Consider the following 142,194-nt stretch of genomic DNA (forward strand, 5'->3'; position numbering starts at 1 on the left):
GTGGCACTTGGTGGCCTTGGGCCCCTGTCCCTTTATCACCCACTCTTCCACCTCCTTCTCTTCCCTTTATCTTCCACCCCTCAATCTCCCACCCCTCTATTTCTCTCATCCCTCCCTTTCTCCCGTACCTTCATCTTCCTCCCATCCTTTTATCTTCCATTCCTTCATCTTCCTTCCCATCCCCTTATCCCCCATCCTTCCCATTCCTCCATCTTCTGCCCATCCCTCTGTTTCTCCCATCCCTCCATCTTCCTCCCATCCCTCTGTTTATCCCATCCCTCCATCTTCCTCCCATCCCTCTATTTCTCCCATCCCTCCCATCCTTTTATCACCCATCCTTCCCCTTCCTTCCCATCTCTCCATCTTCCACCCTTCCATTTCTCCCCTACCTATTTCTCCCATCTCTGTTTCTCCAATCCCTGTTTCTCTCCATTTCTCCCATCCCTCCATCTTCCTCCCATCCCTTTATCCCCATCCTTCCCATCCCTCCGTCTTCCTCCCATCCCTCTCTTTCTCCCATCTTTTCCTCTTCCTCCCATCCCTTTATCCCGCATCCTTCCCCTTCCTTCCCAGCCCTCCATCTCCCATCTGTTTCTCCCATCCCTCCATCTTCCTCCTATCCCTCTGTTTCTCCCATCCCTGTTTCTCCCATCCCTCCATCTTCCTCCCATCCCTCTGTTTCTCTGATCCTTTCATCTTCCTCCCATCCCTTTATCCCCCATCCTTCCCCTTCCTTCCATCCCTCCATCTCCCATCCCTGTTTCTCCCATCCCTGTTTCTCCCATCCCTCCATCTTTCTCCCATCCCTCTGTTTCTCCCATCCCTTCATCTTCCTCCCATCCCTCTCTTGCTCCCATCTCTTCCTCTTCCTCCCATCCCTTTATCCTGCATCCTTTCCCTTCCTTCCCAGCCCTCCATCTCCCATCCCTGTTTCTCCCATCCCTCCATCTTTCTCCCATCCTTCTGTTTCTCCCATCCCTCCATCTTCCTCCCATCCCTGTTTCTCCCATCCCTTTATCCCTTTATCCCCATCCTTCCCATCGCTCCATCTCCCACTCCTCCACCTCCTCCCCCTCCCAGCCTCGTCTCCCCCACCCCCCCCCCCCCCTCCGCTCCCTCCTCCTCCTCCTCCTCCTCCTCCTCCCCCCCTCCCCCGCCCGGTACCGCATTGCCGTAGTGCGGGGGGGCCGCTGCATTGCGCTGCCGCCGTCAATAGGTGGGCCCCTCCCGGGGAGATAAAGCCGCCCGAGCCCAAGCTGGCAGCCTCTGCCGCCCCGACCGCCGCTCCGGTAAGAGCTCCGGGACCCCCCCTCAGGCCGGGATGGGGCTGCTCCGACCAGGGGGTCCGGGATTTGGGAGGTGGGATTCAGACACCAACCCGCCCCCCCCCCCCCTCTTCTCCCGTCTGCTGTAGGTGCTGCTGGTCCCTGGGTACCAGCCGGGTGGGGAGGGAGAGGATGGAGCTGGGCCATTCCTGCATCCCACAGGTGCCTCTTCCTGCAGGTGGGAAATAACTGATCTCCCCCGGCAGCCTTGAGCTCCTTGGAGGGGAATTAATAATAGGAAGGAGAAGGAAGAGAAGAAGAAGAAGGAGAAAAGGGAGAAGAAGAAGGGGGAGAACGAGAAGAAAAGGGAAAAAACACCCCCCGCCAGCCCCCCAAATGCCCCTGCATCCCGCATCCATGCTGCTGGGGAAATATAGGGAGAAGGACTCACACCCAAGGTCCAGGCATGGCCAGATCCAGGCTGGAGCTGTTCAAGGGCAGGGAAGGGACGGGCCAACCAGGGTTCTTGCTGCCCAGGGAGGCTTCTCGCAGGGGATGTTATTGCCCGCATGACTGAATTGCTATTAGAGCAGCAAACTCCTCCTGACCTCCTTTAGTTTTATGAGCAGATTCGTAAAATTGGATTTTATTAGATGTCAAATTAAAGCTCCTAATTGTGCCGCGTTTGTGTAGCAGCTGCAGAGCCATGGTAACGCTGGGAGATGCCAGAACAGCTCCCTGGATAAATCGATTGGCATTTTCAGCCTCCTCCCGCTCTGTTTCATCCAGATCCATGGCAGCAAAATATAAGGAAAGCCCCCAGCTCAGCCTGACAAGCTTTCAGCAGCCCCGCTCGGGAGGGAAAGGAGGGTTATTTTTGTCCGTTTCATTCTGCGGACACCATGTTGTCAGCCGAACCGTGTGCAGGCTGGGAACGGCGAGGGCAGCCTGCAGGACGGGCACCCACAGCTCCTCCCGGGGCACCCACGACATGGAGGAGATGCCCTCTGTGGTTTGGAAAGACCGAGAAGGCAGCAGTAGCAGCCCTGAGCTGGAGGAAAGCTTTCTGGGGAGGAAGGGCACCTTCGAGGCAAGGATGACGTAGTCTTGGGGACTGAGGGTCTCCAGGAGGGTGGTGGAGGGCAAGACACTGGAAAACGTGGTATCTTGCTGAGACTTGGAGGCTGGACGTGGCGGCCAGAAATAGCCCGGCTGGCCTTATCCGGGGGCAGCCTGGCTCCATCCCAGCACGGGCAGAGCTGCCAGACAAGGCTGGGCACCCCCAGCCGGGATGGGGCGCGTGGTCCAGCGGGAAGGTGGAGCGAAGGGAGGAGAACCGTGCCTGATGAGCTGGGAGGGTGCTGTCACGGGGGCTCTTTTGACACGCCTTCCTCTTCCCCCACAGCCTCCCCAAAAACGCAGCTGCGTTCCCACAGCCCTCCCCACCGCCACCCACCCCGGCCAGCCCCGCGTAGCCCACCAACATGGGGAAGGAGAAGACGCATATCAACATCGTCGTCATTGGGCATGTGGACTCTGGGAAATCCACCACCACCGGGCACCTCATCTACAAATGCGGGGGCATTGACAAAAGGACCATTGAGAAATTTGAGAAGGAGGCTGCCGAGGTGAGGAGCCCGTCCCCCAGCGTGCCCCCCACTCCAAACTCCCACCCACAGGGATGCTCCACACTGATGCCCCACAAGTGTCCCACAGGCAATACTCCTCTTTTCCTGGAGCTGCCCTTCTCGTACCTTCTTTTTCCTGATGTTCCCATCTCTTTTCTTTCCTTCTTTACCCCTGGGTCTTCCTGACCTGGAAAAATAGGCCATTTGGGTACTCACCACCTTCTTCTCTGGAGCTGAGGGACTCCTTGCCATGGGCTGCTCATGAGAGCAGGGGCATGGCAAGGTTTGCAAGATGCGGTTAGGATTCTGGAAGAGCCACAAACCATAGTGCTTTAGGGCATGAAATTCCCTCTAAGTATTGTGCACAAGGAGGAGAACCTGATAATCCCTCACTGCCGAGGGCAGGGCTCTCTGAATTTCACTCCGAAGCATCTATTCCCAGTGCCTGCTGGGGACAAGGTGCAGCATCATCTGGGCTATGCATTTGATCCAGTTTGTTTAAAAATCCCGTTTTTTTCTCAGGCTTCTGGTTTGATGTGCAGTTTGATTGGTAGCCTTTGATAGAGAAAAACTGGCAGGAAGTATGAGCGTTTGAGTTAAATCCTTTTGTTTCATTCGTATAAGGGTGATATAACAGTGCTTGCATTTAGCAGGCTGCCACACAGTGACGCACCACCCGATACCTGTGATGTGGCAAACACGGAGATTAGAGAGGAAAAAACAGTCTTGGGGAGAAAAATGTGAACCAGGAGCTCTTGGTAATTAGTGATGGTAAATTCTAGAGAGGTGGGTGAGCCAGGAAAAGCCTGGCTGTGTTACTGATAGGGCAGATCTGGGCTCTCAGAAGATGCCTTGTCGTCATCGTTCCAGGAAGCGTAAATGTAGATATCCCTTGATTATGGTTTCTTTCTGGACAAGATCGTACATTTCAATGAAAAAAAAAAAAAGAAAAACCAGAAGGATTACAGAGCTGTCATTCTTGATTAGATATTTTGCTGTCTGCCTGCCTGTCGTAACCTTTTAAATTTGCAGATAGTATCCGAACTAAACCACCTATTTCCTATCCCCCTTTTTCCTCCCCTATCCCCCTTTTTCCTCCCCTATCCCCCTTTTTCCTCCCCTATCCCCTTTTCCCCTTCATTTCTCTTTTTTCCCCATCCCCTTTTTTCCCCCATCCCCTTTATTTTTTTCCCCCAACCCTTTATTTCTCCCGTGCCCCCTTTTTCTCCCATCCCTTTATTTCTTCCCCGGTCCCCTTTCCCCCTCATCCCTTTATTTTTGTTTCTCCAACCCCCCTTTTCCCCAGCCCTTAAGCACAGAGCTTCTCCCTTCACCCTCCATCCCTCCCCATCAGTTTAAAATGATCCCTGCATCCATCTCCATATTTCCCCCCCTTTACCTATAGATGGGATATGGCGTGATTTGGTTATCATCGCTGTGATTGCAGCTATTTTAATTGAACAGACACTTTCCCTGACCCGCTGGAATACGCGGGGACTGGAAGCTGCTATTAATAGCCTATTGACTGAGCTTACCGACTCCATTTTCTGATGCAGGGCTGGGGAAGGGTTTGCTTCCATTAGGTGGCATTAGCAGGAAATGGAGGCCTGCGTGCACCCAAAAAGCCAAGAAAAAAACCCAAGGTTTGATTTTTTAATTATTTTTTAAGAGAAAAAAAGCAAGGGTTATTTCTTCCCTTTGACTCAGGGGCAAAGGTAACGCTATCTCCGAAAGAAGAGTTGTTCTACGTTAAAAAAAATCAGTATTTGAGGTCTCCAAATAGAAAGCTGTCCCTCCGTTGGGGTTCAGTCGAGGAAAATCAGGCTGTTTCTGGCACCGAACAGGGAAGGTATTGTGCAAAGTGAGATAATAGCCTGTTTTTCTCAACAAGAGCTCTGGGTAACTGAATATACCCTGTGAGAGGAGGGAAAGTGTTTCCTAAATAAAGGATCTCTTTTATCTTCAGGTTATGTACAATGGGGGGGTTTCACATGACATGATCGACTGTTTATGTGTGTGTGGTTGTGGTACCTGTGATTACATGCTGATTCCCACCCAGCTCCCACAGGAGAGCCAGGGGGGGCTGCTCTGTGCCTCAGTTTCCCCATCTCAAAGTGGAGGAATAGGCTGCCGAGGGGTGAAAGGCTGGGAGATTTCCTGATGGAACCCCTGCCCAAGAACCACCCATTGTTAATGCGTTGCAGAAAATGGTCCTTGGTGCATCTCCCAGCCTCAGCAGTAAAAAAAGCACGCTTGAACGACTGCCTCCTTTTTCCCCTGGCAAGAGAGGGGTTCAATGTGCGTGCTGGCAAGGGCCAACCTCTGAGATCCTGCTCTGCTCCCTCACCAATCTCAGTGCCAGGAGGATGCTTTGGAGCAGAGATTCCATTCTGGATTTTTCCACCCCTCCCTTCCTGCAGGCATGAGAGCTCGCAGATGCCCAGCAGGGATGAGCATCACCCTCTGGACCCCTCTGAGGGGAAGGAAGCTTGCTCCTGGCTTTAGGATTTTGCTTGTAATCCTTCAGAGCAAGCTGCAAAGTCATCGCAGCACTCGGCCATTACGTAAACGAGCCGGCACTGTTAATGCCTTGTGCTAGCTGGGCATGGGGCTGGAGTCGGGGAGCCAGGGCCAGCCCAGCTCCTGGGTGGGCTGTGGGCAGGAGAGGTTCAGATGTGGTGCTGCGTTAGCCTTCTTGACGAAGAGCATCACTCAAGCGTTCATTGCCTGCAATCAGGGAGCGTTTCCCTTTGGACCAGGGATTTATAGTTGGCCAGAATGAATTTTACGCATTGATACTCCCAAAGAAACTGCGGGTGAAGAGAACACTGGGATGGGTGGGTGGGAGCGAGGAATTGCAGCTCTGTCCTTGCGTAGCAGTAGGAGCCCATTAAATCATCTGCAAATGACCTAAATTCCATTTTCAGTGTTAAAAAAAGCTTTACATCTGAGGCCAAGAGCTGATGATTGATGCCCATTAACCCTTTGCTTCAGCCAGGCTCTCAGATTGCCCAGGGAACACAGCGTGGTCAGCAAGGGGTGGTCTTGCCCACCCCATCTCCAGGTTGGCAGGATCCCAGCTCAGACTGGGAGCACCACCTCCATGCTGGGAGGGGGAAGGCTGGCTCTCCTTGACAGTGTGACGTCGAAGGACTCTGACCCAAAGGAGAAAGTGGTTCAGAAGTGACATCATGATTTTACCAAAGAGTGTGCTTTATCACAGGACGAGATTTCCCGTAGCTCATCTCACCCAGCATGGTTTCACGCATTGCAACGTTGGCTGAGATATTGGCCATTTGGCAACAACAGTTGGTCTGGCTGCAGCTCACAGTAGCTTTTCATGTGAATTTGCACAGTCTGTGTCAAAAATCAATCACATTTCTGTTCTGCTCATAGCAACCATCTCGCATTCCATTTTCTTTTAACCCATTTCCTTCCTACACCCTTGTCAGTCTCAGGCTCACTCGTGCAGCAATACCCTCTCCTAACCAGCTGTCTCACCAGTTTGGTGAATAGATTAAAATGCAACGAGGAGAAGCTTTCCAGTGTTTCTGTGTAGTTCTGTAGCACCTAATTTCCCAGCAGCAGTGCAGGAGCATCCTGTTTCATGGAGGAGACCTCATGGGTCACTGACTCCAGCTCCTCCCCATCCAGTCGCACCTGCAACTTCACAGCTTTTCTTCCAGCCTCTCCTCCATTCTGTTGAGGAATGCGCTGAGAACAAGATTTCCTTTCACCTGTGTTTATGAGTAAATAGACCATTGCCATTGAATTTATGGAATTTTGTCTTCAACGTCTGCAATGTGACCTTCTGCCTCTGGGAGCTTGAGATATGCCCTTGTGGGTGGTTTGCTGGCACTGGTGACATGGGCTTCGATTTATCACCAGCTCTTGCCTTTGTGTTGGCCAGATGGGGAAAGGTTCCTTCAAATACGCCTGGGTGCTGGACAAGCTGAAGGCCGAGCGGGAGCGTGGCATCACCATTGACATCTCGCTGTGGAAGTTTGAGACCACTAAGTACTACATCACCATCATTGATGCACCTGGTCACAGGGACTTCATCAAGAACATGATCACCGGGACCTCCCAGGTGAGAAACAGTGGCCAGAGGTGGGAAGGGCTTCCAGAGGTAGCAGGATGGGGCTTTTTGAAGAGCCTTGGGTTATGTAGGTGCTGGTGAGTCCCTTAGGAGGTGGGTAGTTGAGACAGCAGACATCAATGAGCATTGAGCAAGGTCCATGCGAGAGGCTGGGTAGCACCAGGAGACCCAGCATGCCATGGTCCTGCACCTCCTTGGGTGTCTGGGAAAAGGGCCTCTTTGGGCACAAAAAGGTGGGTTCTCCACCACATTTTCCCTGCTTGAAGGAAGTGGGCAGGGAGGTGAGATGCTGTGAGCCACAGGCCTTTGTGTGAGGGCATCTCCACATTATCTCTCAGCCTGCTGGGGTTTACAAGAAACTTCCAAAAATCCCTTAGGTTTTATTGGCTCGAGGAGACTCCATGGATCTTTTCTACTTTTTTCTTGAAACGGCTCTCTTTGTCCCATAAACCACATCACATTGCAAACTCAAAGGTTTACTCTTCCAGGGTAGGGTGGTCTCCCCTCATCACCCAGCAGGACATTGCTGCATCTCCCTGTGGTTGATGGGTGCTGGATGAGCCTCACTGTGCCCAGTGAGATTCCCACTGCGATGCCAGTTGGGCTGGCATGGCTTTCCGTCAAACCCAGACAGCTTCTGCTCTGGCCTCTGGGTACAAAGCAATCTGGAGAACCCAGTTTCTGTGACTGAGTTCTCACCTGTCACGTGGGGAGATGATTTGCAAGACTTTTTCCATAAGGCCTTGGGTGGGCACTCCTGGATGAGGAAGATGAGGTCCTGGTTAGAGTCATGCAACATGGGGGGGCCCACCCGGGGGGGCCCACCCTGGTTTCCAACTTACGCCGCAAAACCATGCACGGTTGGCAAGTCTGAAATAACACAGTTAGGTGAGTTTTGAGGTAGATCAGCGGGGTTATGGGTAGCAGCTGGCAGGGAGTCTGTCCAAGCCATGCTTATTCTGAGTCATGTTCATCTGGGACTTGCTCAAAGCTCTCAGGGTTGTCACCAGGAGCAGAGCTCTCTGAGGGCAGGAGCAATTCATTAACTCTCTACTTGCAGGCTGACTGCGCCGTCCTGATCGTTGCTGCCGGTGTTGGTGAATTTGAAGCCGGCATCTCTAAGAACGGGCAGACTCGTGAGCACGCCCTGCTGGCTTACACCCTGGGGGTGAAGCAGCTCATCGTGGGCATCAACAAGATGGATTCTACAGAACCTCCATACAGCGAGAAACGCTATGATGAGATCGTCAAGGAGGTCAGCGCCTACATCAAGAAGATTGGCTACAACCCAGCCACAGTTCCCTTCGTGCCCATCTCGGGCTGGCATGGAGACAACATGCTGGAGCCCTCTCCCAATGTAAGTGTGCGTTGTGTTAGACTTCTCCCCCCTACCCTGACTATCCTGATCCAGGCTGAAGCTGCCCTCCGTGCTCTGAAAACCATGGACACATTTCATGCACTCGTTGAGTGTAACGACCCGTGTAGCCAGCATAGATGTCACGTAGCACTGATTGCACCAAGCCAGGATGAATGGGTGCACTGTTCACAGGCATGCTGGTTGCCAGAAACCTCAGTGGCTACACATGAGTGTCTTCAGGAGATGATCTGTATGGCTTTGCTTCTGGGATGTGATTTGAAGGTTTCGCACCATCAGACCCATAGTGATGTTAGTCATCCACAGCAATTGTCACTCTCAGCAGGAATATCTTGTATGGGTTTAGGGCATTGTTTTCTACGGGAAATAAAACGATCTGGTCATGGGCATGGAATGGCTCCCACCATGCAGCTGAGCTCCTGTGAGCTGGGTATCAGATACCCTTTCCCATTGGTTCTAAATGCCACCGTGATGGCTGCATCCCCAGTTCCAGTGCTGGAATCTTAAAGTAGCTTTTTCTTGAGGAGGTTCCCGGTTTCTCGTGTCAAAACCATGGTTCCCTAGAGCATCCATTTCGGGCTGCTCTTTGTCCAGTTGACTTTTACAATGCCTCTCCCTCTGCACGTTGGGAGAGGATGGGGATACAAAGGCAGGGTGCACTGGGTGGGCCCTTGTCATAATTTCAGAAGACAGCGTGAGAGAAAGAAGCACCTGAGGAAGGATGGGGGCTTCTTGGCAGACAGGGCCAATAACAGCAGTTACTCTGATACTGTTTCCTTGGAGAAAAAGCTACTCCAGCTTTAGTATTCTAAGGAAATGATGGGCTAGAATGTTCTGGCCAGAGGAAGGTCCCTGCTCTCCTGCTGGCTTCTGGGTGACCTTGGGTGAGTTGCTCAGACCAGAAACCCACAGCAATCTCTTGTGAAACCGGTGGGAAACTTGATGCTTAAGGAGGGTTTAGGACTCCACCTGTGGATTACGAGTCAGGGCTCTGTGACGAGGGAGGCAGTGTATGAGTATAGCAGCAGTTGAGAGAGGTCAGGGATCAAGAACCTGAGCCAGAAGAGTGTTGCAATGCAAGCTTAGACCATCATGAAACTTAGCTCACAGCCTTGAATGGGAAAGGGAGGTCACTTGGGTCTGGCTTGGAAGGAAGGAATGTTTGGGGTGCTTGGGAGATTCCTGTTCCCTATGGAGCAGAGCTGGGATAAAGGTCAACTACGGCCATACCAAACCTGGTTGCATAGTTCCCGGGTGCTTCAAATCAGACAGGCTCCAAATGTCAGCAGCTGCTGGGCTGGGAAGATGATCCCAAACAATTCTCCTATTAATAGGCTGTAGAGGGGAGGCACTGAGCAGGATGGGACTCACAGCCACCCTTCCTTCAGACAGGTCTCAGAGCATGTTCTCAATGTGATGCACTGCCCCAGAGAAGGCAGGGGCTGAAATAACTCACCCTTCTGCCGCAAGGAGGCAGCTGGCACCAGGGCGGGTTCCCCGGAGCTGCATGAGGTGGGGAATTGTTAAGAAAGCCTGATCAGAGGTCTGGATCAGCATGAACTTTGTTGGAGAGGGTGCAGGGTCCTCCCATGCTGTGGTCCCCAGGAGGACCCCATCCTGCCTTTGCCCGGAGACCAGCTTGGGACAGGCTCCTGCTTCCCATGTTCCACCACATCTAGGAAAGCTCAAGCAGGCAGCTGAGATATCTCTCCTCTCGTTCCTCGCCTGAAAAAGCTCTGATTTTTTTCACTCTCAGTTCCTGACGAGGTTTCACTAAAACACAAGGCAGTCAAGTGACTTGTCTGTCTGTCAGGGGACTCGTCAGAAAGTGGCGATTAGAGCCATGACGTCCCTGCAGCTCCTGTCACCTCCAGGCGAGGGGAGGTGTGATGGTACGTCACGCTTGAGCCAGCTCTGCGTGGGAGACTCCAGCCCACGTCCCTGTTGCACAGCAGCCCGAGGCCAACTGTGGAAAATGACGGCTGGGTAATGCTTGCATCAAAATTTGACATTTGAGAGCTTTTTGGCAAATGGGATTTTATATGAAGACAGTTTTCTGTTGCTGCAGCTGACAGAACCGGGCCACTCGATGTGGTTTGGGAGACTTTCACCCTGTGGGATGCTGCAGCCCAAACACACTTGATTTGTGGTGCAAGAGAGCGTCGTGGCCTGGGGCTGCAGCCTCAGTGTTGGAGTGCATGGGGTGGGAGTGTTGGGATGCTCATGGGCTGGACAAAACCAGAGAAAGGTGACTGCTCTGGAAAATGCACTTGGGGTGCAAAAAAAGTTGGAGCTCAGCTGTTATTTACAGGGGCTTGAGCCTTCAGTTTAGTCTCTCTGTCTGCGGGGTTTGGTCCGATCCTGCTTTGCCATAGGAGCGGTGGAACAGGAATTGCTCTTTGGGAAGCAGATTTGGGGACTACAAAGGTTTTATTTGTGTGCTCCTTGGAGGCAGCACAAACCAAATTGAGCAGATGCTTCTTGGTCTGCAGTGGTGCTGGGGTTTTGCAGAGTGGATTTGCCTCCAGAAGATGTTGAAGTGTGTCTTTATCTGGTTCTTGGGATGTCAGAAGTTTTCTGGATGAAGCATCGGAAGAAAAAAAGGACAGCTCTGACAGCCAGGCATAACGGGGCAGAGGTTGTCATTTCTCCATGGCCCCAGGGAGAGGGACAGGAGCTGCAGGCAGATGGTGGCCGTCACCCTCGAGAGCAGAGCCCGCAGGACGTGGCTCCCAGGGCAGCTGCTCACATGGGCGCCTGCCCAGCATTTTAGGCCATGAAACAGCAGGGAGGGGGGGAAGATCTGAGTCATCCTGTGTGTCACATGCGGCTCCATCACCAGCTGAATGGATTTATCATCCCACTGAGCTGCTAGCCCAGCGCTGGGGCCGGCTGCCTGGCAATTACTGCAGTGCCCTGGGAAGGGTCTCCCTCTGCAAAAGTGTCCCCAGGCTTTTCCTGCCACTGTCACCAAGGAGAACAGTTGGTGTCAGACATGACCCTCCAAGGGAGGCTGACCTGAACATATTCGATCCTGTCTGGACCTGGCTCTTCCCCCCACTTCCTCCCAAGAGTGGTGCAGGTTGCAGGATAGGAAACCAGCCTTAGGAATGCTGTGTCCTCCAGGGATGGCTGTGAATCCAGGAGCTCTTTGGCGGTCCTGTTTCACCCCTACCCCCAGCCCCATACCCAATGCCCTGGCATTGATACCTGAGTGAAAAACCCTATCCATAACATGCGCAATGGAGCTGGGACACACGGGGCAGCATTTTACATCTGAGAGGGAAAATACAGTCTAAACCTCTCTGTGCAGAGGAAGGGGGAATGACTTGCAGTTTCTGATCTCCATTTGTTGTATCAGGGTTGTTTCAGACCCTGGACTGAGTTTTCTTGCTGGCAAACCCAAGGCATTGATATAGCTTCTACATGTGCAGCATCACCTCAAGAAAGCACCTGTTCCCTACATCAAACATTGATCCTTGCTGAACTCATTTCCCTACCTCTCTGCCTCTTTTCTGGCCAATTTTAGCTTCAAAGGCCCAATTCAGGGCAGGAACAGAAAGCATCAGTGAAAAACAACCCTGCCCCTCGGCAGCCCTAATGCAAGCACCAGATTTCCAGCATCCTTCCAAGCCAGGGTTTAAAATTAAAACCCTGGAGGATTGATAGCAGGAGCAAGCGGAGAGAAGCAGGTACGGCTCACGGTGAAGAAGCTGGTTTCCCAACACTAAAGGCTGGGTGCTTTTCGCAGGGACTTGGCTGGAGGATCCTGTTGTCCCTATACATCATTGCTAGAGGGCAGGATCCATGCAGCTGGCATGGGAAGGCAGCATCCACAGGCTAGTGTTGAGAATGGCGACTGTGAGTTTGCTGGATTTAACCACTTCCATCCTTTTCCTTCTGTTTATGGATGTTGTAAATGTTTCTAGGAGAGAGGGTGGGAGATTGAGCAAGGGGATAATGGAGTGGAAAGAGCTCCCCAGACTCCTGGTAACACCAGGACATGACTGGAATGATTCCGTGAAGGTTGTCCTGGTGGGAGAGCTCTCTGAGATCACGTCTGGATGATGAGAACGGGCACACTCAGTGCATGTTGTTGCTGCTCTGTTTCCAGATGCCTTGGTTCAAGGGCTGGAAGGTGGAGCGCAAGGAAGGCAATGCCAGTGGGGTGTCTCTCTTGGAGGCTCTGGACACCATCCTGCCCCCAACCCGCCCCACAGATAAACCCCTGCGCCTGCCCCTCCAGGATGTCTACAAGATTGGAGGTGAGCAAAAGCCTTGCCACTGTCCCTCTTTCCTCTGCTTGAACTGGAGTCTTCATTCCTTGGGAATCTGGGAATTACATCTCCAAGTATTAAGAGGGACTGGACCATTCAGCTTGAGATAATGATGGGTAGAAGGCTGGTAGCTTGAGGGCAAAGACCCTATTTGCGACGGGGTTGTCTAGGGTGAAGGTAGACATTGGTGCTCAGGGACTGGAGAGGAGCAGGAGGTTTGTGAGCTCTTCCCAGGGAAAACTCAATGCCAAACCAGCTACAGATGTGGGTGTCCCAGGGATCATGGCTGGCCAGGCAAATTGAAGGCAGCAAAAATCGTGCTGGGACCTAGATGTGGGACACAGGCAGCAGGGAAGGCCACTGATGTGGTGGCTTGGCCATGATCTGCCCATGCTTCCCAAATGCTGGTGTCCATCACTGGCACCTCCATCTGCTGAGCTGGACTGTGGTGCCAGCCTTGTAGGGAGCGCGGTGGCATTCCCTCTGGAGCAGTGAAGGGGACGCTTTTCTGAGCTATAAATACCCCGTGAGCTCTCTGACCTGCTGGCAGAGCGGGCAGCCCTGCTGACTCACCCAGCTGCCGGATTAGGCAGACACAGCCGTTTCCAGTCCTTTTCCACCCTTTTCCAAGGACACGTGCACTGCAGAAACCATCAGGGATTGAACATGGGTTTTAGCAGGCTTTTTAACTCAGTCTTTTGTTTGCAATGGAGATGAAAGATAGTGAGCAAGTGTGTGTCCTCCCTGAGGTCAGCTGGGGCAAGGAGATATGGTTTTGCCATGACACAGGTCCATAGAGAGTAGGGACACGGTGGGAAGTGGGGAGGTAGGGCCAGCAGGGTGGATGTAGATGAGAGGATGGGTCCAGCCAGCCTCCCCAACTCCTTTTCAAGGTTGTTTATTTTAATGATTCTTCACCTGACTCCAAAGGTGATTTTTCCCAAAGTCCCCTGATGACACGGGATCTAAAAGGTCCCTTTCATTTCACCCTTGTTCCCTGGCATAGCTGGGCCTTGTCCCATGCTGGTGGTGTGTCCATCAGGGACACAGAGCTTGTTGTTGCACACGTGCTGTGATGCCCCAAGTCCTCCATGCAGGAGATGCCACAGCTGCCATGACGGAAAAGCTTTCAGGGCACATGAGTTGCTCAGGACCTTCTGGTTATGATGCTACTCCTTTTTTACAAAACATTTGGTAGAAAGGATGGACTCATGGTATTTTTGTAGACCCTAATGTTGATCTTGCAGCTAATAACTGTGGGTTTTCTGAGCAAGAAGCAAACACGATCTTTGCTAAAAACCACTGGAAATGCTTTTGCTGCAGCCAGACTCTGGCCCAGGGTTTGCCAACCAGGTTACATTTTGCTCTATTCTGTCCTTATCTCTGCAGGGATTGGCACAGTCCCTGTGGGCCGGGTGGAGACAGGAATCCTGCGACCTGGCATGGTGGTCACCTTTGCCCCTGTGAACATCACCACTGAGGTGAAGTCTGTGGAGATGCACCATGAGGCTCTGAGTGAAGCTTTGCCTGGGGACAATGTTGGCTTCAATGTGAAGAACGTCTCCGTCAAGGACATCCGCCGTGGAAACGTCTGTGGGGACAGCAAGTCTGACCCACCGCAGGAGGCAGCGCAGTTCACGTCTCAGGTCAGCAGAGGCGGTGGTGCCACTATGCATTGGTTGCCACTGTTCTCCAGCTCCCAGCCTTGCCCTGACACTGCTCTGTCTCCTAGGTGATCATCCTGAACCACCCTGGCCAGATCAGCGCCGGCTACTCGCCCGTCATTGACTGCCACACCGCACACATTGCCTGCAAGTTTGCTGAACTGAAGGAGAAGATTGACCGACGCTCTGGCAAGAAACTGGAGGACAACCCCAAGTCCCTGAAATCGGGTGATGCAGCCATTGTGGAGATGATCCCCGGCAAACCGATGTGTGTGGAGAGCTTCTCCCAGTACCCACCCCTTGGTAAGGGAATGGCTCTTTGAAGGTTTCCTGTGGAGGAGCATGAAGGCTCTGCAGGTGTAGAGCTCACACCAGACGTGTTTAACCTCTGCCAGTAGCCCCCACCAGTGAGACTGGGGAGGGAGCTGAGCATGTTTTGTTGCTCCTCCATGTGCTGGGAGTGCAAAACTGACACATGAATTGTGTTAAGGCTGGTGGGGTGGGATGGGCTTTCTGCTGAGCTGAGTTCCCAAAGGCATGATTGCATCTTCCCTCTGGAAGCTACAGGATCTTTCCTTCAAGGTCACTAAACCCTGGTAGTTTTTGAATATAGAAACATTTTTCAGCTTCGCTATCTCTGCCCTAAAACACGACTGGTCAGGAGGAGAAAGAGGGAAGTTTGCTCAGCAGAGGTCACGTCTTAATGCAGGGAAGTGCTGAACTTTCCTTGGATGATGTTGTGCAGCTTTAGCCATGCCAGAAGCTTGCAAAAAGCAGATGGGATTTAAGTTGAATAAATAGTCATTTAAATAGAGAGGAGCATCAGGGCTAGTTTGGTGGTCAGAGCAAGGGTTGATGGCTCAAGGCGTGTTCCTTCAGGAACCTCCTCCAAGGACAAGGGTGAAGCATGGCACCACAAGTGATGGGTGTAGATCCCACCATTACCCAGCTAGAAGAGCTCAGCCTTAGGGAAGGCCACGTTTCACTCACATCTCCCTGCTCTCCATCCCATAGGCCGCTTCGCTGTCCGTGACATGCGGCAGACCGTGGCTGTGGGTGTCATCAAGAACGTGGAGAAGAAAAGTGGTGGGGCTGGTAAAGTCACCAAGTCTGCCCAGAAGGCCCAGAAGGCTGGCAAATGAATCGTGGGCTCCCAGTGCATCGCGCAGAAACCATCCCTGACACCAGGACGCTGCCACCGTCTCCCCCGGGCGCATGTGTGCACATCAGCTTGTAAGAGTTTATATGTCAACGACTGGATGCTCACCATTAAGGTCCAGTGGAAATTCTTTAAAAGGAAAAGCATGTTCCAGCGTTTGTGAGGCTTCATGTTAATTTTACCAATAAAACTGGTACAACATCCACAGTGGAAAAAAAAAACCAAACAAACAAACCCAAACAAAAGAAACAAAAAAAAAAAAAACCCAAACCAACCAACCCAAAAGGTGTGGAGCTCTGTGTGTGCGTCTGTCATTGAGCGGGGCTGGGTTCGATGGGGGTTGTGTAGTCCCACTTAGAGGAGATGGTGAGGATGGGCACAGGCAGGGCTGGCCTAGGTGTTCAGAGGAAGGAGGAGAGCTGGGCCCCCCTATTCGGGGTGTCACCCAGCGCCCAGCCCTTCCCCAGCTCTTCCCTCTCAACTAATGCAGGTGTTTGGGCTGATTCCCCCAGCCCAAAGCTGAAGATGCTCTTACAGCCTGGGTTTTGATGTTCTCCATAATCCGCTCTCATAGCAATTTCCACAGCCCTTATTATAAATATTTCCATGCGTAATAAACTTAAAGGAACCCCCTAAAGTTATGCCATTTAAAGAGAGAAAATACTTTACTCCATGCCTCCTCCAAGTGCTGGCAGCATCACTTTTATTCTTCATAACACCCCATTATTCTGAGAGAAGTGGCCAAGGCTGCCTTCTCTCTGCAACTTTCTTTGCCTCACACGGCGGATCTCCCCATTCCTTTCCAAACAACATGACAGGAACATTTCTTCCCAGCTGAAGCCACATGCTGGAGCCCAGGTGTGACTTGAGACTCCCAAGAAGCCCCCAAACTCATAGTGTCACCCAGGATGGTTTCTTGTTACCTGGGGCGAGGTCTGCACCTCACCCCACTCCACCCTGTGTCAGCTGTCCCAATCCAAAGAGTTGTGGTTGCCAAGTGGTTAGGACTGACCAAAATACAACAGCTAGGAGTTTCGAGGGGGAAAGGGTGGGAGCACCAAGTGTGGGGAGGAGCGGGAGGTGGTAGGGAAGGGCAGGGAGGTGGAGGGAGGGGGTATGAGGGTGCTGCTCCCACCTCACTACAGCTCTCCAGGGACATTTCCTCCTCGAAGGTGGGGTTAGCAGGATGCTGAGACATCTTGGGGTTGTCTGTGCTCATGACTTCGCTTTAAAGAAAAGCCACAGTGCCAGGAGTGGATGTCATACACAGGCTCTGTGAAGGACAGCATCACTTGAGTTCCTTCCCCAGGATAGCTCCAGAGGCACAAGTATCATTACTTGTTTGTGTTGCTGGAGCCCTTAATGATCCTAATTAACATCTGATGCTCTGCAGCACAAGGTGTCCCCAGGCAGAGCCTCAAGGAGCTGACACCAAGCTGAATTACAGAGAGCGCTGCATGCAGTCACCACCTAAAACCGTCTCCATTCCTTGCCCCCATTCCTTGCCCCAATCTCTAACAGCAGATGGGCATGTACCAGCTCACTGAGCCATGTGCCCCAAAACCCTGTGCACAAGCCACCAAGGCCCCTCACCTCTGTTCCCACCCCCAGCATCCCTCAGCTTCATCCATAGAAACGGATTTGATGCCCAAGGTCTTTGCAGTATTTGGCTTTGAAGAGCCGTGTCCAAACTGGGGGGGATCTGGGGATCCCTCCAGGCACAGCACAACTGCGAGAGAAGGCTGGTTTTCCACTGATAGGTTAATCTCATTTTCCAGCCCCTCCTGCATTTCCCAGCTCCCAAGACCTGGGAGCTTGGGCCAGCATCGTGCCTCTTCCAGGGTATTCCCGAGCAGTGCAAGTGAACATCATCATGTGCATGTTTTTCCTCTATCCTTAAAGCAGCAGGAGCAGAAACTCCTGTGGGAACTGGATGATTTTTAAGGTCCCTTCCCACCCAAACCCTCCCATGATTCTATCCCTCCCATGTTCCCTCAGGAGCCTCCAGCCCTCTGGTCCTGTGGAAGCCAGTCTCTCCCACAGCAGGAGTGGGGACAACCTTGGGGTTAGGTGAGTGACAGAGAAGAGCAGACACAAAATCTGCACATAGTCCTTTATAGCTGTTTTAAAAGCAAAAACAGGTTTGACAAAATCACATCTACGTTTCCACAAAAATAAGCAAAGGGAGCAGTGAAAGATGCTTTGGGAGCGATGCACAAGTGGTGGCAGGATTAATGATGGAACTGCAGAAAAGGGAAAATGCAAACCCCAGATGATTGAATCTTGATTTTCTCAGGGCCCATAGCAGAGCCCTACAATTTCCAGCCTGATTTAAGGGTGATTCGTACCCCAGGTGCTCTGCAGGACCAGAAAGAAGACACAGGGCCTGCAGTGAGATGTCTACAGCAGCAGCAGCCCCTGGTTTGGGTCAGGCTCTTCATAACAAGAGAATGAACAAAAGATGGTTCGAGGGCTGCAGCACCGCCCGTACGAGGACAGGCTGAGAGAGTTGGGGTTGTTCAACCTGGAGAAGAGAAGGCTGTGGAGAGACCTTAGAGCAGCTTGAGTACTGAAAGGGGCTCCAGGGAAGCCGGGGAGGGGCTTTTTGCAATGGTATGGAATGATAGGATGAAGGGAAATGGCTTTAAATTGGAGAGGGGAAGATTTAGATTAGACATTAGGAAAAAATTCTTCACAATGAGGGTGGGGAGGCCCTGGCCCAGGTTGCCCAGAGCAGTGGTGGCTGCCCCATCCCTGGAGGTGTTCAAGGCCAGGTTGGATGGAGCTTGGAACAACCGGTTCCAGTGGGGGGTGTCCCTGCCCTTGGCAGGGGGTGGAACCGGGTGGGCTTTAAGGTCCCTTCCAACCCAAACCATTCTATGATTCTAAGTTAGAACCACCTCAAAGCATGAGGTTAAAAAACCAACTAAGTTCACTGGATTTCTGAAGCTTGCAAATCAAAACCAAATGAAGCCATCACCTGCCTCCACCCAGACTTTGGGTTTGAAGGCTTACTGTGGATCTGGGGTTTGGGATAGCATCAATGACCCACTGTGTGAATAGCCTTGCCTGACCCCACCGGGCTTGCAGGCACCCTAGGGACGATGCTTTGCTTGGCACAGGTGACTCATTTTGGGGCTCTACAGCACTATAAGCAATTCAGCCTCACCCCAAACTGGACCACAGATGGCTCTTGGCTAACCTTGAAGGGAACTCATGTTGATTTTTAGAGCCGTGTGAGAGCAGGTGGGTGTTGTGTGGCCCGTGGCAGGTGACATATAGGGCTGTGACGGTGAGATTGTAAAACACTGTCTTCTCCTCCAGTTCCGCCCTACCACAGCCAGGTGCCCTGGGAACTCACAACGAGGAACTCGGAGGCATTTTTTTCCTAGCAACCTTTTTGGTTTTGAAGGCATTTTTCCTCGCTGTCCTCTCTTCAGGCTCTGCGATGGATGCTTCCCCTCCGTAGCAGTCTCAGCGATGCCATCTCGTGGAAAGAGGGACGAAGTCCTTCTGGAGCAGCTGCCAAGGAAAGGAAATCCACCCTTAACTTCCCACCTCTGCAAAGCGAAGTGAAGGATGCAGCCTCAGGAGCTGCAAAGTGCTTATTGTCCTTTCCTTGGAGACCAGAGTCTGTCAATGTGTTTGTGTTACCCGAAATTTAAAGCTTGTGGAGGGCAAAGCTACTAAAGGTTGCAGGAAAGTCAAAGAGCAGCAGGGCCTTCTCACTCTCAAGCAGCTGATCAGCTCTTCCAGAGGGTGTTTGAGAAACCAATGGACTTGGAAGACGAGGGAAGGAGAAGGAGGTGTGGGGAGGCTGGTTGTGGACCAGTATCCAGCTTCCAAAAGGGATATCATCTCCAGGATGACAGCCTCATTGAGGTTCCCTGATGGGGAAGGGAAGAAGACCCCATGACCAGAACTGTCCTCCAAGGTGTGAATGGATACCTCCTCCTGGCCCCAGCCTGGTGCTGGCTGCTTTTGTGGCCCTGCTGGAGAAGGAGGAATGAGTAACTTCTCCTTTCCCGCCTCCACCCCACAGCCTCGTGAGCTGGCTGTGCGCTGTTAATAATTTAAAGTAAGTTTCCTTAATCCACCGGAGCTGACTGGCCTACTCAGCAGACACTTTGGGCTGCTCTGAAACATTTATAATGCTTTTGCAAGACTGCAAGTGGAATCCATGCCGCAGATGCTGACCTCGGGGAATTTGAGCTGCCTGCTGCTCTTCCGTGCTTGGAGATGAGTTAAAGCATCAGCCACAACGCCTTGCCTGCCTGGGCAAGTCCCTGCAGAAACCCAGCACCAGCAGCATGTCTCCGGGCTGGCTGATGGTGAGGAGCATCGTGTGGCAACTTGGACATGAGAAAGCCTCTCCAGTTAAAGGCAGCTCCTCTCCCATTGCTCCCTTCATCTGTCATCAGTCTCCCAGCATGTTTTGCTGAACCTTAACCCCACGTGGGCAGCGAGGTACTGCCTGTCTCATATTGACTCCAAATTCATGATGACACCTGAAGCATTTCAATAGCCTTTGAAAATGCATCTCACTGTTGGGGAAGATCAAGCAGGTATCTCCTGACCTTCCATCATGTTCCTGCTACCGTGGAAATCAATACCACTAACTGCCAGGGAGACAAAGGCACACTTCCAGACCCCTGAACACCAACATCACCAGGGAATAGCACCAGAGTTGGTTCTGCCATCACCTGCTGGTGACAGAGGTGCTGAACCATCCATGGTAGAGGAGGGAATGATGCACATGCAGCACAAAGTCCATGACTATGTGACCTTGGGAAGTAAGTTTATATGACCAACATCTTTGCCTGGGGACTGTGCCCCAAGAGCAGTCACTGCCATCTCCTTGGGCAGTTCTGCAGCATCTTCAAATAACTCACTTCAGCTCCGTTCACAAACACTCCTTCCATGTGTCAGCCTGCCCGCAAATTTAGGAGGACCTGCTTTTGCCTCATCTAAATGTTTTCTAATCACCCCTTGTCTGGCACTATTTTCATGCCTTCTGTCTGCTTAAATGCTTTCTGCAATCCCAGCCAGCTGCAGCGAGAACCTGCCCACCAAGCACTTAGGGGTGATGAGTCTGGAGGTGGCCAGTCTTCAGGATGGGGCTAGAAGAGGAAAATGGTAAAGATGATCCAAATAATGGCTCTGTGCGAAGCTGATGAGAGTCATAGGAGCTACTGACGGAAGGCTGCAGGTTTCTGAGCCTGTATTTTGCCATGGAGTGGGAATATGGGGTGGGGGGGTTGTTGCCTGTACCAGCCCCTGCTCCTACATCAGCGTGATGGGATGATCCTCTCCAATTGGAGGACGTAGTGTGGACTTCTCCTCTGGCACTGACATTCAGGACTGAATTGATAAGCGAGGGCAGCCTGTGCCAGCTGAGAGGAGGCTGTGATTAATGGAGCTGCACCAGCATCTTGGATGCTCTGAGTGGTTCCTATTAGAGTGATTGCTGGGAGAGAAACATGCTGTTGCAGGTCAATATGCTTTGGTGCCTCAGGACATCTCCAGACATAGACCTCCTTAGGGACCACAGCAAATATGCAGGAGGGGGGTACAGGGAGGAGCTGGTGAGGCTGAACACATCTTCAAGTGGAATGAAGTCCCTCTTGCAGGGTGGCCTGGGCAGCTGAGGTATTGCCAGCTGACAGCTTGCCGGCAGCCTGCAAACACAGCTCATTTTTAAAACCACCCTCCCCTGCTCTGCCCACAGTCCGCATACACAGGACAGTACACAGAGATGCTGAATGAGATGTTTCTTGAGCGCAGCCAGAGCATCCGGATGCCCAGAGGACAGGAACATCCTTTGGACCAATGTGAGCAAGACAAAGTTGCAAGAACAAAACAGGGGCTGCATGAAAATAAGGGTGAAAGTGAGGAAATGTCGTGCTGCAGAGACAGCGCCAGGGTCACCCTGGGGGAACCTGCCCTTCAGGCTCCTGCCTGCCCAGTTGAATACCCAGGCACAGTGCCTCTCCAGGACTCCCCAAATGGGACCGAGAAGGGATCAAACCAGCAATTTCATGAGCAGCAGAACCAAGGGCGGGTCCAGGTTTCCTGCGCATTTATGTTTTGAAAAGTCATTTGTGGGGTTTCTGTTCAATAAAATCGTGTGCGTGCATCATCACCTCCCTCAATGGGGAGACTTTAGAGTTTCTGTCCTCTCTCTGATCATATATTTTTGTAGCAATCTGAAAAGTTCCCCCTACCTTCAGTGAGCTTAATTGCCCATAAGCTCAGCAGTTAAAGGAGGGAAGAGGCAGATGCGCAGACACCAGCTTTCCTTAGGAACTCAGGTTCAAGATAAATAAAACATAAACCCATATCCCTTCATGCTCTCTTGATTTCCCAAGTGTCCAGGCTGAAAGACTGAAGCAAGCCTGCAGCAAAAGCTCATGGTGCAGAGAAACTACGAATTGCGTTGCTAGAGGAGTTTTTCTTTGCATATCACACACTGCATGCTGTGACAGAGGCAGGAGATCGGAGACAGCCAGGTCTGCCTGGCAGTTTCCCAGCAGAATATTTGCATTTTTTAACCTGAAACATAGATCAAAAGCAATCCCCTTAATTAAAAACCAAAAACTGATCTTCCCTCTGACATTTCTCAGCCTGGAGAAGAGAAGGCTCTAGGGAGACCTTAGAGCAGCTTCCAATACTGGAAGGGGCTCCAGGAAAGCTGGGGAGGGGCTCTTGATCAGGGAGGGCAGGGATAGGATAAGGGGGAATGGTTTCCAGCTGAAAGAGGGGAGATTGAGATGAGATCTTAGGGAGAAATGTTTTGCTGTGAGGGTGGGGAGGCCCTGGCCCAGGTTGCCCAGAGCAGTGGTGACTGCCCCATCCCTGGAGGTGTTCAAGGGCAGATTGGATGGGGCTTGAGCAGTCTGATCCAGTGGGAGGTGTCCCTGCCCATGGCAGAGGGTGGGACTGGATGGGCTTTAAGATCCCTTCCAACCCAAATCATTTTGTGTTTTTTTGAAAAGAAAAAAGTTACATGAAGAAAATGGAAAGCAGATTTTTACCTTTGGAAGCTTTTCAAACCTCCCTTTCAATAATTAAAAGATAAAATAATTAGCCATAAAGCTTTTCAGTATTTCAGAGATGGAGTTTGGAATCTGCTTAATGTGGAGATTCTGACATTTTGGCTTAACAAACCAAACCAAAACAGAAAAGGAGTTTGCAACAAAGAAGAAAACATGTTTTTCTTCCAATGGGGGAAAAGAGGAAAAGGGGAAAAGGGAAAGAAATGCCCATAGTAGCCTACCCAGGTGAGTTGGCTCTGGAAGATCCCTCCCCTCCTAATCCAGGACACTTGGGACTATTTGGATACCAATTTATTTGGCTTCCCTGCACTCCACTTACAACAGAAAAGCACTGCAATTTTGTGTGATACTGTACTGCTCTTTTCTCAGATAAGATGTGTCAGAGTTGTTAGCTATTTCAGTATGGGTTGGGTTTTTTTTTTCCCCTTGTGATGACAACCTCCAGTCCCTAAATATTCATGCAGGTTTCGATTCAGCTTTGAAGGTGGTGGGAGGCAGGTGCTTGAATGGGAACAAAGGACCTAATAGGCTTTGTGGTACTGAGTCCCAGCCAGGATGCAGTTATGGTCCTGGGAGATGCCTTACTGGGGGAGCAGAGCCTGTCCTGAGCTGGACCCCAAGCTCCTGAAACCTGGCAAGGCCAGAAGAGCTGCTATGCAAAACCAGGTTGGTTTTATTGCTATATAGCTCTTAAGTTGTAAAGAGTAAGGCAGTCTTTTGGAGAAATTGGAAAGGGGCTGTTGGTGGGAGATCTCTGAGGGGTCATCCTCAAGGAGCTCGTGGTGGCCCCAGGAGCTGGAGGTCCTGGAGCAGCCTTGTCTTAGGAAATGAGGTCTGAGAGTACAGAGGTAACAGTAATTTGATTTGTGTGGCTTTGGTGTTCATGGGTGAAGGAGGAGGCAGAAAACCAAGGAGGTCAGGAGGAAGAACGTGAGCGCTGGGAGATGCGATAGTGCTAAATTTACAGAAGGCTCAGGGGCAACGTGGTCACAGGCTAAAAATACCTTCAAGGTAACAATATAAATGAAGAAAGGGAATTGTGTGTGATCTCAAAGGAGGCTAGGGCAAGAGTCAGAGCTGGAGGCTGATGAAGGAAGCATGAAGAGTAGAGATGGGGAAGGAGACCTTGTTGGTGGGGAATTTGCCTGGGGGAGCCGGGCAGAAGCAGGGGTGTCAGGGGAAACTGTGTGAGTGCCAGTCTCTGTGTGACCAAGGAGCTTTTCATCTTTGTGGATGCTCTGAGCATAACCCAGTTTACTTCAACAAAATTCACCTTAACTTTGCTTTTCCCCATTGCTTCTCCTTCTATGTGCCCAGACAAGTAGGTTAGGGCTACAAAGCGCAAATGAATATTTAGACGTCAGCAATTTTAATCACTTGGGAAGGAGAAACAAACTTTCTAGTTGAGAAAGGGGTGTTTGTGTCTCCCTTCCCAGGTAATTCAGAGCAGCTTGGAGATTTCTGTTCACACCCTCAGATGCTTCCAGCTGCAGCTCAAGCCAATCTCCTATGGCATAATTTGTCCCAGGTTTTGCTGGAGCAGCATCCAACGAGGTAGGTGCTGTCTAAGAACAGGACAGAAAGATGGATGGTGGCACTGAAATTTTGCATTCAGTAAATACATAATATAAAATGAGTAGCTCTGTCAGCCTCAGGAGGAGGGAAGCCTGGCTTTTTGTCTGCCCATTGGCTGCAAATTCTCATTGAACCATTTTAGTGGCTGGGAGGGGTGGTGTCCTCATAGGCACCTTCTCTGGCATCTGACAAAGATGAGATCATGCTTCAGGATCCGCTCTGGAGGGGAAGGACGAGGCATTAGGGAGTTTCTACTTCTCTCTAGGTTTCCCGTTTTTGTGAAAATTGACACAAATTTAATTAGCTCTGAGGCTGTCAGGTTTGATTGAAACTGGGCAGCCATCTGGTGTATCTTCACTTTAGGCTGGTAAAAAGAAGTAATTAAAAAAATCAGTGGTGATAGTGTGTTTGAGAGTGCTAAGAAAGGCTTTTTCTCTTTGCCCAGCACCCTGTTTGAAACCCTCTTGCTTTCAAGGTGGTCTTACCATACCAGCATCTTCATCTCCACTCATGGTTGCCACAGCCCCAAGGGCCATAGTGACTGTCCCCTCTGGTGGCAGTGGGAGGCTTGGGCCAAGTTGTAGGTAGCTCCAGGAAGGAGATTTTTGGGTCAGTGAGATAACGCAATTGCAGCTGCCTGTAACCCTGTGTCCTTAACAACTCCAGATTCACAAAGTGGTTTTAGTCCCTTCCTTGATCCCATAAACAGGGCATGGGTCATCATAGAATTGTTTAGGTTAGAAAAGACCTTTAAGATAGCGTCCAGCCCTTACCCCCACAATACTATCAACTCCTCCACTAAACCATCTCCCTAAGCACATCTACATGTCTTTTAAATCCCCCTGGGACTGAGGACTCCGCCACCTCCTTGGGCAGCCTCTGCCAGTGCTTGACAACCCTTTTGGTGAAGAAATTTTTCCTAGTATCCAGTTGAAACCTCCCCCGGTACAACTTGAGGCCATTTGCTCTCACCCTGTCCCTTCTTACTTGAGAGAAGAGACCAGCACCCAACTTGCCACAACCTCCTTTCAGGCAGTTGTAGACAGCGATGAGGTCTCGCCTCAGCCTCCTGTTGTGCTTTTGCTCTTGGCTGTTTAATCTCCTTTGGGTGGTCCAACCTCCCATACAAGGGAAGATAAAGCCATCAGCTTTAGGTTTTGAATATAGCACTGGGAAAAAGCTGTGAGTGACAAAGCCCAGGTTATGGACAGCACAGTTCATGCGAACCACCAGCCGGGCAGGCATGGAGAAAGGGCTTTGGTTCAGCGTTTCAAACAGAAATATTTCCCTGGAGGCATTCTACATATTTCACACCAGTCATTTCCCACCATGTCTCAAAAATAGCTAAGGGACAGAGCATGGACTTTCTGTATCTTAACACAGCTTAGCAGATTTCATCTTCCCTTCAGGGTTTAAACTATCTGCTGTGGTATTCACGTTTTAAAGCCATCAGTAGTGTTGAAAGCAAAGAACTGACTCAGTAATTTTGTTTGTTTGAGGAGACATAATGTCCTTGGATCAGATAAAAGCACCTTCCCAGTACTGCTTTTCTATACCTCATTAATTCACATGGTGTTAGCGGCTGTGCCTTTTCCTCCACCTCACAGCAGAAGTAGCAATACAACCAACTTCATCTTCAAAATTACCTGCTGCAGACTCCTTGGCAGGACATCACAGCTCGATGAGTGTTTAGATTCCAGTTGTTCCCAAGAGACCACTGATCTTCTCAAGGTTGCGGCTCACCAGGCACTGTGTGAATTGGATTGAGGAAGAGCTCCTGGGAGGGGATGGGGAGGCAAGGAGGAAAGCAGGAAGACATATACTCAGGGTCCCAGTGTGATTCGGTGGAAGGACCCCAGATCTGCTCTCCTGCCACCAGAGGGAAAGCCCTCTCCAAGCAGCCATGCTGTTTCTGAAGAGTCAACTACAACTTACAGTGCCAATCCATGAAATACTATCTGTAGACAATGAGTTGAAGATACCCAAAGAGGCTGTGGTGAAGAGATAGAAGGAGCAAGGCTAAAGCGGGTCTTCATCCACAATTTCATGCTTTTTCCAGCTCCCAAAGACTCCTCTGTTTATATAAGTAGACCATTCTTGGTGCCACTTGCATGTAAGGACTTGCTTGTCTTTGTGGTTTTGCCTATCTCCCAAGCAGAGCAACAAGCCCTGGCAGCCCCTACAACCCCACTGTGTCTTTCCTAAGCCCATCCAAGGCTGGGGAAGGATGAAATCCTACCCTCTCCCTTGGCCCACTCCTGGTTTTGATGCTCTTGGACATACGCAATGCCCAAAGCTATACTGCAGTGTGACATCGCAAATGACCAACTAATTAGGGAAAGAGGAATGTGATGAAATTAGATTCTTCTTCAGGGCTCACAGACTATTAGTAATCTGGAATTCATTAATTGAAAATAGCTTCTTCTGTTTGTTGTGCTTTTTGTGGAGGGGGATGTTTCCTGCTTTTGGACTACGTCGCTGGATCTGTAATAATGCACTTTGTACATTAGTGCCAGGCGCATTTGTAATTGGCTACCTTATTAAAGAACACTAATGATCTTACAAGTGTTCACAAATAATGAATAGAATGGCCCCTTGCTGAATTGAGTAATTTATTCACTGACATACTTGCAGACCTGTTTTTCCATTATTTAACCCAGCTTTAGTTTTCTGCCTGCCTTGCAGAGATGATTTCTCTTCCAGCCACGCGTTGGAGAGAATATGGGTCACAGTAAACAGACTTCATAAAAATTGTAGGGCTGCTCCCTGCCAGCTCCTCTTCTAACATACGTGGTAGGATTCGAAGAGTAAGCAGCAGCTGGTATAGTCTCAATACTTCTCTCGTCCATTAGTTGTTCTTAGGATTATCCTGAGGCATAAGGAATTGTAGAATCATAAAATGGTTTGGGTTGGAAGGGACCTCAAAACCCATCCAGTTCCACCACCTGCCATGGGCAGGGACACCTCCCACTGGATCAGACTGCTCAAAGCCACATCCAACGTGGCCTTGAATGCCTGAGACAGGAGTTGGGAAATGCACACCGGAAGGTTATTTTGATTTTTTTCATTTAGATATGAATGTTAGGAGAAGGATGTCAGCAATATGTGTGAGTGGCAGGACTGGTTTTCCAAATGCTGGCCCTCACAAGTGAACTGAAACACAGCTGTGTGGTTCCTGCACCTCATGCAATGTTGGACAACCACTTTGCTCCTTCCCTAAGCAGCCCATCTGAGCTCGCAATTTGATTTACATACGAAAGACCTTGTCCTAAAGCGTTCATGACTTACAATGAACATGCAGAAGTGAGCACTTCGCAGATCATCCATGACTTGTAAGGGGGGGAAAATTCAATGCATTTAGCAGTTGATGATCCTGCACTTGATTTTGTTTGGTTGCAGGTCTTCCCGTTGCACAGTGACCCTTTTCCATGGGGGTTAATTGAGAAGGACAGGTACCTCTGTCTTATCTCAGGCTTCTACAGCATAAGTGTCTTCTCCTGAGTCTTGTGACTGTGTGTCCGGAGGAAATATTCCTTGGGGCAGAAGCCAGCCATGATGTATGGGGGAGGGATTTAAAGGACAACAGGAGGAAATTCTTCACAATGAGGGTTGCCCACAGCAGTGGTGGCTGCCCCATCCCTGGAGGTGTTCAAGGCCAGGTTGGACGGGGCTCTGAGCAGCCTGGTCCAGTGGGAAGTGTCCCTGCCCACTGCAGGGGGGTGAAATTAGATGATGTTTAAGTTCCCGACTCAAACCATTCCACGCTTCTATGATCCTGATTTTCGGGGAAGAGCCTACAGATCGTTTTTTTTTTCTTTCGAGTGACAAACCTGGCTTTTTTCCTAGGGTGGGGGTGGGTGATGCTCTAGAGGGATGCCGAGGCAGGGCGAGGGTTAAGGGGGCGGGAGCGGGCGGGGCGCTGCCGGGGAGCCGATTGCAGCCGCTCCTGCGGCTTTGCCTGCGCCGGGCACGGAGCCGCGGCGGGGAGAGCGGGCGGAGCCCCCGCCGCCCCCAGACCCCCCTCTCCCCCTCCTCCATCCCCCCCACCCCTGGACACCACCACCATGGTGCAGAAATCCCGCAACGGAGGTGTCTACCCGGGGCCAGCGGCTGAGAAGAAGCTCAAGGTGGGCTTCGTGGGGCTCGACCCGGGAGCTCCGGACTCCAGCCGGGACGGGGCGCTCCTCATCGCCGGCTCCGAGAGCACCAAGAGGGGCAGCATCCTCAGCAAACCCCGCTCGGGGGTCTCGGGCAGCGGGAAGCCCCCGAAAAGGAATGCTTTTTACCGCAAGCTGCAGAATTTCCTCTACAATGTGCTGGAGAGACCGCGGGGCTGGGCTTTCATTTACCACGCATACGTGTGAGTAGAAAAGGAGTGTGGGGAGGGGGCAAACGTGATGGGAGAGACCCCCATACACCCCTATATGTGTCTGCCTGCCTTCCCCCCTTCCATCCCAGCCTCCCCCCACCCAGCGGGTTCGGATCTGCCTTCCTCCACCCACCCCCTCCATCCCAGCCCCCCAGATGGATGCTGGAGAGGAAGGATGCTCCAGCTGTAGAGGAGGGGGGATGTCGGGGGGATGCTGAGCCCCCCTCCATCCCCAGCAGCAGCGGAGCAGCCGTCTCTCCCCGGTGCAGGGTGGCACCGTGCCCAGGCAACCTGCACCGGGGACCTGCGCTGCCAGCTGGGGGGCGATGGGGAAGGCGAGAGGGGGGTGTCGGGGGAGCCCCTGCAGAGCCAGGGGGTGGCTTCTTCCCCCTCGAGGTGTGCAGTGCGCCTGGTCCCTGTCCCCCTTCCCTCCTGGTTGCGGAGGAAGGGGCTGCTCCTGCGGTCGGTGCAGGGGGCTGGAGCAGCGGGAGTGATGGATAGGGACTGCTCCTCCGTCTTGCTTGAAATCACCATAGCAATGCTGTGAGCAGAGGAACAAAAAAGCTCTGCTCAGGCACTCTCTCCTCCCCACCTTCCATCTTCCCCCCCCGCTCCCCCCCCCCGGCTCCTTCTCTCCTGGCCCCATCGTTGGCTGCTGGGTGGCTGGAAAAAATGCAAGCTGGGGTTGGTTTTGAGGTGCATTGGGTGCTGAAGGTATTTCTTGTCCCTCTGTGGGAAGCAGCTGTCTTGGAGATGTGTCTAGAAAGAAATGCTAATCCGTGTCTGGGGCTTCAGCTGCACAGCGATGAAGCGGTAAACAAAGGAGCAGTCCCAGGGTGCTCATTCCCCCTCTGCCACCCCTTTATTTTAGCCAGAAATGCCCACACCTGCCCTGCTCTTGGGTACAAAGATGCCCATGTCTGAAGGCACTGCTGCATAGGCAGCGCAGATGACTTCCAGTTGTTTAGAGGATTGCAAAGGGAGGGTCAAGATAAATTGCTGTGTTACTGCAACTCCCTTCCCTCTGGGACTTTCCATGGTCCCACCAGGCTCTTCTGCAGGCCTGGGCTCAGGCTGGGGTGTTTGTTCCCTTGGTGCTGATGGGTTTTTTTTGTGTTTGTGTGTTTTCCATCACGGTTAGGGCCTCTGCCAGCCCTGGCAAGTGGAATTTTTGGGCCTTTTGTGGTTTTTCTCCCATCCTTTTGCTGTTTACGCTATTCTCGGGTAAGGTGTCTGGATGTGCTTTCTGGTCCTCAGCCATTTTGTACATTGAGGCCTTCCAGGGAGGTGTTGTCGAGTCTGGTTGGAGAGTCGGTGGAAGGGGGAGCTTTTCCTTGTGCTGCAGCGAGTTGGGGTCCTCGAGGGGAGCTCTTTTCCCTGGAGAAATGGGAGAGGAGAAGAGGGAGCATCTGTGGAGCTCAGTTGCACCAACCATGAGGAGTACAAAGTCCAACACTGGGAGTCCTGAGCATCCTCCATGCTCAGGGCCAGCCTCTGGAAGTTGTAGGTGGTTTGTGCCACCAAACCTTCCAGAAGTGCGTGCAGAGGCCAAGCGTTCAGATCTTGAGCTGGGTGCTTGCCTGTGTCAGTGCTGAGGATGGGGGGGCGTTGTGTGCAACTGTGCACTGGATGCTATTAAATACAGGTGAGACTCCAGCTTGGGGATAAAGGTGGATGGGGCGGAAAACCAAATGGCAAGTGGCAGGGGTAACCCTGAGTGTCGTGGCTTTATAAACATCTTTGTCTCTTCACCTGCTCTGTCTTAACTTCTGACCCGTTTGGCTTTCTGTGGTGGCGTTTGCTTGGGCAGCCAGTAGTCCTTGTGAAGCAGGAGCAGGGGCATTGATACCCTTCTTGAACCAGCATCCCAAACTGATCTCCTGCCTGCGATCTCTTTCCCATGAATGCCTGTTCCCCACGCTCTCACCAGGTCTCTGAACCCCCCCTAAGTGCCTCCCCCCCAGCCCAAGCAGCTGCATTTCTCCAGGGCTCGTGACTCCACTCGTACCTGCTGTGATACCACATGGAGCCGTGCCCTCTGATTAGAAACTGCTGGCCTGGGGTGTGCCAGGAGGTGGGCAGCCTCCCTGGCTCACCTTGCGGTGGATGCCCGAGCAGCTGGGAGATTTAACCGCTGGAAAACCATCCTCTGACCTGCACCCATGCACCCATCGGGAAATGGAGGCTGATTTCAGAGCTGAGGTGGTAATTGCGCTGATGTCTGTGAAGAATCAGTGATATAATTCATTTTTTCACAGTGTATCAGGAAGTTAAATGGACTCCAATCTTCTGAACTATCCCTACGGTAGGTTTAGCCTTGGCAGTCTGCTAATGTATTATTTAAAGTGCTGAAAGGTATGGTAAGCATCGTACAAAGTCACCGGGACAAGCCCATGCAGCAGTTATTGCTCAGTTCCCCGGGTGAGCCTGGTGTGGCCCGTGCCAGATCTGTATGAGTTAATGGGGCAGGGAGGGGGGTTTTCTGTAGCTAGAAGTCTGTAATCCAGACAGAACAGTCAGATAAAAAGCTTAGCAGCTACTTATTTAAAGATATGAGAAGATGGAGACCAGCTCAAGGTTGTAAAGTTTGTGTGGAGAGCTGGAGCTGCGCTCAATGCCCAATGGCCGATGCAGTGCCTTCACCGTGCTGTTGGGGTCATGCCATCTCCTGCCTCAAACCCTGTTTTGTGCTGAAGCCTTGAGCACAAAAGCACTGTTAGCCTTTGTACAGCTGGAGCGGGAGTCCTGAAGAAGATTGTGGATGGGGGAACCCTATCCTGCTGCTATCTCTGGCTATGCACGACTCAGCCTTCCGTCCCAACCCCACCTGCCAGCACCCCTGTTTCTCTGCTCCCGCTACTCACAGGGGCTTTCTTGCATTAAGTTTTAGTACCTCTTTCCAGTGTGAATGAGTTTGTGACCATGCGAGGTTGGGTTTTATCTTGTAGACGTGTATTGACCCAGCTACGTTGCTAGGTGTGGAGCTGCTCCGGGCTGCTATGCTGCTCGGGCAGCTTCCCTGCACCCAAATGCCAAGACACAAACTATAGACGCTCTTCCAGCATTGAGATGGTTTAATAACTATGAGAGGTGCCTCTGCGTAAATACCTCTGATGAACGCCTGTCTGCAGAGGCCCAGCTCCCAGGCTGGTGTTGCACCGAGCGATTGATGCACTGCCTCAAGATCCCTGTGCAAATTGCATTTATTTCCAGTGCCACATCCTAGATCCAGTCCACCCGATTTCTTCCCCCACATCTTCCTGTTGTCACTCCTTCCCCTTTGCACCATTTTGTGCTTAAGAAAACAGGGAAATTCAAAGCAACTCCCAACCCCCTGAGCCCCAGACTCTCTGCGTGGTCTTCTCTCGGATGTTGCCTCTGCAAAAGCACTGCTTTATGTTTGTGTTGTGATTTGGTTTTGTACTTAATAGCTCTTCCTACACTGGCGCGACTGGGTGATCGGCTCGTGAGAGCTGTGTTCACAGACATATATAATCTAGAAGTTTTGCACAGCCCCATAAGCAGCTGAGCCTGGTGGGTCCCATTTTTGAATGTAAACTCTGGCTCCTAGAGGTCTGAGCCTCCCTTGTCTCTCATCTTCTGCCAGTATTTCTCTCACCATCTTCCTTTTCTATTTTTTTCTCCTTTTTTCTTCACAGAGCCTTAGCAAGGCAGCACGTGGCCTCATTCTGTTCAAGGTTGAGCTGAAACTTGAAAAGTTGAGCTGTGTCTAAATAGCAAGCTGGGCTTTTGGAGGGATGCGGCAGCACATAGAATCGAGGCAGTTCTCTGCACAGGGAGGCATTTTGCTTCCAAAATTTTTCCATTTTATTTCTTTCAATAATTTAAATATCTTTTCTTTTTCTTCTAGTCCTTTTACACTGTTTTTTGCAATGTGTCCTCTGCTCAGTGCTGTTGGTTTGAAGGGCTGTAATACTTGAAAAGTGATTTTTGTTGCTACTTGCCGTCTTATTTCAGGAGGGATCACTGTGTTGTGTGCAAGGTACTTGCACTGGGTGCCCCCGTAGCCTTACGTATCCAAAGACACATTTGCTGATCCCCTGTGTGAGCTGCTCCTGTTTGGCCCCTGACCTGAAGAGGAGGGGGCTGGATTTGGGGCAGTGGCAAGAACACAGCCTCTATTCAGACTCTTAAAGCTGCGTGCCCAGGGCCAACACAATTCTTGCATTTCCTACTTTGAATTTACAACCTTAATGCGTCTTTTTAACTGTGTTAAAAATAGTTTGGGTGCATTTTTTATCCGCATACTCTGCACCATACATTCAGTTAATTAAGCAAGTGCATGGACTTAAATTATAACAAGTAAGAACATTTCCTCCTTGTCTAATTCTATTAAAATTTCCTTATGCCATCCCCATCCCGTTAATTCTTCCCATTTAACCCAGCCAGAAGCCACCTCTCCTTCCACAGTCTCCTCTCTGCACTGCCCGCGTCCTAGCTCGGCCACGGCTGGTATGGTGAGAGGATGGAGGGTTGATGCAATTGTTTCCCTGATGATCCAGGGTTTATGGGTGCAGAGGTAGCTTCTTTTCTGATTCCGTCCATGCCTTACGTACTGATGGAAACATGGTTATTTAATATGGAACCATTCCCAGATAATCTTTTGCATCAGATTAAACAACTCTAGGAGCACTCAGCCATTTTCCTGCTGCCTGGTTTGGGCTTTTAGGTAGCTCTCATGGTTTGTTTTGTTTTCCACTTACATTTTTTTTATACTAGTTTTATGGCATTTGCTAATTAGGGGCAAATTTAGTTTGACAGTCTCATTTATCCATCCCCAAGCCCCAAGGGGTGGTGGTTCGTGGCAAATCCTCACCCACAAATATGGATATTGACAGCAGGTACGATGCTACCCAACTCAGCTCATCCACCAGTGAAGTACTGGGACCTCTTGGGTTCTCCTTCCAACCTCCTAGTTAAGTCTGTGGGATGAGGGGGCCAATATGGATCTCCCACATGTGCTGAGTTTAGTGGAGGTGCTGAGCTTTGAGCTTTGGTGATGATGCCCTCTGTTGCATGGTTGTGTCTGCCCTGGGGACCGTGGAGACATCTGTGGTGTGATGCCTCACGAGCTCCTCTCCAGCTGCTTAGTCAGAGCTTGGTGGGAGCAACCTGATTTCAGTCGCTTTAATGTGTCATGTTCCAGTCATCACATTCACCCCACACTGACATTAAGGAAATGAAAAACAAGCTGATCCTCCAGATGACCTCCTTTTTGTGCTGCAACACACCTCAACCAGATGGGTCTTCCTACAGCTCAATTTTGTATAAGAGGGAATAACCCGAAAACCAAGCCCCACATCCTGCGCTGAAGGGAAGGTGGGCTTTGCTTGAAGAGATGCAGTTTGAAAAAATCAGATTTCTTGATTTTTTTTTTTTTTTTTTGCATTGCAGCAGAGGGAGGAGCCATTCGCAGGGTGAGATGCAAACAAGAGTTTGGTGGGGCAGGGTGAGCAAAGCAGAGGGTTTGCCTGTCAGTTAGGCATCAGTGGGGTTTACAAGGATAAAAGCACATATCTTTGGTATTGGGCTTCTGGGGCTTAAGCAGCAAACACTTAGCCCTGCATAATCCCTTTTAAGGTAGCCAAAACGCTTAGCTGGTTTGTTAGTCAGTTTTTGAGGGACAAATTCCTCTTTAAATTGTGATGGCAGGGAGATGTGTCAGTCCTTTTTCCTGCTATGTAATCTCCTGTAGACACAGGAGAGCTGAGAAAGATGGAGAGTGGCTCCTACAGAGGATTAAACTTTGTCTGGAATGTGCGTCTTGGGCAAACATGAACCTGTCCTTGTTGGTGTGGAATGTCCCCAATTTAAGGTGAAAGAGGGGAGATTGAGATGAGATTTTAGGCAGAAATGCTTTCCTGTGAGGGCGGTGAGGCCCTGGCCCAGGTTGCCCAGAGCAGCCGTGGCTGCCCCATCCCTGGAGGTGTTCTAAGGCCAGGTTGGATGGAGCTTGGAGCCTCTGATCTGATGGGAGATGTCCCTGCCCATGGCAGAGGGTGGAACTGGATGGGCTTTGAGGTCCCTTCCAACCCAAACCATTCCACGATTCCCAATACATCACAGAAGAGAGGTGGTTTCCATCACTGAGATAGCCATCGCTACAGGATAATGCAATGGCTTTTAGCCCCCCATAGTCAAAAAAGAACCACATCTCAAAATCAGTTTATTGTGGTGGTCTAGACTACGTTTCGTGAAGGTATTTAGACAGGAGCTGTGTTGGAAGGTGATTTGACTGGTGAGCACGTGATGGCAAAACCAGGTAGTGCAGCAGGACGCTGAGCGTGGAGGTTTGGCTGGTGCAGCAGAGTCCTTCACCGCCAGATGTTGGCAAAAGCACTCGGACTACTCCAACACTTATTTAATGGCAAAGGATGGCCCAACCAGGACCAGTAGGTATTTAAGTGTGGTCCCTTGGTGGATAGGCCCATCCACCCAGATTAAGAGAAAAATCCCATTTTTCTTCGGTAAGAACAAGTTGTGTGATACTTGATCTTACTTGATCAGCTCACTGGAGCTGCACGTGACCTCAGCTCCCCACGCAGTTCTCGCTAAACTGCGAATGCAGCGTCCCTCATCTGTGACGCTTTGAAGGTGTTTTGAGAAGGGTCATGTGCCTTTATTCTAAAGCACTGAATTGATCGCATATAGTGGTGTTTGATGGAGAGTGTCTCACACGAGTCACTGGCTGAGATGGCAAGGGCTGCTTTATTACAGCCTTGGGGCATCCTGATGGTGTAACTGCCAATAAATGAGGGAAACTGAAGCATTCCTCCAAATCTCTATCTCATCTGTCTTTTGTATCACTCCAGCCTCTTAACATGGTTTTCAGATGTATGGAAAACTCTGGGGTTGGTAAGCATCCCTCTGGTGACTTTTTTGAGTGGATTGGGTGTCAAAGGGGGAGCCTTTCTCAAGGCATAGGGAGCAGAAGACCTGTGAGATCTTCTTGGTTCTCGCTCTTGCTGCTGTAGGGAGATTTAAAGCTACACCTCAGTCACAGGGATTGCTGGGTGCAGCAGCAGCCTTGTCTTTGCAAGCCCTGTGACTGAGCAGTCACTCCGTTTGCTTCAAGTTGTACAGTGTCCAGGCATTGCAGGTGGGGTGGGCTTTCTGCTGAGATTTGGTGATGCTCAGATACCTGCAGGGTTCCTCATGGAAATCCCATAGGAGCATCAGTGCAGATCTTGGGTGGGCAGGTCTGCCTCCCGGAGATGCCCATTTCTCTCTGTTGATGACAGAGGGAGCCTAAGCTCCCTTGCCTACCTTCGTTAAAAGCTGGATGGATGAGTCCAGACAATGACGAGAGAATACAAAGCCTGGTACGCTTTCAAACTGAAAACTGGAGTGAGTTGAGGCATCTCCCACCTCCTGCCACAGCCTGTAGGAACTGGGATGTTCAAAGCCAGAACTACACTGGACACCCTGCCAGGTAAGGTCAAGGTGAGAGGTGGACCTGATCCGCATTGAAATGGGATGGCCAGGATCTGAGATCCACATTTACTCAGCCATGTTTGAGACACAGTTTTGAGAAAGGAACCTTTATAGCAAACCCTGATCAACTCTTGCAGATCTGCAACCCAAGACCCAGGGGAAATCAGAAGGCAATCAAGCCTTATTCATACTGATTATACTTCCTAAGCAGCTACAGTTGCATTGAGGCTCTCAGAGGGGAGTAACTGATGGTCAGTCTTCATTCACAGGTCCTCCTTTTTTAATGCCTCCCCAGGAGAGTGGAACAGGGTGAAGAAACAAGAGGACAGGCAAGGTCAGTGGGAATGTCTGCTCCTGCTTGGCTTAGAAGGCAACTGCTCTTCATCTGAGGATCCTGGCAGTCCATTGTGGCTGGCACTTGGTCTCTTCTGGACAAAGATTGAAAGAGGCAGAGATTTTTGCCTTCTGGAGGGTCTTTCCCAGGGATTCACAAACACCTGATTTGTAAACAAACCCTGATCTGCCTGGAAGGCCTACTTTCTTGTTTAGAGCTCTGCCAGCCAGAGGAGGTGACAAGTGTCAAAGCAAAATACAGCTGGGCGATAGCTGAGCTGCTGTCATGCACCATAGAGGATGAGCACAGCGGGACAGGCAATCCTAATGCAGCTTCTCCAGATATGCTGTCACTCTCTATAAAGTTATTATGATGCCCAGGAAAAAGAAAAGCTAGCAGAAATCCTGACTCAAAGGTGACTCACGTACATCTCCATCTCTTGAGTGAATGCAATACCTTGTGTCTAGGTACCTGCTGTGTGTGTTTGTTGCAACTTTGGTTTGATATGGTCAGATAATGGTGCAAAAGAAAAGGAGAAACTTCAGTCAAATAGTAGTTAAAATAAATACCAAGGGGAAAACAACGCTCTATTAATATTACAGCAGCGTGGAAGCACCCCTAATGGAAATAGAAGTCTACAAGCTTCTGTGGTGCACATTGGGCCAAAAAAAGCCAGTCCCTGCTGTAAGAACTTATTGTGTTGGACAAACCAGACAAATGGAAGGCGTAAAGTATTTTTTGGGCTTCTTATTTGCTTTGGGATGGATGGGTTGGTTTCTGTTGTGCTCCACTTGCAAAAGAAAGTAGAGGTTGGCTTTGGCAGGAGCAGACTTTTGGAGACACACACAGAGGCCAGTCTATCTTAGTGGGAAATCCCGTAGTCCGAGAACCTTAGCAGAGTTAACTTTGGGTTGGAAGGATGGAAGCAGAGTACAGCATTCAATTCTGGAGTCCTCAGTACAGTAAGGACACGGAGCTGTTGAAGGGAGTCCAGAGGCGGTCATGGAGATGATTGATCCGAGGGCTGGAGATCTTCTCATATGAGGACAGTCTGAGAGAGTTGGGGTTGTTCAGCCTGGAGAAGAGAAGGCTGCGGGGAGACCTTAGAGCAGCTTCCAATGCTGAAGGGGACTCCAGGGAAACTGGGGAGGGGCTCTTGATGAGGGAGTGCAGGGGCACGACGAGGAGGAACAGTTTGAAGCTGAAAGAGGGGGGAGATTGAGATGAGATCTTCAGAAGAAATGTTTTCCAGTGAGGGTGGAGAGGCCCTGGCCCAGGTTGCCCAGAGCAGTGGTGTCTGCCCCATCCCTGGAGGTGTTCAAGGCCAGGTTAGATGGGGCTTGGAGTCCCTGATCCGGTGGGAGGTGTCCCTGCCCATGGCAGGAGGATGGGCTCTGAGGTCCCTTCCAACCATTCTATGTTTCTCTGAAGGCGCATCTTCCTTGATACATGGATCACCCGTGAACAGCAGCAGTTTGCTGTGATCTTGCTGTTCATTACAAACGCAGCACCTAGAGGGCTGTGAATTTGGCTTACCAGCTTTCTCACTGTTCAAGTGTTATATGTGGCAGCAAAATGACAGCACTGGGAGATTTTTTCCTTCAGCATGTTTTTGGGGTATTGCACAACTCAAAGTCTCAAAGTGGCCGTTAATTGAGTTTATACTTGCTCGGAGGTTCATTAGTTGATCTGAAGAATGTAATAACAGATGTAAGAGCACTCCTTCTTTCACTCAGGAGGACAGCAGAGGAGTTAAAATATAAATATCTAATATGTTAAAGCAGGACAAAAAGGAAGTGAGGCTGTGTTGCCTCCTGCCTCTTCAAGCCATATGGTGGTTAAGCCTGAATGCTTCCACGAGGGGCAGTGAAAAACAAAACCCCTCTCTGGTAGCAGGATCTACTCATTGCTCTTGAAGCAGGTAGGCTGCTTGAAGGGCTCAGGCTGGTGTAACCATTGGTTTCAATTTTAACCCTGGTTTAATAATGTAGTTATTCATCCTTCCTCCTCTTCTCTGTCTGACAAGGCTGGAAATGCCACGTCTTGTCCACGTCTTGTCCAGTTAACCTCTCGCTGGGCCTTCCTCCAAATTTCCTGGAGTTTATTAGCAACGATTTGTGCTTTAAGGACTAGTGAGACTCCTGAGTCATCGCCTTAGGCAGGGAGCTATTTATTTCAGTGTGTGTGTGTTACACTCCCTGGGAGTGGGTGTCTCTCTTCCGCTTTTGGATCCTGCCCTGACTCTATATAAAGACTTCAGGCTTGAATAAGCAGCAAAACCAACCCTCAAACTGGTTCCATCGTTTGGAAGCTTCGTGTTGCTGATCCCATCTCTCCTGGCTGGAGGAGCATGGCTGTTCGGAGCATGGGTAGGAGTTGCATGAGACGTTTGTCCATCTCGGGGTTGCATAGCTACTAGGACAGCTTATAGGGACACAGCATACTGTGTGTCCATGACCTGGAGGAAATCTTGTTCTGCAGTGGTTCTGACCAAAGAGAAACATGATTTGTACCTCTTTTTTTCTCCCTTGAGGCTGATTTGCTGATACTGTTGGGTTTTCGGTTGGTGGGATTTTTCTTCTTTAGTAGAGGTATTTCTGAGCGGGTTTAATTCTCCATTGGTATCACAGCAGGGAGTAGAGATGCCATGAGCTAATGCAGACAGGCTCCTCTGAGACATTGCCAGTGCCAGGTTTGGAGGAATTTCACTGTGTCATTCCTCCTGGGATGGCCCTTTTCAGATACATCCCATGCTTGGTGGCTGTGCAGAAAGCTGCCTTGTTGCTTGTGAGTTTGGGAATTTGGGGGTGCAGGGAAGGTCCCTCATGTAACAGCTCTCCGGGGAGCTGCAAAGGAGCCAGCATGCTAATGGCAATGTTCATCCAAAAGCTGACTTCACACCCAATTAAGCATCACCCTGAGCCAGAGGGACAAGTCCTCATGTCATTATGTCTTGAGCTAAATTGCTGGCACTTCATGAGGGCTCTGTCTCCACAGCCTGAGGGACTGATGCATTTAATCCCTATCATCAGTAAAGAAACTTTGTTAGCGTGGCCTCATGGTTCAGTCCTTGTGGCTAGTGGATGCACATCACTGTGGTTGTCTTTTTCTTAGTCCTGGCTGTTCCTGTAAGGAAGGAAAAAGACCTAGAGAAAAGGAGAATTTCCTGAGCTCTTTGTAATTTGCCAGGGATAACATGCAGTCATTGAAGTTTGCTCTGAATTTTTCTTCTTTTCCATGTTTTTCCCTTTAATGCCTTGATGTTTTTAATGCTATTCTTATTTAGCAGCTAATGAGCAGTACCATATCAGCTAATGAACAGTAGGAAGAATTTCTGCATTGACCTTTTGTTGCTGCTGCTGTTTTTATTTTCTGCAACAGAAATCGGTTATAATTTGAAGCCTTCTCTGAGCTGCCCCTCCGGGCCCTGAGCCTGCACTCCTGATGTGTGTTTGTGGGTGGTGGGAACATCTCGAGTCGTGCTCAGTGGTACAGAGTGAGCTGCTGAGGTTTAGCCTGTGTGAAATCTACTGATTCAATGTGGGTCTGAACTTGGTTTGAAGTTGGCAATAGATTAACCCACCTTTGTTTAGGGGGAATGATTTTAGGTCATGACTACATGGAAAGGTGATGGAAGAGCCTGAATAAGACAAGTGAAAGGGATTCTACAGATGTCTCTGTCCTGCTATTTCTGGCAGGAGATGGGGGTGTAGACATTACAAGTAGGTGAGATGTATCCCAACCTCAGGTCTCACCTGTGCTTAGGAAATAGCCAAGTGTGGGATACCTGCTGGTAGACAGGCCAAAGGATGGAGAGCCAGTGATAGGCAGAAAATTGGATGAAATTGCCTGGGTTTGACCCATCTGTATGCAGGGACTTGTGCACCTGGGGAGTACCTATATTGAATGTGCTATTTTGGCCAGCCCTCCTGGCAAAGACTCCGCAAGGCAAATAAGCTGTTGCAGGTGTGTGCTTGGTGTAGAGCACCTGCCCAAGTCCCAGCTCCCTGCAGAGAAATGGGCTGAACCTCCAAAACAAGTTCTAGTCCCGCCTAGTCTTGCTCTTCTGGCCTTTCTCCACCTGGGAACAGATGGCTATTAAAAACCCCAGAGAAATTCATTAAGCTAATTGATTGCTGGCCCCCATCTGTGTCTGGGGAGGCCCATCTACCCTGCAGCTGCATCCTTGTGGGACACTGATGTCAGGGAGAGTGGCCAGAACCAAGCCTGACCCTGCGACGGCATTCCCTGCTGGCCGCAGTGGGCTGGTGGGATGTGCATCCCTGTGAGCGACACAGGGGCTGGTGGAGCAACCCAGGGAGGCAGCACAGACCTGGTGGGGTGGCTTGCTTATTTCTCAGTTGCTAAAAGCGCAGCAGAAATTAAATGAAGGTTAATTAAACCATTTTTTCCCTCTCTCTCCTGTTTCCTCTCGTTCTTTGCTGTTTCTAGGGAAGACTGAAAGAAATGTGCTAGAGAGGAAGGTGTACTCTGAGCATGCTTTCATGAATGCAGCAATACAGCCCCCGTGGGACTGCAGGGAAAGGCTCTGTAATTACAGGGAATGTCCTGCGAGGCTGGGTTACACAACCAGGATGGAGCACGCTGCTCCTGCTTTGGTTTAGTAGCAGGCTGATGATGCTGTAACTCAAAATACTACCTGGCTATTATCCATTCATTGCTTTTTATCACTGTCGGTGTCCTCAACACACAGCACAGACCACTCGTGAGGCTCGGAGCCAAGAAGGAGGTAGGGAGGAGTGTGCAGGATCATAAAAGGCCATCTGATATTTACAGTGCCTGGTGACATAATTCCCAGACAGCTCGAACATATCTTGGAGCCGACTGATGAGTCGCCAGGGAGATCTTGCTATGATGCCACCAAGTGAAGGTGACTCCTTCCCAACTCTGGCAGGAGCAAGATGCCCTGATGAAGAAGTCGTGCTGTGGCATCCGCTCGTAGGCTCTGTGCCGGCTGCTGCCACTTGGGTTAAAAGCCAAGTTAGCGGCTGGGAAAGGATTTAAGACTGTAGCAAGTGCCTCGAAATGTTATATAGGGCAGAACTAACATCTTGGTTGTGATGCTGGGCATGCCGTGGTGTCGTGTGCTGGAGGATGCTGCTCTTCCATGCTCCCAAGTGGCTTTGCGCTGTTGCTTAAGGTGCTGTTGTTGGCTCTGGTCCATACGAGCCTTGGTTACTGGTGTGCTTTGCAGTGTCTTTTGTGTCAAGCTTTCTTCTACTCTAGAAGGATTTATTGGTTGCTAAGGGTCATGGCCATGTCTTGAGCTATGCATGAGCTTCAAGTCAGCTGTGCTTGTGTGTGGAAATCATTATCCCCATTTCCCAAACTGGGAGCTGAGGTATGAAGGAATTCAGTGACATGGGATGCTTGCAGCATAACCCAGCATCCCTGCTCCTAGTGCTGTTAATCCATCCTCTGCCTCCTCCAGCAGCAATAACTATTTCCCATAAAGACAGGGAGACTTCAGGATGCGCACTTGTCAGGCCATCCTAGGTTTGAATTATTAAATATTGTAATGAAGATCAGAAATGAAAGTTGTTAGAGCACACTACTTTTTTTTTTTTTTAACAGTTGGCTTTATTTGCTTCTGGGATTTACAATAAATGAGAAGAGTTTAAAAAAAAAGCCAAAAAATGTCACGAGAGGCTGAGGTTGGATGTAAACACAGAGAAGTAACATCTTTGCAAGAGGATGTCCTGTGTTCTGTCCCAGTACCCACATGGTTGCTTGTCTGTATCTTCTGTCTAGAGCAAAATCACATGCAAATTAGCATTAATAGGCTGGCGAATGTTTGCTGCTGTGACTTCCACGATCCTGGGTTACAGATCACCCTCTGTAGGTGCCCCTTCTCACACCCCCATTGCCCTCTGCTCCATCAGCCGGCAGAGACCGCAGTGAGCTGACCTAACCGCGTTTCTGAGCCGTGACCGTACATTTGGCTTGGAAGGTGTGGATGCAGAGGAGGAGAGCTGTGGTCAGGAGCAGGCTCCAGTCCATTGCTGAGCTCAGGGATGGGTTTATTGCTGTTTCTGGGAGCCTGAAACCCCGGCTGCAGTTTGCTGTGATTTCCAAGGTCAGATTGTCGCTCGCAGCTTGTAAGGAATCAAGTGGTACCTGCTGCTTTGCAAAAGGCTGTGTATCAGCAGGAGTAACCCAGGCTGTGGTCCTGCTGTTGGTTATTCTCTTGCCCTAGAAGTGACTTGTCCCACAGCTGGATGCATCCATGCCCAGCCACACACCTACAGCATCCCTGAGTGGGACTTCTGGATGTGACCTGGGCAGGCACTCCTGTTTTTCCACAGGGAATAAACCATGGAAACTGGCTTGAGAGCGAGCTGGAAACTGGAAGCAGTCTCACTGCTGTCAGGCTGGGTCTGATTTCCCCAGACCCAGTGGGAGAGGCACCATCCCCTTCTCATGCTCTTCACTTCAGCTGCAACAGCTCTTTCAGGCAGCAGCAAGGCACGATGCGACGGGGCTGGGGGAGCTCCCAGGGGACTCGGATTGTGCCTGAGAAAAGGGGGTTAAAAGCAGGTTTTTGTAAGCCTTTGCCTGCCATTTTAAATGGGAAGGATGTTTCCTTGGCAACGAGATGGATACTTCCCAGCAGAGCATATGGTTCCCATCGACTTTGATTTACCGGCGTGTTGAAATGGCAGCTAGATAATCTCTCTTCAGCTTTAATGTGTCCATGCCGTGTGTCCTTTTTACTTGTGAGCTTTAAAAGACTGTGGGTCCTGCACCTGTGATTCTGGCCTTGCTCCCAGCCCTTCCCAAGGCTGGAGCTGGTAGGGTCCCATGTCAGAGCTGAGTCTGAGAACCTTCAAAAAGAGGGACTCACGCAGAGGACCTGAGCATCACCCGGAGCAAGGAGATGCAAGGTGGGCAGCAAAACCTTTCCTGCCTCTGCTGCCTTTCAGCAGCCAGCCAGCTCCTCCTCCTTGGAGAACATAATCTGCAGCCCTCTCTTCCTATTCTCCTCCCCGCTTTAAATAATTTTTAGATGTTTTCCACTTTTTACCACACTATCATCTGCCTCCTGCAGCTTGCTATTTATTGTTGTGTTTACTGGCACAAGGATATAAGGAGAAGGAACAAACCTGTCATTTGCTGAGTGGGGGAGCTTGGGGAAGCTGGTTTCTGCGAGCTCGTGGCTCTCCTGGCCTCGCTGGCATGTGCTGGCCCCACCGAGCTCACCTGGCAGCCTCCTGCAAGGGCAAACCCAGGGTTCTCTCCTCCTCATTGCCAAAGAATGGAGAGCCAGTGATGGGCAGAAAATTGGATAAAAAATAGCCAATAGGTCCAAATATTAGATGGGGACAGCGAGGCAACTAGATAGAGCAATTGCATGAGCCTCATTGCTTTAGGAACTGGGATAGCACCAGAGTGGTCCTGGGGCTGGTTCCTGTCTCCCCAGTTCATGGCTGTGAAGCTCCATTCTTTTAAAGCTGAAAGGCTTCAAAAAGGAGGCTCCTTTGTAAATGTGATTACATTTCTTTCTTCTGTCAGGATCATACCTTTCTCCTCGTGTCTGGGCTGTTTAGCTCTCCAGGCAGCCTCTTCCCCTGCAAAGGGCTCTCGATGATGAGGGGCTGCTCGGGGCTGAGCCACCCACTTGTGTTCGAGTTGTGCTGGTGAAGAGCTAAGAGAAATGATTAATTGTCCCTTGGTGCTGGGGATTCATTTAGCAGGTACAAGGAGAGGCTGTGCCGTGGCAGACCTGGCGCTGTCTGTGCAGGTGAGGCTGCTCCGCTCCCATCGGGGCTGGCATCACGAGCTGGTTGTCCTCTGCTGGAAGCAAAGGAGGCACCAGCGTGATGGGTGGCAGATGGATCTTCCCATCACTTCTGGGGAACAGCATGGCCATGGCTAAATCTGGCTTCAGCTCAGGGAAACTTTACTGCTGTAGAGGGGAGTCCTGTATTAAAGGACTTTAAATTCACAGTTGCAGCTTCTGGAAGACTCAAAATTACTGGTGAAGTTAAACAGAGCTTGACTAGCAGCTGTTATGATGCTCTCCTCTCCCTGCGGCGTAAGTGGCTGTTTCAGCAAATTTTCAGGGCTAAAGGGCACTGCTTTTTAAGCCTGAGCTCTCTGGAGATCTGGGTTTGTTTTTCATCCCTTCGCCCTGGGCGGCTCCTCTGGGCCTGCCTGTCCTCGTGGCCAAGGTGTTGCTCCTGGCAGAAACGTTCTCATCCGGACAGGAGCAGTTTCACAAAGATGAAAAGCACCAGGGCTGTATTCTGCCACCTTTGCCATGGAGGAGCGTGGAGTCCTAATGACATGGGGAAGGGATGCAAAGCTCCAGCCTCAGCCTTTTCTTTCTTGTTGGATGTTTTCCTGCATGCCAAACTCAGGTGCCTCTTGGCATCACGGGGTTTGGACCCTAAGCTGGAATTGTGATGATGCAGACTCCTTGGCTGTCAGGGGTTATTTCTGATTTTCATCGATGTGAGTGGAGGAGATCTGCAGAGGGGCAATGTGATCCTGCTGATTGCAGCACTCCCGTTACTCCTCTGGGTCTATTTTTCACCCGGCTTGGGGATCATCATCTTGTGGGGGCTAAAATCAAAAGGCTGTGAACCAGCTCTCCTGCTTCTTGGCTCTGAGGTCATTAGCTGGTACAAGAGATGTAAAATTAAACAGATGGCGAAATCACCAACTCTAAGACTATACAGGCAGTTTGCAAATACTACTTCCCCCCCCCCCCCAAGACTCAGTTGATTAAATAAACTGATGAGCAAATGAAATTAGCAGTGCTTTGGTAATGCTTGCATTTTATGCTTTGGTGTTATCCATCAGTCTCTGGCTGCAAGAAGCTGTGTTCTTGTCTTATTCTTGAGGCATGAAGCTGGGGATGGACCCAAAATCTTGACAGTCCTTCTTTGCTGTTAGCTGGGAGGGAGCCTGGGAACACAGCTCTGGGCTCCTGCCTTGACAGAAGCATAAACCATGGGCTTGAGGCAGGGGGAAAGTAAGATTTAAGGCAGCATAAGGATTTTGAGCCCTTTAGTTGCCCACTGTGGCTCTGAGGTGGTTTGTGTGGCTGCTGGGAGCCACTAAGCCTCTATTTTGGCAGCTCCCTGTGGATGTTCTCATCTTTTAAAGATGCTGTAATTCTTGGTGCTCTAAAACCAGTGCAAACTTAGAGATGGGGAAGCAAAGCTAAAGGAGCTCAGCAAGACGGAGCTTGTCCTTCGCGGGCAGGAAACCTCGGCCTCCAGCTGAATCGCTGATTCTGGGACAGACCTTTGAAAAACCAGCTACTATTCCTGTCTGCAGCAGGAACCAGCCCTGCACATTTTGAAACAATCTTCCTATCTGCAATTAGATCAGAGCCTATTTTTGTATATCCCATTCCCTGGAGAGATGTTTAGATGAGATGCAGCATTACATTTTACAGGGACATCTTGCTTTTAACCCACTTTTAGAGCTCAGTTAAGTCAGGTCAAGTGACTTGCCCAGGTCAGGCAAAGGAGCTTGAGCTCAGCAAGCGGGTTTTTTTTATTCCCGTGTGCTCCAACCGTGCAGCTAAGCGCTTGACTTCTTAAACCTATTTATTATTATTTTCTGAGGCGTTGCAGAAAAGCAGGGCTTTACCCTTAAGGAATGGGAATAACTTCATCTTCATACACAAACAAAGGTTAGATTAGGAAGGCTTGTATTCCTGTACTCAAAAATAATGATTTCTCAGAGGCAGGGAGGAAGCAGAAACTCTTTAAGGGGAATACCCTGTGGGATGAAGCAGCGGCAGCGCTCAGATTTCAATCTGAATAATACGGGTATTGCATGAGACAGCAACTTTGCCTCACATTAAAATCAATGAACGTGCTCTGAGTAAATGCCTGCACAGACATTTTAAGAATTACTTAGATGTCCGATATTTTATACTCTTAATTGACCTTTCAGTGCACTGTAATCGCACTGTGGTCTCCAGGGCTCTCTCCTGTGAGCTGTTTCTGCAGTTTGTGTGAAGATGTTTCTCCCCCATAAGTTTTTATAATAAATCCCCCAGTGCTGAATTGCAGCAGCGAGGGGCAACTCTGGCAGGTGCTGGGGCTTCATTAATGCTTCGGGTTTTCCTCCAGACATCTGGCTTCTCTGAGCCTGCGTGCGCAGGGCAGGGAGAATACGCAGACAAGCATTTCCCAGTGATTCATGTTAGATGAGGACAAAGAGGACCATTTGAGCTAGAACTTAGCATGCGGTGATTATTATTAATAAGGCTTTTACTCAGCTCAGGGTAAGTTAAATGATTAGAGCCAGCCCGTAAAACAAACAACCGATTCCTTAAATTTAACCCATTTTCCCACTGTAAGTGTTCAAATATTAATCTCCATTCCCTGTCATTTCCAGGCAGCTTTGGTTCTTTGAGGCTTCAGTCCAGGAAAGCTCTTAAGCTTACTCTTGCTTGTAAGTGTGGAGATAGACAATCCTTTGCTGGACTAAGGGTAAGATAAGTCATGCAAAACCCATTTCTGCTCAAATTCCTGTGTTTTATGGGTTCAGGTCGGGACTGTGGCTCTGGAAATTCGGGGAAGATGATGCCGTTTCTGCGCCTTGACTCCATTACAAACAAGAGGGAAAGGCTAGGAGAGCTCGGGGAGGGAGAACTGATTTTGAAAGTGGTGGATGTTAGAGAAAATATATGTAAACCTATATCCTGCCCTTTCTCTAACTTAGAAATGAGCTGCCAAAATAGAGAAGAGAGAGGAAGAGAAGTTTTGTGACATGTGCCTGTACAGTAAAGCTGTGGGCACCTATTCCTTTTTATCTTGGTTTGCCATAATGGATTTGTGAATGCTTGTTTTTCTGCCCATAAAGCAGAAAACAACCTTCCTGTCAAACCTGAGATCTCATTCCCTGCAGCTTCCCTGGGGTGTAAATGTGGTTCGATAGCTGCAAGGGGAGCTGAAGCACGGAAGCAGGGCACACTGCTCAGTCAGCAGTGCTCCCGACCATGTGGCTGAAGAAGACCCCAGAAAACCTGATCTACTGGAAAACCATCTCCCGTTTTTGCTGCTTTGCTGTCATGCAGCAATGAGGGCAGATTTGCTGCATCCAAGCACGGGGGCCGAGGGCATGGCCTGAGGTTTGCGGGTGGTGGTGGTGCAGTGGGGCTGACTGGGAAAATAAACCCTCTCATTTCCCTTCCCATCCCAGTGTCACCTCTCTAACATGCTTTGAGGGCTATAAGACCTGTGTCTCTGTAGCCTGATTAATTCTCTGTATTATTACCCACCTCCAGGAGCACCATTCGTGGCTTTGCTGTCCACACTACAGCCTCCTCCAGGACACTGCATCCTCTGGCGATGCTCCATTGGACATTTTACATCCGCATCCTTGGTGCATTTTATGGCTTTGTACGAACAGGATACTTCTTACGGAGGCACTGAGAAGGCTCAGGAGCTCTTTATGTTGTCCTGGAGAGGTCTTTGCTAAAGATTTATTAAAGAGTTGATAAGCCATGAGAATCCCTGCCTTGGAACCAGCCTGTGTGGTGCCCATAAACAATGTTTTCTGCCGCATGGGTGCCTCCAGGCTCCTCTGAGGAGCAAGATCCCAGCTGGGCTCAAGTGAGAGGACAGGGCTGGGTACGGCTGAACCTGCCAGGAATGAGACACCATCAGGAGCTATATCTGGAAAGGAGAGCATTTATTAAGACACAGGACCGCAAGGCAGGACTCCCCGCTTCTATTTTCAGCTCTGCTAGTGACAGAAGTCGCCCTGGGAGATGATTTTGGCTGAGGCTGAGGGATGTGGAAAGCCAGAGTGAGGCATTTAGGCTCGTGTTTAGCCTTGAAAATGAATAGCTGGGTTGCAAATCGCAGAGCGTTGTTTACATGAATAAAGATGACGGATGCTCCTGGTTAAGGGTAGGTGCAATACGAAGGCTACTTTATCGCTGGAAAAGTCATGGCATTATCAGAGTTACGCTTCCGATTCACTGGAGATTTAAACTGAGCTGTAAATAGTTCTGATTATGAGGCGCTCTGAGTGTGGAAAGGCGTTTGGCAATCCCATTTCTCTTTGGTGGATGTTCTTTCACCTTGGTTTATTGTCGTTGCTGCATTTTCATGGCGTTTGATTTACATTGAAGTTTTAGATAGCTGAAAGCCAGCATTTTCCAGCGACCACAGCAAATGGCTTGCTGGGATTAGAGATGGATTGCCCATTTGGGGTTTATTTTAGCACAATTATCAGCACCTTGTTTACATTCCCAAAGTAATTTTGAAGTGTTTTAAATGTTTTAGCTTGTTTTCCATTGCGCAGCTCTGAAATGCCTGTAGTAAAATACTCCTTCTTTTCCAGCTTTGCTCTTTCTAATTAAACAAATGGTTAATTCCCTTTCCCAATTCCATGGAAAGCCAGTGAAGCGTTTAACAAGCAGAGTGCCTTGTTGCAAGCTTGTGCCACCTCCTTGTATTGTATCCATCTCCATTGCATCCAGGAATCCAGTTGCTAATTATTCTGTTGTGCTCCATCAGAGGAAGCCCAATGTTTTCCCCGTGTCAGAAAACGATATGTGAATACGAGTATTTCAGGAATACATTTAAGCCCTTGAAAATTCTTATGTAAATAGTTGTGTGGATTCCAAGGGGATTTCTTTTGGAAGGCAAATTAGATGATTAACCTGAAAGCTTTATGATGTTTCCATGATAGACTTTTACTGAGAAAAGAAAGAGAAGAAAAAGACAATTTTCCCTATTTCAAGCAATTTTAAGTATTTTCTATCTGAGGGGAGTTCAGCCATTTCTTTTTCTATTGCTGTCATGAGGATGAAATCTGGATATGCAGATTAGTGCTGGGATTTATAAATTGTATTAAGAAGCTTGCACAGGTGTTTTAAGTCAACATAACCTTTGGATGTAAAGCCAGACTTTGGAGGACTTTGGATTTATTAGTATTAGCAACAGTCAGATTTGCACAGCTGAGTCTTGGCTGAGCTTGAACAAGGGGCGTAGGGGATGCCGGAGCAGCAGAGGGTGCTGGGGGTCTCTTGGAATGGGTGGTGGGTGAGAAGATGCAGTGACATTGTTGGAAAACGTTTTGGTCTCTACGCTAACAACATGAGGTGTCCTTCTCCAGCAGCTCCAGGAGTTTGGAGCCAGCTTCCCCTGTGCCATCACTCCATGGAGGAGACAGTGCAAAACCACACGCTGCCCTTTGCATCCTGACCTGGGTTTGGGAAAGACTCCAGCCATGCATTGTGTAGGACGCAGCTCCTGCCTCCTTGGGAGGAGGTTATTGTCTTCTCCAAAGCTGTAAGCAGAATTGGCATCTTAAATGTAAAAATCATTAAAGGGACATAATTAATGTTCCTTATTGCACATTAACGTTACCCAAAGGCAGACTGCAGACGTAATTTGCTTTATTAGATATGTAGCTTTAAAAATTAGATTCATCCCAACCTCTATGCTATTTGTTGGCCTGTTTCCCTATCCCTAGCTATCCATTATCATCAGGAGCCCTTTCCTGTGCTGTCTGCATAGATTAGGTGAAACTAAAGCAGAGTCAGCCTTTGTGTTCCTCAGTGCCCTCCCTCTGTGGGAGCTCATCATCTCTGGTGTGGACACACCTCTCGACGTTCTTCTTTCCACCCCTCTATGCATTCCTTCAAAGCCTCCCAGGAGCCATACGGAGCCCAACCACCTGAATTCGGTTTCCTTGCAGAAAGGTTTCGTTCTCATAGGCTCCTTTTACTGCCTCCCAGAGGTTCGTGGACTACAGCCTCAAGCAGACCAGCTGTGATGAACCAGTGCCTGCATCCCTTGGTGGCAGGACCGTTCCATGCCTGGTGGCTCAACATCCCCATTGGGACTGAAAGAGCGTGAGTTTCTGGTCCATGTGGGATTTGGCCGTGGAGCTCCCATGCTTTATTGAGGAAGCTGGTGCCTTCCCCGCTGCCTCCCATGCGCTGTAATTAGTGCTGGCCCTGCAAGCCAGCATCAGGTCTCCCCGGCAATGAGAGCCCTGGGGAGTGCAGAGCTGAAATTACAGCAGCACTGAGTTGGCCCCAGAGAGATGAGGGAATGGAGAGGCTGAGGATGAGGCTGCGGCAATGATCTGGGGAAGGGAAGAAGCAGCACCACACATCCTGCTGCCCAGCAGCACCCAGAGCTGCCCTGGCTTTCCCCACTTAACGGCTGCTTGCGCAATCCACCTTTGGGATTCAAAAGGATATCATTATTTTTCCCTTTCTTTCTTCTGCCCCATCAGTACCTGTCTAGTGAGAAATTTAACGTACAGCAATCCTCTTTCTCATGGCCTTTGTCCCTGTCAGGGCTCATCCTCTAACCATGGCTTCATTGTGGATCCATCTAAGGTCATCTCCTTCCCCAACACGGTGTGCAAGTCTGGCACTTTGCTTTCAGCATCTCCCCAGGCATTTTACTGTGATATTTGATCATAAAAATACAACTTACAATCTACTTCTTTCATCAGAAACTGTAGGGTTTTCTTTCCCCACTGATTCTTTTCCTTTTTTTTTTTTGTTTGTTTTCATATTCTCTTTCCTCTTTGTTGATTATTCATTTGTTTCTCACTCCAACACAGAAGTTTGCAGCAATATCTGGGGCCCCCCCAGGAGCAGAGCTGCCTGACCCAGTTGCAGCTCCTTCCTTCCAGCAGTGTGGAGCTCTGCTCTCCCCTACCATGGTGTGGGCAGAGCAGGGTCTCATCCCCAGGTCCCAGGCGTGGCCCAGGCAGCTCGGAGAATGTAGGGGTAGATGAAGGCCTTTTGGCTGCATGGCAGGTGATGGTAGGCTTGTTTGTGGCAAGAGTTTGTAAAAGCCCAAAGTGGGAAGAAGAACATTGTAAGTGAGACCCAGAGAAGCTATAAAGGGACATCATGAATGGGATTGCAAAGGGTGCTTTCTTGAGGTTGTTTCAAGTCTCCAGGTACCAGATGTGGTTTAAGAAGAAGAAATTTTCAATGAGAAATTAGGCAGGTGTCCTTATCTGGTCTGCACGGAATGCTTCTTCCTGCTGACAGAGCTCAGCCATGGCTGAGATGGCTCTGAAGGTCCCTTACCTCCAGCACGCAGGGGCGTTTCAGCCCGTGGTTCAAACAAGTACTGCAAATCCCCCCATTTTTACTTGTTACTGTGACATTAATGGTCATTGCAAAGCCACAAGCACAACCCAGTGGTGCGAAACTCCTTTTTTTTTTGTTTGTTTGAAAAAGAACTGCACCCACCAGCTGAACCATACCATATAAATATTCAATGTGCAGTTTGTAGGAATGCGAGACAGAGCCAGACAGATGAATTATTTAATGTTTTTAAAGAATGCAGCTTTTAGTTTCTCCCTGCACCAACCTACTTTATTGTATCAGTAAATCGATCTCTTAGTAAATTAATTTCCTTCCTTTTGTTTGAACAAGCAGTGGGTGATGCGGGCTGGTGGAAACCTTCTCCATCCATGTGCAGGTGCTAGGACACCTCTGTAGCTGTAGACCCGGGCATCGACTGTCAGAAGACTTAATCATTTTGTGCCTTTTGATTTGCATTAGTGCACCCAGCATTCATGAAAAGCAGAGAGGGGGCAGTTTTGGTGGGAATGGCCTGTGGATGATGGGGTGGAATGGCACTTCTGAGGCTGCTTTGGGGACATAGAAGCAGATGTAAAAGAGACTTGGATGCATACTGTAGGGGGCTTTTGAGAATCTTCTGTCATTTTCAAGGCAAATGAAAGAGGCCGAGTGAGCTGATATCAAAGCCCCTGCTCCTGGCAGGATGCGTCTCCTGCATGTCCTTGCGGGACTGGGATGAAGAGGCCAGCGCAGCTCTCTCCTTGATGGCAGGGTGCTTTGGCTTCATCCTAAGGTACTAATAGCACCAAGATCACGTCCCTTAGCCTGGATCAAACCTCTGCTGTGTCCTATGTCTCACTACAGAAGAACATCCTTCCTCCTAGTGATGCTACAGCAAATCTGGGAAGTTGCCGGCCTCTCCAGGCAGTAAAGAGTTAATCTGGAGTACCTGCCTAAAGAAGGAACATTAAATCCACCCAAAATGTCCTACTCTGGCAAGGATAGGAAATGCAGTCCCGTTCCTGTGTAACCTTTTGTGGATGTAAATGCGTAAGGAGAGCATCAGTGGAGGTTTCTTCAGCTCCTGTTCGTTAGCCAGTCTGGTCACCTGCTGCCACGTTAATAAATGAACATTTCCCTGCTTGTTTGCATGCTTGTTGGAAGCAAATTGCAGTAAGAGCTGACAGTTCCTTGGGGAAATAATATGAGGGGTTATATTGCTGCTGGGAGAGGAACTGAATAGGCACTGGCCAAACTGGGAACAGTCCAGTGGGTCCCTCCATGCACAAACCTTCAGTTATAAAACCAAGGAATTTGTTTGCTCTTTTTACATGGTGTGATAGCAGCAGAACAGTGATTGTGTACAAAAATGCTCTCTGGAGTAGTTTGAGCAAACGTGGGAAACTCCTGCTCGGAGGACTGATGTTCCCTCTCTCTCTTTTCTGTTTTTCATGTTTGCGTTATACAGTTTTCTACTTGTTTTCTCCTGCCTGGTGCTGTCTGTCTTCTCGACCATCGATGAGTACCAGAACAGCTCGGAAGGGGCTCTTTACATCCTGGTGAGTTAGGGCTTCATTACATCCAAATGAAGCCATCAGTGAGGTATTAAAACAAAGTCAAAACCACACAAAAACTGAGGTTGGAAAGGTTTAACTGGGGCAAGAATTTTAAGCTGTTGTTTTTGAGAAGGGGACTGCTGGGCCCTGCAGGTAAGAAATAAGGGAAGTGTAAAAAAGGAGAAATTAGTATCAAGAAAAATTTGAACACAAAAGATTTAAGGATCCCTTACAAATCTTCTTCCTAAGAGACCTTAGAGCAGCTTCTACTACTAAAATAGAGCTGCAGGAAAGCTGAGGAGGGGCTCTTGATCACGGAGTGCAGGGACAGGATGAGGGGGAATGGTTTTCAGCTGAAAAAGAGGAGATTAAGATTAGAAAGAAATGTTTTGCTGTTAGAGTGAGGAGGCCCTGGCCCAGGCTGCCCAGAGCAGTGGTGGTTGCCCCATCCCTGGAGGTGTTCCAGGCCAGGTTGGATGGGGCTTGGAGCCCCTGATCCAGAGAGAGGTGTCTCTGCCCATGGCAGGGGTGGGACTGGGTGTGCTTTGAGGTCTCTTCAACCCAAACCATTCTGTGTTTTTTGTGACTCAGTGTTGGCTGAGGGTGGTAAAACCCAGGGCTGCTTTCTCAACTGACAGCATTGTCTCCCTTGCAGGAAATCGTCACCATCGTGGTGTTTGGGGTTGAATACTTTGTGAGGATCTGGGCTGCCGGCTGCTGCTGCCGATACCGGGGCTGGAGGGGAAGGTTAAAATTTGCCCGCAAGCCTTTCTGCGTCATCGGTAAGACCTGCCTCTCCCTGCATGGGAATTCCCAACTCCAAATCCGTATTGCAAGAGCCTACTTGCACGGTGCTCTGGTTTCTTGCATGGATTTTGGAGGTTGATCCTCAGCTGTTTCCTGGTCACCTTGAGAAGGGAAAAAGCACAAAGGCAGAAGTCCTAATCCATGGATATGGGTTTTGTTATTCATGAGGTCCATTCCAGTCACCTGTGTACCCCAGGCATTGCTGACAGCTGTCCACAGCCATAGAAAGGGGATTTAACTGGAAGAAGCTGGGATCCTGTGTCCAACCTTGACACCGAAGCACTCACAAGTCATTGAAACTCTGTGTCTCACTTTGCCTTCCCTGGTGCTGATGAGCTGCCTCACAGGGGAGTTCTGAGACTTAATTAATTCTTGTTTGTGAAGCACTTGGTGATCCCCCTGTGAAAGGGGCCATCTGTGTGCAGTGGTTATTTTTAACGGGGTAAGAAAGGCCATGCCATTCGCTACGGAGCCTGCTTTCAAATGTCCGAGATCTGGAAATGGTCATATGCAGGATTTTAGTTTATCCCACAGAAAAGCACTCTTATAAAATTTGCATAGAAAACTAGAGAAGAGGGAGGTTTACAGGATCTTTGAATTAGAGAGATATAGAGCAAGCCTTTTTTTTTTTTTTTGGCCTTTCTTTGCCTGGGAGCACCCTAGGATTGCTGTAGGAGACCTCTAGATTTTCATTCCCAGTTTAGATGGGGGAATTCACACCTCTAGATAGCTCTGGCTCAGAGCTGATTAAAAAAGGGCATGCATTTTGTAAGGTCTTAATCCAGTTTAGCAGTGTTAACACTGAATCGCATCAGAATTCAGGCTTTGCAGTATTTGACACAGTTTCTGTGGGCCCGATGAGTGTGGAGGAGGAAACTGGGATGTTTCTATGAAGCGTGTAGTGGTTCCTTTCATCCAGGTTGAGGTTTATGCTATGTCCTTCCAGCAAATGATAAAACTGATAACAAGATCCCTTTCACACACAGCCTTCTGCCAGCAGCAGTAGGAGTGCCATCCCGTTTGGGAGTGGTCCACCACCATTTCTTCAGCTCTCAATGCTCTCTGTTTGTGCAGACATCATGGTGCTGATCGCATCCATCGCTGTGCTGGCGGCAGGATCCCAAGGGAATGTCTTTGCCACCTCAGCACTCAGGAGCTTGAGGTTCCTGCAGATCCTGCGCATGATCCGCATGGACCGGCGGGGCGGCACCTGGAAGCTCCTGGGCTCTGTGGTCTACGCACACAGTAAGGTAAGTCAGTCTGAAGCAAGGACGTTGAGTTGTTCTTCGTGTTTCCCCCACCAGAGACACTGCTTTGGTTCAGTTCTTCACCCCAAACATGTACCAGGCCTGGAGAAGATTGGAAAGATGCTGTAGGTAACACAGGGAGCAGTGCAAAGTCGGAATCATGAAGTCTGATGGAGCTCCTCAACTGGTAAAGGAGAGAAGGGAGGGATTTTTAGATGTTTGCAGAGAATATCTTGAACAGAGACCACCTGCACACTGATACAGCTCATTTCAAAGAGTTAGCAATTAGCCAGCAGCCTCTTTAGGCACAGGTGGTGTTGTGAGCTTTTTGACAAGGATGCACGCTTCAAAGCGGATGCGTTTCTGAAAGCTCATCCTGTGAGCAGCAGCCTCTCGCAGACACAATTATTGTGCTGAGTTCCTCTTCCCAACGTGAGATCACAGACCAATCACAGAACTGATCCCTAGTGTAAGGCTCCTTGGCTTTTCTTGGCTTTGGGAAGAGTTTGCTGATCTTTTTTTTGTTTCCTGCTGCTGAATTTGTGAATTTTACATTTCTCCTGGTTCCTGCACTTTTTCCCCCGAAAAGCTTAGCCAGCTTATCCAGAACAGTGCAAAAATCATAGGGGATTTGCAACCCTTGTATTCGCTTCATCCAAAAATAATCCCCCCCTGTGAATTCTGAATTAAAAACATCCTTGAAACTGAGCTGTTGTACCCAGACCCCAGCTTTGTAGCTTCTCCCCAGTTAGTGGAAGGGACCTGCTCTAAGCAGATCCATCAGGGATTTGGTGTTCCCATTTCAGGTTTAATTCCACTTCCCTGTGTGAGTTGGGGAAATGAGGTGTTTTTTCTTTTTAGTCGCAGTTCCACATTTTGAAATACTGGTGCCAATTCCTTTTCCATTTACTGTATGTGTTTCAATGATGGGATCTTCAGGAAGGGGACTGCCCCATGTGCCTTTCAGGGCCACCGCCAGTACATGTTTCCATCTCAGAAAGTTGCATTACTGATCTCCAAACGAAGGTCCAAAGCTTAAACAAAGGCAGGGAAAGTTCAGATCCAGCCACAAGTAACTCAGCTTTTGGAGATGTGCACCAGGACTGCAACAATTCTCTTCTATCCGTTAATGATCTTGCAGGAGCTGATTACTGCCTGGTATATTGGCTTCCTGTGCCTCATTCTGGCCTCTTTCCTGGTCTACTTGGCTGAGAAAGGAGAAAATGAGCACTTTGATACGTACGCAGATGCACTCTGGTGGGGTCTGGTAAGTGATTTTCCTAGAACAGCTACTGGTTATTAAAATAAAATGTCCATTAATCCTCCATGTTCTATCACTTATGTGAGGAATCGACTTATGGAGTGCTTAGTTAACATTTTTATTAAATGGCTTCAAGCTACTCCATATAGCTCTTTTTCTTAAATAAACCTCGTAGAAAATGTTAAGGGATCACATTTCTTGAATTATCTGGAGCTGCAAGGGAAATGGGAACTTGTTGGGATCTAGCTCTGTTGCAACAGTATAGACGCCATGCTATGGGGTGCTTTGGTCATTGTTTTCATAGAATCACAGAACCATTTGGGTCGGAAGGGACCTCAAAGCCCATCCAGTCCCGCCCCCTGCCATGGGCAGGGACACCTCCCACTGGATCCGGTTGCTCCAAGCCCCATTCAGCCTGGCCTGGAACACCTCCAGGGATGGGGCAGCCACCACTGCTCTGGGCAACCTGGGCCAGGGCCTCCTCACCCTCACAGGAAAAAAGTTTCTTCTGAAGATCTCATCTCAATCTCCCCTCTTTCAGCTGAAAAACATTCCCCCTCATCCTATCCCTGCCCTCCCTGATCAAGAGGCTCTCCCCAGCCTTCCTGGAGGTTTATTCCAGGAACCCCTTTCAGTGCTGGAAGCTGCTCTAAGGTCTCCCTACAGCCTTCTCTTCTCCAGACTGAACAATCCCAACTCTCTCAGCCTGTCCTCGTATGGGAGGTGCTCCAGCCCTCAGAACATCTCCGTGGGCTCCTCTGGACTTTTGACAAGTATTGCTGCCTTTTTGTTATATAAAATTGTGCTTGGGCAGCGTGCTCTTAAACACGCTGGAATAAATGTTCTAAAATTAATAGGGTCTAAGTACCAGAAAGACTTTAGTGCTGAAAGCGCTCCCCTTTCACAGCTTTGCTGACAAAAGAGGAAAGGGCAATACTTTTAGTTTGCTCTGCATGCACGTGTACATGTAAATTATTGGATTACCCGATTAACAAAGAGGGAATTAATGACGTTCTAATCTTCTTGCATTATTGTTCTTCTGCTCCAACGCCGTAGCGCTGGTTTGGCCTTGATTACAAAGCATGTAATGAAAATCCCAGATCTGATCAAATCCCAGTAACAGGCTTGGGGAGGAATCGGCTGATCAAGCAGCTCCTCTGTTCCAACAAAGGCAAAGAAGCAATAAATTGCTTTTCAAGGCCCCTTGGTTGTGACAGAAAGTAAAAACAAAGCCCAATTTGACATAACTAGAAAATAAACAATGAGGAAAAAGTGACAGCCAAGATTAGAGCTCAGTCTTGGGCGAACCATGTGCAGATTTATCCCTCCTGCTTGCTAGGCTGTGAGAGCTGTTGGCAGAGCATCACTACTCCCTTCCCTGGTTTAGGATGTGGAGGTGCACCAGGCTGTTTTGCCGCTGAGGGGTTCAGAGTAAAACCTGAGCTTCATTAAATAAATAAATAGGTTTTCTCATTGTCTGGCTCCTGGGTGCAGTACAGAGAGATGTTAAGAGATGGGCAAAGTAAATCAGATTCCAGGTTCAGAAACTCATCCCTTGGTTTGATCCAAGTGGAACCAACCCTTGTAGTTTTCTGTGTAAAGTATAAAAGAATTATAAACCAACTTTGCAGTGCTCGTGGAGAAAGCGTTGCTTTGACTTTGTGTTTCAGTGAGGAATTGCCACATAGATGCATTTTCTCTCGCTTTGTCAAAATGGCATCTAATTGACAGGGCTTTTAGTGGGTCCAACTAAAAAGCGCTTTGGGATCGTGCTTCCATTTGCGTAAAAGTGATTTTATTCTAAGTTGGATGCAGGAGGTTTCCAAGGCCACATCAGCACGGTGTCAGCTCCCATCCCTGGGGCCATCCCTGTCTGTGGAGGCTGTGGGACAGGGACAACTTTCTGCTTGGCCCAGGAACCATTAGGGTCCACTGAGCAAATGTCTTGAAGAAGATGTTCCTCATCAGACCATCTCTCACTGCTTTGCCTTGCCAATCCCAGGCTTTTCAGATCCTGCGGATACTCAGCATTTCCTGCTAGTGGGAAAATGCCTCTTTTCCTGCAGTTTGGAGTTCAGGAGTTACTTTGTCTCCTACAAATTTCTCAGCTCCTTCCCCAAAACACAGGCAGCAGCTCGCCAATGCTCTCTTGGAGCATTGCAATAATAACGAGGAGGGGAGAAAACATCCCTCAGTTAGATTGTATGAAGCAGCTGTAATTGATCTGGGCGACCTACTAATATGCTGGTTTTAAATAGGAAGGGAGACCAGGCTGAGAGAGTTGGGATTGTTCAGCCTGGAGAAGAGAAGGCTGTGGGGAGACCTTAGAGCAGCTTCCAGTGCTGAAAGGGGTTCCCGGAATAAACCTCCAGGAAGGCTGGGGAGAGGCTCTTGATCAGGGAGGGCAGGGATAGGATGAGGGGGAATGTTTTTCAGCTGAAAGAGGGGAGATTGAGATGAGATCTTCAGAAGAAACTTTTTTGCTGTGAGGGTGGGGAGGCCCTGGCCCAGAGCAGTGGTGGCTGCCCAATCCCTGGAGGTGTTCAAGGCCAGGTTGGATGGGGCTTGGAACAACCGGATCCAGTGGGAGGTGTCCCTGTCCATGGCAGGGGGTGGAACTGGATGGGTTTTGAGATCCCTTCCAACCCAAACCTTTCTATAATTCTAACAATCACTGCTGGGAACGTTAGGAATAAACAAGATGAGATCTTCTTGCATGAAAACAGCCATGCGTTCTTTAGCAAGATGCCAAAAGGCAGTTTGGGGTAACTGTGACAGTTTGCTTCCCCTGCCGAAGGCAATACCCCATCTCCCGGGGGAGGCTCCGAGCTGCCACAAGCCTCTGCACCAGATGGCATCTCTCTCTGTGTCAGCTAAAGGCAAGAAAATGATCCCAACTGGCGTGAAAACTCAGTGTGTCGAGCAGGAAGGGTGGCAGAGCTGTCCTGGGTGCCAGAGCATCACCGCTTCCCATGGAGGTGCCTTTCCATTCAACTGGCATCCTCCCAGGTGCCTGAGTTGCACCTCAACTTGGTCCCCCCATCCCACTGCGGTGTTGTGGGAGTTATGGCTGTGATGTTTTTGTTTCGAGGCTGTCTGACCCAGGGCTGTGCGGTCATCTCCTCCTTGCAGATTACTCTCACCACCATCGGCTACGGGGACAAGTACCCACAGACCTGGAACGGGCGGCTGCTGGCAGCTACGTTCACACTCATCGGTGTCTCCTTCTTCGCCCTTCCTGCCGTAAGCTGAGGCTGCAGCGTCTCCCTGGGAGCGGGGTTGAGTTCTGCTGTGCTTTGTCCTTGGGCCCTGGAGCTGGTGGCAACACAACAGCTGTATCCAGCAGCAGGATGCATCTAGAGACCTCCTGACTGCAACAGCTCCATAGCTTTTGAGTCAAAAAAAATGGGGGGAAGAGTGGAAATCATGTCCAAACAGCCAATACGCTGGCACCGTGTGTATGGGTGAATGGAATGGAAACTCTAGATTTGGTACTACAGAAATTTATTGAAGTAGAACCCTTTCCTTGCCTGCAAAGGGCTGTTCATAGAGGTGATTACTCCAACTCAGCGAGTTACTCCTGTCCCTCTTGCAGGGCATTTCAGTGTGGTGCATGGATCTGATGTTCCCCAGTGGGAAGAAATTGTGGAACGCAGCATGGTGTGGTTATTTTGTATTTTATCAGCTGGCTGGAGGTATTTTGGTAAAAGCAGCAATTCCAGTCAGTGCTGGAAAACCCCTCTCCTTGCTCCTGCCTCGTCCCTGGGAGCGTGTCTGCCAGGGCTGCTTTGGATGAAGGCTTCCCCTTCCTTCCCCTGTACATTTCAAGCAAAAAGCGAGCCAGGACAAATTGTTGGAGGGAAAATTGACTGCAAATTCTTAGTGAAAACGTAGCTAATACCTTGCTAAGTGCAAACATTCCTTCTCTTCCCCAGGGCATCTTGGGTTCGGGGTTTGCTCTGAAAGTTCAAGAGCAACATCGACAAAAACACTTTGAGAAGAGGCGAAACCCAGCAGCGGGCTTGATTCAGGTGTGGAGCCACATCCAAGGAGCCTTGGGGTTACGTGGGTCTGATTTTTGGGGGGTTTAATAGACTTTTAGAAGTTGCGGAGGAGATGGGCAGGTGAAAAATTGGAGCCATGTGTGTCGGGTGTGAGACAGCAGCTGGTGACTGGTCTTGTCTGGGAGTAAATGCCAGGAAATCAGCCATGGGAAAATAGCATATGTGGTAGGCAATCTGGGGGAGAAAAAGAACAAAATCCAGCCCAGCGCAAATGCATTAGGACAGCCTGTTTTAACCAAACTTTTTTTTTTTCCCCCAAAGAGAATATTTATACTGATATAAAGTTACATTTGGGAGCATTTTCTTCACAATAACAGATGTCTGCACAGAAGGCTGGCCTTGGTGATTTGAAATTAGAGTCATTTTACATTCCCCTGTGACACTCTCTCCAACTATTTTAGCTCCCTAATGGGCAACAACACCCGTTTGATACCTGACCTCACCCTGACAGCGAGTGCCTGGTACCCACAGAATTTTTAGCTGGGCTGACGTGATCGGGAGTATCATGGTAGCACCTCAAATCCGTCACATATCAAATCAAGGAAAAGGCAGAATATATGAACTGTCTCACAGAAGACAGAGGGAGCACAGGCCGAGAGAGTTGGGGTTGTTCAGTCTGGAGAAGAGAAGGCTGTGGGGAGACTTTAGAGCAGCTTCCAGTGCTGAAAGGGGCTCCAGGGAAGCTGAGGAGGGACTCTTGATCAGGCAGGGCAGGGATAGGATGAGGGGGAATGTTTTTCAGCTGAAAGAGGAGAGATTGAGATGAGATCTTAGGCAGAAATGTTTCCCTGTGAGGGTGGGGAGGCCCTGGCCCAGGCTGCCCAGAGCAGTGGTGGCTGCCCCATCCCTGAAGGTGTTCCAGGCCAGGCTGGATGGGGCTTGGAACAACCGGATCCAGTGGGAGGTGTCCCTGCCCATGGCAGAGGGCGGAACTGGATGGGCTTTGAGGTCCCTTCCAACCCAAACCTTTCTGTGGTTCTTATGACTCAGTGTAGGCTGGGGGTTGTAACACCCAGGGTAGTGCTCGGGACCATGCCTGGATCCACCATCCCTCTGTGTCTCCTCCACAGGCGGCTTGGAGATTTTATGCCACCAACCTGTCTCGAACAGACCTGCACTCCACCTGGCAGTACTACGAACGCACCGTCACTGTCCCCATGTACAGGTACCTCCTGCTCCACTTCCTTCTGCCACTGCTGCCATTGTGATGCCACTATCTCCATATTTATTTTTGTTATCTAGATATATAGTTTTGTTTGTTTGTTTGTTTAATTTACTTTTTTTAAGTTGAAAAAGTTGGTGTCAAGAGTTCTTAAGAGCTGGTCAGTGCTTTTTCTTTTGGAGGTTTTTTTTTCCTTTGTATTTTTTTTATGTATTTCTTTTTTCACTTGATTTTAATTTCCCTGTTGATTATTTTTTTCTTTTTGTGTCTGTATGTGTACGTGCTCTTCATTTCACCTTTATTTCTTCACGTCCGCTGGTAGTTGCATTGTGTTGTGACAGTTGCCGTGCCTGGGTGTGAAGACCTCTCTCCTGAGCTGCCTTGGATTGTAGGTAAATGCCACCCTCCTCGCGCCCTCTCCTGGGCTCTCCTTGCTGCTCCAGCTGGTTTCTAATGGTCCTTCTGCCTTTCAGCAAACTTCTTTTCCTCCCTTGACTGGCCCAGCACTCTTCCCAGGTGCATTTACCCCTGGTCCCCCTTCCCTTTCTGTTTTTTTTTCTCTAAGAGGAGGAAAAACAAATCAGGATTCAGTGAGCATTTTTACATTTCATTTAGCCATCATGATCTGTTGACGTGAGTAGGGAAGGGTGGCGGAGCTGGGAAGGCTGATGCTGATAAAGCACTCCTGTGTTTTAGCAGCATCCATCTGGCTTGCTTTAAGGAGAGGTAACTCTTTTAGCTGAAATAACACAGGTTAGAGCAGTGCTGTGGGAATTCACAGCCTCTTGGGATTTGGACCTTCATGGAGAAGGGGGACAGAATCCCCTGCCATGCCTCACTGCCCTTGAGGACATGGGAAGTGCTGCATCCCCCATGTCACCCTTGGATTGGTGCCATCAAGGACGTTTCCCTAGAAGTTAATATGCAAGACGTTGATGTTCATTTTCCACTTCGCACCGCACTGCATCCCAGGCAGGGCCGTGCATTCCTTTCTGGTGTGTTTTTAGGGGCTCGCCAGACCTCTTTGGGTTTCTTCAGGTGTCAGCTGTGTTGGTTTGATATTCCCATAACTTCTCAGGGTTTTGTTGCTTGTGATGGGGCTCCCTGTGCTCCATCTCCCTGCTCCCAAGCAGGACTGTGGTCCAGCACCCGGTTGTGCCACTGCAGTCGTAAATCCCTTTGTGGTTTTTGATGTTACTGGTGCCTTTTAGCCCTCGGGCAGACAATCCGGATATGTTTCCTAGGGTAAGCATTAGCCTGTGTTTGAAACGCAACAGCCAGCCTGTTAAACCATCTTAAAAACCTGTTGGAAGTCACGTTGTCTTGGTCAGTAAGTTTTTTCATTGGATTCATTCCTGGTGTGTACCCGATCGATTGCTTTCCCCCTAGAGATTTATGAACTGACTTCAAGATTTTTGCCTTAAAAAAACCCAACCAACGACCTAACAAAACTGGTTTCCAATAGCATTAAACTCACCCATCAAAACTGTCCCTCCCAGTATTTGACCTCGCTGTACACTTATAACGCTGGCTGAGATCAGCTACTGGGGAGGATGAGGACCAAAGCCTGGTCCAAAGTCCACTGCAAAACACAGAAAGCCAGGGCCTGATTTCAGTGGACTTTGCTGGGTTTTACCGCTCTTTGAAAGACTGAACTTACCATGCAGCCAGGCATACAGTGACACCCTTTTGCATGAGGATGTACCGGGGTAATTACCTTAATCCTCTTCTTAAAACCTGTATTTCCTTTGGAGCTGGTGCACAGGAAGAAAGCTAAAACGAAGCGTTGCAGAAGAAGGTAAATAAAACATTTGGGAAGGAGAAAGAGCGAAAATGTAGTTTGGTGAAGAACCCAGCTCTCTTGAATCAAAAGCCAGGACAAAATTGTAGCAGGGTCATAGCAGTTTTGCTGGCTGCTGCTCCCAACACCGGCTCCAAGCAGCAGCGTCACCCTGGGCTTCTTTGGGCACAGATTTCTGTTCTTCCAGCTTCACCCTTAAATCCCAGTCTCTCTGTGTGCAAGTGAAGTGAACGTCACCTGGGAGACTGAGCTGTGAGGGTACCGATGGATTAATCTGTTAGTTAAATTGGATCTTTTTACCAAGAAAACAGTGAATATCTTTGGAATGTACTTTGGATGCAGTCAGATAAATTAATAATAGGAAGAATAAGATGAAAAAAGGGGGTAACTGTGTCCTGGCTGCAGCTTCCATCACTCACACTGTCCATCTATCCTTGTCTACCCACTTCCCTAAGCCAGCTGGCAGGCGCTGGCGGCCCTGTACTGGTGCAGCCTTAGCAGTGCCTCAAGCCCAGTGACGGCTGCTGTCATGTGGCTGAAACGCCCAAGGCGGTTAGGGAGCGGGTTGGAGGAATATAGTATCTCGGTCTGCCTCCTGGGTGCCTGGGGGTGAGCTGCAGTCACTGCTACCTTGGCATCCTTTCTGCTCAACATTGGGCTGCTTATTCCTCATAGCAGGAGCCCTGTGTCTTGAGCTTGCCTGTCTTCCTAAGACATCTCCAAAAAGACGGGCTGCTTGATATGAGGAAATTGTTCCACATGCCTTGGAGGAGTTCACGTCTCTGCTGAACATCACTCAGATTGCTGCAGCAGAGCTAGTCTCACTCGTTTGGGGGAAAATATGGTGGCTTCTGTGAGTATCTCAGATGTCACCTTGAAATTCAAAATGTTGTAGAACCGAATTTGGAAGCCGCTCAGGGCTCCCATGCGCACAGGTATGGTTTGGGCTCGTAATGCATGCAGAGCTCTGTGTGCCTAGATGTTGTAATCTGTTACGCATCAGCCACTGATGTGCTGAAAAAACATCTGCTCTTTATTGACACTTGTGAGAACAAAGCTTTAATCTCATCTACGTTCATATATTGCTGTTGAAAAGGAGCCATCACGCCCAGGTCAGCAGCCCAGTCTGAGAGTCCCTGCCTGATGGGACTGAGGGCTGTGAATGTCTCACGAAAGGTCTCTCAGAAGCCGCCACATTTTTTCCCCACTTCCTAGAGCCCATTTGCTTTTGGAGCAGGGTGCCAGCAGTCTGTCCCCCAAGGGTGACCTGGGCAGGCAGCGGTTTCTGAGCCGGCTGCAGTGGGAGCAAGCTCAGCCCACGCTCCTGTGCTCACCTATAAGCCTGGTCACAGCATCTGCTCCTGCAGATACACTTCGTTCACATGCTAATTTTCTTTATTCTGTTTCTTCTCCCCTTTCCTCCACCCCACCTTTCTCCCCTGTTTTTCTTTCTCTTATCCCTTTGGTTTTCTTTGGTGAAAACACTTGAAAAGCACGCAAACGCAAACGTACGGTGCCTCCAGGTATGAAGTGCATGTGGCTCTGAAACTGTGTGTCATGTCACTCCTTGTTCTTCGTTTGGGACTGTAACAGAAATCCTTTAATTAAAAAAGAGAAAGAAAGAAACCGCTGAAAATCAGTTTTTTTCAAAGAAATGAGCGAAAGCCCAAACCAGACTGCCCCCCCGCTGGCTGCAGCCTAACTCCATGCACCTCCATGAACGTTTTAGCTATTGGTACTCACAAGCGTTGGGGAACTGTCTGCCAAAAGGACAATTTAATGAAGGAGAATGGGAGAGCGCTTGATAAGCTTGCTTTTTTTAAGGATGATTTCTTGATGGTCTTACCTACCTCCTCCAATTCATACAATGCTTAACAAGAAAACTTCCCCATTCATGCTTCGATTTTTTCCTCTGCCTTCACTCTGCTTCTGCCCTTTTCTCCAGCCCTTTTTTCTCATCCTTCAGTGTGTCCATTCTCTTGCTTCATGCTGTAGGAGCTGTGCCCACCAGTTAATACTAGGTTTGCTGAATTTGCTGGTGTGGTGACGCCATAGGACACGTCAGTGGTAGCACAGAATAGAATCACAGTTGCAGCCCTGCCATTCCTACTTTTCAGAGAATCATAGAATCACTAGGTTGGAAGGGACCCACTGGGTCATCGAGTCCTTTTGAGGGCAATGTCTGGAGGAGAGAAAGATCTGGAAAGCTAAACCGAACATTTGTTTCTTCTAGTAATCCAATCTGGTTGTAGTGAAAGGGATGTCCCATCTCAGCAGGACTCTTCTTTAGGACTGACCTAAAGCCAAGCAGTTATTAGCCCCAGTTACTCAGTCATAAACTTAGCTTTAAGGGATGAAATCAGATGAAAAGACCTGTATACGGCTGGGTAAGATTGATTATGAACAATATTATCTCAGGTTCTGCAGGAAAGAGTAGATTTTCAACTTGCAGGCATATTTTATATGAGGTGGGTATCTGAAGGTGTAGTAAAGTCAATATTTTAAGATGGGAATAAATGGTTTGCATTTCAAGACTGTGGACCAAGCTCTGTTCTTAGAGCAGTTTAAATTATCATTAAATACATTAATGCCCTTAGAGCTGATGTGGTTTAGTGCCTAATTTCCAAACCTGGTTCCAGGTTTCACAGTTTTATAGCCTTAGTAAATCACGCTTACTATTTTGTGTGGGTGATTTACAGCAAATTGCATCAATGAATTACGAGTATAATATTATTGAATGTATTTTCCAATTCTCCTGAGCAACAGCTTATTGTGACAATCAGGCATTTTTCCACTGCTGAGGGTGAAATAAGAATGCGTAATTTCTATCCCATTTCTTATAATAAAACATGTTATAATTTTCATAAATGTTCTTAGTTATGAAAAAATAGCTTAGGCTGGAGACATAAAGTTATGGTTGGGCTAATACTGGCTCCTCGTAGGAACTCCAACACAGCATGGAGACTCATTTAAGTCTCCATCCCATTCCAGCATCCATCTATTATCACCCTCTTCCTACCTGTTCATACTGAGGCTGTTCAGAGCAGTCATCATTGTCTCTGTGCGTGTGTGTCGTGCTGTGTGTGTGTTTCTGTGTCCGCTCCCACCCACTGTTGTGTGCCGCTGCCCTCCTCGTGTTGTGGGGTTTTGGTGATGTCCTGGCCAGAGGCATGAGATCCCTACTCTTCCCAAGTGCTTGAATGTTATCTGTGCTACCAGGAATAGCAAATTGGCCTTCCCTTTGGATGGGGGAGCCGGCACTTGGAGTTAGTGTGGTGTTTCTCTGGGCTTTACTGGGAGGGGTGATGGGAAGCAGCTGCAGGTACCGCTGGGTCCCCTGCTGCACCTGGCAACTCGGAAGCGTTGCTGTGGTGGGTAGCATGAGCTCTGTGTGTTCCTGTGGTGTGCAGATCTTCTCACCTACCTCCCTTTTAACTAAAACATGCTTCTCTTGCTAACAAGTGACACATGGACCAGGAGGAGAGAGAGAAAATGTGAGACGCCCCAGCCGGAGGTGCTTTCTCCATGTCTCTAGTGGATACGGTGGCACCTGTGTCACTTGTCCCTTGGGCACACGCAGCAGCGCAGGGTGCCCTCCATCCAGCATTTTATAGCAAAGCTCAGTTAAAGCGCTGTGCAGAGCCCCTGCCTTTTCTTTGAGGTTCTGGTGAAGCAGTGCAATGCAGTAGCTGTTTCCAAAGCTGCTCTTGTAATGACAGGTGAGGCCGAGCATTCAGTTCATCACAGAATCATTTAGGTCAGAAGGGACCTCAAAGCCCATCCACTTCCACCCCCTGCCATGGGCAGGGACGCTTCCCACTGGATCCGGTTGCTCCAAGCCCCATCCACCCTGGCCTTGAACACCTTCAGGGATGAGGCAGTCACCACTGCTCTGGGCAGCCTGGGCCAGGGCCTCCCCACCCTCACAGCAAAACATTTCTTCCTAAAATCTCAATCTCCCCTCTTTCAATTTAAAACCATTCCGCTTATCCTCTCCCTGCACTCCCTGATAAGGACAATTAATAAGGGTTAGGATAAAATAGGAATAAAAAAATTAAGATTAAATAAACAGGATAAATTAGGGTCAAGTACATGGCTGAGTTTCAACCATTTTAAATAACTGCTGTTTCAGTAAAATATTGTTTTTTTGACCACAAGTGTGCTGAGCCCATCACCCTGCCACCGAAACAGTGAAGTTCTGTATTTGCTTGTGCATCTTTGCCTTTGCATGGAAGCATCTGTGGTGGCCAAAGAGATGCACAGCGTAGCCTTTGTTTTATGGGCTAATGAGAAGGAAAGAGCTGCTTTTGGGATCATCAGTCCTTCAGTCTAATGAGCGAATGAGCACTTCATCTCCGAGACTTCCATCAGTGGGAGCTCTGGATTCGTGATTCCGGCTGGAGAAAGAACTGCTATTTTATGTTGTTCTTGGGATGGACCTCCCTGAGAAACAAACTCACCAAGGAAGAGCAGTTGTGTACCTTCCATTAACTGCTAAGTACACTTCGTGCTTGATTTCTACCTTCTTCCACCTTGGAACAGGTCTGTAAACCTTACTGTGGGTTTGAAGGGAGGTGACAGCCCTGCACTCGTGCACTGCTCCACTGCGCCGAGGTCAGCTTCTTCCTGATGTCTTGAATGAACTGGATCATTAATTCATCGGGTCAGGATGTGCCCTTTTCCGCATGGAAGCGAACAGAGCTGGACTGGAGAGCCAAGCCAAAATTTTCAGGCCTATTTTTATTCTTTTTTTCATACTTAGGACTGAAAAATTTTCTGATTGCCTCAATCTTGTGAACACCAAATCTACTGTCCTGAGCAACTGCGATTCTGAGGATGAGTTTTGTACACGCAGAGGAGAGGCTTTTCCAGTTGTTTTTTTTCAGTTGGGGAAAATTGTGAATCTGTTGGGCTCATAATGACTGAAAAATTGTGGGCATAAATATCTCTGCCTTTATTTTAGAGTAAGCATCAGCCCTGTTTCTTACAGTACCTCAGCTGAGACCAGTCTGATAGGGGAGTGTAAGCACTCACACCCCTTTCCTTCCAGTCCTACGTTGCAGGTTTGGGACAATCTGGGAAGGTCCTTCTTGCTTTCATTGAAATGTATATGGCTCATTTTCCAGCAAAGCAATAAGTATGTGCTACCTTGGGGTTGCAGCCCCAGTTGCACAGATGTGAGCATCTATGTGCAGCCTATTCCCAGCCTATCAGCAGCCCCTTGTCCTCTCCTTTATCCCTGCAAAGACGCATCCTCCTGCTCACTTGTCACAAGTGTGACCGGAGGCGGCTGCTCTGCTGACTTTGCACCCTCTGGGCACAGTGATGGCATGTGATACTTCAATATTTTGACAAGGGCACACTGGTGGCCAAGAAAGGACTTTGCAGCAAGCCATGGGATGAGCCCTGGTGGCCTTGACCCTGACGAAAGGGTCCCTAAGCGTGCTCTGAAGTGGATGCTGCTCTTCCAAACTGTGTGCCTTGTGCTCCATCGTCCCTTGACACCTCCAGCTCACATCTCTCTTGGTTGAAAACCTGACAGTGAATATCAATGTTAAATATTTATGCAGCAAGCCCCAGTCTCCCAGGGTTTGAGGGAAGAAAGTAAAAGTGGATGTGAGAGCTAATTCAATGGCTTTTAGCACAAAAACAGGGCAGGCAACCGGGTGTTTGTTTAATTATTAACCAAGATCCTCATTGTCAGGTTCTTTTTCTTCCTGAGAAAGGAAGGAACCCCATAGTTCCCAGGACGCAATGATGCATGATTTTGCCTTGCTTTGGGGCAAAACCTGGCGCAGACAGTAGGGAGTTGGTTAAAATGTGACCCCAGAGTGCAGCGCTGTTTCTCCTGGGATGCTTCCAGCCTCAGGGCCTGGTTTTCTCTGCCCTGTAAGCTGCTCCCTGCCATTCCTCCCCACAGTCCCAGGAGCAGCAGGGTTGAGTTTTCCCATTTGCCTCCGAAACTGAAGCTTCTCTCCACTTAACACCCAGCCAAAGCACTGATCTCCAAACAGAGCAATGCCAACCGCTAGACTACAGGTGGTGAAACAGCTCTCCTGCCAAAACAGCACCGTGCTGCTCAGAAACCCTGGCAGCCCCTTGGTTTTTGGAAGGTTCAAAATCCGGTGGTGCAGACAAGTTTCTCTCTCTCTCTTGCTGTCACTCTCTCTCTCTTTCTTCCCCCCACCCTGCTCTGCCTTAGGATGCTGTTGGAAGTAGCAGCCAAACCCCTCTCCATCCTTCCCAAGCTGTTCCTCAGTTGCAGTTGGTGGCACAAACTGGTTCTAGTTGAAAGGATGGGGCAGCGGGTGAGGTTTCCAAGACAGGAGGCTCTGAAATCAGGTCTACCTGGATATTAATGGTCTTTATTTTCTCCCTTTAGACTCATCCCTCCTCTGAACCAGCTGGAGCTCCTAAGGAACCTGAAGAGCAAATCGGGACTGACATTCAGGTTAGCAGCAGAGTTAAGAGAGTTTGGAAAGCACACACTTTGAAACTTTTTTCTTTTGGTTTTGTTTTCTTTTTTGTTTGGGTTTTTTTTTCCTTCCTGCCTTTTGCATATGGACAGCCTTGAAGATGTGAGAGGCTTTGACAGCTGATACCCTATGGGTCGTTCAGTGACCTCCTCCCCATCCCTCTCCCATGCTTTACATTAATTTCTTCAGCCTAATTTGGCTCTGGAGTAACATTACAATGCTTGGCTGAAAATGCAAAGTCGTATTTTGAACGGTCTGATCAAGGTAGTGCTTCGAGTTTTCCTCAGACCTTTTTGCTGTTTACCACCCTGGTGGAGATTCAGGCTTATGATGTGTTAATTAATTCCCTATTCCCTCCAGCCTTCCCTCATCTCCCCTGAGAGCAGGCAAGGGTGTAGTGGCGAGAAATTTTTGCTAAATTTGCTGTGGCAAGGTATACAAGATTAACCCAGAAGGCCAGGAGTCCTGCAGCTTAAACGTGTGCTCAGGAGGGGTAATTTGTGGTGTTTTGAAGCAGGCAAAGTTGCCCTGTTTGGTAAATGGGGAGTGTGCAGACCCTGGGAGGGATGGAGAGATGCTGACCATGCCGGTGCACAGTGGCGCCAGCTGAGGAGACATGAGATGGGACCTGCCCTGCACTCTGTGTCTCTCCAGACAGGAGGGATCTGTAGACCCATGGATCAGACTGCAAGCTCTAAAAGGTAGTTGAGCTGCTGGCTGAGGTCGGGCTTCCAAGCTCATCTGATCAAGGAGCAGAGGGTGGTGGGGCATTTTTTAAGCCTCCCCAGGCCGCTGCCTTCAGCCTAAAGGAGAGAGGACGGGATCTGTGCAGATGTCAGTGTCTCAGTGCTCATTGCTGGGTGGAGGTACAGCATTGCTCAAAAGGAGTTGAGCTCCTCCTACCCACGTCTTCTTGAAGTTTGGTGTGTCCCTTAGACTGTCTGTTGGTACCGGACGCAGACCCTTATCTCCTGAGAAAAACAGTTTGCTCCCTCTCATGTGTGGGCTGCAGGGACAAAGTGGCTTCAGGGCCCCAAATTAAATGCAATTTCCCGGTGTGAAGCAGCTGTGAATCAGAATAGTTGAAGGCAGAGCAGGCTTTCCTCATCGCTGGGGGAAATGCCACCAAGATGCCTGGTCAGTGAAGGTGAGACTGTTTTTGCATGTGGCCTTAGTTTGGCTTGCAGTGTCATGCCTACCCTTTTTCAGGTGTTCAGCTCACTTTGTCCTGATTTTCAGTGATTTTTCAGGGCAATCAAGTGCTTTGGGATCTCAGTAGGAAACCACATACAAAAACTGTGGCTTCCCACTCCCTCCATGTAGCCTTTGCCAATGACTTTGGCAAAGTAGGTGCCAAAGGCTTTGGGAGGCAGAAGCCCCATCTGGTGTGTCCGGATCTCAGGGCAAGGGTTCGTACCCTTTCCCACTGATGCCTCCCTCCCAGCACCACGCACCAGCGCTGCAGCATGAAGCCACGTATCAAGAGATCTGACATAAGCTCTGTTCCAATGGCCAGGAAGGAAAAGCAAATGCACCGTGGCCCTGAGAGCCATCCAGATCCTTTCCTACGTGCAAAACAAGACAGGGCGGTGCATTTCCAAATGAAGGGAGCCGCTCTCTGAGCCCACAGAAGTCCTCCTGTGCTCACACAAATCACACAACCGTCAGATGTCTCAGTCATGCGTAGGCACGAGGATGGGTTGGGACAAACTCTTCAACCCTGTGCGTTGTATGTGTCTTCTCTGAGGTTGTGAGTCTCCAGTGATCTTCTGTCCGGGCCAGAAACTCCAGGAATTAAGTGCTCCTTTCCCTCTCTTCTGTCCACAACTTCGACTTAGTTGTATTGTTTGGTATTGTCCTTTCGTTATGTTTTAACAGTGAAGCAGCAACATCTTTTTCCACCTGACACCATGCTAATGTACTATTGCTTCTGTTTAAAGGAAAGAGCAGCAGCCTGAACCATCGCCAAGGTCTGTATCACTGCCAACACACCATTCCCATGCATTCCCTGTAGATCTCTATGTACGTGTGTGCGTGTGTGTACCATGTCGTGGCGCCATCGAGGGCAGCATTCTAGGTATTGACATGCTTTTTCTGTGCTGTGGCAGTCCAATGTTATCTACGTGTATGCTGGACCTTAAATCAACTTTTCCTTCCAGACTGCCTTGAGCTGTAGCTGCGAGGGTAGCGAGGCTGTGGGGGCTGGAGAGAGTGGTGGGCAGCACGGGCAGAGCTGGCGGACACTTCTCTGGGGTGACGGCAGGGCTTTGGTTATGCTGCTTTGTCTTCTTCTGTTGCTGGAGTTGTAGCTGAAGCAGTAGAACGCAGGCTCAAGTGAGTGCCAATGGGTAGGTGATGCTTTGCCTATGTCTCCATCACCCAACACCATGCCAGGCAGAGGTGACATGGGCAACTGAAACCATCACCATGTCACCGAGTTAGCAACCTTCTCCTGAGCTCCTCTCGCTGCAAAGCGCTGCACAGGGCTGCGCGGACCTGCTGCTCCATGGGATGCAAGAGGGCTCTCTGACAAGGCACCACGTTGCATGGCAGAGACACTCTTTCTCCACCCCGTTCCCTTGGGCCTCACAGCCTCTGGGTGAAGCACAGTCCCTGCTCCATCTTCCCTCCAGGCCTTGAGTCCACTATGCAGAGTGTGCTCCGCTGGGCACCCTCTGAGATGTGGCGAGCACCTTCCAAGGGCAGCCGTAAATCTCACCTGTGGGAGAGCTTTTCTCTATTCATGTGTCCCAGGGAAAGCATCAGGGTTGGTATTTGGGATACTTTCGGGATACTTTTTGTCCTCTTGTAAGTTTTGAATTCTGGGAAATTATTTTCCTGTGTTTTCCCAGCCCTTTTAAGAAGTGGTTCTGGGACTTAATCTTATTTTTTTTCTTGGGAGGCAAGGTGCAAAACTGATGATCTGTAGGGATCATCTGCTTGGCTTTCAGATCTTCCATCTCCTATCTCAAAATGTATCTTGCAGCCTAAATATTGTAAGCACTGACTATGTTTTTCAGGAGTGTAACAACAGCCTGGCATTTTGCAGATATAACTTTCTGCTGTGCCTTTTAGCTTAAAAGAAGGCAGAAACTAATTTTTCCCTGGTGTGAAATCCAACCAAAGATTTATGGGTAGATATGGTGCTGACTAAAAGGAGGAAAAAATCACCCTTCCTTCCTTTTTTTCCCCTTACTCTTTCATCTTTCATTTGAGCTTTTCTTTGCAAGCAGAACCTCCGTAGCGCTCCATCCACTTTCCTGCCAAATAATCCAAATCTCCAAGATCATGTTTCAACTATGCAGAATGTTTTTTCCCTACTTGTAGTCGCAGCCTGTGTAGCGAGAGCGAAGGCAGACATCATCCAGCATCGTTAAAGCAGGGAGCATTAGGTGGGATGTGCTCTCTGGGAGCAGACCAAGGTTGAAATCTTGGCAACCAGTGGCATCAGGAAGGTCAGCATTTCATCCCAGGGCCCTGGCTGCCCTGCTGCCCGGTCTCAGCCAGCGACATACATTGGATGCATCAGTGGGTAAAGCCACATTTTGCACGAGCGTGTGACTGTGCAATGAGACGAAATCTCTGTTCAACCTCATCAGATGGGGTAGCTGAGGAGATCTGAGGACCAATGGTCCCTTTTAGGGTCACACCAGCCAGCATCCCTGCAATCACCAGCTTTATTTCTGAGGCAGAAATGTCATTTCTTATTTTTGAATCTTAGTCTTGTCTCGCAGGGTTTGTTTTCATCAGCTAAAACACTAGGTTGGATTTATTTCTTCGTAGACCTGGCAGATTTTTCTCTGTTTATTTTCTACATTGCTTGCTTAACCTTTTGTCACAGAAAGAAGTAAATATAGCTTTTCACTGCCCTTTCTTTACAGTACTTTTTTCTTATGTAGCTCCTTCATCGGGGTCATTTTCTAATGCTATTCTCCTGCTCCTGTAGTGTATCTGTCTCCTGGGATGCTGATGGGCTTTGTTGCCCTCTGTTCTAAGATACTAAACCTGAAGCCAGGAGTCTTCACCTGAGGGTCTGCAGCTGCCCTGTGTCTGGCATTAGAGTCCTTTCTGTATTGTTTAGTTCCACTGCCATAGCGGAACCAAAGCTCTTTGATTCTATATTTTCTTAGGGCAATATTTAATTTTACCTGCTCCCGCTGCCCTTTTCTATCAGATAATGTCAGACCTCAGGAAGGAATTTTGCACAGTACCCCTGTATTCAGGAGTGCCCAAATTGGCTATTTTCCCAAATAAAACTCTGTGGATCTTTTACATTCACATCCCAAATTTCCCACCCACGTTGTTTTTCAGCAGCCTCACAATGATGCTCAGTGTGTCATCTGCTCTTAGAAGAGAAAACTTGTCCTGTTTCTCAGCCCACCCATCAGTTAATCATCCAGCCGTGGTCTGTCGCTGATGACTGTCTCACTTAGGAAACTCCTCGGCACGAATCTTCTCTCATAGCAGACCCCAGTTCCACACTTTTTTTGCTTCAGCTGGAAAAGGACTTCACCACCTTCCGTTTCCATCTATGTAAGATAATAATCCATCATCTGGAAATAACTGGATTTTCCTCCCATTGTAGTTATGTGTAGGGAGGGGCTGATTTCCTCTATCCCTGATTCCATACACGATATGCCACAAACTCCTTACACCAAACAGAACAGAAACAGCTTCTCCACTATTTTGCATGCTAGTTAGAGAAGGGATGCTGGCACAGCTCATGGGGGCGTGCTGTGCAAGACAAGCATCCCAAACACCCCACCAGCGTACGGGGCAGCCGTTGGGATCCTGTCCTCTGACTCCAGTGCTGCTGTAGCCATGCTGATTTCTGATAGCTGCTGCCCAGGCTGGGAGGACGTGGGGGACGATGGGGTTAGCGTAGTGGAGGCTCGGAGTCACCTGGAATTACTCGGGTGGCTTTTGATTTAGTTTTGGCATAAACTGGGACAGCCAATCTGGCAGATTATGTCCTTTCTCTATCATTTCTGTTCTGTTTTCCACTACGAGCTTGTCTCCATCCGTCTGGGACCGAGTGCTGGGAAGCTGTGGGCTGACCTGCTCGGGGGGACAGGGGCTTGCTTCCCTGTGACATGGAGACTAAGCTGTGATGAGCAGAAAAGATGCTGGCCTTTTTCTACATGCTACGTACCCCTTGCCTCTTTTTGTTTTCCACTCTATTTAAAAAACTGTGTACAGAGCCTCCTCTGTTGCCTGTTGCTTGGGAGCTGTATCCACCCTACCATCTCTGTTGGCCAGGAGAAGTGGCCACCTGCCCTTCCCTGAGCGGGGGGCTGCTGCCGGAGCAGTTAGTGCTGAGCACACCTCCGAGACCTCGCTGCTCTCGGGTAGGGTCCTCTCTGCCTCATAACCCCAGGCAAGGAGGGCTGCTCTGTGGTGTGGCTTTTCTCACTCCTCCTGCTCCAGAAAGCTAGCAAATCAGAGTGGTAATGGAATTTGATTACTTTTATATTAATCAGGATGGAAAATTTGCGGTGGCATCTCATCTCTGTTTATTTTGTCTTCCGACTATAATGTCAAAAAGGCAAACATGCGGTTAGCCAGGACTGTGGAGGTTCCTATATGAAATGTGTGCTTGAGGTGCATCATTAACAGATGGTTTGATAAACATCTGAAGGCATCAATTACCACATTTCTTTCTCTTGTATTTTCCAAAATATGATTGGGTGAAAAGCTAAAAGTCAGTGAAGCAAGTGATCATAATAATACATTGATTTCAGAGAAAAAGAAACAGAAGTATTCCAGGGAACCGGGAAGCTAAAACTCAGATTACTTTTTCCAGCATGAGTTCAGTCCTGTAGGTAATGAGAGGAACCTCTTTGGAAGGTTGTCCTTGACCCTTATGAACTCAGCAAGGCCTTTGCTATTACATTGAGTGAATGCTGGACTGGGCCACCTTGTAATGTGCGTGTATATCTGTGCGTATATCTATCAATGTATGTATATGTCTGTCTGAGACACACACTATGTTAATATCTCTGTCCAGGGGTGTGATTAAGACTTCTGTACGCACTGGAGGATGCCTTTGGTTGACTCAGTGAGCCCCTGCTCATCCAGCCTAGGCTGTCCAAGCGTCACTAACCGCTACTGCCCATGGAAACCAGTGTAAATGACAGGAGCCTGGGTTGGTGTTTGACCTTCTAACCAGCTAAACTGGTATCAGAGACTCATGCTGGGACTGACAGTAATCTGAAAATAATCAGTTGCCTTTAGGGGAGCAGATTATTTGCACGGAAGGGACCGCATCTTTCTGTAGGGACTGCAGAGGAGACTAAGAGGAGAGTAACCCGTGTGTCTCCCTGAAGCTCTGCATGCTGAATATCCATGCTGCGATGCTCAGCCCCCTGCTCCAGGACAGCCCTGGTACCACCACTGGTCTCCAGGGCTTCCTGGGGATGTGGGGTCCCATTGCGGGTACCTGAGGAGTCCCCATGATGCAGAGGGTGGTGTCAGCTGAGCTTGCCTGGGATGCCACAAACCAGAAAGAATTCCTGCCAATTCCTTCTGTGTGTGCCCACAAGCTCCTCCAATTGCTGAATTCAAGTTTAAAATGCAATTGGGTTTTTACGCCTTTCAAGCCTTTTCAGTCTGTCCATGAACTCAGCAAGCGATGCCCGCTGGTGGCCCGGTGGGATGATGGGGACCACCTCATTACCCTTCCGCAGGCAGAGGGCTGCTCCATGGCGTGGAGAACCCTGGTTGTGGTGACGATCTCCTGGCAGGGCAGTGCCTGAGCAGCGACTTAGGATGGGCTCCGGGAGCTGTGGTGGTGCCACAGCAAAGCCAGTAACTCCCCACAAAGTGGTAAGGCCCATCTAAAAAGCACTACAAGAAACAGATGCGTGAACACAGATGTTCAAGTCCCTTCCCATAAGGGACTGCACCACGCTCTGTTTTTATCAGCTTTATTTTAATGCCAGGCTTTATATAATGCTGTTTCCTCTATGAAAAGTGCAAATAATTCATAGATTAACTGGCTCTCTTTGTGAGGGTTGTTTTTTGTTTGGTTAAAAAAAATGAAGAAATTTGAACCTTTTGGATGTTATTGGACAAAACAAGTTAAACTTTTGGCTCTCCATGGCTTAGACAGTTAAAAGAAAAAGGCTTTTTTTATTTGTTTAGAAGAATACAAGTGTACTTTTTGCTTCCAATGCAAATGAAAAAATCTTCCTGCAGGACTCAGTCAATTGTAGATGAGCTGATGCCACCAGTCCAATGCAGAATGTGTCATTTCTAATGATGGCATTTATTGACCACAGCGAGACAAATTTCAGAAACCCTCTTGATTTTGATTTGATTTTTCCATTTAGTGCTCAAACAGAAAACTCCTGTCATGAACCCAGCCCTCAAACCCCCTGTCTTTGAAACCTAGAGTCAGTAATCAAAAGTTTCCTGTCTGGCATTTGCTTCCAGGTCTAATTTTTACTCTCCCCTCATTTCCAGTAAAAGCAAACCGTGCAGAGAGTCACTATGTGGATGCTGCTCAGGAAACTCTAGGTACCACGGGAAATGCGTCGCACGGAACTAATCAAAAGCTGCACGGCTCATTCTCCCTCTTCCCTGCTACCACCCGTTCTGATCACTACTCTGCTTAATAGAGGTACTAGATGAGTAAAAAAAAAAGGTGAAAGAGCCTCCCCATTGCCCGCTCAGAAATTAGAGGCTTCCTTGTCTGCTAATGATGCAGAATATGTGATACAAAGAGACGAGGATGGAGAATTCGGTCTGGGTTAGCAAGCCAGTGTCTGCTCAGCAATGAAGGAGGCCAGGAATTGAAGTTGAACAAATGGAAAAAGTGTCTTAATTTTATTTTTTTTAAAAAGACCCCTTCTTCCCTATCTCTCCATCCCTCCTCAAGCCCCAAGGAATCCTTGCAGATTGAATTGCGCTGTACAGCACATCAAGTTAGTAGCATGAGAAATACCAGCTTCCTCTCTCTCTGCTCAATCACCGTTCCTTTGGCTCTCTGAATGTAACAAATTGACCTTTCCTAGTCTTGTGGCCTTTGGAAGCCATGGCTTGCCTATCTAGCACCTCTACTACGCAGCTAGAGAAGGACTAATCTCAGCCTGTCCCACCAGGCGTAGGGGATACGGGTTCCCCTTAGTGTTGACATTGGCATTGTGAATGATTCTGTTTCTGGATCCCATGGGGAACCGATAGGTAGAGCAGAAGGTTTCCTACAAGCGCTGTTTTCATCTTTTTCATAAAGCTGACAATTGTTAGGCAGCTTCAGAGAATCCCAGTGAGCATCCCTTAGCGCACCCATCTGATGGCCATAAGGGTATGCAGATACCCATGTCTGATTTTACTTACGCATAAATATGTCTCCTTCCACACCTGCACTGGAAGAGTCTCTTCCCCCGCCGCAGACACTGCTTCTCAGCAGCAAACATGCACCTTCTTGAATTACCAACGCCCAGAGTTTGCATGCTGTGAATGCTGGCAGGTGAACCCCCTCAGCTCTTCCCCCCACGACCAGGCAGGTGGAAAGCCCAGGAGTGGCAGGGCACTGAGCGATGCCGCATGCTTGTGAAACTGGATTTTTGCATGCTCTTTTTTGGAGTCCGTTTTAATTCTCAAAATCACCAGTCTCTGTCTCCCTCAGAAAGCCAACAAACTACAATTTTAAAAGTATATGTATCTCTGATTCGCTCCATTAATTGTTCCAACTTGTATCTTTTCTTTTCTTGCTATATTTTCCCTGCTGGCTATTTTTATTATCTGTCAGTTTAGAGGCCAGGACTTGTGCTTGAGACTTGGGTGTGTCAGAAGCTCAGAAGTAGTGTGGTAAATCCCATCTCTGAATGGGTAACAAAGGAGAAGGGGGCATGATCTAGATTTCATAAGCAGTTCTCCATGGTAGGAAATCCCCTGTACCTGGATAAATAGCCTGAATCTTTGAGTTGGCTTCCTGCTAAGTGTTTTGATGGTGCGGTGGCCTTCCTTGAAGTTTATCCTTTAAAGAACTGGTTTAAATATTGGATGATCATCGTTTGCACAGGCAGCATTTCAATACATTGCCAAATAGCAAAGATTTGGTCAATAGTCTAGTTGATAAATGTTTTCATGACATCACAGTGTTCCCCTTTGCCAAGTGAGGGTGGTTGTATCCTTGGCGGCAGAGGTGTAGTGCAGACAGGGACTCCTCTCCGCAGAAAGGCTCCTTTCAGTCGCTCAACGTTGAGGTTGGTTTGGGCGGAGGTTAAAACAAGTAGCGATGTTCACGGCGCTGTCCTCTCACCTGTAGGTGTCCAGTTCTGTTTTCTGGAAAATCAGCCACTCTGATCTTAGTGTCTTCTTTGCATGTCTTCCTCGGCATGGATTGCTAATTGGAAAAAAGAAGTATATTTTTTTTTTCTATTTTCTACTGAATTCTTTCCCACTGTGGTCCTCATTTCATCTCCCCCATCTTTTTTTTTTTTTTTGCAAGCTTTGTGAGGAAAAGGGAGGATGAAACAAATTATTGTCTCAAGATCTTCTTAATCCATGGAAGACCCTGAGAAGGAGGATGGTTCTTCCAGTCAAAAAGGAGTCTTGAACTTTGGAGTAGCAATAAGGGCATCTTTGTTACTTGCATCCATCCTGAATGTAGTGTTACACACACTGTGCTTTAGTAAAGCTGTAAGTTAACTGTGAAGGGACATAAACATAATTCAAATGTCTTGTTTTCCCGGTCTCTTGAGCTACATGCCCGCAATCCCCCACTGCACAAACTCTTAGGGGCAGATGCCAGCACTTTGATAAATCTAAAGCTGAGTGCAAAAAGCCTTCATCTAGGATGCATATAACGAAGTAACAGCAAACGATGAGGCAATCATGGAAAACTCAATGCAAGTAAATTAATAGAAAACTCCTTAGGAAGCCGTGGTTTCTTAATGTACTAAACCAATGATCTCTAGTCAATAAATGCAATAAAGCATGCATTTTTGGACAGTAATGTAACCGTACAAAGCCAAATTAGCAAGTCTATCATATTCTGCTTTGTAAGAGACTTTCCTGACATCTACTCAGAGAGATGAAGGCACCACAGAGACCTGACAGTGGGAAGAAATGGCACCCAGATCAGAGAAGGTGTTTGCGGAGCCCTTGAGTGGCCAGCAGGTCTTTCTTAAAGACTTGTTTAGGAATAGTCGGCCAGCTCGAAGATGCAATCTAGTTGTTTTGCTTTGCTCCTGAAATGCAAAACTGCTGAGCTGGCAAATAGCAAAACGTTGCTAGAAGATGGAGGATGTTTGGGATGTGGTGTTCGACGGCACTCAGGATTGGTTTGAGGGAAAAAAGGCTGTGTGCTAGGAAGAGAAGGGTGACGGTATAATAACCGTGCAGCAAATAACCAAAGGCTGAGGTTGAAGGCACACATCTGGCTCCAGAGTCCCGTCCCTCACATGAAGCCCCATGCTCAGCCAGATTTACGTGGTGGCTGCGGGGATGGTGCAACCTTGGTCTTTCCCATTATGATTTCAGTGACTCCCTTCAACCCTAATCTAACACCATGGTTTTGGTCGAAGAAGAGGAGGAATTACTCACTGTGACATTGGTCATTAGCCGACCTTTTGTTTTCCTTATGCTCAGGTTGCTCTGCTCCTGGAACCTCCGTTCTCTGGGCTGAACTCACCTTTGCAATGGCTTTTCTGAAGTCACTGGAGGCAAACCAGGCCTGAGCCTGGTCCTCTCTTAGTTCCTGTTCTAGTTATGACAAGATTTGCATGCACAAATGTATTTTCCTTTCCTTCATTTCTCCAGTAACTGGATTTTGCCTCTTATTCACACCTGCAACCAGACTGGAGCCCGGTGATGGCTGCAAAGGCTTTCATTCACTCCTGGCACTCCTGCCTGGTTTTAACGAGCTGTTCTCATATGCCATGAGCTCAACACAAACTCTGGATTAAAAACCAGCCTTATTTCCCATCAGGAGCAGCGTCTTTCTCCTGGCCATAGCTTTTCAGCAGAATGAACAGTTGCTGGTTGAGTTTGTGTGCAGAGATGGGTCTGAGCCCATGTTAGTCTGATGTTTGCTGCCTACAAAATGAGAGGAGAAAATGAAACGATTGCTCAAGTGTAGTTTAAAATCAGTGACAAGAAGTTACAGGTAATACTTTTTATTGATCCAAAATAACTGCTGATATAGTGAGTCCACATTCTTTAAAAGTGCTGATTTGATACTATAGAGGGCTGTGGAGTGAATGCCAAACTGGAGCGTTTCAAACAGAAGCTCAAACTCTCCTAAGGAGGCTGATGGCAGCTTGTTTGAAGGTCAGTTCTCGTTCATTTTGCTGCTGGGTGCTGAGCTGTTGGACCTAAACAAAACTAAATGCAAAGCCCACTAAAGCAGGGAGCATCTTTCTGTTAGCTGTGGCACCATGGGTCAGTCCTCACATGTTCAGTCAGCATAGGCTCTCGTTTTTTTGACTGGCAGCAGAGAAAGAGTCAACTCAATTTCTATCCTTTGTTGAATTCAAGTCAAAAGCTGAAGGTTTTGTAATCCTTCCCCAAAGTCAGTCTGGAATTATTACAATTTTTTTGTTATTGAGTATTCTTTTATAGGTGCCAACTGAAGCTCTGGGAACTAAAGCATGACCTATTATGCTGTTACTGCTTCCCGTAATCTTTGTCTCTGGCTGCAAAGCCACAGTTTCCTTTCCCCCTGGAATGAGCAGGGACTCTGCCCCGTACTTGTGTCTCTCTTAGCTATCACGATTCATGTTGTCGCGTGTGGCTGGGTTATCACTTTCCTCGTGTTCATGTCACCAACACATACATTTACCACTGAAATGAGGCTCATTTGCCATCTGCTTGAGTGACATCTAAATACTACTTCTCTGAGACACTCGGCATCACTCTGCATGACTTTCTAGTTGAAAGAGAACATGATCTTGGATTAGCTGACAGCATATATCTCTATATATGTCTATATTTCTTTTGGACTCTTCCCTACCAGCTACTGCAGACCCCAACAGCATCCTCCTCTGCAGAGACTGTACTTGCATGTGATTCCAGGTGTCATTTCCAATGAGAGAATTGCATGGTGGAAGGGAAAATTCAATTAATTGTTCATGTTGTCTCATGTCATCAGGTTACATGAGTTACATCAGGTGATGTTTTTCTGTCTGAGGAGTGAGTACTCGGGAGCAAAACCCATCTAAATCCTTATTGTTCCTCAAATTTCCATGAGATTTCTTAATGCGTTCAAGTGTTGCCCCTCATGTTATAATGCTTGAAGCTCTTCCTATATATTCTTTAATGAGTTCAATGCTTTGTTCCCTGCCTTCTGTAATTCTTGTAGGCATTTATTGTGGGAATGGAAAAGGGCCCCCAAAGAAAAGGCGCTGCTTTACTCAGTGATAGGCAACTGGTTTCGCACTGAGATAAGTGATGGGAGCAACTCTGCAGAGGATAAGGCACAAAGGCATTGCTCCGAATTCTGAATCTCGGTGTGTTGCCAATTTGCTTTTATAAAACTTATTTTTTGAAAAGACCAAGTAGTTCAAAATATTTATACTACTGAAATGCAGTAGATTTCAGGAATATTCTTCTAGAAAATCAACTAAAATAAAGAGAAGAAAAATCTGATTGGCCTATTTAGGATCAAATGACAAAATTTCAATCTGTCTTTTAATCTAAGAATGCCTCTGATATCGTTTGCAGCTACGCTGAACATCTGTTCATCTGGCTTTCAGACAGACTGCAGGTGGACAGCACACTGGAAATGAAATGATAGAATTATAGAGTTGTTGGGGTTGGAAAGGACCTCAAAACCCATCCAGTTCCACCCCCTGCCATGGGCAGGGACACCTCCCACTGGATCAGGAGATCCAAGCCCCATCCAACTTGGCCTGGAACACCTCCAGGGATGGGACAGTCGCAAATGCTCTGGGCAACCTGGGCCAGGGCCTCCCCACCCTCATAGCAAAACATTTCTTCCTAAGATCTCGTCTCAATCTCCCCTATATAAACTGAAAAACATTCCCCTCATCCTATCTCTATAATCCCTGATAAAGAGTCCTTCAGATCTCCAGGACTTACCTATGCAGTTTCACTGAATTAAAAATGCATCTTTAATTGGATTAATTCTGCCTTTTCTGACTTGATCATGAACAAATTTTATTTCCTCTCAAATGTATCTTTCAATGTGAAGTTGCTGCCCAGCTGGTGGCCGCAGATGACCCTGCCCTGCAGCCCAGGAGCTGTGCTTCCCATTCCCAGGGGCTTGGTTGCGTCAGGGCTGCGGTGCCTTCCTGGGATCACGCTGTGCAACTCCGGAAAACACTGCCTAAGCACCTTTCTCTCCCTGTAAACGTTTGATGTCTCGCAATGTGAAGTGACTTTGTAAAAATAGCACCTTCTTAGTCAACAAATCTGCTCCCTGTGTGCCTTTGAGTCACATCATCTGCCTTTACTGACGAAGACGAATGTCTGTTCCTGTCAGTGCAGTACAGCTGCTACAGCTGGGGAAGAGGGAGCTGCAGGTTGCTTTGCTTCAAATATCAGCAGCTACGTTCTGATTGAAGGGCCTCTTGCCAGTTTTGAAGGCAAAGAAGGACTGGTTGCCTCCAAGTTTTAAGGTGGTGTTGCTGAGAGACAGAAAAAAGCCAGGATTTTTGGTCGGTGACTTGAAAATCTGTTGTGGATATCAAAATTCCTGCAATGTTCTTCCCACAAATTGAGTCAGAACATTTGCAGCAAAACGATAAGTGGCTACTGCACTGGCACAGAGTGTTGGGAATTCCATCTGTGGTTTTACTCAGTTTTGATTACCTATACGTAAAGTATTGGCTGCCTGTGCGAGTGCCTTGCGCTGGATGTCTGACCTCTGTCAGTATATTTTAATAAGCAGTTGCTATTCAGAAGATATCAAATTCTTCAAAACTATTTGCAGTTTGGCTTCACCAACATCTTTTTGTTCGGCAGTTTTCATGTGAAAATTCATCATCTTCACACAGGTGAAAGTCTTTGATTACGACTTTCGGAATCTGGAAAATGATTACAGCTGGGTGGGCAGCAGACGGTATCTCAGTGAGATTCATCTTTTCTGGAGTGGCTTTCTTTGCATTTAAGTGTTTGTATTTAAGTATTTAAATATATGACTGGAAAAAAGAGGAACTCCTTGGAATATATAAAAGAGTCAGACTGTGTTTTAGGAGGGAGGAACTGAAGAAAGGGAAAGGATAGGTCTGACCGCCAGAAGTGAAGTGTTTCCAAAGAAGTTAAAAGCTTAAGATTAAGGCTATATTTTATTTGGTGTTTTTTATTAGATACAGGGTTTTGGAAAGCAGTTGTGAAAGAAAAGCTTCCTCACTCGTGAGTGGAGCTGATCAGTGATTTAAGGAATCATAACCTCATTGTTGAACGTCATTCTGTCCCGCCAGCCCTGGCATCCCACGAAAGGGCTTCTGTTTAAGTCCTCATTATTTTCTCTCTCTTAATAGTCATTCTCATTTCACCCATTATGGCAGAAGTATTTCTACAATGCTTTCTTTAAAAAATAAAAAAAAAAAAAAAAAAGAAAGAAATATATTTAAAAACAAAAGAAAAGCCAACAGCAAAACTCGTCTCACTGCTGCTTGGAAGTGCTCTTGGTTTCTAATGGCTGGTGGGGAAGGACTGCGTGGTTTCCAGAATGACTCCTCCTGCTGTCTCCTTTTTGTCTTTGTTTCAACGTGTTTCTCTGAACAGTCAGAAGGTCAGTTTGAAAGATCGTGTCTTCTCCAGTCCCCGCGGTGCTGGCACCAAAGGGAAAGGCTCTCCACAGGCTCAGGGCATCCGGAGGTCCCCCAGTGCTGACCAGAGCATCGAGGACAGCCCAAGCAAAGTGCCCAAGAGCTGGAGCTTTGGAGACCGCAGCCGGGCCCGGCAAGCTTTCCGCATCAAGGGAGCGGCGTCACGGCAAAATTCAGAAGGTGAGAGGCTTGGGCTGCCACGTGAGACCCCCAAAGCCCTAGCTGGCTCCAGCATTCTCTCCATCCCCACCTAGGAAGGGCAGAGCTGCAAGCCAGGATGCTGAAAGAGGTCTCCTTCCTGTGCTTTAGTTTTGAGTATAATAAGAGATAAGAAAACCTCTGCTGTCACCCACTATAATGTGTATATTTATGTATATAGGGCTGGGGAAAGGAGAAAGAGTCGGGCATCTAGAGATGGACGAGAGCTGCAGTTGGCATTGCTGGATGTCATCTTAACACGTCTTGGGAAATGCTCTTATTTGGATGCTCAACAAAGATAGCTTTGGTGCTTCCCCTGGGGTTGCTCTTTGCAATCTGATTCGCCTTTTGTCGTGTGCCACCAGCACAGTAAAGAGTAACACGTTGTCTTTATTCATCCCTCTCTCAAATCCAGAAGCAAGCCTCCCCGGAGAAGACATTCCTGATGAGAATAAAAGCTGCAACTGTGAGTTTGTGACAGAAGATTTGACACCAGGACTGAAAGTCAGCATCAGGGCAGTGTGGTAAGAGACGGAGGGGGAAGTCGTTCAGAAAAATAAAAAACAGGGAAGAAAAAGAGACACTTTAAGTCCAAGCAGAGGTAGCAAATGAAATGCCTGTGCTACAGGCTGTTCTTCCCCTGGGTGGCCTGCCCTCATTTACAGAAAATCCTGCCAGAAAGGGCAATTTTTGCTGAGGGAAGGAATAAATGGAGAAACAAGAAAATCCCCCACAGGGATGCATCCAAATGAGCGTTCTCACCATTTAATGCTGACGTTTATAAAAGCTGTTCAGAGAAGGCACTCACACAGCTGAGAGCCCAAAGGGCATCGGGCACCCCCTGTTGCAGACAGGGCTTCAGCCATGAGCCCCCGCAATCCCCTTCCCTTCTCCTATTGCCTCATCCTCTCTGGACCCCACAGGGTTGGAATTTGTTCCATTTCCCTTCCAAAGCAGCTCCCTGCAGTGCTTTTTATCTGCCACTAAGCAGGTCAGGTGTAGCTCAGGGACTATATTGACTATATTTTGCCTTTCCTCTCCATCTCCTGCAGCATTATGAGATTTCTCGTCTCCAAGCGCAAGTTTAAGGAGAGCCTTCGGCCCTACGACGTGATGGATGTCATCGAGCAGTACTCAGCCGGTCACCTGGACATGCTTTCCCGGATTAAAAACCTTCAAGCCAGGCAAGAGACCCCTCTCTTAGCTCATTATTTTGTTCATTATGTGGGTATTGTCAGGAGAGAGACACTTTCCTTTGCAGGTGCAACTGATTCTTTTTCTTCCTAAGAGGAAAACTCAAGGAAAATGATACTTGTGGGTGGAACCTGCAGGGATGAGCAGGACAGGAACCACAAGCAGAGCAAGGGGTGGTGTTATGGCATTAAAACTGCCTATGCCAGGACGTACACACAAAAATCAGGGGCTCATCCTCCTCCTTGGCTTTGGGAACTTCTGTCATAGTATAAACCACAGGGAACACAGGTGCCTACCTCTGGTCCTCCTGGCAGGATGGCACAGGTTTGGTGCCCCATCCTTGAGGCTAATCTGGCTAATTTGGTGCCTTTCTGGCAATGAGAGATAATAAAATCTAATGTGCTGGTTGTGCCCCTTGATTCTTTAAGTACAGCAAAGGAGCAATGGCTTCTCCAGATGTTGAGGCCACTAGGCCGCTTTAGGAGGGGTCTCTCCTTGGATAGCAGTCTGCCAAAAGTAAACGCGGGTGGGAGTTTCTCCTCCAAGCCCACCGTTGTAGGTGTGGATCTGCTGAGCTGCATTTCAACCTCTCTGCTCAGATTTTAGAGGGAGGTGAGGTAGTTTTAATAGGGGAAGCAATGTAAAAAAAGGGACAAATGGAACCAAGAAGGGCATTTAAAATTTCATTTTCCACCATGATCGCCCAATTATTTCTCCTGTAAATTAATTTTGAACCCTAAACAGAAGATCTGAGCTAAATCTTTTTGCCTGACCGCAGCTCCCTTAGCCTCAATGTCCCATGTTAAAAACCAGGCTCTAAACCCCAACACCCGCTGGCTGTGTTGGCTCAGCAGGAGCAGCTCCAGTACTGCTGAGCTCAGAGGACACCCAGAACAGGGCCAGGGACTGGCCAAAGGCTATCTACAATCAAAATAACATACCATTTACTTGGAGGATGAAAGTATTTCCCTCCATAGCTGTGGCAGCCAGGCTCTGGAAGTTTTCCTTTAATTTCAAACCCGTCTTGGGCCCTGGCAGAGCCAGCAAACATGTAAAAAAATGGGTTTGGATGTGCAAAAATCTAATATGAACCCCAGGAATGAAACAAGAAAGTTGCCTTAGGTAAAAGAGGAATCTCTCTTTTCCTGTGAATCTCTCAGAGACAATTTTAACTCAGCTATTTCTGATGTTCAAGCAGCGGAGGTAACTTTCTCAGCGTTGCTGCATGCAGTACATTTCCCACTTCCAGATATGGAGGCAGAAGGTTCTCCCTTGTGATGGAGATTAAAATATATTGGAGAGTTTCCTCTCTTTGAGCCTCTCACCCCCACTCAGCACAAATTCAGTGGTTATAGATCCAAGATGCTGAATCTGGCGAGAGAAGAGGAGGGAGGGCATTTATATTTCCTAACTGGAAACCTGAGGTCTCCAAGTTGCCTCTGCAGTGGGTAGTGAGCTGTTGGGGTTGTCATCTCCACTGGCTCCAGGGCAGACACCTGAGTTTTAAGCAGCCTGGCAGATTGCCTCACCATCCATGCAAGCCTCCAGTTGCCAGTCCTTCAACCTGCTACAAAACCAGCACAATTTGATTGGGTTTTTTTTTTAGGGTGGATGGGGTAAGGAATTTCAGCTTTCAAAGACCAAACTGAATTCTCCTCTTATCTGTACCCATGGGGCTGTCAGGCTAAGGCTGCTCAGGCTGGACTAGTCTAGGGCTGCCATCCACCCCATTGCAGGGAAGTCAGGAGGACTGGGAACTGCTTTAGAAGTAAGTACCTGGATTTGGGATCCAGGGTCATCAGGCAGCTTCACTGGTTTGCCTATTCCCACCAAGCAGGAGATCAGTGATGGTGACAGGAACAGTCCTTGGAACAACTGGGGTTGTCCTTGGAAACACTCATTGTAGCCAGATGGTCACCAAGAGGTCCCATGGCTGGTCATCTTCCCAGTACAACTAGAAGGGTGTAAGAGACCCTGTAGATGAGATATGTGCCTGGGGTGGCCATGGCCAGCGTTGGGGCTAGAAGTACAGTAGAGCCCAGGGAGGTTGTCGTGGGGCAGCTCGGAGGAGAATGGATACTTTCATTTCCCTTTCCTTCACCAATCAAAGCGCTGTGTTCTCCATGCCAGCTCAGCTCAGCAGGGCTGGCTGTGACCACCCATAGGTGGGGCTTTAGTGGATTAAAGCTGCATTCAAACAAATTTCTGGGGTGTTTACATGCACTCTCCTCTTTAATCATTAATGTCTCTGTCACTGTGTCTGTAATGTGTTCTTTTCAGTGTTGTGTTCACACTGTCTCATGTCTCATCCTGACACCTTGCCAACCATGGATGTCTCCCATTCATTGACTTAGACAATCCTGCAGTATTATTTCGCCAGCTCCAACAGCTCATGCTATTCTGAACGAGCTGAGGATGTGTTATCTAGCACTGGAACTGGACGGAGAATGAATTTATGGGTTTTCATATCCAACCACCGCAATGGGATATTGCTACACATATACAAATATATTCCAGAGGGTAAAAGCATGTTGCCTGTTATATCTGGGATGAGGGGATCTCCTAATGATGTTTTAGTGGTGCCTAAGTCTCCAAATCTTGCCCTGGGGTGAGTAAGACTCTGGCTTTCACCAACAACCAGGCGGTAGGAGACAGCCTTATGCTTCCAGCAGAATGTATTTTCAAATTCTCCCTCTTTCTGTCTCTGTTGTTTCTGTTTTTCTGTTGTTTCTTTCTGCAACTTTTCTGACCAACTTTTCTCTGCGTGTTGCTTCATTATGCATTTTGCTGGTGTCTTTTTTTCTTATTTACTTTGCCAGGATAGATATGATTGTGGGTCCCCCGCCCCCTTCAACTCCCCGGCATAAGAAGTATCCAACCAAAGGACCCATGTATTCTTCCAAAGAATCTCCCCAATACTCGCCTAGGTTAGGATTCACCAAAATGCCGCTTTCTTTGGATTTTTCATTTGCTTAATGTCAAACCCCTTTCATGCCAGTTATATGACGGCATTTATCGCTGAGCAGTGGAGCTTGCTAAATCATGATGTAGAAGGGCTTGCTACTTTGAGTATGCTCTGATTTACTCAAGGAGTAATGGTTTTAAACTAAGGGAAGGTAGAGTTAGGCTGGATGTACAGAAGAAATTTTTATGTTGAGGGTAATAGAACACTGGAACAGGTTGTCTGAGGAGGTAGTGGGCGCCCCATCCCTGGAAACATTTGAGGTCAGGTTGGGTGGGGCTCTGAGGAACGTCATCTGGTCTAAGATGTCCCTGTTCCTGCAGGGAGGTTGGACCAGGTGACCTGTAAAGGTCCCTTCCAACCCAAAGCATTCCGTGATTCTGCTGTCAGTAGAGAGCTTTCACTAGGCAAGCCAAAGGGGGGAAAAAAAGGACATCCTTATAGTCATCAGTAGCCATTGGTTTCTTCAGGTACTGTATTATCTATTTGCATTCTTCTTGTAGTTATTAGAAAGCAGAATTACATCTTTTTAAAATCTCATATTGTATCAGGCTCTCTTCAGATGTAAAAGGTGGAATATTTTCCCCCAAAGCCCATTAAATGATCTTTTTTCTAAAAGGTGAAACACTCCACACGCAGTGAAGGAGGTCTTTGCACTATGAAATGAGTTCACTTCAGTGGGCAAAGTAGGAATGAAGTGTTTCATGCCCGATGAACGCAGTGGTCTCCTTGTCTTGCTGATGCAATTCTGTCAACCATTAAGGAAAAAAATGTGTTAAAATATTACACAGAACTTACTTAAAAACAAAAGGTCCTGATTTTGCAAGGAAAAAGAAGAGCAGGAGCCAAACCCAGCCCTCAGTCATGCATTGCCATTATTAAATTATCTCCTTGATTAAAACCATACATGAAGCTGATACCATGAGGAACGTCAAACTGAAGTTCCCATTTGAGGGCATTTTGAGGTCTGGTCAGTGGGGACCGTGAGCTGAGCTCTGTTTTCACCTTGTAGTGACACCACTGGAGCCTGAGGCAGGTATAAATATTTGCCAGAAAGTCATTTTCCATGCATTAATAGCAGGCAATTTTTAAATGCAGGGAGCTTAGATTCAAATGTTTTCTTTTCTATATATATTTGCCCTCCCTAAAAGCTGATACGTGACAAATCTCTTGATTTGTGTTTAAGCTGCTCTGAGTAATCTTCACTACAGGAATGTGAGTAAAAGGAATGTTGAAAGCTCACCTTTTCCCACTCAGCTGCTCAAAGATTAAAAAGAATAAGAGAGTTTTCCAGAAGCCCCAAGCTTTATGCTTGGAAAAAAAGATGCTCTCTCGAAAGTATTTTTTCCCATTCCTTCTCCCTGCCAAATGATGAGGCCCAAAAAGTTTTCAGAAATGAAAAGACTTTTCTTACTTGCAGCAACAGTTTGATTTTGAGATGAAAATACACATTGAAATAGATTTTGTTCTTCACTAGAGGCAAGGTTTTCATGAGAAAGCTTATGCCTTGTCCACAGAAAAAGTGATCGGTAGATCCGAGGGAAGGAGGCCTTACACTGGGATGTTTATTTTATTTCCTCTAAGTCTGTTGCTCTATCATTTTACTGTTAATGACTTTCCAGCCCGCTGGTTTTACAGTTTCTAATAACGATGGCCAGAGTAAAATCTTTTTGGACGTGCCCAGTAAGCTGGTGGGGCATCAAGACTTTATTTTTCATACTTGCTCCCTTTTTTAATGAATTGAATTTTCTCCTATCTTCTTTACTGAGCTGTGGCTGAGAGGCTCCAGAAAGCAGCAGAGTAGAGAAAGCTGCTGAGATCTGTGCTGCCACCCAGAAAAAGCTCGTGCTGTGCTTAATTTTTGGCAGCTGCATCCTCCTACAGACACCAGGGGGTCTTGTGAGATGCTTGAGGTGCGTGAGGGATGGGAATCAGAGCTCTGAGCAGCCCCAAGCCCAGATCCAAACACTCCGGGTCAGGCTCTGCCGCTGCTATGGCCTTCATTATCTCAGCAGCACGTGGGTCCATTCCATGGGGGCCCCCCAAGCTGCTCCTTTTTAGCCCACACCCCCCTGTTTTAGGCAAATGCTTCCCAGATCATAAGAAAACACCCAGTAGAAGAAGAGAAACAAAATGAAGTGATGTCCCATGAGCTGTCTGAACCCCTTGGATTGCATTGTGGTGCTCTAGTGGCAAGGGCTCACTTCAGCCAGTTTTCTGCAAGTAGCTCCCAGCAAAGGTTGTTGGGAATTAGTGGGTGTCCCCAGCTGAGATTTGGCTGAAGGTGTTTACTCTGTGCTGTACATACAGACAATTTGGATTAAATTCTTTTGCTCAACTGATTTAACGCAGAACAGGTGCAACCTCAGCTGTACTATTTAGACAACAGATATTGGTCAAAATGTGGCTAGAGCAAACTTTATTGCCAAATGAGGAGGTAAGTAGCCAGTCCTGTGACGTGGATGAAGGGGGTTTGGCTTCAATGCCTGGATTGTGTACAAAAAATTATAAGAGATAAAGAAAAAAGAAAGGAAAAAAAATTGAATATATATTCCCAAACACTTCATTTTTATCTCATTTGAGCCATTTGACCTTTTGATGTCTGCTTCTGGCCCGAGGGTGACATATTACACCTCTTTGCATGCACTGTTGGCATGAAGCATAATGAAGCATGAGAAAACCTGCACTGTGGCTGATGCAAGACTTTACATTTTATTTTTGTATCATTAGGAGGAAGGAAAGATCCCAAAGTTTGCTTTAAAGAGCAACCCCCTTTCTCTCTCCCTCCCAAACTGAGACCCAGCAGAGCCTCTTGAGGACAGCAGATGGCACAGTTTGTCGTGCATCCTTAGAAATCTCTGAATCCTCTTCTGCCACAAAGGGAAAAATACGGGGCTGATTCTTCCAAAGCCTGAGCTGAATTCTTCCCTCCACACCTCTATTCAACACAGCCAAGATAAGCATTGGGAATCACAAGGCTCCCCATGGGATGTAGGGCAGAAGTGGGGTTTGGCATCTCAGAAGATTCACGGTCCTTTGTCAAGCAGTAGGATCATACAGTATTCCTCTCTACTTGCAAAGGCGGAATACATACTCTCTTCTTCATCTTTTGAGCTTTCCTGCCCAATTTGGACAAAACCTTGAACTCTTTTATAATGGCTAAAAGGACCTCCAGTTCTTTGTGGTGCTCAACTGGGCACTGCTGGGTTGGGAGCTCATGAGGAAATTCCTCTCTTCTCTTGCATAATATAAGGTGCGAATGAAATCTCTGGGCTTTGCTGAGCGTAAGAGCGCTCTACCCTGGTCTAACTTCTGCCATGGGAAGCAAAGGGGTGGGAGACCTTGAGCCTGCTTTCTCCTAACTGAAGAGGACTTGGTTCACCTTCCTTTACCCTCTCTGAACTGCAGTCAGTGTCCTACAGCTGCCCATCACACTGTCCCTGGTGCATACCCTGCCTCCAGTTTGAGATCTGGCTCTCTGGTTTCTCAGAGCGGTGGAAGATGATGACCTCAGAAGTCACGGCTGTGGTCAAGTATAGACATGAAGGGAGCGAATCAAGCAAGAATTCTCTTGGGCTCTGGTATCAGTGGTATATGGGCGAAGGCTTCGGAATGCTTTATGTGTGAGCTCTATGAAGTGCTTCAGTCCTGCCTTTAAATCATAGCAGGTCTACAGGCATGTCCAGCCTACAGGTGATGGAAGAAGTCAGGGCTTTCCTGTATGGTATTGGTGATCGCTCCTTCTATGGAGTGCCAGCTGGCCTTCTGTGCTTCACCTGGTTCTCTTAATGGGTAGGTCTTCTCTTAAGGACATGGAAAAGAAAAGTCCTTCTTCAAATTCTTCAAATGCAAGATTAGGAGTAGGGTTGCACAAGACTCTCTCTGCTGTTCTGATGCTCCGTAGCATGGCGATGTTCAGTTTTCCTCTCCCTGTTACAATCTGTCCTGCTTCCCTGCTCTACTCAGCAACTGTTGAAGGACATCTCATCTCCATTAGTGGACACATTTCAGTGTTAGTGCTGTGCTAGATGGGACAGGAGGACAGAGCAACCTGATTGCTCTTGGCCTTCCACAATATTCAGTAGCATTTAGACTTTGGGCCTCTTTAAACGCGTGCTCATTGTTTTACCACTCTACTTGCTTGTGCATACAGGAGTGGAGTTCGTACAGTGGCTGTACTACGCCTTGACTTGTGATTCCAAACCAAGGTAGCCCGAGGTATCCAATTTAATACCTCTTTGCTTTCACGGTAGCAACATTGTTGTAGGATTTCTTGTGCTGTCTGTCATGTCAGTAATTGCATCCCTTGTGGGAAGTTCCTGTCCCTGTCAATAATCTGCTTCTCCCATTACAAGAGAGAAATAAGGCATGCGTATTCCTCACACTTGTAATTGCAGCACTTGGTGCTCCTTGTACTCCTGTGCTTATATTGCTAAGCAAAGGATCAAATGTGACTTTTTTTAAGCAGAACTCTATTCTGTCGCATCCCTGCCCAAATGAAGTGTGTTCTGGAATCAAAGATAAACTCTAAAATAATTGTTGGCTTATAGTTTCTGTCTTTGGTGTGATGTGCTCATCCACTTCATCTCTTTGTGCCAGATCTTCTGGTGCTGTAAACTGCTGTTGCTCTAATATAAGCCAAGGCTGGCCCATACCCGCTGATATCTGTCCCTTAATGTCAACTGCCAACATATGTACTAAGTCCCTGTCAAACGTAAAGGAAACAGATGGCTCTTGTGTTGGAAATAGCCTCACATCTCATTCCTTTCCTTGGTTTTTGTTTGTTTGTTCATTTTCCCCTGTCTGTCTTCGTTCACCTCCTTTCTTTTCCTCCTCCTGGTGCATGGACCCATGGCCCACATGGCAGAACTGCGTAAGAAGCATTTTGAGTTTTCCACTCAAGATACCTCAACTTGATTTCAGTCAGATTAATTAACCCTTCTTTTCCCCCGCCACCCTTACGTTTGGTGCATTATGCAAGAGTAAAGTTTGCCTGGCGTAGAATTAGGTTATGAACTGGGCTGCCATTAAGAAGCTATTCCAAAGCTGAGTTGCTCCCTTGACTTTTGAGGGGTCAAGAAGCTGCAGTCTTTACTCTTAAGAAAATTTATAACTTGATGCCTCAAATAAAATTGGCTTCTAGGTTCCAAAGTGGCTCTTGCCCTCCTTCTTCCTCTGCCTACAGAGCTTTATGTCAGCCCAGGTGTTTCTAGACTGGGAACGAGGTGTTGCAAATGTAGTGTGTGTAAGGAAATTAGTGCCAAACAACATGCCCGTAGCTGATTTGGCAGGAGTGTCCTCCACTGTTACCAGTTCAGAGCCCTACTAATAGAAGACATCTAGTGATACAGCTGTGGAGGGCGGTAGCATTGAGCCAATTTGGTAATGTTTGATGAGTTCTGACCAATTTCAGCCTTGCTGTCATTCCACTAAAATGGTTAATGCGATGCCTGTTTGTCTGGCTCTTAAGGCAAGCGGCTCATTTTCATGGACATGAGAATTACACACTTACATTTGCATCGAGGAGAGGGAACTGCTGCAAAGACTGAGAAGAATCCCATTGACATATGCTAGGCAGAAAACTTGATCTTCCCCCAAAATGATAATTTCTCAGTACAAATAACAAGTTAATTGATTTGGAAGAAAGCCAGTTAAAGAACTTTTTTTTGCAGTGGGTAAATTTACTGTGCATAATGTGCCAGGTTTTATCTGTATAAACAGAAACGGATGATTTCAAACTGTGCTAATACCGCTCTGAATTTTGCATCTGAATTAACACTTCAGTGCCACTGCGTGTCTGTGAGTAATTTGGAGTGTTAGTTGGGAGAGAGGCTGTTGCTTTGTCCCACGGAGGCGCCACAAGTGGAGCCCTCCTCACCTGCTGCCTCCAACTGACTCCAGATCCTTTTCCGGGGGTGGGGGGATTTTTTGATCCTGCTAGAGTTGACCAGATCGTTGGGAGAGGATCTTCCATGACTGACAAGGATCGGACCAAAGGGCCAGCAGAGGGGGAGCTGCCGGAAGACCCCAGCATGATGGGCAGGCTTGGAAAAGTTGAAAAACAGGTATACTGGGGGAGGAGGGAGTTCTTATCAGAGGGTGTGCGTGTGTTGTGTTGTGTTTTCTTGCCTTGTTTTCCCCGGTAGGACATTACCAGTTAGGAAAAAGTCAGAGCTAAGAATACTTTGAACAAAGAAGCAAAGTGGATGTTGTAAAAGGGCATTACATGTCTTAGAAGCCTAAGTACTACTTTAGGAACAGGCGTTTGGGAGCCTGTCATGTATAAGCTGTCCTTTTTTAGCATCTTTACCAAAATATACATTATTTTTGTAAATGGCACGTTGGGGTTTTTGGCACCGCACTAGGTGTGTTTCAAAGAGTCTATGAGCCTGGCTGGTGTAGGTGCTGGCCTTGCTGAAGATGGAAATCTTCCTGGAGGATGAGGCTTAGAAATCCCCGTGGCCATCTGAGCCCAGGTAACTGCCAGGCGCAGGAAGGAGCTGAAAGCCACTGGGAAGATGTGAGTGTGCTCCAGCTTTCCTGGCATTTGGTGCATGTCAAAAAGGTTACAGGAGTTTAAGCCCTGAAGAAAGGTGGAGAAGTAAGTTTTTTTTTTCTGAATAGGACAATTAAATATTTAGTAAAAGTTTCAGTTTGGTGCAGGGCAGTGAAGGCAGACGTCATCTATGAAGCCCAGCCCCGTACTTGTGCCTAGGTGGCTTGGAATTTGCTTGTGGTGTGCTTGCTCAGACTGTTTGTGGTGTTTTGCAGGTTCAGTCGATGGAGAAGAAGCTGGACTTCCTGGTGAACATTTACATGCAGCGGATGGGCATCCCACCAACAGAGACAGAAGCCTATTTTGGGTCCAAAGAACCAGATCCAGCACCTCCCTACCACAGCCCTGAAGACAGCAGGGAGCACATTGACAAGAATGGCTGCATCATCAAGATCATCAGGTCCACCAGCTCCATGGGGCAGAAGAACTTCTCTGCCCCTCCAGCCCCTAACAACACATGCCCGCCCTCAACATCATGCCAGCAGCAGGTCTACCAGCGGCAAAGCCATGGCTCCTCGCCCGTCGGAGACCCCGGCTCGCTAGTCCGCATCCCACCTCCTCCCTCCCACGAGCGCTCCTTGTCCGCATACAGTGGTGGGCACAGGGCGAGCGCAGAGTACCTGAAGAATGAAGACATTACAACCAAACACCACGAGAGTGCCATGAGAGACAGCGACACGTCCATCTCCATCCCCTCAGTAGACCACGAGGAACTGGAGCGCTCTTTCAGCGGCTTTAGTATCTCCCAGTCCAAAGAGAATTTGGACATCCTTAACAACGGTTGCTATGCAGCCGTAGCCAAAATCAGACCCTACATTGCAGAAGGGGAATCAGACACCGATTCTGACCTCTGCACACCCTGCGGTCCTCCTCCCAGGTCGGCCACAGGCGAGGGACCCTTCAGTGACATGGGCTGGTCAACCCCCAGGCAGTGAAGCCTTCTTGCAGCCACCAAGCCACGTCTGAGCACTGGCAGCTGCCCATTCCTGCTGTCCACGTGTCGAACTTCTCAAGGAGATTGACAGCTAAGGTTTTCCTCCTTCTAGGACATCCTTAGCTGGCAGATACTTTCTTGCAGCTCACTCTGGGAGGGGAATGAGCAGGTGCAAGCCTGCATTTGTGGAAGAGGGCATGGTGGTGAGCGAACTGGAGCCGAGAAATCCAGATTTCTTTCATACTCTCTTTCTAAGATCATTAGGTGAAGTTATTTCATGGTGCAGGGTAGGCAGTTTGCATTTCTTGGGAGTCCTCAGAAGTGCAGGGCAGGAATAAATCACCTGGCCAGGGCTTTTGGAGGTCACAGGAACTGGTGGCTGACAAGTGTTACATGGGAATTGCCACATCATGGCACTGGTGATTAGACCTTTAGGTGGTTTGGAGTCATGGAATGAACATGTCTGTTTCTGGCTTAGATTTCAGTTCCGCATAATTACGGGGGTTGTTACTCTGTGGTTCCTCGTTAACTGTCAGGAAGGTGGCATAATTCCAATATAATACATGGAAATGTTGTGTAGGACCCTGGAGGAGAGGGATGGCGGCTGAAATAGTTGCATGAACAGAAGACATGGCCTTAAAAGTGGGGCAGGTTAGGATACTGCTCTGAACCCGAACCGTGTGGAAATTATCCTATCTTAGGAAACTCAGAAATATGAGCTTGAGTGCAAGAAGAGAGACAACCCTGAGGGCAGAGAAATGAGACAGAAAAGGAGGACAAGAGACTATGAGGCTGGAATTTTATGTTTTAAACCATGTATTATATTTAATTCTCTTTCCTCCTGTTGATGATGGACCTGGAGGTGCTTTGGAAGGAAAGGCAAACTAAAGGCAACCCTTCCGAAGGGCTGCCGTGGGGTGAAGCCATCCTAATGGCCAGCAGTGCTGCTGTGGTGGAGTTGCAGCCACCACGCCAAAGGGAGAGGGTGGATATGCAAGATTCCGTGGTCCTCAACGTTGCTGCAAGTTAATTGGTGAGCTCCATCCTTTTGAAGCCCTGTTGGTCAGAGCGGGCACTTTTCTTACTGTTTGCAATGTGTCTGAACATTTTTGCACACACTACACCCTGTGAAAATCTTTCCTTTCTTCCTCTGCCCTGCCAAGAATCTCACACCCATGCTCTGGGGACATCTTTTGGTTTTGTTTGGGTCCCTCAAGCTGACTTAAGAGGTGCTTCTTTGTTTCTTCATGGTCTTTCAGAAGCCTCTTACCTGTGCTTGCCTGCAAGCTGTGCCAATCCAAGTCTGCCCTATTTCATTGTTGTTAAAGTGCTTTTTCTCGGAAGGACCATTGTGTCATTAACGAGAACCTCTGCAGTGCATTCAGCTGGAGGAAGGGGAGAGGAAAAGTGATGCTCAAAGTTTCTTTTGGGACCAAAACGAAGTCACAAAGTGATCCTTTACATGAATAGGTTGGTGAGGTTTCTTTTCGCAAGGGCGTGGATCAGGAAAAGTTGTGTTTGGGATCCACCTCCAGGGTTGGGACACCATGGCTGGTGTTGTGCCTCTGCACCCTCCCATGCATCTACAGCCCGAATCCTGAGCGTGTTTTCCGCTGGGGCTGTGTTTGTGATTTCAAATCCTATCTCTCCGCATATTCCCTGTGTGATATCCAGAGCCCGTTAAGGATATTTAGGTGACAATTCCTTTCTGTGTGGCCTTTGAGGGGCTGAACATTGACTTGCTTGGGTTGACGGGAGAATCACAGCCTTTTTCTCTCATCCTGTTTGCTTGACCAGAGATAGCAACCAATGGAGACCCATGACTATTTTGGCCTTAGGGAAGATGTGGGTGCAGCCTGACAGCTTGCAGACAAGAAATAAAAGCATCCTTTTGCTCATGTTCAGGACCAACGTGCAGGTTTTCACATGGGATTGAGGGGTGGGGAAAGGCTCTGCATGACTTTTCCTGCCATTTTTCACCACTCCAGAGGGGAAAACATTTTTCTTAGAGGCGACCTGGGCTTCCAGCCATGCGAATTCCTTTCTTTCCTTCTTTGATTCATTTTTTGTTACCTCCAGCAATTTTTCTCTCTCTACTTGTGCTCCAAAACTCCTTTTGGCTCCAGATTTCTTTGTGCAAAGTGAACCCAGTGATGCTCTTGACTTCCATACAGAGAAACTTTTGAATGCAAAATGGCTCCGAATTGTGCAGATTTGCCCCTGGCACCTCCGCAAAACGAGATGCCTTCTGGTAGAGCGAGAAATACCAGCAGGTCCCAAATCAGACTTTGTCACGTGTTTTCTAGTGACCACAAGAATGTAAATGGCACAGGGTGAGGCAAAAGTCAACATTGCTCCTGCCAGCTGCTCACTGCAAATTTCGTCCAAGTCAGAGATAACAAAGATTTATTATCTTATTTATTTGCAATTATTTTCTGAGGCCTGCTGGAAATTTGGTATGATATAAAGGCAGGAATTTCAGATGAGGATGATGGCATAGAGTCCTGTTGCTGTACGGGTACCTGACTGGTCTTTGACAGAGGAGGCAAAGTCAATAGGCCTTCAAGGCACAATTTTTGCAGGATGTCATTTTCATCATGTCCTATTTTTGAATCCTTATAGACTCTATTTTGAATGCCACTTTCCCAGTTCTTCTTGCAAAATTGCTTTCTCGTGCCCTGATGATGTTACACCCTTGAAAGCAAATACTGTCAGGGTGTTCCAAGGAGACGCAGTTCCACTGTGTCCTCTGAGTTACCCACACACTGAAATCTGGCAGTCTTTAACCTCCTTTAAGGAGTGCGTAGAAAGAATTGTCCTTATCCTCTTCTAGTAAGTTATTACACCTGAGTTTATAAAGATTTTCTGACTTGCAGCTTTAAAAGATGTTGGATTTGTCCCATGGTCACTGATAACAGAAAATAGGTTTTATATAGAGGCAGTACAGATTCTATCTTGCTGCTACAAATTTCACATTATAGTTTTTTGGGAAGACATAAGAAATAGTCCACATTTATCCATGGCATCGTTTCAAAGAAACTCTCACACACACCTGCATCCCCAACCATGACATAGATTATCTCTTCTCATTCATACAGGTAAAAAGACTTGACTTGGATTTTTGGGTTAACTTACACCAGAATTAACTCGAGTTAACTCCAAATAATGCTTCTTATTTCCCTGAAATGATTAATGCCTGCATAAATGAGAACAAAGTCTGCTTGTTGCTTCTTCACCTAAATAATTTCCTTCCTGTCCTAAATGATAGTTGAATACTTCCTGCAAAGCCTCCACTTTCCGTCCCTCGCTTCCCCCTTGCCTTTATCACACCCTCCTGGTGGTGATCTTCCACAGGAAATCTTAACCACTAGATTAAAAGAGAAGAAATCAATTTTATTTTGCTAATAAGGCAGTCACAATGATAAAAGACCTTTGTAAGGGTGGACAGGCAAACTTTGTCCCTCTGCTGAGCCTCTCTCAGGCTCGTCTTTGCTCCCCTGTTTTTCACAAGCCTGATTCTGTATTTTTCAGAGGACAGAAACAAGTTCTAGACAATGCTGAGTGTGGACAGAGGAGATCGAGGAGAGCTTAAGGAGATGCAAAAGCCAAATTTCCAGCGGGCCATTGTGAACTGCTCTGGTTGTGTGTGCAAAGCCTGGTTTTGAGGTGCATCCATGCTGAACATGAAGCCGTGGCCTTGGACCAGAGCCTGGGATCTGGTCTCCAAGAAACTTCTGGTCTTTTTTTTTTTCTGAATCTGGATCTAGGTCTGGAGAGAAACACTGCAAATGGCCCCACCTGTGGGATGGAGCAATCCCTGAGACCAGGACCTGAAGCCACAGTTTATGGGTGTTTCAAGTCCAAATGTGAGTTCAAGCTGGCTCAGGAGTTCATGTCACTGAACAGGAGATGTGGGTGGGGATGTTAGAATCTCTGTGCAGGTGGCCTTTCATAACGTGACCCCGAGACATAGTAACAGAGCATTACCCGTAAATTGAATTTCCCAACATTTGGGAAGGGACTTTAATGTTACTCAAGTGCAGATTTTGTATGTGATTTTCCTTGTTGACTCATTTTCTTATTAATAATTTTTAAAACAGAAATGTCAAAGATCTCCCTGAAAACAAACCTTTAGTCCAGCTCAGAAAGCCGTTCTGTTTCTTTAGACAGATTGCATGATAGATCAGGCTTTCTAAAAATGTATTTATTTTCAAGTGCTGCTTAACAGATCCAAATAAATTCTGCACGGTCATTGCTATTTACAGATAAAAAGGTATATTTTTACATTTTTAATTGACTTTTAAGATTTTAAATTATGTGAATTTTTAGAACAAGTTTATATACTCTACTTGAGAAGCCAGAGCATCAACTCAGACGCAAATACTCCCCTTCCTAACAGAAAGAAAATACACATTTATTTATCTTTTTCTCCAGAGGGAGCTACAGCAAACCTGACTGCCCTTAGATCCCCAGGATCAATACTGTCACACAACATTATTGGTAAAAAAAAATGAAAGTTTTCAAAGAGAAACTGAAATTCCTAGGGAAATTCCTAGGGTAAGGACCCTTAGCAGTGAGTATTTTATCAGGAATGTTAAAAGTCCCAGGAGCAGGCTAAGGATTTCTGTTTCCCCACCTGTGCTCGTGTGACTCCTCTCAGCCCTGAGCCTCCATCCCTTTCTTCCTGTGGTCCTCCGACCTGTGCCCACACACCCGCTCTCCATTCTAGGTCAGCATCTTCTGTTTTCATCATCAGCCTCCTTTTCATCAACCAGAAACAAGGAAATCAGATACAAAAGCTCCTTCACCTGCAAGTAACATTGAGGCTGTGAGAGGGAGAGCTTTGGCACGGGGCAGGAGGGTGGCAGCCCCCTCCGAGCCCCGCGTGGGTCACTCCATGGTATGAAAGCAAACTCTTGCTTTTAGCACACAAGCACCCCAATGCCTTCTGCGTCACAGAGCAAAATCTGCTTTGAGCGAGGGTGTGGGTTGGTTGTTTTTTTTTTAACAATAACAATAGGGTTTTTTTAATAATAAGGATAATAATAATGCATAAGAGTCTTCTTTAGTATATCTTAGTGTTTGATGCCCCAGTGACACAATACTGCTTGCCTTATATTAGTGTCTAGAGGGAGAGGGATTACACACATTTTGATACTCTATTAATCGCGCTTATAATTTAGGTAGCAGCAAGGAGCGGCTGCTGGAGGAGGAGCAGCCGGGTCCTTTTTAACGTATGAATGTGCTTTCCAGACTATCTCACTGACTGTACTCTCAATTTTGCCTGCTACTGCATGCAGCCTGAGATGAGTAGACAGCGATATGCTCCAGCTGTATCTGCACTCCCAGATTGCTGTAGTACCTGATGAGGTAACATTGCCAAAAGCATCATTTTGGGGAGAGGCCGTCCTCCCAGTGACCCATCGCGTAGGGTGCTGCGGTGCTTCTGTAGGTAACACTGATGTACCAAGTGTCTTTCATGCCATGCCTGATCATTGCACCGTCCCTCTGATACAGCATGCATGAACTCCACTTTCACCACTTGTAACTAAGGGGTGAAAAACCCACGTTTGTACCTGTGGTTCCTTGAAATGTGTACATGGGGGAGGAAAAAGTATGAATTGTATTGGCTGTGCGTAACAACCTCATTTTGATCCAGGTGGCTCTGAAGAAACGCATCCCAGATACCCCCTGCTGAGGGCTTGGAGGCAGGCAGTGCCAGGGGTGGACTGGTCTTCATTTAGGAGATGCTGTTTGAACCCACCCCTTTGAGACTTGCCCTATGTCCATCTTAAGTCTCATAAGGTTCTCTCGCTTGCATCCAGCTCTGGTGTACATGTGCGTTTGTGCCTGCAGCCCCAACAGGATATGTGGGGGACTACGTGACTCCCACACTTTAGAAACCCCTCTTTGGAAATTTGAGCCACCTTTGTCTACAGCCCTTGGGGGTCTCAAGGACCCTGCAGCTGTGCCATATCCATTCCTTGTGGAAGCATCTCTTACTCTCCTTACGGAGAGGCTCTGAGCTACCTTCATATAAATGTTTTGCCACAGTTCTCCCCACTGTAGTACCAGACTGTCAGGGGACCTTCAGGGTTTGCCCACCTTGTTGGGGTTTGCAGTCTCACATATCTCTTCACGCTGCTGTCGTTATCTTGTTTGAAACTCATCCCGTATCCTCACCTTCCTTGTCCAGACTATATATAAGTGAAGGTGTAATGCCAGCACTCTGCTCTGAGACTTGCTTTTGGCCTGGCATCACTAGATGCACCAGGGAGCCTTCGTGTTTTGTTAGCATGACAGTTTGGCTTTTTTGTTGGCAATTATTTGCTTCCTCATTGAGCCACCGTGGCCTCAACACATCCCTGGTTTGTTGTGCTGGAGCCTTTCAGCGCAGGGATGGAGTCTATTTTCCCCTGCTGTGCAGTCCTCTTGGTTTCAGCTGATTGCAGTGAAACAGGGATAAGGGTTCAGGTTTTCTTGTCAAGCTGAACGTCTTAGAGAAGAGGTAACAGATTCTAGCAGAGGGAGTGCCCTTGCTCCCTGAAGCAAGAGCTGCTTTCAAGACCCCAGTCCCCTTCAGTGGTCCACACATGTGGCTTTGCATGCCAGGCTCCAGCTTGATAACGGGGAGAAATGGAAAGCAGCTGGTCCAAGCTGTGCTGTTTCCCAAGCTGCCAGTGAACCTGGAAGCATCTTGCCCTCTTCTAATTCCTGTAAATAGTGCCGCAGATGAATTGTTCCAGCAGCATTTCTTTGCCTAGTCCTGAGAAACTTGAGCTAACCGCAAAGCTTTCCAAAACTCAGTGCCAAGCTCAGGCTAGATTTCACCTGCAGCTATGCCTAAAATTTTAGGGCAAGGTTAATGGTTTCAAGTAGAAGCCATGCCAAAAATCTCCAGTTCGGATGATTCTGGCCTAAAATCAAGGCTGAATGTCACGCTGCTGGAATTTCAGCTCCATTTGGCACTGATGACTGTGGACTTGGGGAGATGCTCCCTCCTTCCCACTCCACACAAGAAAAGGTTGGCACAAACCTTGCAAGCCAAGATGAGAAAATACCTCCTTATTTTAGCATGCCATGGGCACCTGCCATTGGTAGAAGCAGTATTTCACAGTAATCCCTTAATCCTAATCAACACAGTGTCCATGACTCAGTATTTCACATATGCGGTGATGCTCGTGAAAGGGATTTATTACAGATGTGGTTATAGAGGGCTCAGTCCTTCAGCGTCTCTGTAGACACCGTGTTCAGCCTTGCTGATGACCTGAGAAGTCATCAAAGCTGGTGACAGGTCATTTCTGTCCTGCCTGGTCCAGCATCTTCCCTGGAGCTGAAGCCATCCCGTGCTCCTGGCAGGAGGTAGGATGGGGACTCCTCTGTGTTGGTTTCTCTTCTCTACCCCCAAACCCTACAAATTTGAAGTTTCTTCACATTTTCCTCAAAAAAAATCGTGCGTGAGGTAGAGAACCTGAGACTTTCAGCAACAAAGAGGCAAAACAAGACGTAGCTGATAAATGACAGAGATTTTGTTATTTTAAACCAAGAGCAGATTTTAAACATAGTTGCACTTGCTGCGTGGTATATCAAATGCTTTAGGAGATTCAATAAACTATTCTTATAAAGGTTTTATTCTTTTATCAGTAATTCGTATAGGTGGGTGTCACTGTCCTTATACAGCAACGCTCCACACGCTAAAACTATACTCCTGTTTTGTCAATATAGACATTGTATTTATGAGATTTATCTTGCTTAGTGTCACTTTGGCACAATATCCACGTGTACTGCACACTGATTGCACATTACATGCCAAATGCTGATAGGTATCACTACACGTAATAAGTGTATGTGTGTTGAACAGACACCAAACGAAGCGTTACCTGCCTAGTTTGTGATGTAACTGGGAAAAGAGGAGAATGAAGATCTTGTTTTGTTACGAAATGCACTGCATTCAAATGCTTCTTTAAACAGATTTTAAAGGGAGCTGAAATAAGTGAAAATGCCTCTGCAATGTTACTTAAAAATACCTGAACAAAACAAACAGAGCCCGAAAATACTTAATAACTGCTGTATTTCTATATAGTCTTCATTGCTATTCATCTGAACTGTAAATTCTGTACAGATTGAATGAAGTTCACAGTTTATCTTTGTTATAACCTGCAAGATAAAAGGACAACACAACTTTGGCTGCAAAAATGTGTGCATGTTGTTTGCATACACGCATATACCTACTGGTGTATGTGCATGTGTCTACAAACACATCACACACATCCTTTAAAACAGGTAAAGCTGCATCTGCGATTCACATGGGGTCAAAAAGGTTCTATTTTGGCAATGGGAGAGTGGGTAAAACCAAATCAAAAGCCACATTGCAATAATGTATTTCTATCGAAAAGGAAGATTTGAAAAGGAGATTGATGTGTAACTGCCACCCCGAGGAGAAATCCCATTCCTGAAGGCAGCACGGGCCACGCAGCAGTGATGCAGTTGTTTGAAATGATAATTTCTTTGGCTTCCTTTCAAACAAACAAACAAAAGAATGTAGCGGCCAGTGCTAATTCCGAGTTCGAACCAAAAAGCCCATTCCTGGGACCTGTGGCCAAACAGTTGTCCCATGCCATTAGAGAGCCAAGGGCAAAGGCTTTATGTGCTGTGACAGGGTGGCCCTGACGGCAGCAGTGTTGGCTGGTGGACAGTGCCACCGTCTCCCACAGACCTGGCATCACCCCAGTTTGGGCAGAGAATCCCGCTGCCCTGTGGGCCCTGCTCTCACCTTTGCCTAGGTATTTAAAAAAAGCCCCTAGTTAAGAGACATTTAAGGAAAGAGTCATCAAAAGCCCATTATTTATCTTAGAGTTGTTAAAGAAGTGCATTACAATCAATAAGTCTGCTTTTCCAAGCAGGTCAGTCTGCAGACTTCAATTGCCCCATACAGAGATTTCACCAACCTCATCAAATAAATCATCCTCTAGGATTTACTTCCGCCCATAGTTTCACAGGTATAAGATCTAAATTGGGTAGAACTTCTCCCTCAGCATTTAATCTAAACAAAGAAAGGCATGAAGAGCTAAGTTTTCCCGTTAAACACTGCTGGATGTCATTGAAAAAAATTACCAGATTTTTGCATTGGCCTGAAATTCATTTCTAGGTCCAAATTTATTGGACCAAATTTATGAGACACTTCAGTCCCAAATTTGTTTGTAAGCAAAGGGTAGCTGCGTTACTGGAGTATGTTGCTCTTTCCTTGAGATACCTTGAAGCTATCATGGTTTCTATCAGCATCTGGCTCATTTGGCCTTAACTAGGCAAAGAACGGTTGATGCATTTCCCCGACGGTGAGCTACGAGGTGAATTTCACACCAGGAGAGGCCGTTGTCGCTTGGTGTGAATGTCGGTGCTGCACGCCCTCGCCTCCCGCTCGTACAAATCTGGGGCTCAGTTGAGCGTGAAAGTTTGGTTGTCCTTTAGAAAGCAAAGACAGCTGCTGCTTTGCTTCCTTTGATTTGCTCTGTTGCCTTGGCTTTTTTGCACTTTCGTTTCATCTCCAAAGAATCTCTCATAATGCCTTTGGTACTTCTGTACACTTTGAAACTGTTTTGTATGTATGAAATGGTACACACGTTCTCTTGTAAAATAGCACTTGGACTTGGGTTGGGTTTTCTTTTTTTGGTGAATGTGTAATTTCCTCTGTACATTTCAATCATGACTTTGTGCAATGTACATTTTATAAGGACAGATGCCAAGGGAATGACCTGTAGTTTTCTAAGGAAATAGCTAGAATGACACAGTCACAGATGGTTCTACATTAGCACCGCGGAAAAGCAACGTAGCCCAGGCTTTTACACTGAAGCGCTGAGTGTGATGCAGCGTGTACCTTCACACGAATGACTGTGGCAGCTGCAAAACTGTATAGGTGTGATATTAAAAACAACATCGACGGTTGCCATTGGAAGGGAAATGGTGGGAAATTAAATAATCACAATCATTAATTCAAGCCTCAAAGCATCAGAATGGAAAATTTGCATTCAGTAAAAATACCAGAGATTTAACCTTCATGAGATGAAATACACATTTATTTTTCTTTGCACTTCTCCTCTTTGCTTCATTTGTTCATTTGTAGTGATTTCTTGGTGCTACAGGGACCTATTTAATAGCTGACGAAGAGGAGTGAGATGCTGACTGCGGGCCTGACCCTTCTGGCATTAAACCTTCACACCTCCTTTTCTTATTTCATAGGATCAAAGACACATTTGGTTGGAAAAGACCTTTGAGATCACGTGAGTCCAACCATACCTGTCCACTACTAAACCACATCCCTGACCACTTTGTCTACCTCATCTACTCATCTTTTAAACACCTCCAGGGATGGTGACTTGGCCACCTCCCTGGGCAGCCTCTGCTCGAGAACCCGTTCTGTGGAGAGATTTTTCCTAATATCTAATCTGAACCTGCCCTGGTGCAACTTGAGGCCATTTCCTCTCATCCCCTTTATTGTTAGTGTTTTTCTCTCTGATCTATAAAATCAAACTCAGATATCTCAAGTGCTCTCAGTTACAAGGACACCATCCGTTCAGAGTCCTTTAATAATATTGATTTTCTTAAGATTAGACATCAGCCGCATCCTGACAGATAAAGGATGGTTACCAAAGCTCTTCGACCCCCATGCCAGCTTCTTATCACTGCTAAAAATTGAGACTGATGTCATCAAAGTGGGCTCAGAGCCAAGGAACAGCATTGCAAAGGGACCTTTATCTGTCCAGTGACTTATCTAGCTTACCAGGCATCGGTCCTAAATTAAGAAAGGAGATGGAAAGGATTTTGGAGAGCTCTCTAGGAGTGAAGTAGATGGGCTGATGGTATTTTCCATAGCGAGGTTGGCTGATGGAACAGCAGATACATTTTGCAAGAGAAAAGGAAAAAGTAAAATCCCTCCATACTGCTATTTTTTTCCCCAGAAAGATGAAGTACGAGAATCTAGATGAACCAATGCCTGGAGTTTATAAAAGCCCGCCAGTCATTTGGACAAGGCAGTGAAAGAGGTTTGGCAGAATAAACAGTTTGCTTCAGGCACAGCACCCCTCTGGATGCACCAGATGACTTGGCTAGAAGACTTCAGCAGCTCCCACCTTCCCCAAAGCCATTAAAGAAGGTCAGGTGTGAGCGTTTTCCGATGGATACAGCACATTAAGGTGCACTTAACATCGTTATCTTTTATATCATGATGTTTCACACCAGTGAGATAAGCAGGATAATTCTCAGCTTGCTAAATCACATTCCCCTGCCATCTGAGCAGGGTGGTGGGTCCGTGTGTGCTCCCAACGCTGTCCTGCGGCTGTCCCCACCACCCGAACAGGGAACCTGGAGGGTACTGAGGAACTGCGATAACACAGTGACGTTGTGGTAACTTGGGCAGTGTCCCACACAAATTTATAGCCCATTGACTCCAGCTGGGCAAAAGCAGCTGTCTTAAGAAATTAAGTAAAAGTTGTTTTCCTGCATGATCATGGTTCATTCTGGGGAGACCTTAGAGCAGCTTCCAGTACCGAAAGGGGCTCCAGGTAAGCTGGGGAGGGGCTCTTGATCAGGGAGGGCAGGGACAGGACAAATGGGAACAGTTTTAAGTGGAAAGAGGGGAGATTGAGCTGAGATCTTGGGAGAAAAATGTTTTCCTGTGAGTGTGGGGAGGCCCTGGCCCAGGTTGCCCAGAGCATTTGCAACTGTCCCATCCCTGAGGTATTCCAGGCCAGGTTGGATGGGGCTTGGAGCAACTGGATCCAGTGGGAAGTGTTCTTGCCCATGGCAGGGGGTGGGACTGGATGGGTTTTGAGGTCCCTTCCAACCCAAACCATTCTATGATTCCATTTGGGATTGAAGGTGTATATGTAGTGACAGAGTATGAACTTCTGCAGGATGAACTCACTGCTAAAAGCTCTGCCAAGCTCTGTCCCTAAGCAGAAACACAACCTGGCTATTTCCATGCCTTGTTTGCCAACCATTTACTATCCATTAAACCATTTACTATCCTTGAAAATTAAAGAAATATTTCTTCCTTATTCACTAGAGGAAGACTCAGGTTGTTAAATCTCAGTCCTAATTTTGTGTACTCAGTTTAAGACACCTGGAGCTTCTCAGTCCAAGGTAAAAAAAGCCAATTCCAGTTTTAGATCCCCAAAACACCTGACTCCAGCATTTGGATTTCCAGCTGTGAGTGGGCAGAAACCTTTTTCTTCTCCACAAGTGTGCAATAGCCATGGCAGAGCAGTGATTAAAACCCCTCCGATCCATTTAACGCTACCAGCACGGCTCGGGGGTATCACCCTTATTTCATTCTTGGCAGCTCTCTCTCGTTTCCATCAGTAGTGACCTTATGGTGGTTTGGGGATGGAATATCTTTCTGGAAAAAGAAACCTTTTTCAGCAAAGTGGTCAATCTCTTTTTAGGTAAGGAAGTTAATACACAGTGAAAGAGAAAGGCAGACATCAAATGAAGTGGAAGGAAGGGGAAGAGGGCCCCCCAAGACCAGACCTACCAATTATCTATTTGCTGATGATTTATAGAACAAGTATTTCAGACGCACTGACATGCTTTCTAGTATCAAAGTCAAGTTAGATAACCTTGCTGTTTCTTTATTTCTTTCTGCCATCGGCCGGCACTGATGTGAGGTTTGGCATTTCTTGAATTTTTGTAGCTTTCTGCTCAATTCCTTTTTAATCACAAAAGCAGTTGCGGGTTTGGGGCTGGTTTACTACACTAAGACACAAACATAGTCTCTTGGTTTTTTTTCAGGTCCTGATTTTTTCTTTAGAAGGCAAATGCTAAAATGTGATTTTTATTCTTTGCCTTCTCCTAACTCAATGGAAGCTTTTACTGACAGCAGAGCATGAAGGAGCCAATGAATATAAATCAATTAGGACAGTTTTAATTAAGTGGTTAAACCAAGCAGCGGCACGTGCCAAGGTGTGATAGATTAACTGGGAGAGCCGGCGTACCGTGTAATCCCTGCTCCCTGCTATGCGTAAATAGGGCTTTGCTGGAACAAACCCATTTTGCTTCGGTGGAAAGGGATGAAATAGTAAATAAAAAAGCAATTTCAGGCAAAACAGCTGTGACATGATTGAGGGAGGTTGGTGACACCTCCAGATCTCCCTCTCCCACCTGCATTAAGTCATCCCTGAAGAGCACACTGGTGCACGTATGCATTGCATGCATTGCATACATTTCATGAACTCCCTCCAGAGCGGCTCAAAGCTGAAATTTCTCCTCCATTCCATCCTGCAGAAAAGACAGAGCTCTTGAGAAGGAAGGCAGACGTGCTAGAGGCACTCAGCCTGTTGCAGAGCCCGACCCTAGATGGCAGAGCGAACACGCTGCCGAGCACTGGGCTGGAAACCTGCCTGCTGCATCGCCTAAATGGGAGCAAACTAAATTATCTCCTTTCCAGCTGAAATTCTGGGCTCTTCAGAGTCCAGAAAGCCACCTACCTGCTTGGTGTTTATAGTTTTGCACCAACTGGACAAGCACCATGGAGTTTCCGAGGACTCCCAAGGAAGCATCGCTTGTAACCAGTGACCTCAGAGTTGTTTTTTTCTGGGGAGAAGCAGGAGATTGCTAAGCATCTGGATTTTGTTTCTCCTAAACAAGGGAAAAACACGGGTGAAGTTAGCAGCCTTCCCTGGTTTTAGGAGGTGTCCCTTACGGTGTCTTACCCATGCGGTTTGTAAAGTGGAAACAGCATTGTTGGCAAAACCAGAGGGATTCAGTGAGACTGGATTCCTAAATGGGGCAAATCTTATTCTCATAAGGAGTAGGGTATTCTTTGAAATATACAAAGCTGCAGGAGGGTGGCTACCAAAATCTCAAGTATTAATGTCTCTTGACCTCTTGCTCTTCAAGCCCGAGGGTGGTAGGAGAAGAAAAACATTTTGGTTTTATGCCATGATTTATTGATAGTATCAAATATATTATTCAAAGCTTTCTTCTCATCTGGGGTCTGAAGGCTTTCTAGTTCAGCACGGCAGGAAAGGCTGGGGTGGGGGCAGATCCTGTCTCGTCTCCCCCAGTCCCTGGATTTGCTGTGGGTGCCTGGATGCCCCTGATGGTGCTGCAGCTCCTGTGCACATCCAGCAGTGAACTGGGGGGGCACCAGCAGAAGGGGCACCAGAGCAGGGACTGGGGCATGCAGACCATGCAAAGGCAGCTCAGCCACATCCCTGCTGGTATTTCCCTGGTAAAATAAGCCCTTCACCACTGAAAGGGCAGTGTTCGACCAGGAAGGTGTTGATGTGCCAGGCTGTGCATCCACAACCCTCTCCCCAGCAGAGGGTGCAGGAGTTTTATTTCCAGAGTCGATAGCACTCCATTTGGTTAATTTGGGATAATTATTAGTGCAGCGGTGCTAATCTGGTCCTACCTTCTCCCTCTTGCATTGCATCCTACATTGTGCTGGATCTGAATCCAAAGACTTGTAACACTGTCCTGTGAAGAAAGAATGAAGCTCCCACATAGTTCAGTTCTATGTCAGACGGAGCAAAATGTGTACTGTTTTCCCCATCTTGCATTATTGCTTGCTTTCCTGTGTTCAGCAGTGCTATTTAGCTAATGGGCATACAGCTCTTTGAAGATGTATGGCACTTTGTAAAGTCTTAGTAGGATTACTCTGCATTAGTCATAAAAGGCAATGGTGCAATTCATCTTCTCCTGCAGCCTCTGGGACCAGGCTGAGAGCTGATTTACTTCGTCTCTTCCTAATGGAGAGAGGCTTGGGAGGCTGAAGCTGGTCTTTGAAAGCGATGTTATGTGATGGATATTGATAGGATGTTTGATATAGAAATGGGATGCTGAGAGAGGAACTGAGGTAAGGTATTTGCAAATCAAATTTCTGCAGGTTTCTACGATACAAAGCGGGCAAGCTGGTTTCATCCAAAATGCAAGAGAAGCTGTTGAAATGGGTTGGAGTTTTGCAAAGGTGGGAGTTAATACCAGCAGTTCTGCAGAAACACGAGCTCTTCAGCAATCCCTTTTCCCCATAGCATCTCAGACTGCCTTCTCCAACCGCAGAGCACACTCGCACCAAGGCGTGTGGACAACCATGGGACGTGGGGAAGGCTCCCACTGCTGCCCAGCAGCTGAGAGTTTTCTTGGAGAATAGAGGGGAAAAAGCCAGTCCCAGGATTGCTAACACAAAGTTCAGCAGCACCTCGGAATTTTATCTGCCGCATTATGAGTTTTTTCTGAGAGTAAATCTTAAATAGCCTCTTCACCACATCACCCGCCCAGTGGGTGATTGGATCAAACTGGGTGAATCTCAAAACTGCACCTTGATGACATGAGGGAAATGAAGTAGAGTAGAGGGGAAGAAAAAAAAAAGAAAAGAACCTTTCCCATTCCTTTCATTTCCAAGATTCCAAATAACCAGAACCTGCCTGTTTCAGCTCTTGCGATGAAAGCTCAGTCCTGTGCCATGCAAGGAGAAAATTCCTCTGAAATGTAAGGGAATGGATGTGCCATGGGCTGAGTTTTATTCGCCACTCACCCTCTTTGGGTACTGGGAAGAAATGAGAGACACTGAAAGGAAGGAGCTGGCTGAAGAATGAAAGAGAAGCCAGCCTTGGCCTGCAATGCTAAATCCTGCTCCTTAATAACACACTGCTGGGGAGTGTCGTGTTCTTACCCTGCTTCCAAGCAGAAAAGGTTTGCTTCTCAAAGACTGTTTTCTCCTCAATCTTCACAGATATCAATCTGTATAAAAATAGATTTTAGAAAAAGGAGAGGAGAAAACAGCCCCATGACCTTCACTTTTATTTAATGGTGGGAGTCACTTAAAAAATATCTTGATTATGGCCAGACAATTTTCTCTGGCTCCTTCAGAGCAGAAAGGCAGGGCAGCTGATGTAGGCAAGAGGGCAACACAGGCAGCAGAACTTGCCTCTGTAATCTGAAGAAAGATCTCTTCCAGAAAGCGTGCAGTATTTTCTTTGTTCTATTCAGCCCTTTGGACAAAGAATTCAGATTGCTGCCTTTGTCTGAATGTGGGTCTCAGTTGCCTGCTGGCCAACGGAGGCACCTCCATTGGAGCTGCCTGTGTTTATAAGAACTAAGGGTCACACACAACCGCTGCCCAGCTGCCTTTCTCCAATCCACATCATGTACAATGCTCAGCGTCTTTCTCAGGAGCCATGGAGCTGGGCTTTGCCCGGGGACATCACCTCCAATACCACATGTGGCTTGCGGGACAGTGACAAAGATACTCCCAAGCACTGCTTGCATCCTACTAAGTAGACCAGGTACATCCTTAGATGCAACGGTACATGGAGGGCATCACAAGACACATGCATAGACTGGTGGTCTAGAGACCATGACTGAGCTTATGGGCTCCTACAGTGAAGGCATCTGGTACAGCCAGAGTCCACTAAAGGCAACGCACAGACTTGTGTCCGTGTGGTTTTGGAAAAAGTCTTAAAACCTTTCTGATTATGGACATTATATTAATGTATAGTCAGAGAAATTTCCAGGAATCTCGTTGATGAGATTGTCATCTGATGCCTGGAAATTCTCATACTTGTGGGTCCTTGCACTCTAGTTCTCATTTTTGTGCAAGGCATTATTTGTGCTGAGAAAAAAAAAAGCTATTTCTACAGAGGAAAAAAAGATGTTCTGTTCTCTTGCCTTTGGCTAAAGTATCTTTAGTAATGTTGGCTAAATAGAAGAAAAAAACAAGCTTTGTTTTTCAGAGACAGGTGGACAGCCAGCCGGAGGGCTTGCAAAGAAAGCTCTAAACTGACTCATGACCTCTCTCTCCCAGACACAGAGATTTTTTTCCCTGGTTGGGGTTTGTTAGAAGAAGCTGCTTTCTTTGCAAGGATTTTTAAAAGCATTTAATGAGTTCCCGGCTCAGAAATCAAAAGCCAGCACAACAGCATCACAGCCATTCACCAGGCCTGCTCTCCTCCTCTGAAGGATGCAACCTCCAGGGAATCTCCCTCCCTGGAACAGTAAAAGGTGGCATAGAAAAGAAAGAAATACCCTGAGTATCCATTAGTCCTCATAGCCCCAGCGACCAGCTGTACTCACAGTCGAGTGTGCTTTCCTTGGAGCCTACACTTGCCGAAAGAGACGCTTTGCTGGAGACACTCTCATTAATTCCTCATGCAGATGAGCCACAGAGAAACTCTGATAGCTTCTTCAGATGTTGAGAGCTCCAGTTCTGTGCCCTCTGTGGGGCTGCTCACCCAGAGCCCTGGCCACTCTCCGTCATGCCAGTATTTGCTGGGTGAATTAAAAGTCTGTGCTTATCGTGGCCGTGCAAAACAAGTGTTATCTCCATAATGAGGCTGTTAAACTACAGCACAAGCTACAATTTCTCATGATAATAAAGCAGTGCATTAGCATAAGTCCATCAAGAGGAGATTTTAAAAATAATTGGTTTAGATTTTTCAGCTCACATCTGCTTTGGTTATTAGCTCTTGGACTCTTTGGTTTTAATTGGACAATTTAAAGGAAATGTTACCCAGAGCCTCCGGTCTTTTTTCAACAGAAGATTTCTTTCTAAAGAAGACTTCTGTGAAAGTTTGCCTTTCTGTAAAGAAATGTGTGTGGGTAAAAATGTATGCAATAACAACAGCTACAGCTATTATTGTCTGCAGTGGCGGGCAAGAGGCAAAACTGAAAGGAACAGAAATTGGGGAGCATTTCTGAAAGGTTTAAACCCTATCCTGCAGATCTGAGCATCTTGTAACTTATTGTTTCTCTGTATGCTAGAGATGCCGTTGAACTTGGGGTTGTATTTCCTGAAGTGGCACCCAGGGACTTCCAGTGGGGGCCCATCCCAGGTGCTCAGTGCAGCCACTCTGCAGCAGGTGCTGACGGATGAAAACCCGTTATCTCCCGCACATCCAAGAAACAGAGGGATAGAGAGACAGAGGGAGGTGCTAGAAATGGCTCATGAAGTTTTCTGTTACAGAAAATGGTTCACATGGACAGAACTTCAATTTAGAGAGCTGGAAATACACACCAGATGGAAGAGACCTGTTTGTGCCAGAGCAGAACTTGGCAAGAGATGGCTGAAACTGTTGAGATCACATCAGCTTCTGTTTCATTGGAAAGCTGTGTTTATTTTTCCTTTTAACCTGAAATCCTGTTGCAAAAAGAGATTTTGCAGCACAAGAGGGAGAAGTATCAGATCAGAGACTGAGCCATGACCCTTGAACCTCCCTCTACAAAAGCAGTAGGAATCCTGGCCCATCCCTGGTGCTTGTCCTCCTGTTCCTCAAACCGCAGCCTTCCAGCACTGCCAGACACCTCCTCTGCTGCGACTGTTTTTCAGCAAGTCTGTAGCCACTTCTCAAATCATCCCCTCCATAAACCTGGATCCCTCCTCTGCCCACTTCTGCTGTTGCAGTCCTTTGGGACCCCCTGTCCTCCCAGGGTCCCCACAAAAGCCTCTCATGGGAGCTCAGAGCTCCCCCAGCTCACTGTTCCCACAGAAATGATTACAGATCCTTTCCAGGCAACTTTTCCCTTCCCAGCCCAGATCGCTGGAAATAGCAGTCTACCCACGTTTGGACACCTTGCCTGAAATGAGGCAGATGAAGCCTGTAAAACTCCATCCCTGACATTCAGAGCTGCTAATTTTTAATGCAAACAGTTGCCTTGGTATTTGCATTTGAAACGAGTTTGGATTCCCGTAACTGCCTCGCCACCCCCTCTGCACTCACATACGCTCTTGTGCTGGTTTTGGCTGGAGTAGAGTTAATTTTCATTATAGCAGCCAGTATGGGGCTGTGTTTCGGATTTGTGTTGGAATCAGCATCTATAATCCAGGGGTGTTTTGGTTATTGATAAGCAGCACTCACACAGTCAAGGCCTTTTTTGCTTCTCAACCCACCCCACCTCTAAGTCAAGACAAGTGGTGTGCAAGAAGCTGGGAGAGAACATAGCCAGAATTGCTGATCTCGGCTGACCAAAGGGATATTCCACACCAAAGAGCATCTTGCTCAGCATACGAAGCTGAGAGAAAGAAGAGGACAGGGGGAGTTTGGGATTTAGGGCGTTTGCCTTCCCAAATAACTATTATGTGTGAAGGATCCCTGCTACTGATAGGAAGTAATGAAAGAATTCCTTATTTTGCTTTGATTGCATGTGCAGCTTTTGCTTTCCCATTAAACTGTCTTTATCTCAACCCATGAGTTTTCTCCCTTTTCCCCTTCTGATTCCTCCATCCCATCACAGGAGAGCAAGTAAGCAGCCGTGCGGTGCTTAATTGCCATTTGGGGTTAAACCACCACAGCTCTGTAATTTTACAGGTGCGTTCAGCACACCAGGTTGTCACTGGGAGCTTTGTCCATGTCCCCAGGATGTGCAGTTCTTGAAACACCTCAGTAAACAGATGGTGCTGCCAAGTTTCATCCCAACAACAAAAAAAAGCCCAATCCTCATAAACCAGTGAATGGGAGAAAGGGCCATTTCTGGCACGCTCCGTACTCCTAATCTCTTTTTTTTTTCTCTCTTCTTGGTTTTGTGGCTTGGAAGCTATAATGAAACCATTTTGTTTTCTCAAGGGCCTGTAAGAACAGCTCATCACCGAGTGTGAATTAGCTTCTACCAAGCAACACATCCTGCAGTAAGAATAAGATACAGTGTGGCTGATCTGAGGCGTTGTCGCCTTTGCTTGAAAACAGAACAATGTGAAAATAAAGCAGAAAGGAAAGGCCATCTTTTGGATCTTCATCGTATCAGGTTTTTCTTTTTAAACATTGGAATTCTAATCAAATTAGTGACATTTTAGGGAGGGAGGGGAGTACTACCAGGTAATAGGAACGTATTTATGCAGAAACTCTCATCAGTTTGGAAACAGAATCCAGTTTATATGCGATAAGAATCTGATTGAACATAGCCTACCGTGTTTGCTCATAGCATGATGACAGGTTTGCAAGATTTGAAAGTTAAAGGGTATTTGATCACTCTCATTTGTGAGGGTGTTTGCTGCAGTCAATCCTTATAGCTACCAGGTCCCCCCATCCCTACAAACCCGCGCAGAAACTCATGTCAAAAGACATCGGAATAAACCCCAACTTTTATGTGGGAGTGTTTGGCGTGAATGGAGAGAGAAGAGAAAGGATTTAGTGCCTAGCACAAGCCCATTTCTCATGGAAATGAATCAATTCCAATATACTCAGGGTGAAGAAGGAATTTCATGCTTCAGTAACTTTTCCTGACATTATAATTTATATGGGCCCCGTCTGTGTAAGCACTGAAGTGCTGAAACAAGTGTTTTTCCTGAGGAAAACACAGCTCATTCCCCCTGCATGACAACACGTGGGGTTGTTGAAGCAGGAGAAAACCTCTGGGTGCCTCCTGCTCCACCCCCCTCACCGAGCAGGGAGGATGATGACATTGGGTGATCCAGAGGGGTGTGAGGAGGCTGGAGAAGTGGACCTGTGCAAACCTCATGAGGTTCAACAAAGCCAAGTGCAAGGTCCTACACCTGGATCAGTGCAATCTGCGGTTTCAATACAGGATGGGGGATGATGTGATGGAGAGCAGCCCTGAGGAGGACTTGAGGTACGAGGGGATGAGAAACTCAGCAGGAGCTGGCAAGGTGTGCTTGCAGCCCAGAAACCAGACGTGTCTTGGGCTGCATCAAAAGCAGCGTGGCCAGCAGCACGAGGGAGGTGACTCTGCCTCTCTATTCCTCTCTTGTGAGACCTCATCTGGAGGATTGTGTCCAGTTCTGGAATCCTCAACAGAAGAAGGAAATGGAACTGTTGGAACAGGTCCAGAGGAGGCTACAAAGATGATCGGAGGGCTGGAGCACCTCCCATATAAGGATTGAGAGAGTTTTGTTCAGCCTGGAGAAGAGAAAGCTCCGAGGAGACTTTATAGTGACCTTCCAACACCTGAAGTGGGAGGTGTTCCTGCCCATGGCAGTAGGGTTGGAACTGGATGATCTTTAAGGTCCCTTCCAACCCAAACTATTATATGATTAGACCTAATCTAATTAGATGGAGTCAGACCAGGCTACTCGGACCCTTTCACAATCAATTTTTGAATGTCTCCAAGGGTGGAGACTTCACAGCCTTCCTGGGCAGCCTGAAGGCTCTGCAGGGGAAACCTGCAGCTGAACAGCAGAAGGGAAGACACAAGGCTGAGTCTCTGCTGATGATGCAGTGGTGGCCATTCTTATCAAAATAGACAGCACTCAGTCATCCAAACTGCACAGACAGAAACACGAGTGCTATACTCTCCCTTTTCTGCCAAATCACATAAGCACATAACGTGATTTCATTTGTTTATGGCATGACAAGTTTAAGCTCACCAGATGAGCAGGGTAGAAAACCTTATACACGCTTTCATCCCTTTGGATGGTGAAATGCACTTCCTTAAGCTTCTGTCATTAAATCAATCAAATGCGATCACATTAGATGGCACCTTGGACCAGTCCAGGCCGATGTGGAAGCTAAGATTATGGAAACAAGTCAAGGTTTTCCCCTCGACCTCTCTACACAACACAAGGCAAATAAAGCAATAGTGAATGTAGTTTTGGCAGGATCATGGGAAAAGTCCATGCTATTCCCTTTTACAGGGTAATGAGCACTGAACATGGCAATAAGAGACAGTCTGTGGGCAGTAAGAACAGGTCTGGGAGGTCTAATTTAGTACTTTTTGCAATAGCACAATCCAGTCCAGCAGGACAGCACCTGGACACAAATGGCATAACTCAGCCTGACAGCAAGGGGACTTTTACTGTCCCAGGAACCACAATACAGTGTGATTTCAGACTATGATAATGAGCATAGTGTTATTTTGTCATACCTAGAATGACTGCATTCAAGTCCTTTTGCAGCATTACAGCCCACAGCTCTGCTCTCGGTGGGAATCCTGAGGAACTGAGTCAAAAGCCAAAATTCATCCCTTGTGGGTAAGAGAAAATTTTTTGACAGTCAAAAAAATTACCTTGACAATATCTAGCCCTAAAATGTCCAAAAGTCATGAACACCCTGGAATTCCTGCCCTCCATGTACTGGCTGCTGGGATTGGCACAGTATTACAGAGCTGACCAAAAGAGTCTGAAAAGATCTCGGGTGTCTTAAATCCTGGTTTCTCAGCCTAAAATGCAAAGTTGCAGCCTCTTTTCTTAACTCAGAATCCTAGCCTTAATTTTTAAATTAAAAGAGAAGGCTTTCTAGCCTTCCTCTATGAGCTTGTCCTGTGAGCCTTTTGGTGCATCCATCCACCTGTCCCAACTTTTCAGATCACGTAAACATCACCTTCAGGTGTCAGCCTGCAGAGCTGCCTTTTGATGTATTTAACATGAAGGGTATTTCTCCCAATGCAATTCAGATATGAATCTCAGAAGACAATTTTATTCACCTAATTGCTCCACTTTAAAATTAGTGAGATTCGGAGTATATTAACTTTATAAGTAATCACCAAATTATAGCAGTGTTGGCTGGAAAGGACTTCTGGGAGTGTCTAATCCAACCTCCAGCTTGAAGCAGGACTCTTGCCAACACTTAATGAAGCCAACTATGGCTTGAAATCCCTGACCCCATGGGTTTTATCCCTGCTCTTCAATTTGTCCTGTTTTCCCATGCCAGATTGCATTTGTATTATTCCACGTTCAAGAACCCCCAAATGACACTACACACCGTGGTTGAAAAAGTTATACAGACACATAATAGATGTGATTTAACTGAAAACTCTCTAAATAAGCAAGAACTGGCGCTATCTTTGTTTTGCAGTTGGAGAATCATGGAGGTACAGATCCATACTGCGTATGCCTTAGGGCAGATGAAGGGCAAAAGGGACACAAGGAGAAGGAAGAATGTGACAAAAAGGAACCGAGTTCTGTCTCAGCGTACAGTCAGACACACTGGTAGGCATGATGGATGGGGAGTGTGCACAAAGTGACAATACCTCCGTATCCTAATGCCTGGAACAAATTGTCTCATTGGAGTTCAAAATGATTAGTGCTGCACAGGACTCCTCTCTCACTATCTTTTGTCTTCTAGACTCCAGCCCAGTTTTAAGGCAAAGCAAGAAAACATTGCTGCTCTCCTACTTATTTCCAGCCACAGCAGGACAGTTCTCACTGTTCTTGAGTTTTCATAGAATCACAGAATGGTTTGGGTTGGAAGGGACCTCAAAGTCCATCTAATTCCCACCCCCTGCCACGGGCAGGGACACCTCGCACTTGGATCAGGGGCTCCAAGCCCCATCCACCCTGGCCTTGAACACCTCCAGGGATGGGGCAGCGACTGCAGCTCTGGGCAACCTGGGCCAGGGCCTCACAGCGAAACATTTCTTCCTAAGAGCTCAACTCAATCTGCTCTCTTTCAGTTGAAAACTGTTCCCCTCATCCTATGCCCTCCCAGATAAAGAGCCTCTCCTCAATTTTCCTGTACACCCCCTTTCAGTACTGGGAGGCTGCAATTTCTGTCATCTTGCAGCAGTTCATGATTTCCTGCAATGATGTACTCACCAAGAACACCTCAGAATCAGTGGCTGCAGGACCTGGGCTTGTAATCTATTCTGGGAAGGGAATCCATCTTCATTAACTCTGTAAGCAGCCGTGTGCATCCTGAGCCCTACATTAATAATAACCGGTCCCACACTTGATTAAAATGGAGGCACAAGTCCAGCACTCATTAAACGCAAGGACCCAAATCCCATAAACATTGCTGGTGCCTTAATTACAACAGAACAGAGAATAGATAGCAGATAGTCAGGTACTTTGTGACAGTTCCTCTGTATTACAAGGGCGCAGGGAATACAGATCTTATTTGAACGCATCAGGAAACAGCACCCCTCAGAAAAGCCTGAAGAAGATGTCTACCATATTTTAATGACTTCTTTCCAGCTAATTTTCCACTTAAACAAGAGAGCAGTATCAGTTTACAATCAGCTGAGACTCTGACACTAGCTCTCAGTGCTTCCTTATCACGTTTACAATAGCTCATTCGTGCAGCTCGGCTGGAATTAACATTCAGGACCAGCAGCAACGCAGGCTCCCGAGCCAAGCACCTGTATGCAATAGGAAATTAAAATCAAGAGCCAGAACCGAATGCCAGATCTTGCATAAAAGCAACCCGAATCTCCAGAGATGATGTATAGACTGGAGGATTTCACGCTGCATTGAGCATGAATGCAGCCCGATTTCTAGGTCCAAAACTGTCCTTATTAAAGGCAGACAGAGCAAGAATAGCCCACAAGGTAGGATTCGAAGCTGGGGACTCTGCTTTGCCACAGACTCACCTCAATCAATCACTTTGCTTCTCTGTCCCTCAGATCCCTGTGAAATGAAAATGGCATGTTTTCTCCATCCACCCTTTAAACTGCGAGATGCTGAGATCTTCTGGGTGGGAGAGGGCAGAGTGAGTACGCAGCAGAGCTGTTTGGGCAAGCTGTCCGAGCACCACTTATTTGAGTGAAAAATACATCCGCTCCCCTAAAAGCACAGATTCCCTCTTTTACCCATCAAAACACAAGTTTATGGAAGAGAAAACCTGCCTGCATTGAGAACTTGGAGAAAGTCACTGGCTGAGATTGCCGCTTTCGCTGTTTCGAAACGTGCATTAAGTTACCTGAACACAAAGCCTCCGTGCTTATCCTTTAAGCCTTGTCTGGTCACGCAGAGCAATCTCACAGAACAGTTATCTGTTGCAGGCAGGCAGCTCACGAGGGCTCCCAGATCTTTGTTGCCTGTTTTTCCCTCTATTTGGAGGAACGATGCTGATCTCCCTGCTCAAGCCTCTGGTTGCTGATGGCTCCCATCAAGAGCAGTTCTGCCATCACTGGGCTCCAGCTGCACTTGATGCCTCCCACCCACAGTGCCCCACCTCAAACACCTGCCTGCTGCCAGCGTCTTCTTTAAATACATACTGAAAAAAAAAAACCCAGAAATGTAATTTATTTTGAATTCAGAGCCGTTTTTACAGTGTCACACACCATGAAGACATAAAGATCATCTCCACCTTGTAAACAGGTCCAAGGCAAAGGTATCTCTGCCTTGCTGTACTCTGCCCTGACCCCATGAAAGCTTTCTCTCCTCTTAGAGATAGGGACCACCTGGTCCTGGTGTTTTAGCTGGGCACACCCCTCTGGGAGAGGCTGCAGCTTTCCTCCCAGGGGACCCAAATTGCTGAGCTCTGAGAAAGGTGCTCACAGGACTTTGTCCAGACAACGTCTTTTTTCAGCATGCTGTTTTTCTAACCTGAGGCCACACACTGTAGTAGTAGAGGTTTCCTGTTGCACCCCAGGTTCTAGACAGCAGAGCCTTGTTGTGGAGTTACTTTGTAGATCCGAGATACCAGCTTCCACCAGAGTCACCGCAAGCCACAGGAAAGAGGATGGGGTGTGCTTATTGCATTTAAGTCATAGGAATTGGGTCCTCCCCATTCAAACTGGCCCAAAGGAAGCCTGTGATGAGCTGTTGAAGGTCAAGCTTTCAGATACTCATGGGTTACAATCAATCACTGTGTTGAGAAGCATTTTGTAGCACAAAGACCCAAACTCTGTCTCAGGAAATTTAAGCAGGACCTATCTTAGGGCTGAAAGACAGATGTATTAATCTTCTTCTCACACCTTCCCAAGCGGGACTGAAATGTTTGCCAATCCTTAGTTTATACGAGGTAGATAAGAGCCTGGAAAAACAAGATTATATTCACTGAACACTTCAAAGAGAAGTGGCAATAGTTTCACACAGCAAAACCAATCCTGCCTACCCTGCCTGTGCAGCTGGAGTCCATAGGGAGTGGAAGCGAGATCTGCCTCAACTGAGAGCAGTAAAGAGACCGATCTCATCCTCATCCCCTTCCCTATCCCTAGGACAGCCCCACCTGACAGTCCTTGCCATCACATACCCAGACACCTCCACCATACCCTGCAAGCCCTGCAGCAGCTTTCTCCTTCAGAAATCTGCATTTCACTTCTCCCCAGCATTTCCTTTTCATTCCAGATGGCACGTGATTAGAGTCCTAATCAGCTATTAGCTAATCATCAACACCATCACTAAGTGCAGACCCATCCATAATAAGAAAAAGCAAAAGGTAAGGAAAAAAAACCTATTGGGTAGATTGGCTCATTTAGCTTATACAGGTTTGCATGAAATGATTAACTGGAATCCTCTTGATTGGTATTTTGTAGTGAAGGATGCCTCTATAGAAAAAACATTATGGGAAGGGGAGTTATAAAGTGAAGGGGAAAATATTGAAAAGGATTTGGGTTCGTTCTTGCATCTTAAGCAAAGAAAACAAAGAAAAACAAGGACAAAGTAAAATTTTATCTGCACCCAACTGCTATTCCCACCTCCACAGGCTCTGAGTCACTCTGACATGCACAATCCAAGGTGCATGAAAACCTCTTTTGGCTCCAGAAGATCTCTCAGTCACATCCACAGCGTGTCAAAAAGCGCCTGAATTTCATCATTTTCACTGGAATGGTGCTGATTTGTATCCTTTTGATGATCTGGCCCTACCTACGCCAGACGTGACATAGCAACGGGCTGGAGCGGTTGAGGTGGTCAGAATGATACTTTAAGAAAACTGGAAGCCAGCTAAGACAGCAAAATACAATGAGAAGATAATGAGGCATTTATAGAGGCAAAGGAAAGGGAGATTATCCTACCCTGAAGGGATAAAAAAGAAGGAACTGAATTATAGAGCTGAAATACAGATATAAACCTGGTTTGGATGTGACTCATTCAGTAGGGGAAAAAAACATCCCATTAAAACAAAACATAGATACTTGCTCAGTGCTTGGAGCAAGGAGCAATAAGGAAAGCACGGTGTCTGTCACCATGACGGCGAGCACGGCTCCTTCCCCAAATGTTGCATTGAAGTTAAATTCAGGACCGAGCTCTAGAGTGCTTCCAGAAATGGGAACAAACTGCCTTGAGTAGTATTATTGTTGGGAAGAAAAATGGAGAAAATATTCCTCTTTTTTTTTCATGATGGGTTTCTCTCTTCTCCTCCACCCCTTTGCAAATTTGGGGCAGTTTGTGTTCTTGACTGTGCTGTGGACTTTTCCCAGTCATTGCTGCTCTGCTCATGTTCTCCAGCGTGACAGCCCTATGTGTGCCAGCATGCAGGTTCTCCTTTCTGGAGGCACCTCCGCAAGGATAAACACTTCCCCTTACCAATTATTTCCTCCTCATTACAACTTGGAAATCTATTCATTGCCAAATCACCCATCTTCAGCCAGACTATATTTAGAACCACTCATTGCTGCCCTTTCCCAAATACAAGATCACTCCTGCTATGCTTAGAAATGTATTTAATTTTCTTGTATTACAGGAACTAATCTAAAATTCAGCACAATCTGAGAAGTCTCCCTATCTCTCCTCTTGTTGGGTCTTGTTATACTAAAAAGAAGAATGTAAGCCAAATCTCAGGCTATTTTTGAAAGGCATAGTGGCTTCATGTAACCTAGGTCCTTTGAAGCACCGATAGAAACTCTTTATTATGTATAGCTGACTGGTTTCTCAGTATGTCAGACAAATCAGACCAAACTCTACAGGTAGAATGAATGTATTCATATGATATTTTATTCATACATTGCTGCACAGACTCAGTTCTGATAACACGGCATCGTTCAGCAGGTGCTGAAGGCAGGGGAGATGACACCACTCAGTTTAGGACTCTGACAACGTCCCAGAGGGCTCAGTGTTTCGCACAGCCCCTTCTGGGCAGGCTCTGCCCTCAGCCCCGAACAGGCAGCGTTCACATTTCATTTGCTACCAGAACAGTCCTATATATAGGATCCTCAGCTACGCCTTCAGGTGGCTGATCGTGGCCTCTTTCCCAGCCTCTGCAACAGCCCAAACATCTCTAGATGAGAGGTTGGTACTAGCTTGTCCCTGAAGATGTTGTTGGGCTGTTACTGCCAGGGTAGAGAATAAAGGGTCGGACCTATGAGATCTTCCAGATTTTGGACAGCCTAGGAAGTTGGTCACTCTAACTTCACTCTAACCTGCTTATTGAAAGCGATTGTATTTGTAATGCTGAACGACTTGTAATTAAGAAGGGCAGCGAGGTAGCAAAGTCACCTCCTTCCCTTGCTTCATGTCCCATGCTCCTTTCAAAGGACAATCCGAGAATTCTTCAGGCAGAGATCATTGCCACTACTGCTTGGGTTATTTACCAAAATCCATCTCTTTGGATTGTGAAGGAAGGAGACGCTTGTGAATCTCCTGTGAAAGGAGGAAGGCAGCTGAGGGACTGAAGAAGTTTAGCCAGCTGTAAAACTTACGTCTTTTCTGGAGATAGGATGAAAATCCCATGCAGTTTTGGAGAGGGTTTAATTATTATTTTAAATCAAGGCAGCAGAAGAACACAGTGAGAAACAATTTGGGCTGCTCAGCAGGAAGAGTATGAAAAGAAGGTGTGCATTCTGGGGTTGGGGTGGCTGTTTTACTCATCAAACCTCAGATGAAGGTCCATGTTTCCCATATTAGCAAAACCTGGATTTGCCATAAGCACATATTTAGTTTTAACTCAGTGAGCTGAAACTTCACCAAACCTCCCCTTTGGTGCTCAGGGATGGTTTAATAGTGGAGAGGTGCTGTTGGACTCGATGATCTCCAAGGTCTTTTCCAACAAAACGATTCTACAGTTTGCCAACAGTAACTTCATGGTGAAATTCCATGCTTGGGCCCATTTCCATCTCCATGTGCACTTTGTATTGACAACTCAGGTTAGGAGGAAGAAAAGAGTAATCTGAACTGCAACATTTTGTATGAGTCTATTAATGTTTGATTGCTGGTGCCCAGGAAGAAGATGTTAATAATGTATAATTGCTGAAGGCTCTAAACAGCCTGGGGAGGAGGATATCAGTATGACAACTGAAGTAGCGAGGCATGAGCATGAGCACCAAAATCAGAACGTCCACCAGTAGGTTTCCATTGTACCATTTATTCTTAAAACCAAAACCATGACAGAGAGAGTGGAGCCACATAGTAGAACTTAACTCAATGTAGATGTGATGACATGTTCCTGCCCATTGCAGGGGGGTTAGAATTAGGTGATCTTTAAGGCCCCTTCCAACCCAAAGTATTCTATGATTCTACGACCTCTATTATGTGCATTTCCTTTACAGAAGGTGTCATCTCCAGGGGTACCAAGGAATGCACTGCTGCCCCTCATCACTAATTTTACCTGTCTAATTCAAACATCACCTTCCAGAGAAGATGGCAAAAAAAACACCCCTCTCCAAAAACCTCTCGGAAGTGTGTTTGTGGTACTTGTTAAACAAATGTTAACGAGCAGGAGGAGACAATCTAGCTCAGCTCACGTTGTAAATAAATCCTCTCAACATGCCAGAAGGGAGGTTAGATGTAGAGCCCCTGCTCCTTTTTGAGGATAAAATGCCAGAGGATTCCTTAAAATATTCAGCTTATTTAAATGTATTTAAGAATCACAGAATCACAGAATCACAGAATCACCAGGTTGGAAAGGACCCACTGGATCATCGAGTCCAACCATTCCTAACACTCCCTAAACCATGTCCCTAAGCACTTCATCCACCCGTTCCTTAAACACCTCCAGTGAAGGTGACTCGACCACCTCCCTGGGCAGCTGTTCCAGTACCCAATGACTCTTTCTGTGAAGAATTTTTTCTGATATCCAACCTGAACCTCCCCTGGTGGAGCTTCAGGCCATTCCCTCTTGTCCTGTCCCCTAATCAACTGTGATACCCAGAGTCAGAGCCCACGGATCTTTTTCTTTTATTGCCTAAAAAGTTAAACAAAATATAAGATGAGATTCATTACAGACTCTTAAATGAGACCCACCCAAGGAAAAGCATATGAACTTATATTTAAAAATACATCTAATCAAACCTAGCTGCTAGGAAGGACATTATTGCATTTTATGAGGAACTGCCAATATCGGTGCATTTTTCTCTTCTCCAGCAAGACTGACAGTGCCTCTGGTCAATGCCGTTAGACTGAGGCTCCTGCAAGTCTTTGAAAGGTTTCTCTTCCAGAATGAAAGGGAATGAGTCAGATCAAAGTTGAATAATGCAGGCTAAAAAGCTCCTCATTTCCTCTTCCACTTCCTAATTAAGATTAGCGTGTAATCTCCGTGAAGACAGAGAACCAAGAAATGGGAGTGCTGCAAATACAGGGCCAAAACCTTTCTTCACTAATTGAAGCTTTTCAAGTAGCCTCCACAAGCCACGAAGAGACAAATTACCCTCTGGGACTGAGTGAATAGGAAGAGGAGGATTGGAGGAGGAGAAAGGGAAAACAAAACACTCTGAATGACATTTTTGATGGGATTTCCAGTTCCCTTTATCAGCCTGTACACACTGCCCAGCTCCATGTGGCCTGAGACTGGTTGACATTCACTCTAATTATCACCTTGAACACCAAACCCAGCCAGTTCCAGCGTGTGGCTTTAGAGCAGACTTTGAAGGAAATAACATTCCCTGTCATTTTGGGACAGTTTAGAGCTTTTGAATATGAATATGATCATTTCCTCCAGAACAACCTCAGTGCTGTTAAAATGAAGCATCTGAAGAAGCAGGAGATCTTAGCTGCTGCCTTTTTTTTGTGGGCAAAATGTAGGGAGTGGGAGCAAAGTTGGGTGCTGTGGACCTGCCTGGCTCTGGCTGAAGGGTTTGCCTGATTGCTTGCTCTCCGCTTGCTTGGCAGAACCACTTGTAACGTCAAACCAGAGCATCCAAGGGATTGCTCGAAACTGTGCCAGGGTCAGCCTGGCCTCTGACTGGCCCAGGGTACAGACAAGTAAGAAATCTATGTTTTGCAATAGTTTACTTAAAAAGGGGGTTTAATCCTTTTGTCCTGCTGTCTCAAATCGCTGCTGCTGTGCCGTGTTGCATCCCTTGCACAGAAGCTAACCCTGTCTCCTCTGCACCAAGCGTCTGGCCAGTATTAAACAGTGGCCTCGTGGAAGCGAGGTGAGCCAAGAGGATAAATAATTATCCTTTGGTGTGGCGAGACTGGCTGGGGGCAGGGCGGAAGAGATTAAAATAATCTTTTTGGAAAATGGATCAAAAAAGCTCTAAGCGGAGATTATCCACAACCCGAGCCAGGCCAAATACTGTACATTAAATAAATAAAAATACCTCACTATTAAAATGAAAAGTCAGAAGATTGACATAAACCCCACGGAAATTCATGGCTCGTTCACTCCCTGGCTGCTTAGACCTAACAGCAGCAGCAGAATGACAACAGACAGATTAAACTCAGCAGGGCCCTTTTGAATCTGTTCCACTAATCGCCTCCTCCCACGGGCTTATTATTATCTTGTGTGGGTAAAACCAGCTTGTTCCCAATATAGCCCCATACAGGGCCACCAAGAAACTCTAGCAGAGCTTTTTCCCTTTTCCCACTGGTGACAGATTAGGGCATTCCATCGTTAAAGGATGCTGAGAGCACGGAAGTTACACTAAAGATGATGAGTAGATGGGTTTTGTGGTTTTCAGATTCATGACAATAGGAAGTTCTGCTGCTTCTCTTGGCACGAAAGAAGAAATCCATGGGGAAAGTCTGCAACAGCCTGTGTCCAGGACTGATGCTGGGGAAGCCCAGCAGAGCCAGGCACGTGGGGACACAGAGATGGGCAAGGTGAATTGTGGAAGGTGCCCCTGCCCATGACAGGGGGGTTGGAGCTGGATGATCTTTAAGGTCCCTTCCAACTCAAACCATTCCATGATTCTATGAATGTGCGGAGATGGGCAGAAGGTGAGAGAGCTTTTGCATCATTGGGAGCATCATCAAGGGAGACTCCCATACCCTTGTCCCACAAAGGAATTCCAACCTCTGTAAAGTGAGGCTGCACCAACCAGTGCTGGCCACTCCTGAGCAGCTCTCATCCCAATAAGAGTGAAAGGGGCAGTTCAGAGACCGAGGGATGGGAGAGAAATGCAAAAACGTTACATTTAGCTTTCAGTTTCTAGTTTTCCCCCCAAAACCAATAAAGATGTCATTACTCCTTTTGTTTAAATTAAAAAGCTTCGAGTCAGAAAGAAACTGGCAGCCAATTCAAGAGGGCCATGCTAAAAAGATGTAGCTGGTTGTCTTCGAGGTAAAATGCCATGGCATAAAGTGACTGATAAAGGATGCTGGAGTCAAGGTGACAACTGACCATTCAAGAACACTTGGCTGAGAGCTCAAAACGCCCCCATTTCTTTTTATAATGGAATTATGCTTCAAGTTGCACAAGAGGAATGAGCCAGCCCCTAGGAACTTATTTGCATGTGTTTGGTGGCCAAGAGTAATAGAGGGGCTGCTTATCATCCAGCCTCTGGTCCATCCAGGCAGAGGAAAACAAACCTAAAGGTTCGTTTTATGTTGTTGGATCATTTCTCCACCTTCTCATCTCCCTGCCTTGCTGCTGTGTTCATTTGTTAGCATCAGATCCTCTTCTAGGCACGGATTCAGTCCAAAGCCTGGGCGGCTCATCTGAATCCTTCTTCCACTCAAGGAGTAAATATGGGCCCTTCTCCCCCTGGCAGTGCTGAGTCATTATTTTGCTATAAAGGACAGTCTGTTCTGCAAAAGGAAAACAGGTCTCAAAGGGACATTTCTCTACGCTTTGCCAGCCACAGAATTTGTATAGACATGCATGTAAACAGAAAAGGCAGTGCAGGTCCCAGCAGGGGTGAGGATAGAGCAGAACAAAAGCACAGACGTCAGAAACGATTTAGACGTGATCCGGGAAATGAAAGGAAGGACAATTTGAGATGGGGAGAGCGAAGGGGAGATGAGAGAGACGGGCTAATGTCGGGAAAATGTGAAAAAAAGAAAGGGAATGGAAGAAGGAGGAGGGCAGCCAGGCGAAAGAAAATGAGATTGCAAAGAGATAGAGACCAAACAGGCAAAAGGCTGTATTGTAGGGGGTGAGAGGATCCAGTGTTTCAGCAGAAAGAGGCCAGCGAGTACGTATAGATGGGGCTGACCTCCCTTTGATGCTCAGCCCAGCCTGGTCCATGGGTATAACCAGAGTAACACCTATTTTTAGTGACCTGCTGTTTCAGGGCTTTGAATTAGTATGCAGAAGCAGGAGTTTAATTCTCACCTGCTTCCCTTTTTCCTAGAGAAATCCACAGCCCTTTTATCTTCTAAAACACCGTCTCAGCCCATAGGAGGGATGCAGCGAGATGCCCTCCCTCCCTGGGGCTCATAGCAGGGCTGGAAGCAAACCTTTTGGGTTGGTTGAGTACCCCCACGCCCTCAGAAGCGACAGGAAGCTTATTTTACACAGGAGGCTTTTTCCCTGCATGTGTTCACACTGCCTAGGACAGCAAAGCCCTGTCTTTCAGCTCAAGACATAAATAAATGGAGGTGTTTCTCCCACACCTGACTGTTCCCAGGTACCTTGCTATAGACTTGCACCTGCCTCAGCCCCTGTTGTGTTATGCAGTAGCATAAAAATGTTATTTTGTACTGAACTAAAATGAAATTCTTGGATTATGTATGAAAAGATATCTCAAAGGTAAGACCGTACACAAAGAATGAGGGAACAAGGAAGGCTGTGTGCTGCTCACAAGGCGAGGTGTTAGGCTCAAGGTCAGTAAATCAATCATTATCCAGGAGACAGAACAGAAATTGGACAATGTAGAGTCTCTCTGACATGCAGATTCTGAACACAGCCTTTTGGCGTGGCTGCGGTGACACAAATAAAGGGTTTCATCCCCTGCGGCACCCTGGATGTTTCTCCTTTCAGCACCTGGGCAATTCTTCCCACAGTCAAGACAGTTTTCATAATCCATCATTACACTCACTTGAGCTTCTTGCCCATCCATCACACGTGTCAGCTCTCATGGTACCGTGGACCTCACACTTCACATCCCTCAGACGCGTCCTTTCCCTCAAGGGGCTGACTTGCCCTCAGGTTTCCATCCACGGCATGTCAGCACCAGAAATTATTATCTCCGAGCAGAAACTTGAGTCTGCTGAGAGAGCCCAGCAGCTCTCTCTTCCGCCCTTTACCTTCAGCACTGTGCGACTCGAATTTTCATGTGACAACTAAAAAAATAATAATCCACTGATGCCTTTTGTTTTTTCGCCAAGACTATGTTGTAATACTCGATTGAAATGAATTCTGTCTAACATATACGTATTTATCTAAAACCCTGCCCTCTGGTAAGAAAAGTTCCCATTGACATCAGCCATGTTAACTGTACCTGCAAACGAATCCAAATTGCCTCCAAAATAGAAAAAAATGAGCAGGTACAGTGTCTGCAGGAATCTGTAGAACCAAACAGGTAAAATATGTGGAGGATGTATTGTCCAAATGCTTATTGTTACATAAAACTGGTGCAACTCCTTCATATCTCATGAGAACATGATTCATAAGACGAGAGCACTGCACCAAGGCTCAAACATGTCATAAATTTAAATGAGATGAACCATCTTCCCCAGATCAGTTCAGTTATTTCAATTCATTTTAGCCATTTTTCAGCACGACCGTTGAAAAAAAAAAAAAAAAAGTTATTTTAAGGAACATTTGACCGTGGGGAGAGAGGAGGAAACAACTTCATGTGTTGTCAGAACAAATTAGCTGCCCAATAGGTGGCAAAGCCTCAACTGGGCATTGATGCTGTCTGACACCTGCACTCAGGACACAGCCAATTCTCCGACTGTTGTGACCAAGTGGATTTTTGCCGGCCACAGAGCGGCATTAGAGAAGGCAATGCCAACCTGCAGTGAGCAGTGCTTCAAACAAAGCCAAGCAGATCCTTCTCAGGCTCCAGTTGAGTTTTATCCTTTTGACTTCTTGCATTATACTGGTTTCTTTCTGTCCAAAGGAAGAGCATACCCTGTTATCCCACTGACAAGATGACAAGTGCAAAGCTTATGCCAGTCCAGATGACATGGAAAGACTCTCATTCCAGCAAATCCCATGCTGATTTGCTGCTTCAGGATGAGAACCAGAGACTGGATCCAAAAAACGATGAAAAGCACAACTGCATTTCCAGCTAGAACAGCAGCTTGCTCTGCTTCCCTATGTTTTTTTGTCCTTGAACAAAGTCAAGCTCTTGTTAAGAAAGTATCTTGCCAACTGGTAAGACATGAGTATCTGAGGGCTACAATAACCATGATTTTCCAAGGCAAATAATGATTATTGATGAATGTTTGACCAGGGAAAAACTTACTTCAGAGTATTTTTTTTAAGCTATCAGTCAAAACGTGTATTTGCAATGGGCCTAGCAATGTGCTCCTTCGCCAGGAGGGAAACCCTGGACAACTTTGTACTGTTAGGTCTAAAAAAAATAACACAAGAGTGGTAGGAAAATAGAGATCCAGCAATTCTCTGCGTGTGTGAGAAATCCTAAGTGCTGCTGAGCAGAAAAAGACCTCACTTCCCACCAAGAACCATTGTCTGTTCATGGACATGGGCAGATGTCAGAGGAACATGGAGGAGATCAGGGACCTGCACATGCAATGAAGAGTAGATTTGGGGTTGCTTCCTCACTCCTCATGCACATATTTCTCTTCTCCATGCCTGCCCAAGCACTGTTAGAAAGGTTTGGGAACAGATAACCCACTGCACTCCTTCCTCCCCCCACGCACTCCTGCACATCTTGAAAGACACTATGGCATATGTTGCAAGCAAAAAGTAGCTCGGAGTGCGTGCAAGCCACATCTAATGACACCACTCAGCCCCTAAATGGTTGTCACTCCCATTACAGAATTAGTCCTGACAAGGAGTCATTATTCTTGCAGTAAACACACACAGGCTGTCGGGGCTGAGAGATGCTCCCAACTTCATTCCTTTGATGCTGCTGTTGAAAAGCAGGCAGATGCCTGTCACCTTGACGAGATGCAATGAAAGCGATGGTACTTTTCCATTTGTGTCAGCAACGCCCCCCCCCCAGTTTTAATTGCATGCTGAGCCACAAGCACTGGGGTTCAGAGTCTGTTATTTTGTGCCACAAATTCACCCATTTCTTTGGAGTATGACCTATTTCCTCGCACGCAGCCCATCCCTGGAAACTTAAGTGCTTGCAGAAAAGAAAAGGCAGAGCCCTCTGAGTGGCTGCTATCAAGCAGGAACCCAATAAGCAGAGGACCCCCATCATTACACCTCATCTTTTCAGCTTTTTCTTGTCTTCACTTCACGCTCTCAAAGCTGTTGTTCCTCATAAAATTTCTTTTCCCCACTGCTTTTCCTCTTTTTTCCTTTTCTTAACTGAAAAGTTAAGAGAAAGAGAATAGAGTGAGGTCTAATAGGAACTCAGATTGATCTTCTGCCTGACTCCTGGTATAATGAATAAAAGAAAACAAAGCTACACCAAGAAAAGATATTTTCCCTTTACCCCTGACTTATAAAGACAGTTTTTCCCTAGCAGCAGCCCCTCCCTTTCCCAGTTACCTGGTTTGGATCAACTCTTGCTCGTCAGGTGCCTTCCTGCAGTGGCTCAGCACCCAGCAGGCAGCTGCCCCTTTGCATTATGTAGAACAAGTTCACCTGGTCTTGGAGAGGCACCTGTGGTTTTCCTGGCTTTTCCTACTTGGTGAGTGAACAACACTTTAGTTGTTGTTTTTCTTCTTGGTTAACAAGAAGTATGAAGTATTCTGATGGTTTTGTCTGACTTCTGCCACTGAGGAATTAGCAGCCTGGATATTTTATGGATGTCTGAAACTGTGAGGATGCTGCGGGAACCTCTCGCTGCTGTTGGTGAGGCTTTGTCCTAGCCTGTAGGCTCTGTGTTATTGCAGCTTGTCTGTCTCTGCTCTTCTTCTGTGCCCTGTGCTCAGCATTGCTGAACAAAGTGGCAGTAAAACCCCACTGCAATGCCCCGGCAGCTCCTGGGGCAGGGCTGGAGGACCACTCTTAGGATCTAGCATAGCTACTCCTGACTTCTCCATGTCTGTGACTAGATGTAGTCACAGCAATGTCCTGTGCACGTTCAGAAGGCTTACATCAAGTAAACCAAAACTGCAGCTGAATTTCAAGTGTTCTGTCAAACACAGGTGAGAAGACTGGTCCAGACCACAGGGCTTACTGAGAAAGCTATGCCCTAGTAAGAATCATCCTAAAAGATTCCAGCTAAAAGCATGGTTATGTGGATGGTAGGTAGTAGGTGCTCCAGGCTAAATCAATTTAAAGGATATACAGTCTCCTCCTGGGGTGATTGTTCCCAGTACTTTCTGGGAAGATGCTTCATCTCGTAGCCTGAGTAGAAACTTCTCTCACGAGGTTAGAAGCGAGGCAATCTCTGGAATGAAAATGCAGTATTTTAAAGGGGAGGAAAGGGTGGAAGGCACTCATTGCTATGCTGTTGTAGTCTGTGAGGGAATGGCTGATGATCTATGCAAAACGGCCCATTCCTGTAGGGCAAGGTTATCTCCTTGCTGCCCAGACCCTCTGGCCTCAGGAAATCCATTTGCTGAAGACTGAGCCAAAGCATCGCTTAACTGGGACACAACAGGAGGAAGAACTAGGGATGCTTTCCCGTTCAGCCTGAACAAACAGCTCAAATCTGAGTGTGGTCCTCTCTCTGAAATTCTCCAGGCTTTCTAAACAAATAAAACATTCAGAAATCACAGTTCTCTGCTGCACAACAATCCCAACCCACCAGATATCATGGCTAATAACGCTAAAAAACCTCTTTGCCTCCATGCACATCTCTGTAAGATCATGAAGCTTTGTTAACCCCGTGAACACAGACCTCACAGATCGCAGAGCTTCAGTGAATGCCTTCTTGCTAGTGCCTTTCCAGTCTCCTGTTTCCTCTTTAAAGAGGTGGAAAATTACCCTTAAACTCTGCTCAGCAGCAGATCCTGTGCAGAGAGGAACTTATAAGGATGGTCCCCCATTTCACAAGACTTTAAATCGACTTCAGAATAGGTGTGGATATGTATTTATTCATACAGAATCTGTCAAGTACTTGCGCTACTTATTTTCATTATTATTTGTTGAAGTTTCATATTTGAAATTTGCATCAAATGTGGGCTAAACTGTTAGAGGTTTTTCAAATACAGTTTGCCTTTTCTAACCTTGATGATTCTATGATTTTCTGAGCTCTTATCCCGACTTTACCACTTCTTGGTATACACAGTTTTGGGGTAAAGGTTTTGCTTAGATCAGTGGCCAACAGTTAACTTTGTCCTCAAGGGGAGGAAGCAATTTCTCCCCCTCCTCCATGCCATGGTTTGTTAGCAAGATTTTATGTGTTCTTTTTGAGTGTTAAGCCTGTTTTTCATCTCTGAGGTCCAGTGAGTGCGCACTAATGTGTATTTGCCACGGAGAAAGGCTAAGCATGATAGCAGCGTTATCCTCTGTAGCTGACAGGTGTTCTTAGAAGCCTTTTTCTCTGTAATTAGGCTGAGATGTTGTGGCCTTGTATGCAATGGGATGTAAGGTGGCTGAAAGGTGTGGAAGAGCCTCCTTGCTGGGGAGAGGAGGTTGTGAAGGCAGAACTGAGTGGTTCAGTGGGAAGATGCTCAGGGAGGAGAGCTTACATTGTCTGCATTTGAAAGAAAACCCTGGGAAGCACCTGCTCTGCAGGCTGCAATCCTGGAACAGAGAGGAAGAAATGAACTTGCAGACCTTGGAAGATTGCTTTGCCCCTTCACCTACCCTAAGGCAAGATCGGCTCTGCTGAAACCATCTGTTTGTAGTCCTGCTCGTGCAGAGCTGGTAGGAGGCAAAGCTCCTGAATAGGCACATAAAAATACCCCAGAGTCCTGCTCAAAATCAACTTGCTTTATTTTTCTCTTCATGCAGCAGTGGAGCCTGCAAGGGTCTTTATGGACAGAACTAGAAAAAGAGAAAAAAAGCCCAAATCTTCAGAATAGGCAAAATAAGTAAAATGCATCTTTAAGCTCCTTAAAAATGAAGCAGGGGGAAATGATGGATCCCAGTGTTTCCCATGGCATCCAGTAAATAATGCAACGAACTCCTGAAAGAAGGAAGGGGAAAGAAGAAGAGGAGCCAGAATTTAGATATCAAAGAACAACTATTGCTGGCACAAGTAAAGAGAAGGAGCTTTGTCCTGGGTACTGATGGCTGTGGAAATGACCTGGCAGCTAGGAGGTGAATCAAAGTGGAGCGGTGGATGTGATAAGACTCTTTTGATACTGCTGGAGGAAGGTGGTAGCAATGGTTTGATTAGTTTTATGTACTGGGCTTACCGCTTTTTAAAACCAAGAGGAGCAGGCTATGTTCTCAGCTGCACCAGGAGGAATCTATCAGGGAATCCCCCGTTCCTGCCTGGCCAGACAGATGGTGCAGAACTGCAAGCGGCGTTTGGGCCGGAGGATCCATTTGCACATATTGCACACAAGTTGCAAGAAGTGAGATGCTCTTGTTGTGGAAAGAGTCACCAGATGGTGCTCTTACACATGGGCATAGCAGGTCGTTACCTAGAAATGCTGTAGAGGAGGGCTGGTTTTCTAATTTCAGCAGTCCTTGGAGCAAACTGTTGCATGCAGCAGGCGATGCATCCCTATGATATGTAGATAAACCATCTGTAAGATGACTGCAAATGGTGGCACTGGATGAAACTGAGATTAAACTGGTCTGATCTGACCACATGTGTGTTCTGAGTCCACTGAAAAGCTAATTACACGGCATGTTTCACCAGAGGCTGGAAGCACGCATGGCTATTGACTGGGTTTCACTTGACTGGTAACTTCTCAAATTGTGATAAACCATCCCTCGTAGTTGCATGATTACATTTTTTTTACCTCCCAAGACAGTTTATAGACACCCTGTGTTCTTTTGGTACTGGTCAGCTCAGCTTTACCATGGCAATCGCAGGAGCGTGTAGGCAGCACTAAATAGGAATCATTCACCGAGCACCATGGTTGGTTGATGATTGTTTGGTACAACAACCAAGTTTTAGATGGTACTTGCAGATCTCACGTCACCGACTTCTATTCTAAGAGGAATCCAGTCAGGGATGATCGAAACCTGCCCCTGGCTTCGCAAGTACCTGCAGAGCTGATTAACTCAAACAAGTGCGGGAACTTCTTCTGGAACTGCAGAGAAACCTCTTTGGAAGAGGTGGACTGGACTTTGAAGCTCAACTCTCTCTCATTCATCCCTTTCCCATCTGCTACCTTTTGAAGTTTCCTCTCACTGTTCCTCATTGCTCAGGTTCTGCTATCCCTCTCGGTGAGCTCAAATTAAAAATATACAGTTAAATACAAACAAATCTATGTGTCTTTAACATTTAAGTAACTAAATAAATACACACACACCCCCATACATAAATATATGGGTTTTTAAAGTCAGGCTTTAAAGACTTTCCACCGCCTGCTTAAAAATAAGAAAAAATCTTTAGAGAAAATGCAACACTGTAATTCCTTATGATGGTAAAATTATATTTATTTAACCTCTTTCCTGTGCGGGCTTTCAAGTCTTGTCCTAGAGAAAATATTATGCCAATACATTATTACTTTTTCACAACTTGGACTTTAAAGAAAACAATCATCCGTGAGCTATTTTTTTCAGATCTCCGTAAACTTTAAATAGCATTTTCCTGCCTTCATCACCAAACCAGCACCAGCTGAATAAATGTATGAGCAGAAATATCTCATTTTGTTCAAGCTTTTAAACTCTCCTTGTCAACAAATGATTTGAGCATCTCTGCAGAGTGTACTGTCACTTCTCTGCCATCTGTCATGTGTCACTCTTTTTCTCTTATTCCCCAAGGAGAAATGTCAGTCGCTGATTTACATTTCATGTGTTCCTTTACATAGGAAAATCCTTTTAGGATACAAATGAATTTTGTGGCTCTTACTCAACTTCACAGAGGATATTAATTGTTCTCTTCCAGGCACTATGTAATTCCTTCCTTCTATGTAATTCCTTCCTACTAGCATATTTCACTTCTCTCTTATTTTTTTAAGGGTTTTGGGGGGGTTTTGTTGTTGTTTTTTTAAGAAGCTGTACCTTCTGTTCATTTTACTGTAAAGCGAGTTTCAGCAAAAATACTAATTGTTTGTTGATACTGGTGGGAAGATGCTCCTGTGGAATCAAAGGACTGTGGAGAAGATCAAATTAGAGGGGAGAAACATGATTATAATTAGCCGAGTCTAGGACAGCTTCAAACTTGCAAGATTTACTTTTGGAAAAACTATTTTTAAATCATCCCTGGTAAAGCGTTTCCATTGAGTTCGCACTCACTGTGGGGTAAGAGCTTGCATACGGGTAGACCAAACCAGCTGCCGTGTTCAGATAGAGATAGACAGAGTTCAGATACCCATTTGACTTTTAAATCTAAGCAAGATGGGAGGGAAGAGATATTTTAATGCTGTGTATTTAAACTGCTCTGTTTATACAGCCACTGTCTGCCCAACTAAGGAGTCTGTTCATTCATAGAAGAATAACCAGTAAAATGCTGGTTTTCTACCAATGGAAAATGATTGTTAATATTGAACCGGAGGACCTCCTGTATAACAGGTTTGGGCTCGATAGCATGATGATGGTCTCTGACCTTCCTCTCACCTTGGATTCTCCTGCTGAGCATCTGTCTCCTGACATCATCTGTCTCAGAGCCTTGTGGGGTGAGTAGTGACAAAGAGGCACCACAGTACTAGAAGGTGAAACATCTCAGTGGGTTGTATCAGAGAGGTAGGAAGAGCTAAAATTTAGATAAATGGATAAAACCGTGTTTGAAACTTTCCATGCTCTCATTCCCTTGTAAATATGGGGACAGCGGAGGAGTCTCAAATGGAGGGAATGCTTTTCCAGCACGGGCATCTGACTGCAATAACCATGAAAGAGGAAAGCTGGGCTGGTGGTGGCCAGGAGCACTTTCCCTTTAAAGGGCAATGGAAAATTTGGGAGCTTTCAGGAATGTTGATCACAGTCTATATTTCACTTTCAAAGAGATTTATGCTTTTGAGAGAATCAAGCTTTGACATAGCAAGTGAAGAACCCAATTTGCAAATTTTAATAGTTGCCGTGTGTTTATTTCTTTTCCATGTGCATTTGATCACTTCTGCTCTCAAGCTCTGGAGAGTCTTCAGCTGATGTCTAGGATTTTCACTTCAGCTTAAAAAGGTGACAGCTTTGAGATTTAATTAAAAATAGCACTTATATTGATTTATGAAGTTTTCCTGTTGCAGTACCTGCGCCAGACTGCCGATGTAGAGCAAATGGTGCAGCTCCTGCTTTGGGAAGAGCCTTGGCCTGGATCAGCTGCTTTGACTGTGGTTACAAGGTGAAATGCACAGTTAGGAGTGATTCCTTACAGCCCTTCTTTCCTGCCTCAGATTTCTACTTTTCTTGGAATATTCCAACCTATCTTCCATTTAAAATGCCAGTAAGAGAAGCTCAGGCCTTGGGGAAGCAAACCAGTATCTTGGGTGACCTTCAATTGGATCCCCTGTAATGGGATTCACTAGGACAGAGTCACCCAACACCCTGGACCCCTCTGCCGCCCCTCTGTAAGCATTTTTCTACTAAACCAGGACTGAAACTCAAAGTGAATTGAGCAACAGGATCTTCAAGCTGAGCCTCTTCTGCAAGAACAGTTACGATATTAAGCTAAATAACAGATGAATAATTTTAACAGAAAAATGCCTAAAGGAGCCCTGATGATGGCATTACCTGATTTTCCCTATGTTTGTGATGATGGGCTACTTCCACCGGAAGGTGAAAGACTAATCACCCCTCTGGATTTCTGTACATTGCAAATTAGATCCAGATGAAGCTGACTTTGATTTAAACACCTTTGCAGTGGGAACATTGGCGAGCTGCGCTTCAGCTAATTAAACTTTCAGCAGTTCACCTTTGTGAGAGTTTAATTATCTGTCTTCTCTATATTTATCTTGTGTGTCTTCCAGAGATGCATGTTGAAAGGAGGTTTGATTTGCAGGTTGTGTAACCACGAGTGTGCATTTTCTGCTCTTCTTCCTGAAAGGATAGGTGCTGGTTAGGGGTCAATGGATGCTGAATATTCATGGCACCTGTACATTTGCAGAGACATAAGTCCCATAATTTTAATCAGAGTTGCGTGGTGAGATGTGTCAAACGCTTTTAGTGCTGAACTTGCTGTTGCAAGTGTAGAGCCTCATATATCACCTCTGCTGGTAACAGGATCAGGAGCATGAAAACCAACTTTGTTATATGACATTTACTTCCAAATCACATCTACTGTGTTTAAAACAAAGTACAAAAGCCACTGAAATCCCACCTGCATAACACATGCCCTGCAGCAACTTTCATTCCTGCTTGGATTTCTTGAGAAGTTGTTTCTCCTTTCTTCCCTCTCCTCCCTGACAGGGTTGGTTCAGTTTTTCTCCAGTGAGAATGTGGGTGCTGCTTTCCAGTGCGTATGGGGCAAGTATCGCCTTTACTGGGGACAATGTGCAATGCTGGTTGGGTGGGAGAGGGATGAATGACTGTGCAATGCATATCATTGTTTGACTTATGTGCTCTGCGTACAGAAACTTTTCTCTCCTCCTGAGCGTTTGATACAAGTGGTGGCTTCCTTGAACCTGCACAGAATGCCACATGCAGCCCAGGGCGCAAACAACACCTTGATTCCTCAATGGATCTCCAAACTTGCAGAAATTGCAGGTGAAACGGTATGTGTATTAAAGGTCAGGTCACTTCTCATATATATCCCAAGAAAAGTCATTGTCCTTCCCTGTAAAATTAAAAAAAGAATATAAAAATCATATAAATGCCACAGCACACTGCAGTTCTGGAAAAGAACGGCTTTAATAGTACATATATCACTGCCTTCTCCTAAAAACTGTCAGTCCTCCTGGAAAATACTTCTGAATGCTCCCTAATAGGGCAGTAAATATTCAGCAGGGCTTTGGTGGATGGCTTTGGAGAACTTCTAATTGCCTCTAATTAGGCTTACACTGCTCCCCTTGTGCACTCTTAACTAATTCGGTCTTTTCTGGCTGTAATATTTCCCTCCTCTGAAGGCCAGCCCTCAGCTCCCTTCACTTGTGGTGTTGCTCATAGGTAGCATCCTTCACCGGAGCAGATCCAGCAAAAGGTGGTTGTAAATGAAAGTAGGGACCTCAGGGAAGGAGACTGTCCTGGCAGAGATGGGGAGTGAGTGCAAAGCCTGGGAAATGCAGGAAAATCAAGGTACTTGCCAGCAGTGTGAGACGGAAGGAGAGCATGGCCAGCATGGTCTGGGTGTAGACCACAGCCTAAACCCATGGATCTTCATGGATCCTTAAGGAAATCCTTGCCCTTCTTGGTGCTGGATCTTACTTTTCCAGGAATTAAGTATCCCAGTATTGATGCTGACCGCTTTTCTGATTTCTGGATGATGATTTGATAGCAGTAGCAGCCCAGCTTCCCCAGGAGATGCTGTCAGCCCCAGCTTTCCCAAGTGCAGGTTCTCAGTAAGCCCCTGTGCTTACACCTTTCCAGGGTATCTGAGGAGCAGGGAGAGCCTTCCTAGGGTGCACAACCTGACGTGCCTAAAGGCAAAGGATGTGCACGGCTCTGAGTTCCCGCGTTGGGACCAACATTGCTGACCTCCTTGAATCTCACCTAAACAGAGATCATTTTTGCAGGTGTCTTCTTTCCTGTGTAATCAGTTTTCACAACGACCAGCTAGATTATTTGGATAAAGGTGTCCATATCTTGAATAAACACCAAGAAGCTGAGGTGCTGACCTAGAGTGAATCGTCCCCTCAAATGCTTGGGGAATTGCTTGTAATCTGTTGTTGCTATAGCTCTGGACAGATTTTCCTGTATCCTAGCAATAATTGTCTATGACTGAAGCTTCAGCTGCTACAGTTGGGATCCTGATGGAAACGTTCAGGCTGTCAGCCCCTTGCCTGCTCCTGTGCTGTCTCTTCCACGAATGACCTCCTGCCCTCCTCCACAACACTGATTGCTTGTCTCAGGTAACATCATTCCTTGCAACCTAACAATTTACAACTTGCCGAAATGATTGCGATATCAGAATAATACCAGTTCTGCACGGGACCTGAGTTGATTTTTAATAAGCTGCAAGGCTGCTGTGATCGGCACTTATGAGTCACTGTCTGTAGCAGAGCTGAGCCGCACTCTGCCTTCAAAACCAGTTCCAGTGAATCCCCTATCAGAAGCCTCATTGATTTTTGCCTGCATAATTCATACACTTATGTTTGTCTTCTGTGAATAAAGCAGCAAACAATGGCCGTGTTTGCTCACAGACGCAGTTCTTTGAAGCAAATACTCCTCGACAAAACTCTTTTATGAATTCCAAAGCTCCATCACTCATGGGAGAAGAAAATAAAAACCAGCAACCCGCAGCGACAAAAAAAAAAAAAAAGGCTGCTGTCATGGGAGTTTTCGAATCTAGAAAGTTTTCAACAGCCCCAGCAAGCAACATTCTGCAGAGCAGAACAAGCCATGCTGAAACACGGTCAGAGATTTGGCCTTCTAGGCTTGACGGTCTTCTAGAATGATGCGGCAGCATCATGCTGGTGCTGGGTAAAGCGCTGAGAGCTGGGACTGCCACGTCTCGGGGCTACCTTGCAGGATTTGTGAAGTCTCATCAACAGCCTCAGCCACTGAAATTAAATAAAGATCTAAGAATCTCAGGTTTTTCTCTTTCTTATAGCTGTAAAAAGCCTTAGTCAAGAAGAGAAGTGTATGCTCTCTGTAGGATGGGGCAAATAGAGATTGAAAAGAACATCATATACATGTTTTAATCCTGCAGTTTTTAAGAAAAACTCATGATTTTTGGATTATGACTTCTGTTTTGGGGCTTTTTTGTTTCTGTATTAAGTGGTCAGCACTTTTTCCCTAGACAAATCAAAGTTAAGCTCAATGATCTGAATCTTCATTAAGGACAGAGATGAGAAATCTCTCTCAGGCAAAAAGGATGAACCACAGGAACCTCTTCTGCAGTCGATGTTGAATATAGAGAGCAAAATGGCTCTGAGGTCCTAGCAGCACGGCCTTTAATATTTGCTATTACACTTGATTGATTTTTTTCACTCTGTGCTATGTGCAGCTCTGTGCCTTGATTTCCATTT

The 142,194-nt window shown here is 47.2% G+C and overlaps 2 protein-coding genes across 14 annotated transcripts; both read left to right on the forward strand.

Moving 5' to 3' along the window:
* Positions 1 to 1,135: 1,135 nt before the first annotated feature.
* EEF1A2 (eukaryotic translation elongation factor 1 alpha 2) lies at positions 1,136 to 15,670 on the forward strand. Its single transcript, XM_054081728.1, has 8 exons — positions 1,136 to 1,289; positions 2,671 to 2,893; positions 6,804 to 6,983; positions 8,053 to 8,349; positions 12,482 to 12,632; positions 14,034 to 14,290; positions 14,377 to 14,611; positions 15,323 to 15,670. The coding sequence occupies exons 2-8, from the start codon at positions 2,750 to 2,752 to the stop codon at positions 15,448 to 15,450; spliced, it is 1,392 nt and encodes a 463-aa protein (XP_053937703.1). The 5' UTR covers positions 1,136 to 1,289; positions 2,671 to 2,749; the 3' UTR covers positions 15,451 to 15,670.
* Positions 15,671 to 28,152: 12,482 nt separating this feature from the next.
* On the forward strand, positions 28,153 to 106,380 carry KCNQ2 (potassium voltage-gated channel subfamily Q member 2). Of its 13 annotated transcripts, XM_054081626.1 has the most exons (18): positions 28,153 to 28,457; positions 52,782 to 52,872; positions 53,525 to 53,651; positions 54,751 to 54,926; positions 56,065 to 56,190; positions 59,317 to 59,427; positions 60,120 to 60,215; positions 61,319 to 61,413; positions 64,705 to 64,734; positions 69,594 to 69,662; positions 71,628 to 71,657; positions 77,152 to 77,205; positions 84,385 to 84,608; positions 85,042 to 85,150; positions 85,679 to 85,810; positions 88,640 to 88,747; positions 94,724 to 94,847; positions 95,554 to 106,380. In XM_054081626.1, the coding sequence occupies exons 1-18, from the start codon at positions 28,162 to 28,164 to the stop codon at positions 96,271 to 96,273; spliced, it is 2,718 nt and encodes a 905-aa protein (XP_053937601.1). In that variant the 5' UTR covers positions 28,153 to 28,161; the 3' UTR covers positions 96,274 to 106,380. The 13 variants fall into 13 exon arrangements, with proteins under 13 accessions (XP_053937601.1, XP_009561041.2, XP_053937592.1 ...); XM_009562746.2 differs by lacking the exon at positions 88,640 to 88,747 and having other exon boundaries at positions 95,554 to 106,379; XM_054081617.1 differs by lacking the exon at positions 88,640 to 88,747 and having other exon boundaries at positions 84,421 to 84,608; positions 95,554 to 106,379.
* The last annotated feature ends 35,814 nt before the right edge of the window (positions 106,381 to 142,194 follow it).

Source organism: Cuculus canorus, chromosome 16 (genome assembly GCF_017976375.1).
Source record: "Cuculus canorus isolate bCucCan1 chromosome 16, bCucCan1.pri, whole genome shotgun sequence".
Taxonomy (NCBI): domain Eukaryota; kingdom Metazoa; phylum Chordata; class Aves; order Cuculiformes; family Cuculidae; genus Cuculus; species Cuculus canorus.

Bases quoted from the DNA above. Each gene is read 5' to 3' on its own strand.
- EEF1A2 (XM_054081728.1), top strand. From the start codon at position 2,750: ATGGGGAAGGAGAAGACGCATATCAACATCGTCGTCATTGGGCATGTG. The intron at 8,350-12,481 runs GTAAGTGTGCGT...CTCTGTTTCCAG, and splicing joins TGCTGGAGCCCTCTCCCAAT to ATGCCTTGGTTCAAGGGCTG. The intron at 14,612-15,322 runs GTAAGGGAATGG...TCCATCCCATAG, and splicing joins CTCCCAGTACCCACCCCTTG to GCCGCTTCGCTGTCCGTGAC.
- KCNQ2 (XM_054081626.1), top strand. From the start codon at position 28,162: ATGGTGCAGAAATCCCGCAACGGAGGTGTCTACCCGGGGCCAGCGGCT. The intron at 71,658-77,151 runs GTCTGTATCACT...CCTCATTTCCAG, and splicing joins CAGCCTGAACCATCGCCAAG to TAAAAGCAAACCGTGCAGAG. The intron at 84,609-85,041 runs GTGAGAGGCTTG...TCTCAAATCCAG, and splicing joins GTCACGGCAAAATTCAGAAG to AAGCAAGCCTCCCCGGAGAA.